This window comes from Xyrauchen texanus, chromosome 17 (assembly GCF_025860055.1).
Source record: "Xyrauchen texanus isolate HMW12.3.18 chromosome 17, RBS_HiC_50CHRs, whole genome shotgun sequence".
In the NCBI taxonomy this organism is placed as follows: Eukaryota; Metazoa; Chordata; class Actinopteri; order Cypriniformes; family Catostomidae; genus Xyrauchen; species Xyrauchen texanus.
In genome coordinates this window covers 37,507,803-37,643,129 of record NC_068292.1, presented here as the reverse complement: position 1 = coordinate 37,643,129, position 135,327 = coordinate 37,507,803, and the positions used below count along the sequence as shown (strand labels likewise).

Genomic DNA, 135,327 nt, shown 5'->3' with positions numbered 1-135,327 from the left:
AACCCTGATTATACATTAACACGCTGTGTTTGAGCTTTCCTGTTTTTACGGCGCCCCCTGCAGGAGGGCAGCATATTTTAGACACTGTGTTAAAAACGTTCATTTTTAAAAACATGCATCTCGAGACCTGAGTTCTATATTCGTTGCGCTTTGTCTTGCTTCTTTTTTTTTTTTTTTTTTTTTTGTACAACAACGCATTCGTTCTGAACGACCCCTTCGTCAGAATATTAGGCACTGACAACCTCAGTAAGAGGTGCAAAAACCATATATGCAAGGTATGCAATGCAACTAAAAGTGGTGCAATTAAATATGTAGCTGCACCCCTCACCTCAGTCACTATCCATATGGAAAAAAGAGCAACGCAAACATTAAAGAATTCTCCTCTTGTGTTCCATGGAAGAAAGTCATACAAGTTTGCAACAACACAAGGCTGCGTAAATGACAAAACTATTTTCCTTTTTGTTTGAATTATTTCTTTTAAACCTCAGCTTGAATTTAAATGCAATGTATATAATAAGTAACATGTATATATTTGCAGCTGTGTACTGTGCTTGCTTAACACACACTACTGATCTTACATCATTGCTTATGAGGTGTATAAGTGTATTTATACATTCAGTTTATAAGTATTAAGAGTGTATGCCTAAAAGGTGCTTAAAGACAACAGCATTGTCTAGCTTTGAAAAAAAAAAATATATTATTAAAGAAAGACATTTCATTCCCTATCATAGGCATGTTGAATATGCATAGAATAAGCATACACTTGCACATCATATATAAAACTCAGCAGAGTTGGAGTCAAGACATGTTGGTCCAAGGACAAGGCTGTCCATTCAATTGAATTTTGAGAGAATGCTGAACAATATAATTCTTGTGAATTCTCTGTAATGGTTAAGATACAGTGCTGACCTGTTCTTGGCTTAATTTTCTTAGTAAAGAGTGGTCTTGTCTGAGACGATAAGCCAGATCCAGACCAAAGGTATATGTTTAAGTGACCATAATATCAAGGCTCATACTTAGCTGAAGTACACACTTGTGCATATCTAGATCAGCAATGTTATGACTAATTCTATAGGTACATTTTCATTACACTGTAGTTTGCTGAATGCACAATATACTAAATAAAAATACATGCACTTTCATGACACTTTTTATTTTTTCATTTGAACAATTTTTCAGACTATGTGATATAGCCTAGTGTACAGTACACACAAGCTAATGATGGGAAGTAATTATTTATTTCAATGACAGATATGTAATACACCAAAAAGGTTGGGGATTAACACCCAATAAATTAAAAGGCACTGCAAATGATTCTTATATTTAATATAAAGCAAGATGTGTTTGACAGAGATAGTATGAAACATTGTACTATTTGGTTAATTTTGTCATCCATATCTTCTGTCTTTAGTTTATATTCATGATTGTGCATGGTAAGTGCTCTCGTGATTATTTAAAGCCCTGTTTTTGCTCTTTCTTTTTTTTACACCAGATTTAACAAAGTTCATTTAATTTCTGGTTCATTAAATAAACAGTTCCATCTTCTTAGATACTATGAGCTGTATGAGATCTCAAGAGAATGTTAAATAAGTGTTATGTGTAAGAAACCATACATCATTTACATCCCTCTTAATACAAAAAGATCTATTCTAGCTCTGTTTATACTAAAATATAACATCAACCCAAAACCAATCGCTTGCTTGATCCTATTGTTGATTTATGAGAAAAATAAACATGAAAAGAAATGTAGGATTTGCAGGTATATAAATTAGTTTGTCATAAAAACTGTAAAATTATTTAAGTGACATGAAGAACATTATTAAAAGGATAGTTCACCCATAAATGAAAAACTTCATGTCATCCCTGACTTCTTTCTTCTGCAGAACACAAATTAAAATTTTTAGAAGAATATCTCAGCTCTGTAGGTCCACACAGTGCAAGTGAACGGTGACTAGAACTCTGAAGGTCCAAATATCACATAAAGACATCATATGAAAGTAATCCATATGATTCCAGGGGGGGAAACACGGTAGTGCAAAGGCACTTGATTGTAGTTGCAGGTCTTGCCCACTAGATGGCGAGGCCAAAAAAGCGAGAGCCAAAGATTTTGTTTTCCTTTACAAGTGCATTATGGGAAAAGACGTTTGCCGCACATGTGGCTACCTAATCACATTGCTGAAACAAGTTCAGAGGAAAAGCATTGCAACGCTATCTGTATATGCTGCAACTGTTATAATCGAAGGGGATAAGCCATATATCATGAGCTAAAATGAAACCAGGTAAGCGATTTACATTTCTCGTGCATCTAAATTTTTTTCTAACGTCGTACGATGAAACATTAGCACATATAAATATGTGAAAACAAATAAATGTCACTGTATATATGCATAAATGTATGTATAATGTGTGCCAATTCTATAAATGTCGAAATGTCCTGATAGTGTTACTGTTTATTACTGTGTTTAAACATTGTTAACGTGGTGTTACCAAAAAAACATTATCGCAAAGTTGATATAATGAAGCTTTTTGCCGTGAATAGCAGGCGCGTGCGAACAACCATGCTGCGCGCGAGGGGCTTCAGTCCCCACGTTTACTAAAGAGACTAAACATTTAGTTTACTCAATTTCGGTGTTTATTTCATTATAAAATTATTACAGTGCTACTATTATAGTTTCGTTGCTGCCTTGTCGTTTTGAGCAAGTGTTGTTTTTATGAGTTTGTTTACACACATTGGTGCAGACCACCACATGAGTTTAGGAAATTGTCTTGTCTGTCCGACAATTTTAATTTTATTCCAACAACAAATTAAATGAATTTCGTTTAGTGCACAATCTCTGAGCGAGACCTCAGTATTGTTGTTGTGGTTATAGTGGCCATTTAAACTCCAGCTTGTTATTTAGAATGAGGTATCATGTTTTACCGTTTCTTTTCAATGAGCCCAACTATTTAATCCCTGTTGTCAGGATTCAGTCCGAGAGGTGGTGGTGGTGGTGGTGGTGGTGGCGGTTTCAGAGGGGGGCTTCGGGGGCAGAGGCCGTGGCAGAGGAGGATTCCGTGGAGGTCGTGGTGGTGGTGGTGGTAAGTATGGACATATAAACTTGTGGTAACTTCAACTCAATTTTAATTTAAAACCCAAATGTAAATCTGGCATTTTCAATTATACTTGCATTCATTTTAATATGTTTTCATATGTGGCTCATTTTAGAGCACTAAATTCGGAACCTGGTGCATTTTACCATTAGTTCAGTTCTTTTAGGCATATGTGTACACAGCAGTAGCTCTCAGATTCATGTCACTGGTCCTAATCGACCTGGATTTGTTCATGGGATATGAACCGGTGATGGACATGGGAGTCGGATGCACTAACAATGAAGCTATAAATGCCATGGACTGTAGCTTCGGTCACTAGTATGCTGGCATCTCTTAAGGCCAGGAGAGAGATGTTTACACACTGCACAGCTATCATGTACTAGCTGGCTACCGTTAAATTCGTACCATAACAATCGGTCCAAGACCACCTGGATGAATCAAACTATGGAGCAGTTCGCTTGTGGTGAGAATGCAATTCGACCCAACAAACCACACAGTACCCCTATTCGAACCATTACCATACAAAATGAATATGTGGAGAATAAATCTGTAGGTTAGGATGTCACTGTTATTCATCATAAAAACAGATATAGCTTTTGGCAACTATACTACATTTAATTGCATGTTTAAAATAGGAGTTGTTCGATAATTCCTGAGGTAATTTTAGAATGATCGCTTCTCAGACACCGGTAGGATGGCTTTAACAAATTTTTGACAGATAAAAACAATGTTTACGTGGCTTCTCTTTTTCTGTATTTGTGTGTGTGTTTGAGATAGAGAGAGCTCTGTTACCATGAGAACAGGCACTTTTCAATGTAGAAATATTGCAAAAGTGGATAAAAGTAACCATGACCTAAATTTTACAACTCGTGTCCAGCTGAGTGACGGATAATGTTTATTTGGAGTGCAACCTCCGACTGTAACACGCGTCCTGTTTTGTATAACTGTGACATACACCGTATATATGGTGCCTTTTAACAATCTAGTGTCCCCGTCACTATACTGGGGCATTAGGATCTACACAGTCTGCAGGATGAGCACTCCCTAATACCTCTTCCAGTAGCAACATTAGTTTTCCCAGGAGGTCTCCCATCCAGGTACTGACCAGGCTCAGCCCTCCTTAGCTTCAGTAGGCAACCAGTGTTGAGCTACATGGTGATATGGCTGCTGGCTATTAAAAGTGGTTTTAAAAAAAGTGTCAGTAGCTGACACTTTGAAATTAATTTACAAAATTTTGGTGAGGGGAAATGAATCCTCACAGAACTTCACAACTTGCTAAAGGCACACAATAGTCACATTATAAATGTGCTCATAAAAAATCTAGATTTTCCCATAGACTCGTATTGTTTTCTGAAGTCTTTCAAATTCACTCCAAAACAAAATATGCTTAAAGAAAATCTAAAATTTTATATATATATATACATATATATATATATATATATATATATATATATATATATATATATATATATATCTGTGGCTTTCTAAAAACATGTTCAATTGGAAGAAACAAAACAAAATGCAGCATCGATCTATGTAATCCCAATACATTTGAATTTTATTTCTACTCTTATTGTTTATTTTGATACATTTATGTATTTGACTGTCATACTTGCCACATTTTACTTGAAAATGCTTTAAAAACATATAAACACAATTTGAAAAGTACTTTTTATGATCGAGGTCCGTGTTTTCTGTTCAGCCAAATTATGAAAATATCAGACTAAAAAGAATGTCCCTTTTCTGTAGTGACAATACATTACATGTCATTTCAACTGCCTATTTACATTTATACAATTGTATAATTTTATTCAAAGGATTTAGGAAATGTATTTATTTAGAAGATTTTGAGACTTAAGGCTGTCAATAAATAGAGATACTTGTGATGAAATATCTGACAATTCTAAAGAACCTTTCCAGCCCGTTACAAAGGTGTATCTATTCTAAAACATACCTTAATATTAACTGATAAAGGTGGAGGATTCAGATTACCTGGTGGTGAAGGAGGTTTCCGTGGGCGAGGGGGCGGCCGTGGCACTCCCAGAGGCCGTGGAGGAGGAAGAGGAGGATTCAGGGGGGGCAAAAAGGTGACCGTAGAGCTTCATAGACATGAAGGTGAGTCAATAGTGTCGTTATATTCTCAAATTTAAAGGTAGATTGTGTTTTGGAGGTTCGTTCTTTTCTTAATTAACTTTCATTTGAAAATCACAGGGGTTTTCATCTGCCGTGGTAAGGAGGATGCCCTGGTCACAAAGAACATGGTAATTGGAGAATCTGTGTATGGAGAGAAAAGAATAAGTGTTGAGGTGAGTTTATAGTGATGTCTCTAGTTTTCTCTCAGTTTATTCTAGAAAGCATCGGATCCATGTATGTTTACATGCAATTCCCTTTTTTGAAGGAAGGAGAAACAAAGATTGAGTACAGAACGTGGAATCCTTTCCGCTCGAAGCTGGCTGCAGCAATTTTAGGAGGTATAGACCAGATCCACATCAAGCCTGGAGCAAAGGTCATGTACTTAGGAGCTGCATCAGGGACGACTGTATCTCACATATCTGATGTTGTTGGACCGGTAAGTGTACTTTGCTTTTGTTAATTTCCACATTTAACATCATTAAAACATGCATTGCATACTCAAAAATGTATTCATCCTCATACTATCCCAGATGACTTTCCTCAGCAGAACACAATCAAAGATCTCTACAAAAATATCTTAGCTCTATAGGTCCATACAATGCAAGTGAATGGTGATCCGACCTTTGTAGCTCCAAAAATCACAAAGGAAACACAGAAGTAATCCGTACGACTTCAGTGTTTGAATCCATATCTTCAGAAGCTATATTATAGGTGTGGGTGAGAAACGGAACAATATTTAAGTCACCACTTAAGGCTACAAAGGTCTTATCACCATTCACTTGCATTGGATGGACCTACAGAGCTCAGATATGTTTCTAAAAATCTTTGTTTGTGTTTTGCTGAAGAAAGTCAAGCACATCTGGAATGACATGAGGGTGAGTAAGAGATGAGGGAATTTTCATTTTTGTGTGAACTATTCCTTTAATTTTAATTCAGGTGTCTCCATGTTTGTAGCTCAGTAATAGTCAATGATTTGTATCATCTAATCAATAAATAAAAGCAGATTTGCATTTTTGGTTTGGTTAAACTGTATTATGATACTGTTTTTGGCTCTGATTCCGGCGAGCCCTCTTTAAAGTATGTGATTTTTTTCTGTATATTTAGAATGAATTTAAAATATATTTTCAAATTTTGGTTTGCTTACAGGACGGGCTGGTGTACGCTGTGGAGTTCTCCCACAGATCAGGCAGAGACTTACTGAATGTGGCAAAGAAAAGAACCAACATTATTCCCATCATTGAAGATGCACGACACCCACACAAGTATCGCATGCTTGTTGGTAAGTTCCAAAGATATGACTATTTTTAACTTAGAAAATGTAGTTCCAGGTTGTTTATTGAACCACTGCTTCTGTATCCTTGAAGGAATGGTGGATGTCATCTTTGCTGATGTTGCTCAGCCTGACCAAACAAGAATTGTTGCCCTCAATGCACACAACTTCCTAAAGAATGGAGGCCATTTTGTTATTTCCATCAAGGTAATACAATTATTAAAATGCTTTTAATAATGTTAACGTTCTTACTTTAAGACTAAACTCTTCATTCAGAATAATACTTCTAATTTAGATAAATGCATCATTAACCTAACACCAACAACACCTATGAATTATTTTGATACTTTTAGAAAAGATTATTCAACTGTTTGAATCTGTTTTTTATACTTGGTCAAAAGTCAAATCTTAAACTTCCATTGTTAAATTTTTCTCTATTGCTTACTTTAGGCAAACTGCATTGATTAAACAGTATGGGATCAATTCCATGCCACATATATTTGCAAAAATATAAAGTATAGCAAAATAAAATAAAGTTTTGCAAAACAAAAAAAGTATTGAGCAAACAAAAAACAAAATTTTAAAACAAAAATTAAGTATCACAAACGTAAAATAAAGTATCGAGAGAAAAAAAGAAAGTTTTGCAAACAAAAATAAAGAATTGCAAAATATAAATAAACTATAGCAAAAATCAAGATGTAATTAATTGCAAAAATCAATGACTGTTGTAAAATAATCTAAAGATGTTTTATCCTTTTTTTTTTATCTCTGCAACAGATTTTTAGGCAGCAGTGATTTTGCCACACATCTTTTTCTTTGCAATGCTCCTTTTAATCTGCATTTCCATCACGTGTGAGCTCGTGATACCGTTTTGCCTTTGCGCTTCACTTTTCTCTGCGTTTCACTTTATGGCACTGTTTTGACGTGGGGGTGGAGTCAGGGGATTGGGGCGTGTACAACGGGCTCAGTGATGCCTCTCTGGAAGTTACGTCATTAGCTTGAGACACGGATCAAACATCATGGCTGAGCACAGGCATGCAGGTGGATCTCAGGTATATAAAGTTGATTGTTTCCTTTTATTTAATTAGCATTAACTGTGTTTTAACAGCGTTTGCTTCAGATAAAGAAGTTAGAGATCAGTTAAAGCGGTGGATTTATTAGCCATACTCGCTAACATAGCCAGCATCTGCAGTTTATTCTCTCTCAGTTGATTGGACTATTGATTGATTCTTATGTTTATTTTATAGATTATAATTGTCTATACCATAGTATGTTGTCTTCTAAAAAATGTAAACTCCATATTTAGATGTAACATTATCACTGTTAAAGGAGACAATAAATAGATTATAAATAAAAAGTTAAACGATCGTAACAAACGTGCATGTGTTCTGTCTTTAAAAATAAAGTTTTGAAATATAAAATGTTCACATCCCCTATATTCTTAACCCTGCGTTATACAGCTATGTGGCATGGGGGCGTGGTCGTGTGTCAGTCTGCGGAGAGAGAGCGGTAAGGCTTGTCACCTGGTTTGTAATTATCTCTAACACCTGTGTCTTGTTGTAGTGATACGGAGAAAGACATTTAAAGGGGCGCCAAGTGTCGAGAGGGAGAGCATCCAGAAAGCTCCACAGAGTGTGATATTGTTTTGTTTATGTTACATTTCTACGGCGGTGACCGTCGTATGTTCGTGAAAGAAATTAAAGTGCTGATTTCAAACCTGCTTCGCTGTCTCCTGACTCCTCCATTGCTCAACGAACCTGTTCACAAGCTACTTAAGTTCTTACAATGCTCACAGTAAATGTACGTGTATCTAGGTCATCTCATGTAATGATTTGCCATGTCACATTTAGCAGAGAGAATATCCAGATGTCGTGACGAATCTTATTAGTGTTCTGACTCAAATCTTCGGTCATATTCAGGCGGGTCAGCAGCAACAACAACAACAACAGCTTTCTCCTGCTGTTTCTCTGCCTCGAGTATACTCAGCAGGATATAACCAGGTTATCACTCTTAAGAATCAATCTGTTAAATTTGTTTCGCTTTTGCACAATTAACATTATAGGTGATGTTCTTTTTATTGTTTGTAGATCGTTTCCTGGGATGCTTATTTGTTACGATCGTTTAACTTTTTATTTGTAATCTATTTATTGTCTCCTTTAACAGTGATAATGTAACATCTATTTATATATTTTTAAATATGGAGTTTACTTTTTTAGAAGACAACATACTATGGTATAGACAATTATAATCTATAAAATAAACATAAGAATCAATCAATAGTCCAATCAACTGAGAGAGAATAAACTGCAGATGCTGGCTATGTTAGCGAGTATGGCTAATAAATCCACCGCTTTAACTGATCTCTAACTTCTTTATCTGAAGCAAACGCTGTTAAAACACATTTAATGCTAATTAAATAAAAGGAAACAATTTTTTTTTTTTTTTTTATTGAACACCAAGTACAGAACAAAAAACAGAATGTACATCTACAATGGCATTGGTAAGTACAGGTAAATGAGTATTAAGCAAGGCACATATCAGTTAAAATAAAATAAATAAATTCAATGTATAAAATACAAATACAGAGGGGTCTCTTTATTCCTCTTTTAAGAGCTCAAGGTCTCTTATTATTCCAGCCAATTTCTGGGCCTTTTTACTTTACATACATTCCAACGCTGGAAAGAAATTACAAATCAATTCTCTTTTAAATACAGAAAAATAAGGTTTCGATCTTCATACATTTGGACTTATGAATGAAAAATGTGCCCAGTATCAACATTACATTAATAAGAAATTCATTTCTTTTCTCGTCCAACAGCACTCCAAACATAACATGTTTCCTAGCAAAAGTGGGCAGTGAGTGAATCTTTGATTCCAACCAATAAGACATATTTTCCCAAAAAGTATTTGAAGAAAACGAGAAAAAAAAAGATGATCAGAACGTGTCTGTCAATTTGACAAAAAGTACAGGCATTTTCTTCAAAATTAAACCGTTGTCTTAAAAATTCACTTGACGGGTATACCCCATTGAATATTTTAAAATGAGTTTCCTTAAACAATCAACTTTATATACCTGAGATCCACCTGCATGCCTGTGCTCAGCCATGATGTTTGATCCGCGTCTCAAGCTAATGACGTAACTCCAGAGAGGCATCACTGAGCCCGTTGTACACGCCCCAATCCCCTGACTCCACCCCCACGTCAAAACAGTGCCATAAAGTGAAACGCAGAGAAAAGTGAAGCGCAAAGGCAAAACGGTATCACGAGCTCACACGTGATGGAAATGCAGATTAAAAGGAGCATTGCAAAGAAAAAGATGTGTGGCAAAATCATTGCTGCCTAAAAATCTGTTGCAGAGATAAAAAAAAAGGATAAAAGATCTTTAGATTATTTTACAACAGTCATTGATTTTTGCATTTAATTACATCTTGATTTTTGCTATATTTTATTTATATTTTGCAATTCTTTATTTTTGTTTGCAAAACTTTCTTTTTTTCTCTCGATACTTTATTTTACGTTTGTGATACTTAATTTTTGTTTTTAAATTTTTTTTTTTTTTGTTTGCTCAATACTTTTTTGTTTTGCAAAACTTTATTTTATTTTGCAATACTTTATATTTTTGCAAATATATGTGGCATGGAATTGATTCTATAAAACAGCAGCTCCAGAGGCAGTGTTTGCATCAGAGGTTAAGAAGATGAGTGTAGAGAACATGAAACCCCAGGAGCAGCTGACACTTGAGCCATATGAGAGAGACCACGCAGTTGTTGTGGGAATCTACAGGTAAGTCTTGATGGTTCTAAGGCCAAAGGCCTCATGCAGAAACCTGCATATTTTCCATACTTGAATTATGCGTGCACACAAATGAGAGTCTGTATGCATACTTGCTAATCACCATATTCTTCACACTATTCCCTTCAAAATTGTGCGTGTATTCTTGAGCTGTATCCCATCTAATCTGAAAGAGCTTGAGAGGATCTGCAGAGAAGAATGGCAGAAAATCCCCAAATTCATGTGGGCAAAAAAATACTTGAGGCTGTAATCGTTGCCAAAGGTGCTTCAAATAAGTACAGAGTTAAGGAACTGAATACTTATGTCAGTGTGATATAAGTTATCAAAATCTGGTTTTTGGTTTGTCTTAATGGGCTATGGAGTGTAATTTCTTTTTTTTTTTTATAGCATTTTAACATAAGGCTGCAACATGACAAAATGTGATTCAAAATAATGAAGGGGTCTGAATACATTATTAATGCACTGTATATATTCTGACATGCAAAAGTCTACACCTTTTCAATGGCTGTACACAAGGCCTGTGATTTAGAACTCACTCTTGATTTTTTTCTCTAACTCCAATCGATTTTTCATGTCTTGCAGACCAGCACCCAAGCAGAAGAAGTGAGGGGCTCTTGTGAAATCTTTCATCACCTTTCAAGTCCTCTACTCATGAAAGTACTTTTTCTGCCACTAGATGGACCCACAGTTTGCATATGACAAAAATGACTGAAATAACTTTACCAGTGGACCAGGACAATGGTTAAGGAAAACATCTAATTTATTCCTGTTAGCAAGGACAACATGCTTTTATGGAGAGCTACTGTTTTTTTTTATTGTGATCCTCAGCTATGTAGTGTACTGTACTCTTAAGAGGTGTGTAAGTTTTTTTGCTTGTAAGAATGATTGATTACTAGTGTTAACTAAATCAATAGTTTTCCAAAGCATACATTTGTTAATGAGACAAGTTAGGCTCTTTGTAAGAGTTCTGATTACCCTAGACTAATTTTGTGCATATTTTCATTTGTTACAATTTTGTTTCTCTAAACAAATGTGTATATTTTTACTAATTGAATGGCATGGCAGTTATTGTGGAGCATTTAAAATCATTCCTTGTGTCGTACACACCATGGGACTTTAATTTGCAAATATATACAGTTGAGGTCAGAAGTTTACATACACTGAGTTTAAAGTCATTAAAACTCATTTTTAACCACTCCACAGATTTAATATTAGCAAATTATAGTTTGTATCTACTTTGTGCATGATATGAGAAATTTTTCCAACAATTGTTTACAGTCAGATTGTTTCTCTTTTAATTGACTATATCACAATTCTAGTCGGTCAGAAGTTTACATACACTAAGTTAGGAAGTAAGGAAAATTCTAGAAAATTATGTCAGGCCTGCAGGAGTAACTGGTGCAATTCACAAACTAGATGGAATCATGTGGAAGGAAAATCATGTGGATATAACGAAGCAAAATCTCAAGACATCAGCCATTACATTAAAGCTGGGTCGCAATTGGATCTTCCAAATGGACAATGACCCCAAGCATACTTTCAAAGCTGTGGCTTAAGGACCACAAAGTCAAGGTAATGAAGTGGGCAGAACTGAAAAAGCATGTGCGAGCAATGAGGCCTACAACCCTGACTCTGTTACACCAGTTCGGTTTGGAGGAATTGACCAAAATTTAGCAACTGATTTTGAGAAGCTTGTGGAAGGCTACCCAAAACATTTGATACAAGATAAACAATTCAAAGGCAATGCTACCAAATATTAACAAAATATGTAAACTTCTGACCCACTGGGAATGTGATGAAAGAAATAAAAATTGAAATAAACAATTCTTTCCTATTATTCTGCCATTTCACATTCTTAAAGTATATCCTAACTTAGTGATCCTTACGTACCTAAGACGGAATGTTTTCTATTACATGTCAAGAATTGTGAAAAACTGAGTTTAAATGTGTTTGGCTAAGGTGTATGTAAACTTATGACTTCAAATATAGGCGTCTACCATTGAAATTAGAAGTCAAATTTAAACAAAATCTTAAACAGGGAGTTACGTTATCCATCCTTAAGACACTAAAATGAATAGTTCACCCCAAATTTTAAATCCACTCATCTAGTCACCCTCATGCCATTCCAGATGTGTATGACTTTCTTCTGCAGAATTTGAATTATGATTTTTAGAAGAATGTATCTGCTCTTTTGGTCCACACAATGCAAGTGAATGGGTGCCAAAATTTTAAAAGTATCCATAAAACTTGTGGTTAAATCTATATCTTCAGGAGCGATGTGTTTGGTGTGGGTGAGAAATTGATCACTTTTACCTTCTGTTTTTGGTGATTCACATCATTCATGCAAATCATTCCCTACTGGGAAGGGAGAAGAATTTCAAGCAAAAATATTTGCTAAATAATTATCTGTTTCTCATCCACACCTACCATATCACTACTGAAAATTATCGTTGGAAGCTACAATGTTAAAACAAATGTTTCCAGAGATGAAACAATAAAATGCTTAATTAGCATGCAGCAAGTTAGCATACATCAGACTTTTTTTTTAACTGAGTACTATCTGCATACATACAGCAGTTACAGACAAAAAAGTGCATTGCTACTAAAAATAAGAAGATATATTTAAAAGAGGTTATATACATCAACAGTATTTGTTGACATTTTGAGATTTGTTTTTTATTAAGTCCAAGAAAACATGTAACATAAGACTTACATTTTTGGGATTAATTTCATTAGATTAATTTTATTTTAGCTTATATATATATATATATATATATATATATATATTAAGCTAAAATAAAATTAATCTAATGAAATTGTATATATTTCATTTGTATATATATATATATATATATATATATATATATATATATATATATTAAGCTAAAATAAAATTAATCTAATGAAATTGTATATATTTCATTTGTATATATATATATATATATATATATATATATATATATATATATATATTAAGCTAAAATAAAATTAATCTAATGAAATTAATCCCAAAAATGTAAGTCTTATGTTACATGTTTTCTTGGACTTAATAAAAACAAATTAATAAAATTAACAAATTATATATATATATATATATATATATATATATATATATATATATATATATATATATTTCTTTTTTTTCAAAGGCTTACAAGGCTGATTTTGAAGATCCTCCAGCATCCTTAAGCTTCATTTGCACCCCTGATAAATTGTATTCTGTTCAAAAGGTCATAGGCATAATGTCTGACAAGATTTGCAATTCGCTATTTGGTTCGATTGCCCTTAAAAAGTAATACTGTGTGTCGATTAACAAATTTAGGAGTGATGTTGATGTTAAATGGTGTTTTTGTGAATGTTCCCCAGAAACGATCTCTCACTTGTTTTAGTCTTGCCAATACATCCAAAAACATGTCAAGGTTTTTGTTGCCCACAATATAACAAATATATATATATATATATATCTTATGTCATCATGTGATTTTTGGCTTTTATATTGAGGATCACATTTCCAATGATGCGAGTTTCATTATAAGTTTTATTTTATATTTATGTAAATTTAATATTCACAAATGCAAATTTACAAACAGCAAGCCTCTTTTTGCTTTGTTTGAGAAGGTTAAAATTTGCATAGAGTTAATGTCAGAATCTAGAAACGCAATATGTTCTTCATGTGATCAAAGCTAACTGATGTTCACATGCAGGTCTTATAAATTGATACATTGCAATTAGCTATAACAATATTTCATGGATGGTTATGTACCCTTTTTTGGTCTTGTCCAGTTGCTTTTGTCGCTTTGTGTAATGTATGTGAGACTTGTTTATTTTTCATACAGTAATATGTTGTATGTGTTACATTTGTTGTTAATAAAGCATTTATTTATATATGAAAAACTACAACAACAATTTGTTATTACAATGGTGTGTTCAAAAAACATGGTAGTACCGTGGTGTTTTTTTTTTTAGGGTTAAAGGTCAGCTATAATCAAGGCATAAACTGTGTACATTCAGCTATTGAAATGCCACGGTTTTTGTTACAAGCGAAAATCTGACAGATCCTGACCAATTTGTATTGGTGTCTTCAGCATAGTTCTGTCAGGTTGGGAACATGCGCTTGTAGGAACCAATTTTGTTGTTCCTGTCAACGGAGGGACCAAATGAGCGGTTGCACAATGGAGAACAGCATGGACAACACAAGAGCTATCAGAAGAACCAAAGAAGAGAAAAAATTACTCCGAAGGCAAATTAAAGCCAGTCACATATTGCTGAAACACGAGGGCATAAGCACAGTGTCGCACCCTACAAAGGTACTTGCCAAACTTATTTTGATGGAGTGCCAGGAGGATGTTGTTTGACCAGGCATGCATAATAATTACATAGTTAAGTTTTAATGGACAGTTCTGATGGTAGGGATCACCCAAAAATTAAAGTTCTAACATCATTTATTCACCCTTGCAATGTTCCAACCCCTTATGACTTCCCATCCTCCATGAATCACAAAAGGAGATGGTAAGCAGAATGACAGTTTCAGACAACACTGCCATGGCGTTTGGTGACTGAGAATGTCATTCTACTTAACATCTTATTGTATGGTTTCAGAGGAAAAGAAAGTCATAACGGTTTGGAACAATACGAGGGTGAGTAAATGATGAGAATTGTCATTTTTGAGTGAACTATCCCTTTGTTAAAAGGTTCACTAAAATCATTGCAATATGTTGCAATTAAAATGAGCAACTCAAACTCTCAGAACAATCTGTTACTGCAAAAATGTAAAAATATCTAAACATCCTTGAAACAAGATACATTTTCCTGAGAAGCGAAGTTGCACAAGATGTTAAAGGAATAGTTCACCCAAAAAATTTAAATTCTCTCATCATTTACTCCCAGATGTCTGTGACTTACTTTCTTCTGCAGAACACAAATTAAAAATTATATTACAGCTCTATAGGCCCTTGCAATGCAAGCGAAGGTTGGCTGGAACTTTGAAGCTCCAAAAAGCAAATGAAGTCAGCATAAAAGTAATCCATACAACTCCAGTGGTCTTCAGATGCAATATGATAGGTGTGGGTGAGAAAGAGATCAGTATTTAAGTCATACACATCTGGGATGGCATGAAGGTGAGTAAATGATGAGAGAATTTTCCATTTTAGGTGAACTATCCCTTTAAGACTTGGTAGAGATTCTGATTAAGAATGAGTTTTTGCAATGTGGAAATAGATTTGGTTTGTTGCCATTATTGCATCATATACACAATGTGGATACAGAAGCGAACTCAAAACAAACTTTAAGAAAATTTGGTTATAAGTTGTTTTAAAAAATGACAACTAACAGAAGTTATCAATCATCTCTTGTAACTGTGATCTTGCAGAAGCATCTTCGCAGTTCGTAGCTTTATATAAATGGCTTGTAAAACTAGTCAGTAGAGTCCATGTTCATAAACATCTATTGTGTTGCAGCATCTGGTGGTGTCTAATGGCGGTTTGGGAAATGGAGTGAGCAGAGAGTCTCTTCTGGAGGTTCTTCAAGAGGGTGGTACTGTGGAGTCACTGCTCACACCTCCTGCTAAACCATATGCATTTGTGACATACACATCATCTGAAGCGAGCCAGAATGCATACACACTTCTTAATGGACGATCACTGCAGTGTCAGGATCAAAGTGTGACACTCTATTTCAGCTATGTCGAGAAAGGTGCGGCATACACGTTCATTTTCAGTATTCATTCTGATAGATTAATTTTTGCTGGACATATCGATTATTCTTTACTCAAGAGATCTAAATATATTGTCTAATGATGAGACTTTTCTATTCGTTTGTCAGTGGACAGTGACAAGACTGTATCCTGTGCTTTGCCTCCTGGTCTGTCTGTGTTTGATGATTTTGTGTCTCCAGAGGAGGAGACTCAGCTGCTACAGACTGTTGACTGGACATCACATACTGATGATGTCATGGGTAAGGCACATTTGGCGTCCTTCTTGGGATCCCAATGGTTAGATATATGCACAAATCAGTAATAAAAGTTTCAGTGCATTTATTTGTGTATAGGGCAATATTTATATATTGCAGAGTTATTGCTTTAGAGCCAGGGTTTTCAGCCAAAGGTTTGTGAATATGTAAGTAATTTCTTCTACTAAATATTGCGGTCAGTAGATATTGTTTTTTTTTGTGTGATTAATCTCATGAATTTTTTTTATAATTATTCGCTATTAATCTCAGATTATAAAAGTGCTGAAATTTGACTCTTTATATACTTATTTCCTGTCAAAATGCATTTATTTCCTTTTTTTTTTTTTGGGAAAGAACAACACAATAGAACAAAACCATATGTTACAATAATGCTTAATTAACATTTTCCAAATTCCACAGAGACAGAAATCCCCTAAAATAGAACCAATTTAATTGAATCAATCCATATAAAAAACACTGACAGCACTTCTGTTTTAAAACTAATTTCAGACTTTATATGTAATTATCAGTTAAACTAATATTTGGGGTTCAATACTAGTTAAGTTGACTGCATTTGTGGCATAATGTTGATTAGCACAAAAATGTATTTAGACTCCTCCCTCCTTTTAAAAGAGCAAAAATCAGGGTATCAGTGAGGCACTTACAATGGACAAGTTGTAAAATTGGCTATAACTTTACACAGAAAAGGTTAGTAAGCAATTTTATCACAATAAAATCATGTTAACACACATATTGTTTGTGTCTTGTGGCTATACATTTGGAAAAAGTGAGTATTTTAACATTCAAAAATTGGTCCCTTTCACATTGGAGGTGTCTCACTGGAACCAAGATGTTTGCCTCTTTTCTTTTTTTTTTCCCTCTCTCCTCAATTTGGAATGCCCAATTCCCAATGCACTCTAAGTCCTTGTGGTGGCATAGTGACTCGCCTCAATCCGGGTGGCAGAGGATGAATCTCAGTTGCCTCCGTGTCTGAGACATCAATCTGCGCGTCTTATCAAGTGGCTTGAGCGCGTTACCTCTGAGACATAGCGCGTGTGGAGGCATCATACTATTCTCCGCGGCATCCACAAACAAACACCACGAGGCATCAGTGAAGACACACTAGAGACCACACTCATACTGTATAACGCAGCAGACCCTTCCCAGCCACTCCAGCACCGGTGTGGAGTTTTGCCAATTACAATAGTTCCAGAAATCACTTAACGGTGCCGATTAATCGGCAAAACCAATATATCGGTCAGCCTCCATGTATAATAGTGTTGCCTTTTTTGCTCTTCCATAAAACATATTTTTATGATTATTTCATATCTATATGAGTTTAATATCACAGGATATCTATTACTTTGTTTCTAGCAAATTAGTACTTAATTCATACAAATGACTACTATATAACGTTGATATTCAGTGTGACAGTGGTGAATTATCAGTATTTCATTTGCATGTACACATGCATATTATGCATGTTATTTGTTACTCAAGGTGATGCTGTTGTTTCAGTGATAAACTTGATTTACATTTGACAGTGCTATTTGATGAAGAAGCAATGTGGAAGTATGATATGACTTGTTATTTGGGTGTACAACTAGTTATTTAAGTTTTGCATCTATTTAGACTCAAAAGTGCCTGAGAAAATACATCTATGTGGTTTGTGTGTAGGTTATGTGTTTGGCGTAGCACATAAAAAAATATGTGTTTGACAGCCAGCTGCGTCTCATGAAATTTCAGTGTGGAAGTAACGAATCCTGTTCTGTATTTGTTGCATCATCTCTTCGAAATATAAAAAATAAAACACCAAATATATATCAGAATATATTCTAATCTATTATTTTCTAATTGTCAATGAAAGTTTTTTGCATTTTGTAGATCCAGTTGAAATAATGTTTGACAAAACAACCATGCATTTTTAAGTTTTAATGTTAATATAAATATATATATTTATTAATGCTTTTAATGAAAGTTATGGTAGAATGTTACCAAGAAAATCCTGCCTTATTTTATTCTGGGGATGCATGGATTGGCTGAGAGTGTGGTTGGCAAATCCCTGGATCTATTTAGACAATATTTTGCTAAATGCCTTTTTCAAATCTGTTACCAGATTACATGTAATATTCAGTGTTATTTCAGTTATATTTGTTTTTGTTGTTTCAGTGCAGAAAGCTTTAAAACACAGAAGAGTGAAGCATTATGGATATGAATTTCGATATGATAACAATAATGTGGACAAAGACAAGCCATTACCAGGCGGTAAGTTTATAATTCAACATTTTTACTTGAATCCTATCCACTTACCCTTTCTGTTATGTGTGTGTTATGTATGCTTGTCCATTTTGAACAGTTTCAGTTAAACAAAAAAGAGTGGAAAAACTATTCTTAATCTTGTATGTAGTCAAAATGCTTTTGTATTCTACACAGCAATTAATAAATTAAGTATTAATTTATTTAAAAAAAATATTTTTAATGATTCATGCATTGTCAGGGGTTACAAGGGCATTGCTAGGGTGTTGCTAGGGCATTACTAAATAGTTGCTAGATGGTTGATTACTGGGGAAAAATTGTGTTCCAGGTATGTTTAGAATATTAACCATGATTCTGTATTTGTTTCAAACAGAAACTATGTGTTTGTATTAAAATTATAAGCTTTCTGCACTCAAAACGAAATTTTGACATATTGGTGGTGCTCTTTCCAGATTAAATGGCACAATAATAGCATGTGTAGTGTGAAAAACAAACCTATTTTAACGTTTATGTTTATAATCAAAGTGATGTATATCTACTGAACGGTACTCTACTGGGTCTTTTTTGACTGGCACAGAACAATTTTTAAGAATTCTCTCAAATAAAAGGGTTGAATGATCAATTAATTACGAGTTTTATATTAAGTTTTTAATGAAAATATTAAACTATTCATAGAAAAACTGTTGTTTCAAAATGGTGTTTAGGGAAACCAATACATAAATGATCATTGTTGAAGCTGATTTAGCCTCAGTGTGATAGAAATACAGTGCTTTTACAAAGTTACATTTACATTTATTCATTTGGCAGACGCTTTTATCCAAAGCGACTTACAAAAGAGGAAGAACATCAGCGAATCATCTTAGGGAGACAGTGGTACAAAAAGTGCCATATTACAAAGTTTCACTATCATCATAATAGTATACAAAACAGATTTAAGTGTAACAAGAAGCACTTAAGCACTAGCCGTTTTTTGAAGATAGAGAGTGAGTTAGCTTCCCGGATTGAGTTGTGAAGGTCATTCCACCACCGTGGTATGATGAAATTGAAAGTCCGGGAAAGTGTTTTGGTGCCTCTTTGTTTTGGTACGACAAGGCGACGTTGCTTAGCCGACCGCAGGCTTCTGGTGGGAACGTAGCTCTGCATAAATGTTTTTAGGTATGCTGGAGCAGACCCAGTGACTGTTTTATATGCTAGCATCAGGGCCTTGAATTTAATACGTGCATGAACCAGCAGCCAGTGGAGAGAGACAAAGAGTGGTGTAACATGTGCTCTCTTAGGTTCATTAAAGACCAGACGTGCTGCTGCATTCTGGATCATTTGGAGAGGTCTAATAGCACATGCAGGAAGGCCTGCAATGAGAGCGTTACAGTAGTCCAGTCTAGTTATGACAAGGGACTGAACGAGCAGTTGTGTGGCATGTACAGAGAGGAAGGGTCTTATCTTCCTGATATTGTAGAGTGTAAATCTACATGATCTTGCAGTTTTTGAAATGTGGTCTGTGAAATTTAGCTCATCATCAATGGTTACCCCTAGATTTCTGACCGTTTTGGAAGGCGAAACTGTAGTTGGACCCAGCTGCACGGTGATGTTGTGTTCAACAGCCGGGTTGACTGGAAAGACAAGGAGTTCAGTCTTGGCAGGGTTGAGTTGAAGGTGGTGTTCCTTCATCCAGGCTGAGATGTCTGCCAGACAGGCAGCGATTCGAGCGGTCACTGTGGTGTCAGTTTGCTGATTTCTTCTATTTTTGTGTAGTTTTCATACTAAATTGTTTTAGACCTTTAAACGAGATACAACATAAAACAAAGGCAACCTGAGTAAACCCAAAGTTACTACAGTTTTCAAATATATATATATTTTACTGAAGCAAAAAAGTTTTCACAATGCTGTGGTGAAAATTGTGGCTCACTCTTCTTTGCAGAACTGCTTTAGTTCAGCCACATTAGAGGATTTGAGCATGAACTGCCCATTTAAGGTCCTGCCACAGCATCTCAGTCGGGTTCAAGTCAGGACTTTGACTAGGCCACTCCAAAACTTTAATTTAGTTTATTTTGAGCCATTCAGAAGTGGACCTACTACTATGCTTTGGATCATTGTCTTACTGCACAATCCAGTGGCGCTTGAGCTTCAAATCCCAGACTGATGACCGGACGTTCTCCTTTAGGATTTTCTGGTTGAGAGCAGAAGTCATGTTTCCCTCAATAATTGCAGTCCAGTCGCCCTGGCCCTGATGCAGCAAAGCAGTACCACACCATCACACTACCACCACCATGCTTGACCATAGTATGATGTTCTTTTTGTGGAATTCTATGTTTAATTTACACCAGATTTAATGAGACCCCTGTATTCCAAACAGTTCCACTTTCGACTCATTCTCCCAAAAGGTTTGAGGATTATCAAGGTGTGTTTTGGCCAATTCAGACGAGCCTTAATGTTCTTCTGGGTTTGCAGTGTTTTTCGCCTCACCACTCTTTCATGTATGGCATTTTGTTGATAATAGAGTCATGAACAGTGACCTTTATTGTTGCGAGAGAGGCCTGCAGTTCCTTGGATGTTGTCCTTGGCTTTTTTTGTGACTTCCTGAATGAGTCGTCACTGTGCTCTTGGAGGAATTTTGGAAGGTCAGCGACTACTGGGAAGGTTCAGTACTGTGGCAATTGTTCTCCATTTGGAGATAATGGCTCTCACTGTGGTTCTTTGGAGTCCCAGAGTGTTTGAAATTGCTTTGAAATACATCAATCTGGGAAGGGTTACAATCACCTTTTTCCTCCCATAGTGTGCTACTGGGTGAGACCTTTTAGCCAACCTAATTTTGCTGAAAAGTTCTATTTAGGTGTTGATTTGATTGAACAGGTCTGGCAGTAATCACGCCTGGGTGTGTCTTGTCCAGCTGAACCCCATAATGAATGCAGTTTCATAGATTTAGTAACTAAGGGGGCAAATACTTTTCACAAAGATTGGTATTGGATAACTTTTTTGCTTCAATAAATAACATTATCATTTCAAAACTTAATTTTTTTGTTTACTCGTATTGTCTTTGTTTTATGTTATATTTGCTAGAAAAAAAATGTTCTCCCCTTTTTCTCCCCAATTTGGAATGCCCAATTTCCAATGCGCTCCAAGTCCTCATGATGCCGTAGTGACTCGCCTCAATCCAGGTGGCAGAGGTCGAATCTCAGTTGCCTCCACGTCTGTGACCATCAATCCATGCATATTATCATGTGGCTTGTTGATCGCGTTACCGTGGAGACATAGTGCATGTGGAGGCCCATGCTATTCGCCGCGGTATCCATGCAGAATTCACCATGTGCCCCACCAAGAGCGAGAACCACATTATAGTGACCATGAGGAGGTTACCCCATGTGACTCTACCCTCTGTAGCAACCTGGCCAATTTGGTTACTTAGGAGACCTGGCTGGAGTTACTCAGCATGCCCTGGATTCGAACTCACGACTGCAGGGGTGGTAGTCAGTTTCAATACTCTCTGAGCTACCCAGGCCCCTTGTTTGAATTTTTTTTAACTATTTAGTATGAGATGTACACAAAAACTGAAGAAATCAGGATGGGGCAAATATTTTTCACAGCACTGTATATGTACTACACATGTCATTTCAGGCCTGCCAGTCGAATGTGATGCTTTACTGCAGAAATGTTTGGCTGATGGTCTCATAAGTGTTCTCCCAGACCAGCTCACTGTAAACCAATACCAAAGTGGACAAGGTGGGCACTCAGTTTATATATAATGTATTTATGCAGCTGAAAGAAGATTTACGGGTATGTGCATTTTTAAATGTATAATTTGTTTTCAGGGATTCCACCTCATGTTGACACTCACTCAGCATTTGAGGACACCATCCTTTCATTGAGTCTCGGGGCAAAGGTACATATAAATGAAGCACTAGACTGTCAAAAGTAAGAGTATACATTAACTTATGTAATGTATATGTTTAATAACCTTTAATAGGTCTAATAACCTTAATTCGTTGATTTTTACTAAGTGGTGGTTCGACTAGAGCAGGGGTTTTAAAACTTTTTGATGACAATCATGTTGTGAGGGACCCCCTCTTAAAATATATATAAGTCACTATTTAAGAAAAAGTTTGTGTGATTAGTAAAGACAATAAAAATATTTATTTTTAATATTGCTTTTTTAAGCTGAGAAATTAATAAAATATCATCTGTAGGGATGCACCAATGTATCAGCGTAATGTATTTTTCAGATGTATGAAAACGGCAATATAAAAAACTTTTTATTTTTTTATTTATTGCATTAATAGATTGTTTTATTAAGTTTATAATAATTTTACAGTGTGTAATATTAATACCTATTAAAATAAATAAATCTGAAAAAAGAAAGCATGTTGAATATAATAATTCATAACCACATAGAACCACAAAGAATAACCAATTAACCTTGCACACCTGAAAAATTGTTGGAAGAATAAAAAGAAGAAAAAAATCTCTCACACCTTGCAAAGAATATCACAAAATATTTATTGCATCACACAGCCTTCGTCAGGCATTTACAAAACACAGTGTGCAATTCCATCTAATTTAAAATGTCAACCAATCAGCACATCTGATGACCGTGACGTAACTTATAACTAATAACAGAAAATTAGATATAGAGATATAAAACCACAAACGCCTACTGGCCAACTTATTTAAGATTTTATGAAAGACAAGGAAAATATTTAATTTGTAAAAACATGATAAACGACAAGAATAAAGAATTTTTTTTTACAATAACAGTAGAATACAACCAGAAGAGGAGCAATGACATTTATATAAATATCCTTATTAGTCAATGTTTTTAAAAAAACTAACTACATATACAGAATATCTACAGCATCACATTAAACATTAAATCACATTAAAGTTCTTCAGTGATTAGGTTTGAAGTGTACCCAAAATGTAAACTCAATTCAAGATTCACAACACCTCATGCTAGAATTCAACAACATGAGCTGCGACAGGATAGTTTAGGACTTTTCACCTGATCACACTCTTATGTTCACTAACCCATCGTTTTAACTGCCGCAATGTTTTCTCCACATATCCAAGACCACAAGGGCAATGAACCAAATAATCTCCATGGGTGGAGGAACAAGTGATCACAGAGTTAACTGAATTACCAGGTCGTGGATTTAAAAAATTTTTTTTTAGCAAGTTTAAACCCAATAAGAGGAGGATGCTGGAATAAAACATTTATCAGATGTTAGCAAATGCCAATGCTTTTCAAAATGGATATTGTAAGAAGTTGGTGAATATGTTCTATGCTGATTAAAAAGGATCTTTATATAAAGTTGTTGGTCCTCTTCTGGTTGTAATCTACTAAAAAAAATTTTGTTGTTTATCCTGTATTTATGAATTATTTTTTTTATATTTTTCTAGTCTTTTTTAAAAAATTTAATAAGTTCGCCAGTAGGCATTTGTGGTTTTCTTTAGAGGTCCTCTATCTAATTGACTGTTATTGGTTATGTCATGGTCATCGGATGTGTTTATTGGTTCTGACGTATTTTAATAAATGTATTATTACATTTGGTGGTATAGCACTTTGTTTTAGAAGTGCAAAATAACCTTGCACTCCTCATACATTGTCATGTTATATATTTAATCTTTTTTATGTTTTTAACTTGTATTTATCTTTCATTGTGGCTCTGTGTTCAACAGATCCAATTAGTGTTCAATGGAAACCATTTTTTGTCAGAACAGTAAAATATCTTTTGTACATCTTTGTACATTTTTAAAGCATAATTAAAGCAAAATATTGATCTAATGACAAAATAAGGTGAGAAAGTGGCAAACTATCAGTATCAGCCTATAGTTTTTTATTAAAATGGGTATTAAATCGGATCAAAATGTTTAAATTGGTGCAGCATAAAATTACCTGGAAAATATTTTGCCTAATATGTGTTTCGTTTTCAGCAACAAATAATTGAATCATATTAAATGTTTAACTCTGAAGAGAGACATTGTGATTAAACTGAATTGGCAATAAAATGTCAAATTCAGTAAATATAGTTTTTTACATTTATAAACATTTTCCTTGGATGTCCATAGCGCCCTCTCGTGGTCCCCTGAGGGTCCACAGTTTGAAAACCCTTGGACGAGATGTGCCACAAATCATAATTGTATCTCATCACTCTTTATGATAAGTTTTATTGCATTAATTTAAGAGACGAGTTGCTGCTGTTGACAGACTATATATATTTTAAGGATGCTTATAATGCAAATGTTTGTTCCTCGTAGTTCTCTTGTATTTGTTCTTTATGTAAATCACTCTTTATTTTACACACTTCAGTATTATGAGTGGGTCAGTGTGATAAAGTGTTCTGTTACACAAGGCCTGTATGTAGTTTTATTGATTGGGTTACGGTACAGGAACTTTATTGATTATCTGATTTTCCTTTGTCAAAACAAAGATGGAGAGAGTATATTAACCTCATGGTTTTCCTATGAGGATGAATATCTCTGTTTAACATCTCATCCTGCCTCACCACCTCTACTTCCTCTAGACAGTAATGGACTTTAGACATCCTGATGGACGATCTGTCGCTGTGGTGCTGCCAGAGCGGAGTTTACTAGTGATGAAAGGAGAGAGCCGCTATATGTGGACCCACGGGTGAGAAACCAGAAGATCATTCTTTTAAAACAAGCATCTATATAATTAGACTATCTAATGAGCCAGACTTTTACAAATCATGTGTTTAATCAAGCATAGCATGTAGTTTTCTTAACTCTTGATATTTTGAGTTGATCATATCAATTCATGACTGTGCACCTTCTTATTTGCCTCATGTATCTGTTCACTTTTCTGTTTTCTTGTTGATGCATAGTTTCTTTTTTTTAAATATTTTTATAATTAAATTGATTTACATTATGTCTACAATATATTTCATTTTATTGTTAAAAATGACTTCTGTTTTATGTCAGTATAACGCCTCGGAAGTTTGATGTTGTACCAGTGTCAGAGGCTGGAGGGTCAGGGGTCATGACTTCTGACTTGAGTAACCTGACCCTGAGTCGGCGAGAAACGAGGACATCGCTGACATTTCGCAAAATCCGTCATACACCCTGCAACTGTGGTGAGTGCATGAACTATTTCCCAATTAAAGGAATATTGCGGGTTCAATAAAAGTTAAGCTCAACTGGCAGTATTTGTGGCATAATATTGATTACCACAAAAATGTACAAAAGAGATTCAAATTCAAAAAGGTATGTGGAAGGTGCTCTTTAGTAGGGAACATTTTTCAAATCATGAACCCTGCACCCTGAAGAAGGCAGTTGTGCCCATACGCGTGGGTTTGCAATCCACATTTCTCCTTTTAACTCTTGACCGTTTTAAAATGGTTTCTAATATGAAAAAGCCAACTTAATTAAGAACTGAAGAGTGCCTTGGAACCTACTTTTTGATGACCACAAAAATTTATTTTGACTTGTCCCTCCTTTTAAAAATAAAAGCAAAAATCGAGGTTACATTGAGGCTCTTACAATGGAAGTGAATGAGGACCAATTTTTGAATATTAAAATGCTCTCTGTTTCAAATGTATAGCCACAAGACATTAAACAGTATGCGTGTTAACATGGTTTTAATGTGATCAAATCAAGTACTAACTTTTTCTGTGTAAAGTTATAGCCAATTTTCCAACTTCGTTGCTATGACGATGTAAACAAACCTTAAGACTGAAGAAATGACAATTTAAACAACTTTACAGCTCAAATAATACATGAGTTTTAACAGAAGAATTTATTTGTGGTTTTATAAAATCATAAGCTTCACATTTCTGCCTTTAAACTCTCCAAAATCTGGCCCCATTCACTCCCATTGCAAGTGTGCTTCACTGTAACCATTTATATATATATATATATATATATATATATATATATATATATCACACACACACACACAGTGCATCTGGAAAGTATTCACAGCACTTCACTTTTTCCACATTTTGTTATGTTACAGCCTTATTCCAAAATGAATTAAATGTATTATTTTCCTCAAAATTCTACACACAGTACCCCATAATGACAACGTGAAAAGTTTGTTTGAAATCTTTGCAAATTTAGTAAAAATAAAAATGAAAATAAATCACATGTACCTAAGTATTTACAGCCTTTGCTCAATACTTTGTTGAAGCTCCTTAGGCACCAATTACAGCCTCAAGTCTTTTTGTGTATGATGCTACAAGCTTGGCACCTACACAAAGGGCAGTTTCTCCCATTCTTCTTTGCAGGACCTCTCAAGCTCCATCAGGTTGGATGGGGAGTGTCAGTGCACAGCCATTTTCAGATCTCTCCAGAGATGTTCAATCAGGTTCAAGTCTGGGCTCTGGCTGGGCCACTCAAGGACATTCAAAGAGTCTTCCCGTAGCCACTCCTTTGTTATCTTGGCTGTGTGCTTAGGGTCGTTGTCCTGTTGGAAGATGAACTTTCGCCCCAGTCTGAGGTGCAGAGCACTCTGGAGCAGGTTTTCATCAAGGATGTCTTTGTACATTGCTGCATTGATCTTTCCCTCGATCCCGACTAGTCTCCCAGTTCCTGCTGCTGAAAAACATCCCCACAGCATGGGCCACCACCATGCTTCCATTCTGGCCAAAGAGTTCAATCTTTGTTTCATCAGACCAGAGTCCTTCAGGTGCCTTTTGGCAAACTCCAGACAGGCTGTCATGTGCCTTTTACTGAGGAGTGGCTTCTGTTTGGCTACTCTACCATACAAGCCTGATTGGTGGAGTGCTGCAGAGATGATTGTTCTTTTGGAAGGTTCTCCTCTCCACAGAGAAACGCTGGAGCTCTGTCAGAGTGACCATCGGGTTCTTGGTCACCTCCCTGACTAAGGCCCTTCTCCCCTGATCTCTCAGTTTGGCCAGGCAGCCAGCTCTAGGAAGAGTCCTGGTGATTTCAAATTTATGGATAATGGAGGCCACTTTGCTCATTGGGACCTTCAATGCTGCAGACATTTTTCTGTAACCTTCCACAGATCAGTGCCTCAATACAATCCTTTCTCGGAGGTCTATAGACAATTCCTTGGACTTCATGGTTTGGTTTGTGCTCTGACATGCACTGTTAACTGTGGGACCTTATATAAACAGGTGTGTGCCTTTCCAAATCATGTCAAAACAACTGAATTTACTTGTAGAAACATCTCAAGGATGATCAGTGGAAACGGGATGCATCCAAGCTCAATTTTGAATGTCATGTCAAAGGCTGTGAATACTTATGTACATGTGATTTATTTATTTTTTTTTTTTTTTTTTAACAAAGATTTCAAACAAATTTCTTTCACATTGTCATTATGGGGTATTGTTTGTAGAATTTTGAGGAAAATAATTAATTTAATCAATTTTGGAATAAGGATTTTGAAATTCCGGATGCAGTGTGTGTGTGTGTGTGTGTGTGTGTGTGTGTGTGTTATATATATATATATATATATATATTACACACACAGTATATACATAACAATCTGACATTTTCTTCTCTGTTGCATCCCATATAGGTGGACCTTAATAATATTTTAAAACAAAATAAGTTTCACTGCTTTAATAATATTAAGAGTTTATTTGAAACTACTTGTGAAACTACATTCTTGAATTTGCCCTAGAATAAATATCGTAATTACTTTGAACTCATGCTAAATGTAAAGATTGTTCATCATAGTTGAGAGGTCTATTCCGGATGCAGTGGACTGTTTGTGTGAATTGTATGTTGATTTTATTAGATCCAGACAAAAAAAATAAAAATTTGCGTCACATTGTTGACCCATTTGTATAGATTTCAAAAATGATATACATCCACTATAAGAAATTATTATTTCCTTTTATAGACTTTCCATCTGTATGTGATAGCCAGCGGCCACCCTCTCCACCCACAGTGCCTTTTGCTAAAGGTGATGCATGCCGTTTGGAGGCACAATATGTTCATCAGGTCTATGAAGAGATTTCTTCCCACTTCAGCAGCACGCGACACACTCCGTGGCCTCAGGTTCGAGACTTCCTGCTGTCCCTGCCTCCTGGTGCTATTATTGCAGACATCGGATGCGGCAATGGCAAATACCTGGGGATCAACCCTGACGTGATGTCGGTAGGTCTAGTAGCATTAGACTTTACATGGAAAGTGACCCACAGACTTGCTATTAAGGCGGGACATCTCATGATTATCAATTACTTCACCTCTAAAAAAAAATCGAAAAGTCCTTTTGAATATGTTTAATCTCTCTGTCTGTAGGTGGGCTGTGACCGCAGTGCTAATCTGGTTCAGATCTGCATTGAGCGAGGTTATGAGGCATTTGTGTCAGATGCCCTGTCTGTCCCACTGTGCAGTGGCAGTTGTGATGCCTGCATATCTATTGCTGTCATTCACCATTTCTCTACACAGGTGAACATATTCAGTGATTCAGAGCAATCTCTTAAAGGAATAGTTCACCCCAAAATTTTAATTCTCTCATCATTTACTAACCCTCGTGCCACCCCACATGTGTGTGACTGACTTTCTTCTGCAGGACACAAATAAAGATTTCCACAAGAATAGCTCAACTCTGTAGGTCCTTACAATGCAAGTGAATGGTGACCAAAACCTGGAAGCTCCATAAAAGCACAAAAAGGCAGCATAAAAGTAATCCATGAGACTCCAGTGGTTTAATCCATGTCTTCTGAAGCAATCCAGTCGGTTTTGGGTGAGAACAGACCAAGATATAATTTATTTTCAAAGCTAAATCTTGACATCAGTAGTCCTCCTCCAAGCTGGATTACACTTTCTATCCCTTGATACATGCACAAAGTGCTAGATGGTTCTATAGTGAAAAAGGAGTTACATTTTTTTGGGTCTGTTCTCACCCAACATCATTTGGATTACTTCAGAAGACTGGAGTCTTATGAATAACTTTTATGCTGCCATTAGGTGTTTTTTGGAGCTTAAAAGTTTTGGTCACCATTCACTTACATCGTATGGACCTACAGAGCTGAAATATTCTAAAAATCTCTGTTTGTGTTCTACTGAAGAAAGTCATACACATCTGGGATGGCATGAGGGTGAGTAAATGATGAGAGAATTTTCATTTTTGTGTGAACTAACCATTTAATTTAGTCATGATGCATGTTTAAATTCACACTTAATTTGTTCTGTTCATAGGAAAGAAGACACTCTGCTGTCAGAGAGCTGGTCCGCTTACTGAAAGTGGGAGGAAAGGCTCTAATCTACGTTTGGGCCATGGAACAGGAATATAAAAACCAGAAATCTAAATATCTCAAAGAAAACAAGCACCAGGAGGAGAACATGGTGCCTAGAACTAGCCTGGACAATGGTCAGGAACTTAAAACTCAAGAAAATAACTCCTACCGACAGGAAGAGCATGATGGGAACATGAGTTCAGACATGCCACGCATAGAGGAAAGTTCTGGGAACGCGACACAACCTAGAATACATGTCCATACTAATCGCACAGCTTTCCTTTCTCAAGATCTTCTAGTGCCATGGCACTTAAAAGGTAACCAGGACAAGAACAATGGAGATGCAAGTGGTAGTACAAAAGTCCCAGTGGACAAAACAAGCCAGGGGTCTGTGTATCACCGCTATTATCATGTGTTCCAGCTGGGAGAGCTGGAGGAGCTGTGTTCTGCTGTGACAGGTGTTAAAGTGCTTAGGAGCTACCACGATCAGGGTAACTGGTGTGTGGAACTGGAGAAAACACTAGATACCTCTTCAAAGGATGATAATGCACAGGGAAAATAACCTTTATTTAAATGTTGGCTCATTAAATTAATTTAATTCAGTGTTTGTGTAAAACTGAGCAAAAATTTGTATATGCACTCAAAAGCATGTGCCTCACGAAATGGGAAACCGTTGTAGTTCTTATCTAGCAACTTGTTAGCAACATAGTTTTTAAAAAAAACACAACAGCTTTAAAATTCATGATTGGGGTATTACTGTTTGTAATTTGTTTTAGAGCAAAACTCCCATGTATCTTAATGTAAATAAATAAAAAACTGCCAATATAAGAACCCATTGGAAAATCTTGATAATGCTATTACTCTTCTGGATTTTTTTACTACAATGTGAACCGCTCTACTGGCAAAAAGTTTTTCTTGATTTTAAGCATAAATCCCACTAAATAGTTAAGATTGCTCTTGGGAAAAAGAAAAAAAAAAAAGACCGGAATCGTTCACTAAAAAAAAGGAAAATTCTCTCATCATTTACCCTTGTGCCATCCCAGATGTGTATGACTATTTCTTCTACAAAACACAATGTTTCATAGAAGAATATCTCTGCTCTGTAGGTTCATACAATGCAAGAAAATGGAGACCACAACTTTGAAGCTCTAAAGCACATAAAGGTAATCAATGCGACTCCAGTAGTTACATTTATGTGTTCTGAAGAGATCTAATCGATTTTGGGTGAGAACTGACCAAAATGTTACACTTTTTTATTTTTTTATATTGACATAGTGTGGACAAACAGACATCATATCTTCATTAATATATTTGTATATGTGTTCCCCAGAAGAAAGTCATACACATCTGGAATGGCATGACATTGAGTAAATGATGATGGAATTGCATCCCTTGCAAAAACTATTTGCAGCAGACTTGCAGTTTATACATAGCAAATTTGAGGCAGTGTTGGCCAGATTTTTGGCAAGGGGTTTGCAAAAACATGTACCAAAAAAAAAGTAACTTTAGTGTCTTCTTTTTTGAATGTTGTAAGAAGAGCAGTTTCAAACAGGTAAACTCACTGTACTGTTTTTAATAGGCACAAGAGGGCGTCGAATATAAATTTAAAACGGAGGTAAAGGTAACGCTATGAACTTTCAACTTGTGTGAATGCGATGACGAACTTCCTGCATAAGTTAAAAATGTTTGATAACCTAGGTTGACCTGTTGGCCCATTTGACTTGTTCTGATGTACATGTATAGTTTGCCTTTGCGTATTTTACACAAACTAATGCGGTTCGTACTGTAAAACAGCATAAAATGGAAAATGTTTAAAGCTTAAATGATGATTTTTTTTTATTTTTATTATTATTTAAAGGGGGAACCAATTTTTTCATTTGCACATTACTCTATTTTAAATCGTACTCTCGGCCTGGCATAAGAGGAAATGTGGTTATGGTGAGGAAATAAGTTATATCGTTAAACTTCATTTTCAAATCTTTAATAAAGGTGTCCAGTGTTAGATGACTCCGCGCAGCGCACATTCATTAAAAATGTCTTTAGTTCTATGCAGCAGATTAAATAAGTGATGCCTTTATCAACTGTTTAGTGTCAAGAGTCGATAACAATTAATTGAATTTAACCAAGAAAACGATTTAAAAACACTTTAAGAAACAATCTGAAAAATAATATAAACCAAGTGGCTACGCTCTTTGCTCCAGCCATTTATCACGTTTTAATGGCCGAATACAAGCCTGAAAGCCACTTGAATGCGAGTCTTTTTAATTGTTGTTTCCATAAGAATATATTTGCAAATACCGAGGCAAATCACGCCAACAGCCGCTGGGTGCAGCCCGTTGTCAGGTTTGTTTAAGCGGCCATTTTGTGAACACCGCACAGTGCGCAGACGCACACACACCAGGCGGGAGCGCGCTCTGACGCGGGAACGCGCTTCAACCGAGCAACCCTCTCTAGCGACGAGCAGCCGCGGAGCCGATCCGAGATTAACGGGCTGTGAGGGTGGGGGGGACGGGCTCCCTGGCCCCTGCACATCGCTAATTGTAGCGGTGCGACGGTGAAACCCCTGTTTTTAGTTCATCCGTTTTTCTTTCTTTTCTAATTTTTGTTAATTTAATCGCTCTGTCCTTCTCACCCCTCCACCGTCCCGCTGCTGCTGCAACAGCCACCTCGAGCAAGCTACTACAACTGCCGCTGCTGGGCTACGTGAACGCGGTTAGCCTGAGCGCTAGCCACCGAAGCCCTCACACTACCACCACCACCGCTACCTGACTTTCCGCGGATTTTTTTGAAGGAGGAGAGGGTAGACACAACGTCAAGGCGGAATATCGGCTGTCACGGTACTGCTCATCGGACTGACGGTTGGCAGCGCCGGAGGTTTGAATACGCTCTTGTCGCGCTCTTTTTCAAGGGACTGTAACTGGAGAAAACACCCTAATGAGCTGAGAAGGGATTGTAGAACGACGACAAGACTATCCCGCTTGTGTTTTGTTTTGGGGTGTGGGGTGGGGGGAAGCAATCTCAGCAACCCGTCCGTCCGAAGGGGTGGCGGTTCGGGGGGAGGGGTCGTTTTGCCGGGTTTTCGGTCCGCCCCGGTACCTGTGTGGTGGAGGTTCAGTCGGTAGAGGGGGAATACTGCTAATGGCTGCTTCGGGAAGCTGGACACGAAGCTGAGGTAAGAGGACAGCGGGTTTCTTTAAACATATAAACCACATTCACGCCAGCTAATGAAGTATATTTTTCACTCGAGTGAAGATAGATGCTCTCATATGGCTCATCCTGTTTCATCCTTATTCATCTCCTCAAGCATCAAGTCACCGTGTTCCCTCCCGAAGATGCCTGGTGCACAGGCCGTTCGGTGCCGGGGCTCTGTGCAGGGGAATCGGGAGGGAGTGAGGGCATATTCGGCTTTTTACTTCATGTAAACTGGGTCATATTCAAAATAAGCGGTCAGGCATTTAAACCTTATCCTCCTCTGCGATCCAGTCAGCGTTAGCAGCTCCACTCATGGGTTGTCAGAGGATGTGATTTCAGAATGATTAAAATCATGCAATAGATTTTCCCTGATCTGGCATGGATGATCAGTAGGTTTGAGATAATGCAAAACAGCTTATTCTGTCACGTCGGAAAAACGACCACAAGTCACAGCCAATTCATGACATGTTGTATCGGGTTGCTGGCGTTTGCAACGATGCACCCATATTCGATTATGGATTATGAGACCTTCAATGCATCCTTCGATTATCGCTTTCCATTTTTCCGATTGATGAGTCAGGTTTGCCCATCACGTTTTTTTTCAGACACCCAGTTGTCATTTAATGTTTGTTTTAAAAAAAAAAAAAAAAGAACGAAGGAAGGAAGGGAAAGAATCCCACAGCAGCATCACTTCGGCCACAATTACATTAATGCAAAACTGCGGTGTTGCATGGGTTGCAAATCTTCTTCTGAGCAGAATGTCGGAATTTGACAGCTATCTTGTTGATGTTCATCCTATTTGTTGATATATTTACTAGGATGTGCATCTTGATTTTGAAACGGGTATATTTTGTTAATAAAAATGCGACTTTAATCAAGGCTCCCTATTTGGGGTGACGTTACATTTTTCTTAACGTTCATCTACGTGCACGAGCGTGTTGCTTAGGGGGATATATATCAGATTCGTATTACTGTACACCTCTGGAATTCATTTGGATGTGGCACATTTACCCAGGTCTCTATTTAGCCCAGTGTTCTTGCAGTCAAAGCCCTGGTTATATCTGGCTGTGCCTGCACCCTTCATCTCCATAGCATTTTCTGCAAGGCTTCTGCTGTTGTGCTGAAGTAGCAATGCCGGTGTTCTGAGAATCTGTGCTACCTGCTCAGGATGTGCTAATTGCAGTAAAACCGTGATATGTATAGTTAAAACATGGGTAGCTCATGTCGGGAGGCACGGGAGAACCTGTCGGTATGTATTACAATAGCATGAAATGTGTTAAAATCCTAGGTATCACACCTTGTCAGGCAGATAATACCTACCAGGATGTGCTACCAGCATAACTATCAGATAGTGTGCATGGTCTGAGGCAGTACTAATCCCTATCCCAAACCCAACCCTAAAACTATGCGACTACAGCATTGGTTGCACATCCTGATAGGTAGCACATATTTTCAGGACACCTGTTCAAAATGGACACACATCTTCTGTTCTTTTTTAATTTTATTTATTTATTTATTGCATGTTGCCATCACGATCAGCCTTCTTTTTCCATCAATAGACATTGTCGACCTTAGGAATGGTTTAAACATAGCTATTGCCAAGGTGTTAGTGAGTATTCATGCTTTTGGAACAGTTAATGTCGATTTGTCAGGACAGAAATGGGTGGGTTTCAATTGTAGGTGAAAGATTGGATGCAGTTGGCAACCACAAAACCTCTTGGTCATGCTTTCCATCAATTTCCTTTGAATAATTTTTTGTTAGAAGAGGATGCATTATTGCTTATTTGAGAGAAATGTCATTTTGGTTCCTGTGTGGGAGCCACCTGTCTCTTAAAATCTTTATTTCTTTTTCTCAAAATCCTCAATTTTTTTTTGGTGCACTTAATGCATTTCCAAAACATCTGTATCCATCATGCATTTGTACTGTCTCCCAGTCTTCTTTCATTTAGCCTAGTTTTGACCCCCTTATTTGTATGTGTAAGAGAAGCTCTGTGTTGGATTTCTTTTGGTGTCCATGACACGCGGCTCTGAATAGACTAACTTCATTGTATGAAATCCTGGAACAGCTGTAAACGTACTGTGAGGTTATATTAAAGGAGGTTTCATTTCCGGGTTGACCGAGTTGGGCCTATGTTGAAAACGTGTTTCTGTACTCTATTCAAAGAGATTGCCACTGCATTGACATGTTATTTTAGGTATTTTGTCCAGTTTTTGAAGGACATTTTTGTGCAGCAGAACACAAAGGCAAGTTTAACCATGTTCAGGGCCTGAAATATGGTGCAAGATTGCGGGCATTGGTAAACCAATCAATACAGTTGATCAAATCAATAATCTTGTGTCCTCTTTCTTCTCTCTCACTCTCGTGCAGCTTTTGCTAAAAATACCCAAATATGTAGACCCTACATTTTTATTTGTTATCATTACTCACCCTAAAGCCTGTATGACACTCTTTCTTCAGGGAACCTGAAAAGAAGAAATTAGGGGAAATGTTATTTTCTGTCACCATTACTGATATATAATATAGAACTGGATTGCTCATGACATCATAAGTGAAGCCACTGCGCCGCCATATTGCTATGCCCAAACATTCCAATGTCCCTATTGACTTAATAGGAAATCATCTCATTTAACAAGTAAACATTAGTCATTCAGTTACCGATTTTATTTCTGAAATCTGCATGTACATTCCTACAAGGCAAACGATCTACACATGTAATTATTATATATTTTTTTAAAGTCAGGAATTTTTCCTGTTGCTTGAAAGCCCGAGCGAGTTACAGTAAGTATATTTGTATCAAACAATATCCAGCTCTAACAAACGTCATCAGTGAATAGATCAGCTGAATGTAAACAAGTTCACTGAAACTGAGATAAGATACAAACAGACATTTTCAGACTTATTGTGAACATCGAAGTGTTTGCTCCGTTTTCATCAAAAAGTGCCTTTTTCTCACGGTCACTTTTAAGCCTGTGCTCTCTCTCCCTCTATCACATATGCAAGATGGCCGCTCGAACACTTCCGGTGGCTTCACCTACTGCTTGCAGTTTACTGTTGCGTCAGCGATCCAGTTCTGTATATATTAGTGGTCAATATTAACTTTCATTGCTTGGAGAAAAAAGTATATATATTGACAGTGAATGTGACTGAGATTAACATTATGAGTTCCACAGAAGAAAGTCATACAGCCTTAAGGGTGAGTAATGATAACAGAAATGTAATTTTTGGGTGAACGTATCTGCCAAGAAAACACAAATGTAAGTCAGCACGTTACATCGGTCTTTCTGGGAAACAAGTGATTGAATAGGGCTATATTGTAGGCTGTATATTTAAAGGTATAGTTCACCCAAAAATGTAAATTCTCATATCATGTACTCACGCTCATGCCGACCCACATGTGCATGACTGACTTTCTTCTGCTGAACACAAATTAAGATTTTTTTGTAGAATATTTCAGCTCTGTTAAGTGAATGATGACCAGAACTATTAAGCTCCAAAAAGCACAAAGGCATTATAAAAGTAATCCTTATGACTTCAGTGGTTAAAACAATGTCTTCTGATTCAATATGTTAAGTGTGCTGACAATGACCTTTTTTACTATAAATGTGAGTAAATAGGAGTTAAGAGCACTTAGGGGTGTTTTAAAGTGGTGATTTATAATACAAATGTTTCTCATCCACACTTATCGTATCACTTCTAAAGACACGTTGAAACCACTCGTATGGAGTCGTATGGAATACTTTTATGCTGCCTTTGTGCTTTTTGAACTTTAAAGTTTTAGATCCTGTTGATTTGCATATTTGGACATACAGAGCTGAAATGTTCTTCTAAAAATCTTCATTTGTGTTCAGCAGAAGAAAGTTAATTGAGGGTCAGTAAATGATGAGAGAATATACATTTTTGGGTGAACTATTCCTTAAAAAATATGAGCCATTTTCAGAAATGTCCTCAAATGGCAGACATAAGACTTGAAAATTTTATACAAGAAGTTTAGCCCTCATACTGTCTAAAATATGTATATTGAGTGTAACAGAAACAAAATATGTATTCTGAAAGGTTGACAGCATTGTAGTAGCAATTAATGTTCCCTCTCTCATGTAACTTTCATCACTTGTAGCTGACAAACTAAACTGGGATGGACACAAGCTTGTTAGTCTTTTTAGAGACCACCTGAGGCAGTATTCCCCATTCATCTCACAACAAACACACATTTGACAGCTCTGAAAGGAGAGGACATATACACTTACAAGTACATATTGTATTTTTTATACTATCTCTCAGTTTTTGCATGCTGGCATTCTTGATGCAATGCATAAGCTACATTTAGAAGGCCTTACTGTGTGCACTCATAAATAAAGCAGGAGTGGGAAACTTTAAGGAAGAATTTATCTCTATGAGTGTGCACGATGTAGGCTACCCTTAGCAAAAGGGCCGGTAGTATACAGTCTTTACAGGCATTTGCCCATCTGTTTATCTCTGTGTGACTGGCTGGACAAATCATTTCACTCATCAGAGAGCATATAGCCTAACACATTGATTTGGATGTGGCCCTTAACAGGCTTTTCCTCCATAGCGTGTCTCACGTGTGTGGTCATCATGTGGCTCTATGGATGATATCGTACTGGAATTTGTACATACAAAGTACATTCTCCATCATCATTATGCTCAGGCTGTTAAACTTGTATTGTTCCTGAAGTTCTGCAGATCTTCAAATGTCATTCAACCCATTTTGTTGTTCAGCAGCTTCTAAACAGACAGATAAGAACAGGTTTTAGTGAACAGTGCCAGGATTTTGCATTGAGTAAGTTTATTTGATAAGATCCACAAGACCATAATTCATTTATGTAAATATGAAATTAAGAAATTGTTCAGGCATTGAGAAATTTTGCAGCATTTTCAACTTCTATTTGAATACTCAGGCAACCTCTTGGCAACATTAATAAACAGACAGAACAGACTGACTGACCTGTTCTGGTGATTTTAAGCTTCTTCACAATATTAAATAGTATTGTTTGGTGCCCGCAATTTGGCTTACAAAACTGACTTAGGCCTTGCTTACAAATTGTATTAAGATGCGCTTTAGGCGATCCGTTTGAAAATGGGGTGTCGCTAAAGACGGTTGTAAATGGGGTCCATAATATTTTGAGATATGTCCACTTTCAGAGGTGGTCGAAGGTGTTTGAAAATGCATTAGGCTTGTAGTAAATGCACATCTATTCAAATTAGTCGAACAGCAGCGAAGCACCACCTACTAAACTGTACTAAAACAGGAGTTTTAAACTTTGCTGGTTATGTGCCGTTTATAAAGGATATAACTGTCTGATTGAAGAAGAAAAAAATGCACACATGTACACGCACTTGAAGTATGCCTGATATCAACATGCAGTGATGTATGATACTGCATGTGAAGCTCAGTTAATACATGTATTCCACTAAAATAACAGAATTCTGTTCTAAACGTAATTTTGTGCTTGGATTAAATTAAATTGTAATTGGGAGAAACAGAGTGCCGTTTTTTTTTTTTTGCTAATCCTTTTAATTTTTTTAAACGATATAATCGTGCAGTAATACACTGACATAATTATTGATGGCTTCATAAAATCAAGAGATCCTCGCCTCAAAATCCAGACATGTATGGTCAAAAGAGATGTACAGTATAATAAGACCAGGTGTAAACAGTGATGTTTCGCCTGTCCACTGTTCGCCTGTGGATTGCCTGAAACGCATTTTAATAGCCAGTGTAAAAAGTGCTTTAGAAGTTAGCCAGTTGTACACACAAGCAATTTTTTATGTTGTCTTTTTACTCTAAAGATTCAATTCTTATGATTTACAAGTTGTCAAAGAGCATACATGGAGTCAGTTGGTGTTCATCTATGTTTGGAGCAAGTAATGTATGCAGCCCATTAAAAAGGGCACGCAAGAGCAGACTTCTGGTCAAGAGCTCCTTAGCTGGCTTCATGGCCAGCTCTGAGCTTCCCTTTATAAGCTGTTGCTGCCTGTCCCTTCCTAATATAGTTTTCTTCCAGCTTCCAGTGGCTCATAAATTGGTAATGAAAAGCGCATTGTGGCTTTCATAGATATTGGATAGACATGGTGGATATGCCTATGGTACGAGAGAGGTTAGGAGCTGTAATTTAGTCAGGTGTTCTTTGCGCAGATTTTTTTGATGGGAGAAATAAAAAGCTAGATCAAAAATATGATCTTAAAGAGATGGTTCACCCAAACATTTAAATGCTGTCATCACTGACTCACCCTCATAGAGTTGTTAGACAGAATGTTAGCCCCAGCCACCTTTCATTTCTTTTGCATCTTTAGACAATGAAAGCGAGTGGTGACTGAGACTGTCAGTCCTTAACATGCTGCCTCACTATTGAGTCTAATAGTTTTTAAATTTTACATTAGCATGTTTCTAAGCTAAACAAACAATACTCTAATAAGTATAAAAATTACAAAGCACACCCAAATATTGGGTCAGATCTTCCATTTGAATTAGATTGAACTGTGTTTATTGATACTTTTTGGTATTGAATATAATACAATTATTTAAAGTCAACATCTCTTGTTTCGTCTTAAAGGAACTATAATGCAGCTCACTAGGTTGTGGAACAACTGCAATTGTTAATGTCCAGTTGATCAGAGATCAATGTCTGATACCTCTGTCATATTCAGACTTTAGCTTGTCAAGGAGATTCTCATGGGCCTCAACACTTTACATGCAAATGCAAACAATGATGGTGACGATTATCAAACACTTGAGTAAAAATATGAGATTTGAATTATTCAGCATGACAAATACCTGAACATGACAACAAACACAAAAACCAACAGCATAAATAAAAACAGCAAACAAAAAATAAAAAAAATAATAATAAAAATAAGACCCTACAATTTGCATAATTTAATAATGCTGCAGTGAATGCTGTGAATTCGATTTTGTGAGCGTGATTTGCGTAGTTCTCTTGACTTACAGTATATTTTTTATTTCAGCTGAATAGTTTTCCCTAAATTTAACCCCTTATCACAAGTTCAGCAAATAAAAACTTGGATAACTCAACAAGATCAGTCTAGTCCATCTAGTACCACTGAGAGTTTTAGATTTTATGTTCATTACTGTTTCACTACTTAATCTTAACCAATGACTGCATGCACATATAAATCCTGCCTTGGTAAGGTGTACCCCTCAGCAGCAGTACTGTGAGAGTCATTCTGGTCCAGTCCCCACCTTTTTATGATGCAATTGTGGTCAGTGTTTGAGCCGTTAAAGCCCAGAAACCCTTTAAGTTTCAGCAGAGCACTTCATTGACCAGACAGTGTGGTCAAAATCTAGGCATTCAAGAGGGTACTGAAGTGCAAAGTAGCTACAGAGATAAGCTAATCATTTTAGAACATAGTTAGTGGTGCTTGCTAAGGCAAACATCACTATTACTATTGCTTATAAATGGGGCTAGGGATTAGATCAAACCCCTAACCCAAAGTATTCACCTTTGAATTGTAACTCTCCCCACACTGTTTGTGTTGCAGACATGGATGATACCTCATATTGTGTGACTTTTAGGGGTGACTTTTACTTAAGTGATCAGAATTTCTATATTCACCTGGCGAATTAACTGGCATAACAGGGTTTTTCCTGGTTCAAAAATGGTCTTCAGTGGTGGCTGACATACACATTCATCACAATGCAGTTATTTTGTAGTTGTTGCATTATTGCAATTGATATTTAAAATATGTTGTTGCATTTCATGTTTTTATTGAATATTATTTAGTTTTGATCATCTGAGCATCTATAAACTTCTGAATTCAATAGAGGTTTTTGTACTTTAAGGTGCCATGGAAAATCAAACTAACTTAACACCTTATTTATATGGGGCTAGTTATAATATTCATGAGTAAACCACTTTACTGTTTTGGGACTTTGCTTCTATTGTAAAAATGTTGTTTCCTTCTCCATAACAGATATTGTTTTTCTTTTATCCGAATCTTAATGATTTAGGAATCTTTGTGATTCTATGAAAATCTGAAGCCAAACAAGGCCAGTTTGTTTAATAACATCAAATATTATACAGGAAATATATTACAATATTAAACATGACTTTCTTCATAATTTATAAATGTCCAGACTTTATTTAAGACTATGGATTGCTCCTCACTTGTTAGTTAGGTAGTCTTTCTTAAAAAATCATTTGTTTTTGTTATGAAAAAATAACAGCCAAAACACATTAAAAAGGTGACCGTTTTTTAATACAACTGCTACAGTTGTGGGCCTAATGAAATCTGTTAAAGTTTACTGTGTATAAATGTTGGTAAAGATGTTGTATAGATGTAAAAAGTTTTCTCTTTCCCTAGTTAGCGCTGTTCAATATTTCGTGGCTGTGTAGATGTTTGAAATGGTGGAATTGCTCCATGCAATTCGAGATCGCAAAACTTCTCGTGTCAACAGTACAATGAGTCGCTAGCAGCAGTTCTCGAACCAACAGAACACTGAACTGAGAATCACACCTTATGGAGGTGTCCGACATACTGAGAACTGATGAGCTGCTGATACTGAGTTTGTGTGGGCCGTGTGATTAAGGGGTGCCAAAGGTTTGTTACTGGTGTATTTTGCTGCTATATATATATATATATATATATATATAACAAATAAATCATACTGGAAATATGTTTATGACTTTAATTGTATGACAACCATCTTATCAATGTATGATGATCTGGTCACAGCAGTTCTCAGCTCAACAGTACACTGAACTGAGAACAGTCTTTTATGCACATGTCCGAATAACCGATGAGTGAGCTGCTGATGTGAGCATGTGTGTCCTGAGGGTTTGATGAAATAAATATACGTTTCTTTAATAACAAATAAAATGTACTGGAAATATGTTTACGACATGATTTTGTTTTATTAAATAGCATTTAATCAAAGCATGCTCAAAATTCAGCTGAAAAATTTAAATCAATGTTACTGCATATTGAGCGTAGGTATTGGGTGCTTTTCGTGCAAAATATAGGAAACATTCAAAACCTAATAAATATTGGTCATTCATTTTCAATGGACAGGATTGCTGAATTAATTAGTGATAACAAATAAACACCCTTATTATTAACTCAAAAGAAAAAATAATAATCTGCAATATATGCCCATTTATAGCTTTATTTGAGGGGGGAGGGGGGGTAAAACTCATAACACTAAAACGTCTGATATTTTACAACAAACTCGCTTAAATCTCACAGGGGGATACTTTTCTCAATTCCTGTATAAGTTAGATGGAACCAGGGTCCAATTTCCAGGTGTTCAATTTGAAAAATGTCACGTTTCAATAATTACAGAATTGCAGGATCTGTACATTGCATAATGTGCATTGTTACTGAAACAAAACTTTTTTTTTCTCATTCACATATTTCCAAACATTTAGGCTATTAATTTAATGGCTTACAAAGCTAATGCACTGACATACAGGAGAGGACAGCATTTCTCCAGATTTGGAATGAGGAGCTTAAATAAACTTAGCAACCCCATGCCAATTGAAAAAAACAATGCAAAATTCACAATGAAAATTTGTCAGAGATTTGCTTAATACACTAAAATTGGTTAATGAAAAATTATTATTGTATTAAAAATAATGTTTTATTTCACATCAAGGCTATTTATCCAGATATTCTTTTTGTTAATATTATTATTAACTACATTGTGTCATTTGGTTACATTATATTTTGTGTTCTCTTAGACCTGATTAACTTAATAAATAAAAAATATCCATCCCTTTCGCACTTTTGGCTTCTAGCAGGTGAGGAAACTTTTCAAACAGAGAGATGGATAAGTGAGATGAACCGATGGGCAAGTAGGCTATAGCACATGGAGTAACAGTGTTACCAAGACAGTATATTTTGAATTTAGGTGGCATTTTTGCCCACAGCCCCTGTTAATTTCTGACCCTGGATGGAGAGATGGAGATGAGAGATGTAACAGGTGTTTAAGTGTCTCTCTTCACTTTGTAGCTGGTGCACAAAGTATTTCTTGTCAAATGTGCTGCATTATGACTAATGATGAAGCACCAATAATTGAAAGGTGTCAAAACTATAGATTGTTCTAACGTCACGCCTGCAATGTTAACAGCTTTAATTATTAACAGGAGCAATAGTTTTATTGCGTCACTCGCTGAAGGAGATGCAGTATAATTTTCTCCCCAATTTGGAATGCCCAATTCCCACTACTTAGTAGGTCCTTTTGGTGGTGCTGTTACTCACCTCAATCTGGGTGGTAGAGGACAAGTCTCTGTTGCCTCCGCTTCTGAGACCTTCAATCCACGCATCTTATCACCTGGTTCATTGTGCATACCTCGGAGACTCGCAGCATGTGGAGGCTCATGCTACTCTTACTGAAGTCATTATGCGATAAAGTAAAAGAACTGTTGAATAATTTTTTTGAACCTGTTCATAGAAACGAACCGGTTCGCGGAAAAGAATCAGACTTCCCCTATTAAAAAGGTGCAGGTTGGCGCTGTGGCGTGACTTTATCACGTACAAAAACGTCCCATTTCATTGACTAGGCATTGGCATTGGTTTTATCAACCAATAAAACAAGTTCATTGCCCCCTCTCCCTCCAAACACTGGTTTTGATTTCTCCCATCAGTGTTTACAAATGCACAAGTGAGTTTTGCTACAGGTGCAGTGCCAGATTTGAGAGGTTGTAATTAAACAATCTTATGTCTGTAGTTGTATTTATGTGAATGTCATTTTTATACATTTGTGACTACTTGTCTGCAATTGTTAATTCAGAACACAAGCTTTGAATTGTCTGAGTGCAGATTGCAACATTCAACTTCAAATTTGTATTTTACAAGTTTTCACATCGGTGCTGTGTGTAAATTTAAACTTACGAGTACAAATATTTATTGTACAAGTTCTCAAATCCAAATATGTAAGCTCTTGAGTTTTGCTACTGATTTACCTTCAAACATCTGCTGTTGATTAAAAAGTCAGATAGTCCCGTCCCCAACTCACACCATTGGCTGTAATTGAACATGGCCGCTCAAAACAAACACAGGAATTTTTATAGCACCAGAGAGACAGTGTTTACATAATGAACCCATTACTGGCTTACTTATAAATGTCTCTGCATATTAAGCTGGGATAAAAAAGTATTTTAACACTGAAAAATTTATACTTCAGCTTTAATACAAAGCAAATATTTTCTAGAATGTATTTTGGCTTTATTATAACATATACACCTATTATTAAATTTAGCAAACAATGATGCTGGATTTATAATATCACATGCACTGTTTGTATTACGTCACACTTACTGCACGTGCGCAACAAAAATTTCACATATATGTTTTTTTTACATATGGGGTCCCTTGCTGGGGATCATCATATTTGGGTTTCCTTGACATCAGAAAGTTTAAAACCCCCTGATCTAGATGATCTGGTTGGTCATCCTCAAAATAAAGATGAATGTTTTTATGTTTCTGACTATATTTGTAAGCCTCTACATATCCCTTAGTCCACAGAAAGGCAGGCTAATCAATGAGTATACTGTGCTATAATATATGCATTCTGCTTGCATTGTGTGTGGATAGAAAGTTGAATCTTTCATGATAGCATGACATTTAATTTCTGTCATTTACTCACCCTCATTTTGTTCCAACCCTGTTTGACTTTCTGTTGTAGAACATAACAAATTTAATGAAAATGAATGTAGGGCTGGGCGATATGGCAAAAAAAATTAATCTAAAATTTTTGTAAACATTTGGATGATTCACAATTTGATTTTATTCAACTTTTAAATGTACTCCAACATGGTTCAGATTTCTTTATTAGAATACAAGGCAACCTGATTAGAGAAACCCAAGTTCTTTTCATTATAGGAAACAAAAAGAAAATTTTACAAATGCACCACAGGGAGAAGTTGTCAACAATAAATATAAATTAAAATCTAATAAACCCAGAAGTTCAGAAATAATAGAATAAAATAAGAAAACTACAAAATACTTCTTAGCCAGTGTTGTTATCCATTTTTATCTAAACCAAGTCTCTCTAGAAATCTTTCTAGAAATCAATATCTATAAATGATCAAGTTTATTTAGAACGGTCTCATTGTATATCAAACAATGTGTGTGTATATTCATAAAACCCTGCAGATAGAGATGTGCCCTCTAGTGGTTCACACTGAGCAGAGCAGCAATATTAAATAATTTATCATGACAATTCAACTAGCAAAGTTTGTCAAAATAATTGCTTGCCAAATGTTGGCTATAGATGCAGCACACTTAAAACACGTCACAGAACAAAGCAATGATTAGCGTTCTATCTGAATCATCTTGGTAAAAGGAGCAGTGGATGTTTGATGATATCCATCTGATTTGAAATTAAGTTGGTTATGCCTGTCACGTAACCAACACTATTTTTTATGGGTAAAAATAAAAAAAAAGATACGTTCATCAACATGCACATGCTGAGGCCAGTTATGGTCTTAAGCCTGTGTATACATACATGATGGACGAAGTTGAGTTACAATCACACTGAACAATCGTACTGGGAATATTACTGCTGTCCTTTATATCAGTCTCCTTGTTGTTAAAGTGTCACGTTCATTTGGAGCACGCCACACACGTGCAGCTGATTAGAACGGGAGTGACAAGCATTGTGAATTTTTTTCTCTTCCTTATTCAGCCTTTGGTAGATTTACAATGTATCTAACAATAGCTTTCTAATGTTTTTATGCAAAAGCTTGATTTCTCGATTTGAAAGAAATAAAAATATGTCCAAATGCAAATTCAAATTAATTGGAAAAATCTGAAAAACCACCCAGCCCTAAGTGAAATGTGACTTAGGGCTAAAATTCTGGATGAACCATCCCTTTAAGTGCTTACCTTAGTGTGTATGCATGTTTGTGTGTGTTTTAGCATCTTCTGTGCATATGTGTGATAAGATCATGGGCTGATTTTCTTGGTGGATATCTTTTTTCCTCTCAGCACAGCTTAACACAGCTCTGAGATGAAGAGAGAGTGAGGATGCATGAGTTTGAAAGCAAGGAGTAGTGAGTCCATGGAAGATGGGAAAGGTAACAGGAAAGTTGTATAAACTTTTAGAGAGAAGAAATCTCAATAGTCAAGTTAAATGAAACTCCTATTCAATCTAAAGTCATAAAGGAAAGGTGTAAAGATGGATGTGTGCCAGAGAGAGAAAGAGAGAGGTAATCATTGGTGGAGCTGGGTAGGATAAAGATGTTTTGAGTTGCTCCTAAAATAGACTTTCTTTGCCATTTTAGTAATCTTTATCCATCCCTTGCAAATCCCTGCACCATGAGAGAATAGTAATTTAAAGTCAAGGTGTGATGACTTTTGAGACATACTAAAATCTCATTGCTTTTTAATTCAGCTACTGTAAATTCTGAGTCCATAAGTTTATTCTTTATTTGATTGATGATACAAGTAGTGAGATGACAGGAAATTCTGAGAAGATGGGAACTTGATCAGGAAATCTCGTTATGGGGTAGATTTGAGCCAGCATCTCCTAGAGCACCATGGCTCAATGTCTGGAACACATGTGCTAGCCACTAGGCTATAGATCCAACTTCCTTAATATTTATAAAGTCTTTATAAACATGCCAGTGTTGGGTAATAAAATGTTTCTTATAGTATACATGGGACTGTTTTAGGGTGCTTTCACACTAGCAATTTTAGTGCGCACCCGAGTTCAAATCACTCCAAAGTTCGGTTCACTTGGGTGGTGTGAATGCTGTTTTCCGAACTCTGGCATGCACCTGCGAACCGCACCCGAGTCCACTTGAAAAGGTGGTCTGGGGTACGGTTCATATGAACCAAATCTCGGAAGTGAACCCTTATTGATGACATATAATTTTTGTCTTTGCAGGCTCCCGATCACAATTATTATGTTTAATGAATTGCTCATAAAGCTTGTGTCCAAATAAATCACCTTCAGAGAGTAGCTCACATTCCTCACTCTTGCAACGCATCCGCTGGCTTGCGGCAGACAAATGCTAATATTCTTTACATCATTGCACATTCAATGCATCCATGGCAGACAAACATAATTGTCATTTTGTGCATGTAAAATTGTGATGGTAACTCCAAAGAGATGAATACTTCAAAAACACTGTTGTTGCCATAGTAAACCGCTGCCGCTTGTACTTAAGTTGATGATGTAATCGGACCGAGGTTCGGACCCAAAAAGTATGATGTGAATAGAGACCAGTGGGGGGAGGAAACGAACTCTGGTTCGGTCCAAGCTATCGAGCTAAGTGTGAGAGCACCCTTAATGAGCTAGCTGTTGTAATCTACCCCCCTGATGAAAAAGGCATGTAGACTATATTAGTTAAACCATCATCATTAAATAATAAAGATACACTACACTAATTTTTAATTAACTTCACTCAAATATTAGTTTGCTTGGCCAGCTACCTAGAAACAATTGAGTTACCTTGGCATTGGCAAATTGACAATTATGAGTTGCCATGTTCTACAACCAATTCACCAGCACAGTTAGCTGACAGTGCTGAGATCTCCTAGCCAAGAACCACTGTGGTCAAGTGGAAATGCTACTGCAATGGTTCCTCACTGTGCCCTGTTCTGTTTGGCCCGATGATAGAAAAGTGCAAGTTTCAATTCAGATATTTTGTGTAGAACACAGTTTATATAATCTGTTTGAGAATTTGTTTTGTGTTTAGGACCTAAGCTATGAAAGTGCGGAGGCCCTATTGTTCTTCTAAGGATTTGTATTAGGGCATAAGCACTGAAAGTGCGGAGGTGTAAGGTGCTATTTTTCTTCTAAGGATTATTATTATTAAGCCCCAAGTACTGAAAGTGAAGAGGCCCTATTGATCTTCTAAGGATTATTATTTTTATTATTTTCTTCTAGGTTTCGGGGGCTTTTGGGGCTCTTAATATGCTCAAAAACTCATGAAATTTTGCACACACATCAGATTCGTCAGCCACCACGACGACTGTACCACCACCAAGAAAATGGCCATGTTCAGGGGGATCTGTAGCACATCCCTTTTGAGCTTGTCACCAAACTTTGTACATTTATAGATCTCATCAAGCCAGACAACTTTTGCGCTGACAGTCATAAGCTCCGCCCAACAGGAATTCAGCCATTTTGGATTGTTTGAAAAATGCATGATCTGGAACTAGGCCTGGGAAAAAGTTAACACGGGTGTGGCTGGAGAGCACCTTTTCACAAAATTGGTGGGGTCAGTTTTTTCTACGGTCACCAAACTTGCGACATATTTTGTTCTCATCCAGCCGGACAACTTACCAATTTACAACCCAACAGGAAGTTAAATATGCATTTTTGAAAATTGCTGGCCCTGAACTTATGAATACTCCTCCTAAGAGATTTATGTGACTGTCACCAAATTTAGGCAACCTTATGCCAAGACATTGAAGATGCTAAATTGCGAATTGTTTTTTTATATTTTGAATGGTGTCGCCATGGCAAAGCAATCAATTTATGGTGAAAAATGGGAAACAGGAAGTGTCTTGTATCATTTGTGTGCAATGTGTGATTTAGATAGAAATTGAGACGTACGTTTAGTCTTAAGGGCTAATCACATGGATGTAACTATTTTGGGTCACAGTCATGGTGCCACCACCTGGCAGCAAGAAGTGTGGCTCTTACAACAGACTTTAAAATAGTCCTTTTATATTTAAATTGCTTCAAAATTGTTTAGAATAATGTAAAATGCCAAATGCATGTGTCCACCTTGCATCGTTTTCCAAAAGCCACCGGGTGAAAATGAACCCATGGTGCTTGGGCCAGTCATTGCTGCTTGCAACTATATTTCTAGTTTGGATTTCTTTGTTTTCTTTTTCTCCATTGGGAGAGATTTTGTTATGTATGTTTTCTGTTCATTTAAATAAAAGCTCATTGTTTGCTTATCTGCGCTTGGGTCCTTCTCTCAACATCTTGATCTGTGATATTAGGAGCCAAATAGGAAAAGGATCTACCTCATTTTGTGGATTTAGTTATTCTAGGTACAATTAACAGGCCAGAGGTTTACGACAGTAATGAATGTGATGTAATATAGCATAGTAGAAGGTCACTTAAGTACTGCGGAGCTAGACCATTCAAAGCTTTATACATAATTAATAGAATTTAAAAATTCATCGAAATTTTACAGGCAGCCAATGTAACGACAATAAAATGGCTATGATCATACAGGTGAAACTCGAAAAATTAGAATATCGTGCAAAAGTTCATTAATTTCAGTAATTCAACTTAAAAGGTGAAACTAATATATAGACTCATTACAAGCAAAGTAAGATATTTCAAGCCTTTATTTGATATAATTTTGATGATTATGGCTTACAGCTTATGAAAACCCCAAATTCAGAATCTCAGAAAATTAGAATATTGTGAAAAGGTTCAGTATTGTAGGCTCAAAGTGTCACACTCTAATCAGCTAAACACCTGCAAAGGGTTCCTGAGCCTTTAAATGGTCTCTCAGTCTGGTTCAGTTGAATTCACAATCATGGGGAAGGCTGCTGACCTGACAGTTGTGCAGAAAACCATCATTGACACCCTCCACAAAGAGGGAAAGCCTCAAAAGGTAATTGCAAAAGAAGTTGGATGTTCTCAAAGTGCTGTATCAAAGCACATTAATAGAAAGTTAAGTGGAAGGGAAAAGTGTGGAAGAAAAAGGTGCACAAGCAGCAGGGATGACCGTAGCCTGGAGAGGATTGTCAGGAAAAGGCCATTCAAATGTGTGGGGAGCTTCACAAGGAGTGGACTGAGGCTGGAGTTACTGCATCAAGAGCCACCACACACAGACGGGTCCTGGACATGGGCTTCAAATGTCAAACGTCTTACCTGGGCTAAAGAAAAAAATAACTGGTCTGTTGCTCAGTGGTCCAAAGTCCTCTTTTCTGATGAGAGCAAATTTTGCATCTCATTTGGAAACCAAGGTCCCAGAGTCTGGAGGAAGAATGGAGAGGCACACAATCCAAGATGCTTGAAGTCCAGTGTGAAGTTTCCACAGTCTGTGTTGGTTTGGGGAGCTATGTCATCGGCTGGTGTTGGTCCACTGTGCTTTATTAAGTCCAGAGTCAACGCAGCCGTCTACCGGGACATTTTAGAGCACTTCATGCTTCCTTCAGCAGACAAGCTTCATGGAGATGCTGACTTCATTTTCCAGCAGGACACACTGCCCACACTGCCAAAAGTACCAAAACCTGGTTCAATGACCATGGTATTACTGTGCTTGATTGGCCAGCAAACTCGCCTGACCTGAACCCCATAGAGAATCTATGGGGCATTGCCAAGAGAAAGATGAGAGACATGAGACCAAACAATGCAGAAGAGCTGAAGGCCGCTATTGAAGCATCTTGGTCTTCCATAACACCTCAGCAGTGCCACAGGCTGATAGCATCCATGCCATGCCGCATTGAGGCAGTAATTAATGCAAAAGGGGCCCAAACCAAGTACTGAGTACATATGCATGATTATACTTTTCAGAGGGCCGACATTTCTGTATTTAAAATCCTTTTTTTTATTGATTTCATGTAATATTCTAATTTTCTGAGATTCTGAATTTGGGGTTTTCATAAGCTGTAAGCCATAATCATCAAAATTATATCAAATAAAGGCTTGAAATATCTTAATTTGCTTGTAATGAGTCTATATAATATATTAGTTTCACCTTTTAAGTTGAATTACTGAAATTAATGAACTTTTGCACGATATTCTAATTTTTCGAGTTTCACCTGTATTCCTTTGTTCTAATCAGCACTCTGGCTGCTGCATTTTGAACCAATTGAAATAAAAATGTTTTACTTGCAGGACATCCTCCCAGTAATGCATTACAATAATCTAGGCCTGTGGTCATGAATGTATGAATAATTTTTTCGGCAAAAAGCAAAAGAGATCAATATTGCTGTTCAACAAACATTGGAAATTAGATTTTCAATGGACAGATTGGCATAAAATATTACACTTAATTTCTTCGCAGTAGAAGACGTCCATCGAGTCAAATTATATTTTAGCAGTTTATTTTAGAGGTTTTTGGTCTAATAATTAGTACCTCTGTTTTGTCGGAATTGAGTAGAAATTAAATCTTTAATTTCATTGATACACTCTGCTAATTTGTAGAATTGTAAAATTTCGTCGAGTTTCAAAGAAATATAAAGTTGGGTATCATCAACATAACAGTGGAAACTTATTCCACGATTCCTGAGAATATGTTCAAGAGGAAGCATATATAAGGAGAAAAGGAGAGGCCCTAAAACTGATCCCTCTGGCACTCCATTCGATTTGATTTGTCAATACTTCGTTAACAATAGGACTTAAACCATGCTAATGCATGTCCACAAATGCCAACATAATTCTCAAGCCTATCCAAGAGAATGCCGTGACCTATGGTGTCGAAGGCAGCACTAAGATCTAAAAGCACTAGAAGAGAAATGCAAACATGATCAGATGATAATAGCAATTAATTGTATCTCTGATAAGAGCAGTTTCTGTACTGTTCATATATATATATATACCATTTCTCTGTAGAAATTAATAGTTGGGAGGACACTAAATTTGTTTGTATTTTAGACATAAATGGGAGATTTTAAATCGGTCTATAATTAGCCAGTTCTCCATGATCAAGCTGTGGCTTCTTAATAAGAGGTTTGACAACTGCAATGTCCTGGGAAGCTCAGCGAGTAAAGAGTCTGACTACCAGACTACCAAAAATTGGTATCGAAAAAGCATCGAAGTCAAGATATCAGTATCGATATCGAAATGTTTTAACGAGACCCAGCCCTATATCATACACCGCTGAAAGCTATTTGGTTCATTAAATGAAGCTTAACGTTGTCTTTGTGTTTGTTTTTTATTTGCCTCAATATGCAATAGACTGGCATGTCTTAAGGTCAATATTAGGTCAAAATGGCAAAAAAGAAAAAGCTTTCTCTTGAAACTCGTCAGTCAATTATTGTTTTGAGGAATGAAGTCTATACAATGCTTGAAATTGCCAAAAAACTGAAGATTTCATACAAAGGTGTGTGTACACTACAGCCTTCAAAGTCAAAGGACAACTGGCTCTAACAAGGACAGAAAGAGATATGGAAGGTCAGATGTACAACTAAACAAGAGGATAAGTACATCAGAGTCTCTAGTTTGAGAAAAAGCCGCCTCACATGTTCTCAGCTGACAGCTTCATTGAATTCTACCTGCTCAACACCAGTTTCATGTTCAACAGTAAAGAGAAGACTCAGTGGTGCAGGCCTTATGGGAAGAATTGCAAAGAAAAAGCCACTTTTGAAACAGAAAAACAAAAAGGAGTGGGAAAAGAAACACAGAAATTGGACAACAGATAATTGGAAAAGAGTGTTATGGATCTTAACCCCATTGAGCATTTGTGGGATGAGCTAGACTGTAAGATGCGTGAGAAGTGCTCGACAAGACAGCCAAATCTATGGCAAGTGCTACAGGAAGCATGGGGTGAAATGTCACTTGAGTATCTGGACAAACTGACTGCTAGAATGCCAAGGATCTGCAAATCTGTCATTGCTGCACATGGAGGATTTTTTGATGAGAACTCTTTGAAGTACTTAATGCTCTGAAGCTCTGAATTTTTTTGTCAAATTGTTATTGTAATTTTTCACATTATTAATGTTCTGACTATATATTGTGATCAGCTGAATGCCACTTTGGTGACTAAAAGGACCAATTTCTTTCCATAAGAGCAAAATCTGTACATTATTCCAAACATTTGGCTGCCAGTATGTATATCTATATATACACTTGACTGAAATGTTTCTCATGATCTTAAAAATCTTTTGAGCTGAAGGTGTATGCTTAAATATTTGAAATTAGTTTTGTAGACAAAAATATGGTGCCACCATATTAATTGATTACATTATAAAACTAAAATGTAATTTAAAAAAGAATGTTTTTGAAATTGATGACTTGGACCAAATAATAAAGACAAGCAGCCAATAAGTGCTCAACATAGATGGGAACTCCTTTTAAAGGGGTCATGACATGGTTTTTTTTATTGTATTATTATGTTCCCTTAGGTGCAATTATAGTATTAATATATTTTTTTTTAAGAAAAACTTTTAAAATCTAGTGATTTATGACCTTTTCCCACCCTGTTTCTCATCCTCTGATTCAAACAGTCTGTTTTGGGGGCGTTTTCCATTTAAGACTTCAGTGTTAACGCCCACTGTTATGATTGGCTAACGTCAGTACCTATGTATCAATTATTGACGCCTCCAGCCAGAACAATATGCAAGTAAACTAAGTAAAAACACTGTGATTATTCATAATGAATGAAATTGCGCTTTAAAAAGTAGTTTAAAGTTTAAAATAGATTACTTACAGTTTGCGCCGTCGTTGTTCCCAGAATAGTCGGCACGGACTTATCTTTGAGCAACAGTTTTCTGGCAAAGCCAGCATCATATTGAGATTTGTTCTCAAAACAGTCATCCTTAAAATGTACAGAACAAACGCTTAAGTTAACACTGCCGTGACTGGAACGTCCGCAAAAAATAAACTGCATCCATTTTTCCCTGACGTCTGGATCTTTCGGCAGCTTATTCAGAGGTTTTGTTTGACCACAGCCAGGAACAGCACATCTGTGTGGCATCGTAATTTTCCTGTGCACAAGTAGTCTCTGTCAGAGCTCGCTGTCCATCGACTGAACACTTGTGAGGCGCACGGCGATACGTAAATGAGCGTAGCTGTCTTGCGCTTAAATCGTAGTTATCTTGTGCTGGAGGCGGTCATATGCAAACGCTGTTACGTCACTTCTAACCGACACGTCACTTCTAACCATGAATCCAGAACGAGCTGTATTTTGAGCTTGATTAAATAAATGATTCGTTTAGAATGGGGAGGACGTCTTAAAATATTAAACTTGCAGGACGTTTTAATGATACAAAGACCTCTTATATACCAGAAGATCAAGGCAAATTTGGTTTCTCATGTCATGACCCCTTTAATACTGTTAAAAAGAATCTCAGGGTGATACCTCAAGAAGTTGTTTGAGAAAATGTCAAGAGTACATGTCTGCAAATTCTAGGCAAAGGGTAACTACTTTGAAGATGCTAAAATATAACACAGTTTTTATTTATTTTGGATTTTGTTTCTTCACAACATAATTCCCATAGTTCCATTTATGTTATTCCGTAGTTTTAATGACTTTACTGTTATTCTAAAAAATTATAATAAAGAACGAGTAAGTGTTTCAAAACTTTTGACCTGTGTGTATGTAGAGTGTATGTATATATATATATATATATATATGCTATTCATAAACAGCAGAACTGATTCAGCAGGACCCCTCTTTCAGGATTTCTTCTGTTAACTTTCAGTGCTTGATGTCAACTTAAGTCTGGTGAGCATTGACTTGAACTCTTAAAGTGATAGTTGACCCAAAAATGTAAAAACTATCATAACTTACTCACCTAATGTATCGCAAACCCATATGACATTCGTTCTTCCTTGGACCACAAATTGACATGTTAGGCAGAATGTTAGTCTCAGTCACCATTCACTTCATTGTATGGAAACAGATGAATGAAAATGAATGGTGACTGGGGCTAACATTCTGCCTTTTGTATTTCCTTTAAATTTCTCACTTCTCTGGGCTTGGTACAACATGAGGTTGAGTAATCAATGAGAATTTTAATTTCTGAATGAACTGTCCTTTTAATTACCTGTTATTTGATTTGCCAAGAACAACAATGTAAATGTAAGTTGATACATGATTGTATCACGTCTTGCTGGGAAACAAGTGACTAAATAATAATATTGCTTCTTAAAAAATTATATTTACACCACAGTTGAAAAATGTTTACTTTTTTACTCGGACAAGTGAATGACCAATTTACTTGTCCAAAGGACAAACACATGACTATCCTTAATGTCAAGCCCTGGCTAATATATGCTGACCTGGCAGTTTTTAGTGCCTTTCTTTAGCTACAGACACTATCCTTCCATGCACCTCGAAATACCTTTACGTTTGTATACTTCCTCCATTACGCTCCATTTTCCGAGCTGCTCTCTTGAGAGCATGAGTGTGATCATTTTACCATGGTGCTGGGCTTTTTTCTTAAATTTTACATAATCGAAGGTGGGCGACATTATCAGTAGTGCTAGAGAAGACTGTATAATATTTTCTGTGATTACATCAAGTTCTTCTTGACGTTTTGGCTCACTGAGTATTTGAGACAAATCTGGAAAATTATTAGTGAAGCTATCTTTAGTGGTCGAAAGAATAGTTCTACCTGAATGATAGGGTGGTGTAGATTGAGTGACATTAGCTAATCGCAGCATACAAGAGACAAGGTAATGATCTGAGATGTCATCGCTCTGCGGCAGAATATCAAAACCATATGGCAAGTTAAATCTAGCATATGATTGTGGCAATGAGTTGGTCTTGTCACATTTTGTCTGACTCCAAGAGAGTTCAGAATATCGATAGATGCTAATCCCAATGTGTCATTTTCATTATCTACTGTATGTGAATTTTGAAGTCACCAACAATTAAAGCTCTATGCACAGTAACTACTAGATCTAGATCTGACCAAGGAAATCAGAATACAGCCTGAGTGACCTATGTACTGTAGCAATGGCAAAAGACACAGATTATTTATTTATATCTGATGGTGTCACATTAAGCATAGTTAAAAAGAATTAAACTTGTATCCTGTCCTCTGAGTAACACCAAAAACTTCACTGTAAATTGTAGCAACACCTCCTCCTTGACACTTCAGACAAGGCTCATATTTATAACAATAACCTGGGGGAGTAGACTCATTTAAACTAATATATTCATCCAGTTTAAGCCAGGTTTCAGTCAAACAGAGTGCATCCAAACTATGATCTGTAATAATTAAATTTACAAATTTGGATGAAAATGATCTAATGATTAGTAGCCTTACCTTTATATTTATCTTCAGTTTTTTTCTTCTTCTTTTTTCAAGTTTGACATCAACAAAATAAATTCTATAGGACTTAATGAGTTTTTGTGTTTAATAGTTTGGGGAACAGACACATGTGCTGAAGTTGTAAGTTGTGTTGTAGTTTATTTTATTGATATAAAATGTATTGATATGTTTTGTAGTTTATATTATTGATATAAGCAATTATTTGCACTTTTGGAAATGGGCTGATTTGTTGAAATACAGCCAATAATTAGGGCCAGTTATTTCCTGACAAATGGCGGTGAAAAATAAGTTTCGGACAATTAACCTAAAACTCGTGCAATGTGTGAAAGAAAATGTCACTTTTGTAGAATGTGACAGTGCCAACAGAGTTGCAATTTGTAAGTTTGGCATGCTTGAATTTTAAGAGGTGGAACAACAGTTAAACTTTTAACACAACTGATTTGATTAATCACCTTAAAGCTCAAAACTGCAAGAAATATGACATGTTTGTTAAAGCCAAAGCAGAGGCTGCTTCAGCTAAAAAGGGACATGCTTCAGAATCATTGAATCAATTCAATTAAAGTGAATTAATAACATAATTAATAAAAATAAGAAACATACCAATTCAATGTAAGCCTAGCCAGAGGCTATTCACAATTCAGTTGAAATGAGTTTAGAATGTTTAAATAAGTTAATTATGTGCTTTTTGTTTCAGTGTTTTTTTTTTTTTTATAACTGAGACCAGTTACTCTGAAACATAAAAGAGACATAAAGAACCACCAAACACTGTAGTGGCATATGTTCTAAATAATTGTATATCGGTATTTGCTCACAAACTTTTTTTGTTAATTTAAATATGCTGAAGTTTAAGTTTTATTTTCCTTTCTACTTAGCAACACAATGATTGAATTAATGCAAAAAGACAAATATAAAAGCACATTTACAGACACATTAAACATACTCAAAAGTACAATCATCAATTCTCAATAACAGCTCTACAATTATTAAGTCTGATACCAAATGGAATGGTGGAATTCGCTAAACATTTGGTCCTTGCTTTAATTAAAGTTGTTATTTTGCTTCCAAAGAAGCCATCCATTTTTTCACCCCGGTTGGTGGAAAAAGATTATGGAGGGGATGATCCGTCTGTGAAATTCTTTTTTTGCTTTATTTGATTATACTTTCAGTTACACGATGCAATCATGGGCAGAGGTTCCACGTGATTGAAACAAATTCTCTTAACAAAACGGAATCAATTTAAACCCAATAAAATGGACCATGTAAAACTAACATGAATGAATGGTGTTCATTTAACTTGAATGAATGATGTTTGTTTAACTTGAATGATTGGTTTTCATTCAACTTGAATCATTTATGGTCTACATGTAAGCCTTTTTGTCTTGTTTAGCTTACATATTTATATCAAGTTAGATGAAGTCAATTAGGTCAAGTTACTAGAACTAGGTAATGCCAGTTATAAATGTCAATAACATTTTCTCATTCTATTTTCTAATTCTCAAGTATGCATAACTTATTTTTCTCAGAAACTATCAATTAAAAATAAAAGTTATCAATTAAAAGATTAGATTCAACTTTATTGTCATTGTGCAAAATACAAGTACAGAGCCAATGAAATGCAGTCTAATTATCAGGCTAATTAAGCCTCCGAGAGGGATAAAGGCAGATGGTAGACGGTGGTGCGAGGAGAGAGAGATAGTTTACGGACATGTCCGTTATGTGTGTGTGATTGTCTTTCGTTTAAGTTACTCATTAAAATATTATTTACATTGACAAGCCGGTTCTCGCCTCCTCCTTTCCATTGAACTACGTTACACTAGTGTTTTATTTTAATTAACCAAAACAAAAAATTTTAAGTTCTGCAAACTTAATTAATATATTTATACAACTTAAAAAATATGTTTTTGAAATCATGAATATGCTTTGTATTAACTTACTTTTTAAGCCACTTTATAATCAAACTATATAATTTTAGGTGACTTGAAATGTGCTAGTAGTGTTACTTAAATAAGTTTTGCATGTGCCTTGTTTTGTGTGTTTTTTTGTTTTTTTTTAAGTTTCCTTAAATGTGAATATTTTGCAACTTAAAAATGTACAAAATTAAATAGGTAAACTGCATGTAGTAAACATATTTAATATTAAAAGACATGATACAATTATTGACAAAACATGAGGCACAACACTGAAAAAAAGAAACACTTTTGACAGTGACAGGATAAATTGTATACAACTACATTAGTGTTGCACATCCTTCAACGTTAAAACCTTATAAAGCCACTTGTCTTTAATACTTTTTTGGGTAACTCAGATCCAATGCATATCAGTCTAAATGCAAAATGAAATCTGGAAAGCCTGGGCAGGTGGGTTATGACTTCACTTTCAAGAACAATATCTTTTACAAGAACCAGATTGTAGTGAATTGCTGTAGAGCTGTGCAATATAATAATTTTTGCGATGCTGATGTATACGATTCTGCATCGATGCATTTTTTTATTTTTATTAAATATCATATACAGTATATGCTGTCCTGTTTTTAAATAAAGTAAGTAGTGTTATTAAATATTAATAATAAAGTTGCCTATGTCCTCTGGAAGCAAAGCACTTGTGTCTGATGTTTGTAGGTAGGAGACATGGGGGAGGGAGAGCAGCAGCCGGTGCTTAAAAATGCACCTAACTTCTTGAAAGCAGATATTTGGGCACATTTCGATAAGTAGCGAAATTAGCTTTATAAAAAATATGCTGTGTGCAAGACATGTCGAACCAAGATTAAATACTTCAGCAACACAACAAATATGACGAATCACATCTCCCTTTTTAACCCAGAGCTAAAGTTAGCAGCAACCCCACAAAACGCAGCTAATCAGCCAACAATACTACAAGCAATGGCATCAAATTTACCTCCGAACTCCGAAAGGGCAAAGAAGATCACACAGTCCATTGCCACATTTATTGCAAAGGATCTCCGCCCTTACTCGGTCATAGAAAACACCTGCTTTTGCTTCCTCTTTCATACCCTGGAGCCAAGATAAAGAATCCCTTCGCTGAGTTTTTAACAGACTCCGCTATACCTGTTATGTACAATGACACAAAATCTAGCATGATGGGTCAATGCGTAACACCAGCCAAGTGGCCATCACCTGATTCCTGGACATCCATCGCCACAGATTCATGTAATGGTAACTGCTCATTATTAATAAAATAATTGGAGGACAAGATGCATAGTGATGCATCGATAATCGTTTTATAATTGAATCGTTACCCTCTGAATCATAATCGAATCGTGAGGCAAGTGAAGATTCACACCTCTAAATTGCAGCATCTGTGAGTTCTCTGACCGCTGTTAACAGGGCAACTGGTGAATATCCAACATTTGGCTCTACTGAATCTTCAGCCCTGAAATGCAGAATAGAAAAAAGTGGCAAAATTCAAATCTGTTTCAAAATGTACACCTACATAAAAGAATAGTTCACACAAAAATTTCATTTTACACACTTGTTCCAGACCTGTATGAATTTATTTATTTCATGGAAGACAAAAGCTTTGTTTGTTTGTTTGTTTTTTCATTGTTTTTGTTTTGTTTTTATAAGGATAGTTCCCCCCAAAATTTAAATTCTGTCAACATTTACTCACCTTTAAGTCATCCCAGATGTTTATGACTTACTTTCTTCTGCAGAACACAAATTAAGATTTTAGAAAAATATCTCCGCTCTGTAGTACCATACAATGCAAGTGAAATGTGACCAGAACTTTGAAGCTCCAAATAGCAAGAAGAAAAAGGCAGAATAAAAGTAATCCATGAGACTAGTGGTTAAATCCATATCTTCAGATACAATTAACAGATCAATATTTAGGTACTTTTTATTGCAAATCTCCACTTACACTTTCAGATGTGAAAGTGAAACTAAACAGGCTTTCAGATGTAAATGTGGAGATTTATAGTAATAAAGGACTTAAATATTGATCAGTTTCTCACCTACACTAATTCACTTCATGGATTTAACAACTGGATTCATATGGATTACTTTTATGCAGTTTGTAACTGATTTTTGGAGCTTCAAAGTTCTGACACCCATTCACTTGCATTGTATGGCCTTACAGAGCTGAAATAATCTGCAGATGAAAGTCATACACATCTGGGATGGCATGAGGGTAAGTAAATAATAAAAGTAAGCCATAAGATTGCTAAAAGCATCACACAATTAGCCAAACTATTTCATAAACAACATGCAAGTGATGGGGAATTTGTAGAACATTTAACAAATGAGAAATGTTGCAGTTCTGCTTAGTTTTCTGCATGCATAGATTCTGTCTGGGCTTATAACATAAACATATTCTAACATAACATGTGAATCCAATTCAGTACACTCACCATTAAAGGGATAGTTTACCCCAAAATGAAAATTCTCTCATTATTTACTCGCTCTCATGGCATCCCAGATGTGTATGACTTTCTTCTGCTGAACACAAACAAAGATTTTTAGAAGAATATCTTGGCTCTGTATGTTAATTCAATGCAAGTGAAACCTCCAAAAAGCACATAAATGCAGCATAAAATGTAATCCATACGACTCCAGTAATTACATCTATATATTTGGAAGTGATCCAGTTGGTTTTATTGTTGGTGAGAATAGACCAAAATATATAGAATTTTGCACTATAAATCTCCTTGACAATCATGACACATCCTATAGCACCATCTAGCGCTGTTCCAATGCATTAAGCACCAGGAAGTGTAATCGAGCTTGAAATCATGATTGTGTTTAGAGATTGCACTGCAGGTTTTGGCCTGTTCTAACCCAAAACTAACTGGATCACCTCAGAAGACATTGATTGAACCACTCGAGTCGAATGGATTACTTTTATCAACTATCATTCACTTGAATTGAATGAACCAACAGAGCTGAGATTATTTTAAAGATCTTCATTTGTGTTCAGCAGAAGAAAGAATGTCATACACATCTGGGATGGCATGAGGGTGAACTAATCTATATGACTCCAGTGGTTAAATATATAGCTTCTGAAGCAATAGTTTAAAAAATTACTTGAATATTGATATGGATTTAACCACTGTATTCTAATGGATTACTTTTCTGCTGCCTTTGTTGGACTTTTAAAATGTTGGTATCCTTTCACTTGCATTGCATGGACCGAAAGAGCTGAAATATTCTTCTAAAAATCTTGTGTTCAGGTGAAAAAAGTCATACACATCTGGGATGACATGAGGGTCAGTAACTAGTCCAAACAAGTCCTTCAATGCTGCCTTTATGTGCTATCTGAATTATCCTATACTTCCCACTTCTGGAGTGGTAATTACCAGTACGTCGTGTTCACATGCTTTGTTGTCGGAAAAAACAGGAAACATGTATGTAGCCAGGTTCATTCATGCATATTTCTTGAGGAACTCCATGTAAAAGGCCTGTTGTCACTGTGGGAGTGCGAGACTTCTTCATGCACTGACTGTGACTGCCAAAGTGCCTGTCTGTGTGCCTGCCTGCATGCCTGCACACACACCTTTCCAGGCTCCATGACTGCTCTAAGCTGGCACAGCAAGAATTAAATAGCCAGAGCTTCTAGAGATTATGCCTGGCTTAACAGAAGCTTAATCACATCGTATGTGCAGTATAGGAGGAACAGGACAGGCAGAGAGAAGAGGAGGAAGAGCTGGAGAGGTGGACTGAGGGGCATGATGTGTTCATGTGGACTGAGGTCTAAGAATTGCTGTTTTTACTGAGTAAAAATGTTACGGGTATTTTTGTTTCTATGTCCAAAAACGGGTGGGGTGGGAGTCAATTGTCAACTTAATTGACCAGGTAGTTTCAGAAGCACTGGTCTAGAAAACCACCTGTGTGATAACTATCCAAGAAATCTTTTAATCGAACGCTTTAAACCTATTTCAGCTATCAGTGACTTTTGATCTACCTTACTGTCTTTTAATAATATACATATGAGCATTACCCAAAATACGCCACACACTGACACAGGCTAAAGTATAAGTTAAATGGTTCAAATGGATTTTGTGTATTTGAGGCTATAAAATGCTGCTATATTGTTGCGAATTCTGTGAAATCATGTCTTATTAAATTATAACAAACTTTGATTATAACATTTATTTGCATGTACATTACAGAGGATGCGCTTTTTCATAAGATCATTCAATGGAGATTCAAGGCTTTTTAGGTTTGAACATGTTTATGCTGCTAATTTAGTGTGGATGGTCAGTTATTCGCCTTTATGTGCACCTGGTTTGACTGACGTAACAGTAATCATTTTAATCTAAATTGATCATTCATTATCATTCAATAACACTGGAAAAATATTTTTGCCAAAATTATAATATTATATATCAGAGATTAGGAAAACGTTAAGCATAATATACTGTATTTGGTTTCCAGCCCCGAATTTAAGATTTTGGCTGTATAAAAATGATTCCTGCATGCACTGACAGGTCCTTATTTTACCACATGCTGTCCACCTTCTGCTAGGTGATTACATCTATGAAAGCCAACAGGCGAATATAGCCAACTTTGTCTTTTTAACTTATGTGACTGCCACTGACAAAGAATCGACAGATTAAGAGGGACCGAAATGGTAAAAAAAAGTACATTCTCTAGACGTTTTGGGAAGAGTAAGATATATACATTTACATTTACATTTATGCATTTGGCAGACGCTTTTATCCAAAGCGACTTACAGTGCACTTATTACAGGGACAATCCCCCCGGAGCAACCTGGAGTTAAGTGCCTTGCTCAAGGACACAATGGTGGTGGCTGTGGGGCTTGAACCAACGTCCTTCTGATTACTAGATTACCAGTTATGTGCTTAGACCACTACTCCACCACCACTCCAGATATATTACTATAGTGCATAGTATATGCACTATAGTATATGCATATATATGCACTGTATATGCAGTATAGTATATTACACAAGATATATTACTATAGTGATTAATCAGCTCATATAAAGCCATTTTGAGATTGTCTGCTTCTGCCAATCACTGCCTTGTTGGCTGATTATCAGAAGTGATCATTTCTCCTGGTGTCAGTTCCAAAATGTACCTTTCTGTTAGTGGATAGTTTGTTTTCTAATATTTATTTATTTTTTTTTATATTGTGTGAAATGTGTTCATACAGTCAAGTTCAACAATTAGTTACTGTATTTAATTTGCAATCATTACATTTTATTACACACTAAAACACACTATCATGTTCTTAGAAAAAGAGTTCTAGCTTATTGCGTGTAAGATTTTTTGGCTAATTACATAGTATTCCAAATTCACAGTGTGCACTTTGTGTAAGGAGTTTGATGTTCACCATGGTGTAGGACTGCACAATTAATAAAAAAAATTATCGAGATTACAATTACATCTTCCAAAATTAACTAATCGTGAAATGTCGATTACAGCATTCCATTTAGGTCTCCTGTTGTGTCAAAATATTTGGTTGCTCTATTTACGTTACGTGTTTTGCACCATCTCCATTGCTTGCTTTGTGTTAAAATTTATTCAAAAGTTGAATAACAGTTTTTTTTATTGTGTTGCTTAAGAGACAGATTTCCCAGGTCTGCAACCAAACTAGGGATGTACGGATACCATTTTTCCTCTTCTGATTCCGATACCTGGACTCTCAGTATCGGCCAATACGGATCCCGATACCAGTGATTGTTTTTCTGATCAGTTTATAGAATATCTATACCTCAATGTGTGGAACTGTCTTTTGTATGTAAAGAAACACAAACCTCTTGACATTTTTTATGTAAAGCTTTTTGAATTGCCATTGTTTGAAATTTGCTATATAATTAAACTTGCTGTCATGTCTAGATGTGTTGATGGAACTTGATTTGCGAAGTCTAGTTTAGTCAAGTTTATGTTCAGGTTAATTGTTCATGTTTATGTTTAGTTTAGTTTATGTCTATAGTTAGGGTTTTGGATTTCACGTATTTCAATAAACTGCACTTGGGTTCTTCTTCTTCACGTCATCGTCTTCGTCATTGCCAGTGCCAGCACATCGTTACAGAATACTTGACCCACCAAAATGGACCCAGCAGATCTACTAACATGTCTACGTCAGGGAACATGTTCTATAGAGGACTATGTGGAGGACTTCTGCATCCTAGCAGACGAAGTGGGCTTCGGTGAGATCTCCCTCAAACTTTATTTGTGCAGGCTTGAATGAGCCGGTGCACACCTGGATGCTTAGCAGTTGGAGTACATTCAATCTGGCTCAATATATCGACTTTGCCTTGCGGATGAGTGGTTCAACTTTCACTGTGGAAGAGGCGGATAACGAGCCAGTGTCCCCCCGCATGGTCGACGAGCCAGCATCCCACGTCATGGTTGGCGAGCCAGCGTCCCACGTCATGGTCGAAGATCTAACACCAATGCCTGCCACGGCCGACGAGCTAACGCCCACGCCTGCCACGCCCAACGAGTCAACGCCCACGCCCGCCACGGCCAACGAGTCAACGCCCACACCTGCCACGGCCAACGAGCTAAAAGCTTCGTCCATCCCAGGGCCAGCGTTATTCATCTCGTCCTTCCCAGAACCAGTGCTGGCAACCTCGTCTGTCCCAGAGCCAGCATGGCCAGCCTCGTCTGTCTCAGAGCCTGCGCTGCCAACTTTGGCCTTCCGGAGGAGGAGGAGGAGAAAGGCTTTAGTTTCCAAGTCTCTGAGGTTGTTCCCAAAACTCAGTCCATACCCACGGCCACAGAGGTCGCTCCCAAGACTCCGCTCATGTTCATGACCACTGAGGTCTTTTTCCAGTAATCTAGGACACTTAGTTTCAAGCCTCCCGCAGCTCCAGGCCATGTCACAGCCACGCCAGAGTCAGCTCCAGGCCGTGTCACAGCCACGCCTCAACCTGCTCCATGCCATGTCACAACCACGCCTCAGCCTGCTCCATGCCATGTCACAGCCAAGCCCCAGACTGCTCCATGCCATGTCACAGCCGAACCTCTTTCTGCTCCATGCCATGTCACAGCCAAGCCCCAGACTGCTCCATGCCATGTCATAAGCCTGCCTCTGCTCCATGAATCACCACCAAATCTCAGTCAGTTTGTATACAGATGCCCCACACAAAACAAGTATTTTAATGTAAATTCTATTCATTGCAATTACAATATTAGTGTAAATTAAAGACAATTATAATTTTTGTCATAATTAAGCAGCCCTAGCATAACATCTGTTTATTTTGATGCTCATTTGTATAATTTAACTGATACATGAGTGTGACATACATGTATATACAACAATGAGAAAAAGACATCTGTTAAATACAAATTTAAGAATATAATCTCTCTTTTTAGTAACTCTAAATGTATATGCCTATTTTGCTTTGCAAATAACATAAAAACTTCCAAAAGAATTGGATGTTTAGACAAAAATGTTTGTAGACAAAAAAATAAAGCAGTTCAGCTTTCATAGGTTTGTAGGAAATGTTCACGTTGGGCATCATTTCCTCTGAAGTAGATTGTCTATAACACCCATGCCTCGTAATGGGGAGATATTTTTAATGTGTTTTAGATGGATTTTTTTCAATGGGTTTGTCCTTTGGGTTTGTTTATTCCAGTCCTGCCATTATATCACGTGTTCATCAACTCTTGTGGCTTATGTGAACTGTTATTTTGCATAGTCACAAAAGAAATGTCAGCCAAACTACTAGGCTAATAGTATGGATGGCCAGGTTTGCTTTCAGAAATAAACACATTTGAAATCCATTTGATCATTGCTCTGAACAATTAAAGATTTAGTTTAATTAAGTTTAAATACAATCTTTTGCACTTCATCTTAAACTTTGCTACAGACCTTATCAGAAATGTTTACTGCTCCTTTGTTTCTTTTTCTTTCTTTTTTTTTTGGAAGTCCGGAGTTGTTGGGATCCATTGAGGAATTTAAAACTGAAGGCCTAGTTCCAAAAATTATTTGATGATGCTGTTTTTTTCTCAAAAAACAAAAAATACAGAAGGATGCATTTGACATGGATTTTTGGGGGGTTGATGCGAATGCTTTTTGACAGTGAAAGGCTACTTTATTTTCTCTTTTTTCAAAGTATAGCGAGCTTTGACATTGTGCTAGGTCAATTATACATGATCAGAAAAATGTATGTGTTTAAAAACACCTTACCTGCCCTTCTTTCTATCATTCACTATCTGTAAAGGCTGTTCTCTCCCACCTTCTAAGGGTTCATGCCGTTATTGGGCTTGACCACTAGAGGCAGCAGAGGCGGGACCACCACTAACTTCTGTTTAATCACAGACCTATGCATGCATTTTTCTCTTAATCTCTGGTAAAGCATTAATATTAACAGTCCAGTTTTATACTGTTATATGGGATTTTTCCATTTTAGTATGTTAAGTTGTACACTGATCAGTCACCATTAAAACCACCTGCCTAATATTGTGTAGGTCCCACTCGTGCCTCCAAAACTGTGCCAACCCTTATCTCAGAATAGCATTCTGAGATGCTGTTCTTCTCAGCATAATTGTGCAGAGCGGTTGTCCGAGTTCCCGCAGACATTGTCAGTTCTAACCAGTCTGGCCATTCTCAGTTGACCTTTCTCATCAACAAGGCATTTCCATCCACAGAACTGCCGCTCACTGGATGTTTTTTGTTTTTGTTACCATTCGTTAATTATAGGTGGACTGGTTAGAACCGACAAAGTTTACAGTAACTCCGGTAACCACTGTACAATTGTGATGAGAGGAATAGCATCACTGAATGCTATTCTGAGATGCTGGTTGGCGCTGTTTTGGTGGCACAAAGGGGACCTACACAATATTAGGTAGGTGGTTTTAATATTGTGGTTGATCACTGTATATAGCATGTAGTAATTTAGCTTTTTTTTTTACTTTGTGTAAAATTGTGCAACATGTACATCTTGCTGCTTATTAAGACGTTGCCTCGAGGCTACCATTGACATCAGTGACCCATGTGCAACCAGATCTCACTTATAAACTCTTCCTGACCCCTTAAGAAAGGGAATAGCGCTTAATCCCTCCATTGTTTCCCTAGTATAACATCTAGAGCACCCAAATGCATGTATTAAAGCAGTAAATGATTTGTAATATAATCACACACAGAAAAAAAAATAATTGTACATAACTACACCAAAACAATTGTGATACTGGTTAGACCTGGGAGACAGTGCCCTCGCTGTGTCTCTCATTGACTGTCTGTGTAACTGTTATATATGTGGTTTTCAGGTGAAAGGTCATCCTGTGGAAGGGAGAGCAGAGTGGGGGCAAGGCTCATCAGGGATTAACAGTGGGGATTGTCCTGCATCTCACTCAACGAAAGGGTCAGGCGTAAGTGCACTGACACGTGTGGACAGATACTGTCAAGCTTTGTCTCTTCCTGATTATCAGGTGCATATGTGTATTCTTACCAGAACATTTATATTCAATGCATATATATTGATGATGTGACAATAATCCCTACTACTTTTGTTTTGTCCTCTATATATGTATATAATAGATTTTCTGTCTGTAAGATTTAAACATTTCATAATTGTATGATGAATTTCTATCAAACTGAATTGAGTAATCTTTGATAAAATATACATATTATGACAAAGGCAGAATGTTCAGTATTAGATTAAACTTAGATTATTTAAAGATTACTCATTTCAGTTTGATGGGAATGTTTATGAATCTTACAATTCGACTGAAATATTTTTTGAGTGTGTACAGTATGGATGAATGCATATACACCGATCAGCGACAACATTAAAACAACCTGCCTAATATTGTGTTGGTCCCCCTCGTGCCGCCAAACAGTGCCAACCCACATCCACAACAGTCTCTAGAATTTACTCCAAATGGTGCCATAAACAAAAAACATCTAGTGAGCGGCAGTCTGTGGATGGAAATGCCTTGTTAAAGAGAGAGGTCAAAAGAGTATGGCCAGACTGGTTTGAACTGACAAGGTCTATGGTAACTCGGATAACCACTCTGTAATACTGTGGTGAGAAGAATATAATCTCAGAATGCTATTATGAGATGCGGGTTGATGCTGTTTTAGCGGCACGAGGGGGACCTACACAATATTAGACAGGTGGTTTTAATGTTGTGGCTGATTGGTGTACATGTAATATATGTGTGTGTGTGTGTGTATATATATATATATATATATATATATATATATATATATATATATATATATATATATATATATATATACACACACACTTTTCTGAGTGATATCATTTTCATATAACTTTCTGGCATTAATCCAACATTTGTGAGCATCCTGAAACTGATTTGTGAATTCTAAAAAAGAAAGTCCAATGTTGTTTTTGTGATGGCATTTTGTTCCACACCACATTTTGTTCCACACCACTAACTGTGACTTAATAGAGTGATTTTGAAATGCTGTTGCCATGGCCGAATTGTTGGACAGCTTTAGGGTTCATATCCATAAAATTCCAAGCATGGCATCTCATGCAACCTATTTATGGATGAAACCTCAAACTTCTGTAATGGTAAACTTGACTCTACCCCCTCTTAGGTATCTTGGCAGAACTTCCATGGCACTAGCAACATTGGGCCATTTTGTCATAGATCATTTAAGTGTAGTGAGGGTAACTGTTCTGTTTTGATTTCTTTCTCTTTTTTTAAGCAACAGCTTCATATCCTGTGCATCACTGTGCCCTAAAACACTTACTAATTTTGAGCACAGAAATACAACAGTGGTCTATCTTGTATAGATAAAGTGAACTGAAAAGCTATTTAAAAGCACTAAAACTTATTTTACTTGTAACTTAGAGGTTCAGGTGTCCTGAAATTAATTTTGAGACTAGTTTTGTTTGTTTAATTTCACTGCCTGTCATTTGAGTTGCAGATGGCACACAGGGTGGTTACCCCCTCTCTAAAAGGAATATTGCAAGATGAATGTTCTGTATCCCACCTGTTTTAAGTGTTCAGTCCATAATTGCCATGTTTTGTTATAGTGCACACTTGGACATAATGAATTGATGTGGTCCAAAGAAAGCACACACAAGTGACTGTTTTACATATTTGGGGAGGTCAAACATCACCCTGTATCTTTAATTAGTTGTAAATATTTCTCTGTTGGTGGATGAGCCAATGGGAAGTGTTTGCTGGGAATGCTGTGATGTATATCTGGACAATTCTGCCTGTCGATAGGGAGGTTGAAAATAAAAGCTCTGAAGAGTATATGATTTGTCTTGGTCAGCATGCCATCCTCATCTTCTGCTCCTAGTGGGGAAACCCATATTTGTTACCTTATTTAACTTGCATGTGTCCGAACAAACACATGTATCTCTGTAATGCACGCTTTGAAATGGAGGAATAAAAAACATCTCTGGCGTGAGCAGAGCTGAAACACAACCGCGGCAACCTCCCCGCAGTGTAATTGTAATTCGCTGCTGTGTTACCCCGCCGTTCCTTGTGCGCTTGCTGGCTTCTTCAGTGAAGTTCGACTACCGTGTCTTCCCACTGCATCATGTTTACCTAGCAACACGCATCACTCGCGGCCGGCCTTCCCATTGGTTATTTCAAAACGCACCCGGGACCAATGGCAGTGCTGTTACCATGGTACAATGTGTAGTTGCCGGGTGGAATTTTGCTGCAAGGCACGTGAGTCCCGGAATCTTCGCCTTGCGTTTTTAATCTCGGGTGTCTGGGAGCTTTGCAAAGGTGATTTATTGAAACCGAGTCGCATTTCCTCTCAAGAAACAGCTCACTTGTACACGTAGACGTTTATCTGTGCATTTATGCTTTACACACCAAAATAATAATGTGACACGCACGGGGGTGCCGCAGCTGTCAGAAAGGGGTGCGCACTGTTTTAACTTAGGTTTTTGAGATTTGACGGCAAAGTATTGTAGTATCACCACATTTATTTTAAGCGCGTTTTCTTAAACATATTAAGCACGTCTTATTATTTTGTGCACATGTAGTTAATATTAATCAAGGAATCCCATTAATTGCACATGCTGTTGCTTGATATAAATTTACAAAGTGAATGCTATGAATATCATTAGTTATTATTTTATCGTTTTTGTTGCTTTATAAATTGCCTGTTGTTTAGTTCGTTTGGGAGTGTCCACCTACTCGCTTTTTTAGCATTAACATGTTAACATTATCTTTGAACTAGTGTGTGAATATTCTTTGTTTGATGAATGATATGATCAATATATATGGCTTGATGTATATAAAATAGACTCGTGCATGATTCCAAATTGGGCGAGGTTAATTGTTATCTGACTACATGATATTTTAAGAAAGGAAAAAAAAGATTAGACACTTGCATATCACTGATTGAAAGCAGACATTTCGATCAGTTTACCTTAGTAAGAGAAAGATAAGTAAAAAGATGCACATAAACGAAAGGCCGTAACCATGTCTTGGACACTGGGGGGGACCAAACCATTTTGGGGGTGGGGGTCACGGGTGTTGAGGTCACAAATATAATGGTCCTCTTTGGTCCTTTAAAGGGTCATGAAACAGCCCTCTTTCAGCTCATGTCCACCTCACAACCATTTTGAAAAATGCAACTCAACTGGGTGTGGACAGCTGTTAAAACAAGGGCCCCTCCCTCCCCTTGTGGATGGGGTGGGGCAGGGTAAGGGAGAAAGAGGGGCGCAATCTGTCATCTCAGTTGCCCATGCGGGCTCTTACTAAATATCTGGATAAAGTGTGACACATTGTAAGATTTGTATAGCTGGCAAAGTTAAAGTCTAACTAAATATTTTGAACAGCATCCATTTTTTTTCCCTTTAAGGATCACAACACTGCCTGTTTCAGCACAGTTGAGTTCCTCTGAACTGTTGAGTTCCTCTGAGAATTGTTAAGTTTCTCACAATTGCTCATAACAGAATGTACAAGAAAGTATACACTGTTTTGTAAGCTCACAATATAGTACACAGAATCACACTGGTCATTTTTTAGCTGTAATTTAATGCACAAGTAAATCCAAGCCATATGTACTCTGTATTAAAAATATGTGAATGTTTTTTACACTTAACTTTTGAGACTTATTCCAAGACGTTGATTCACAAATATAAGTGCTTTGATTGGTTAACACACTTACATTAAGAATGGATGGATGGATGGATGGATCAACAGGGTTTGTGTGTCTGGGACAATCAATGTAAACCGCATCTCAAATGAGCCCCAGTCAGAGACAGATCACCTCACCGCATATCTCAAAACACTCATGTTAATAAATGCGTGCTGCATGGACATTTAAAAGGTTTTGGCAATTGTTGAAAGACTGTCCTGTCCCTCTGTCAGCAGTGAACGGTGGGGGAGACTCGCGCCAGTACTATCAACACTGACACTGAGGCTCTTGAGAGTTTGAAGCGCTGGTCACGTGGTTTAATGAATAATCATGAGACAGCCCATTCTCTTAGGATAAGTTCATGCAGTCTCATTAGTATTTATGAGACACTGATGGTGCAACGATGCACTATAGTACAGGGGCACGTCACATTGTGTGACGTTGACTCTGTTGATTTTAACCCGGAAGATGAAAATAGCACAAACAATACCTAAATTAAACACGTTTGTCTTAAAATTGTAATAATGGATACCTACTTTGTCTTCTAACATACACATATCTGGTAACATCTCAGAAAATGTAGTTTAGTGTTTCATGATCCTTTATTGTAGTAAAGGTGCTGAAAGCAATACATTTTTGAATAAAGGCTTGAAATGCGATAAAGGCCCAAATTGTTATAATTTTTGTTTTTTAAAGATGCATTTTTAAAGTTCACACAGTACAAGACATACACTGTGTCAGCATTGCTAGCAATTTGCCTGTTTCAGTCATCTTTTCTGTCTTTTTTGTGCTGTCTCAAAGAAAAGATGAATATCATTTGAATATCTTTTCATCATTGTATCTGTAAAATGACATGACTGTGTCAGCTGGCTAGCAAAAAGAAAACACACAAAATGATTTACTGCCCTCAAGTTGTCCCTCGTTGTATTTTCCTCCCAGTAGAATCTTTTCTTCAAGAATCCTATTGATGCTCTTTTCCATACAAAAACTGTACAAACTGACCACCGCACACTGCTGTCAATGTCCAAAGAAAAAAGATCATTAGAAAAATACCATAAAAGTAGTCCATACAACACATAGCTGTTGTATGGCCCCAGAAAGCTTGGAACATAGTGCTCTTGTCATATGGACTACTGTTATGATGTTTTATACTGAACATTTAATAGTGCTTTATAGTACTACTATAGTATATACTATACCAGTGCTTCTCAATCTTTTTTCAATAATGTACCCCCTATCAAATTTTTTCTCAGCCAAGTACCCCCTGACCGGCCCCAATAATTTTAGATAGAAAAAAAAAGCTACGATATAGTGATGTGCCATCATTATGAGATTTATTAAACATTGTAAATGAAAAACATTTGCAATAATAAACATTTGCAATAATAAACATTGTATACAGTGTGCATATATATATATATATATATATATATATATATATATATATATATATATATATATATATATATATATATATATATATGTATATATATACACATGTGCATATAAATGTTATACACATCATATATATATGATGTGTATAACATTTTAGCTCAAAAACACTTGTAATAATAAACAACAAACTAAGTTGCACTTATAATTTAGTGCGAAACATGTGCTTGTGCTTCACTGAGGATCTTGGTCATCCTCGGGGGCAGGGAGGACACAGCAGTGATCAGACTTTTTTCCAGGCCCAGTCTGTTTCTCTGCTTTGTTTTGATCACAGTCATTGCAGAAAATGAGGCCTCACACAAATATGTGGATCCAAAGGGCAGTAGCTGCTGCAAAGCTTTTTCTCCCAGCTCAGGGTGCTCCTTTTTTACACACACCCAAAACTGCATTAGAGTGGAGTTTTCATATTTCATCTGTAGGCCATAGTCAGATGACACATCCAAGAGTTTTTCCTAGTGACAGAGAGGGAGCTTGTTTCTGCTTTCTTCTGACAAAAGAAATGGGTTTCTCACCCAACTGAGCTGTGGAGATTTTTCCTCCATGTCAGGAAAGTATGAGTTAAAACTCACAATCAGGTTGGCCAAATGTTCTTCTATGATGGACTTCACTGGTGCTCTCTCCACATCTCCGCATATGACGCCTGTAGTGCTTTGGCTGATGTTGTGGAGACTTTTCGCATTGTTTCCTGCGATGATCTAAACTCAGCAAGTTTTCTCTTGAAAAATTCTGGTGGCTTTCCAACATGACACTGATGTTTGGTGCTGAGATGTCTCTGGAGGTGCGCCGGTTTCATCGAGCTGTTAGCTAGTTTCTCCCCACATAAAAAACACAATGCCTGGGGAGGTTTGATGTTTGTTGCCGTGAATCCCATCAAAACATACCCCTCCTGATATTGACGGTATTTTGTTGGCTCCACTTTGGCTTTCTTTTTTTCTTCATCCTCCACTGTAGTATTACTACGTTTTAACCAAGATTTCATTTAAATGTCTGTTTGTTTTATAGTAAAGCAACTGGCTTCCCGCTCGGCGTGATTCAAATTCTTCTTCTCTGATTTAACGTTAGGTAGTTTACAATCACATTTAAAATATAAACATTTAATTTAAAAATGTGGTTTGCATAAACATTTTATTAAACTTATTTTCGTATGATATTTTTAGAAATCATGGATGATTTTGTATATCTTTTAAATTAATTTAAGAATATTATATATATATTTTTTTAATAAATCTCACGTACCCCCTACAGTACCGCAACGTACCCCTAGGGGTACGCGTACCCCCATTTGAGAATCACTGTACTATACCATACTATAGTCCTTTTTTAAGCTTGACATAAACGGTTATTCTATTGAATAGATCTGCTTAAAATATCAATTTTTATGTTCCAAGAAAAAAACCCAGCATATGGGTTTTGAGCAACATAAGGGTGAATAAAAGTACATTTTCCATTTTTAGGTGAACTACTATAACTGGTGGCTCTTTTTTTTTTTTTAGCACAGACCTGATGAGACACAAATAAAGTGGTCTCTTTTATAAGTAGGCTCTTAGGAGATGCTGTACAAAATTCTGAATTAATTAAAAGACGTAAGGAAATAATTTTGAAAATCTTTAATTTTAAATTATTACCTAATAATATTTGCATTAAGAAAATATGACACTGTCCTTGCCAAAACCTAAAAGCACGATAGAAGTCACAAATCTTCCCATGTTCTAGTTCTGATCTGGGCAATAATGCTCTACTTTTTTTTTTTTATAGATAGTAAAAAGGTCTGGCCACCTTTGAAAAAGGTTCAAAGGTGGCCAGATTACCACGTTCATTCAATTCCTTTACAATATACACACATTCGCTCTTTGTCTTAAGATTGATTTGCTGAATACGGCTTCGTTAATGTTTTCACATTCACAGTTATGAATGACATACAAATCAAGTACTGTACATTACATATTTTTAATTCAAAACAGCGAATTTCACTAAATGGTGAATAGTTTGCACCCTTGGAAATTACTGTCTGTCAGTACAACATTTCAAATGGGGGGTCAAAGCCCTTGTGGTTACGGCCCTGCATAAACGGCTTCTGTGGATTCGTTGAGGATGAATGACAGCATGGTTAACCTAATTTTGCACCACCATCGACCTCCTCCCTTATACTCCTTTAGGGGAGAACGGAGAGTGGTATTACCAACTCAAATGCAACTAGAGTTTTAAACATGCTTCCAAACCAAAGTATTGTCAAATTACACAAAACTCAAGAAAATTATTAATTTTAATAATAAACTTGATATTGCAACTCTGTATATCGTGCACATATGTAGCTGAAGTAAAACTGTAAATAGCCTACAGTAACTAAAGTAAGAGGTTGCAGTGATATCTCAAAACTAAGTTTCATTAAAATTCTGTTTTCATCTGTAAAAATGTATTCATGTGGCATTTTAAAATATAACGATTTTAAGATTTAAGTTTTTGGCATAAGAAAAAGTTGATTTTGAATAACTCTGTTTCTAGCTTTACATTTTTCTACTATGTGTACATCCTTAATTTATGTCATGTACTTAAAAATTATTAGTTTTAGGTAGAGTTGAGCTTATGCACTTTATTGGTAGTTCTTGTACAGTTAAATCTTGGGCCAAAAGCTTAACTCTTACTATTATTTTAAATAACAGTTAAATTTCATTGGTATTTCAAGTTCAATTAATAGCCCAGGCTCAATGCAAGTTCAGCTTAATTGACAGCATTTTTGGCATAATGTTGATTGCAACTAAATAATTTCGGCTCGTCCGTCCTTTTCTAAAAGAAAATAATAAAAATAAATCTGTGTTACAGTGTGGCACTTTCAATGGTAGTGAATGGGGCAAAACATTTTTATGTTTTTTAGTTTTTAAAGCCAAAAATATTTTTTAAATATTTTATAAATATAAACAAAAATTATAAAAAGCTTTTAATTTGATAAAAGCACTAACGTTAATTCTTGTGTTTAAACATACATTTGTTAAGTCGATGTTTTTACACAAAATTAATTTTTTAAATTCACTCATAATTTCAAAACAGAATATCATTAAATGTAGTTATCTTTAACAAAACGTTTTTTTTTTTTTTACATATTACACAATTCAATTTAATGGAATGAACATGTGTAAATCTTAAAAATAGGCAAATATATTTTTGAGTATTGTGTATTTGAGTATCATGACAACAAAGTTGTAATATTGGATATAACTTCCACTCGTAAAAAATGTTATCACACTAAAATCATGTCAACAAACGTATTATGTATGTCTTGTAGCTGCACTTGAAATAGTGAGCATTGTAATGTTGTAAGTGCCTTACTCTAACAGATTTAGCTTCTTTTATCAAAGGAAATGGGCCAATGGGGGACACATTGAATATTTTATAGCAATCAACATTATGCTGAAAAATGCTGTCAAATGAGTTTAATTTCTATAATTTCTATTTAAACTGGGCGCAAGTTAAAGCATAGCTGATTACTTAAAGTTTGCCTCGTTGAAACACTGATGACAATTCCCCACTCTCAACTTTTCGTTGTGTTCTCCCCCTCCTCCACCTCCATATCAAACTACCTGAAGTCTTGTGTTATATCCGCGGGCACGTCATCCTGTTTCCGCGTCGTATTTTGGAGACAGTAAGGAGCTAAGGGAAAGGGCAGTCTCTCGTCCCTTCTCCGCCCCAGACCGAGCTGACCAATTCAAACAGCCACAGGGACAACTCCTGACCAATCGCACATAAGCTGCCGTGGCGTCGGATAGCAACAGACCCTACAAACGCGCACACGGGGGTGGAGAATGTAGCACCCATGCACGCGCGTTAGCAGAAGGGGCGGGAGAAAGATTTGAGGAACAGTTCTGTGGAAGGGAACATTTGCATCTGTGCACGCTTTAGCACTGAAAAGTTTCACAAATGAAAAATAACATGCTTATGACTATAGATTATGCTTACTAGTATAATCATAATCTAAAATAGTATAAGCACCCCCAAAGATCCGACTTGTCTGTAATGTTTTGTGTGCACAACGTTGTATGAATGCTGTACGTTTTGTTACGTTACAACTCTGTTTTATTAAAGAATGCGATTATATTAAATCAGGGGTCGCTTATAATGATTCCAATTATCTATATTTATATACAGGGTTGGGAGGGTTACTTTTGAAATATATTCCACAACGGATTACAGGAGACATGCTGTAAAATGTCATTTGTAGCATATTCCATTTGATTACTCAAAGTCAGTTACGTATTCTAAATACTTTGGATTACTTCTTCAGCACTGGTATATTTTGTCACTTGTTTTGACTATAAAAAATCTGCCAGTACAGTAAAGCAAAATACACATTAAAAATACATTCTCTGAAAAACCTAAATATCTGCATAATTATATGCATATGCAGTGTTGTTTCTAAAACAAGATTAATCATATTGGATTTTGATTTTAGAATTTAGATATTTTTGCAGGAAAACAATACAAAAATTATTATCAAGAATACAATTTTTGTCCTAATATCAAAGGACTAAATAAAAGAAATTGTGATCCAACATGAATGTTCTCGATAAAAATATGATTGTAACATGTGCATGTAAAATGGCTTAAAAAAGCATTTTTGTTTAGTGTAAAGATGACAATTTACACAAGATTTATTTCTATTTCTTCTGCTCCAAACATACTTCAATCTTACTTCTCTGTCTGCTCGTATTAATGTAAAACATCGTAAGAAAGTGTTTCACCGCTGTTCAAATGCACTTTGGATCACATAATTTATATGTATAAATATTTTCCATCTTAAAGCACTAAATATTAAATGAAACAAATGACAATAAAATGCAAAGAAATCTCTTCAGTAATCAAAATACTTTTTGAATGTAACTATATTCTAATTACCAATTATTTAAATTGTAACTGTAGTGGAATACAGTTATTAATATTTTGTATTTTAAATACGTAATCCCGTTACATCTATTCCGATAGATATAACATATATATATATATATAGGTTGTGTGAATCTCTATATTGGTGGAGCTTCTATAAATGGAGTGAAGCTGTTTGGTGGCGCAACTAATCTGGAAAGGGGGTGCTTGGTCTTTTAAATCCTCTTGAATATGAGATTTGTGACGAAGCCTTGATCTGATGAAATATGGATAAGCACATAGTCATGCGTCACTCCTTTAAAACGTGTTTCATGGTTCTCATGGCAGCCCCTCGGCTTTTGGTGTTTAAACATTGAAGCGTGGGGTGCTGCGTCAAACGAGCCCCCCCTCCACTTGAATAGCTGATGGAATAATCCTCATTGCAGGGCGTGGAAGCAGTGCCGGCCAGTGAGGCTAGACAACAAGGAGTAATAACGGGTAAGCAGCGAATATGACTTGATACTGACTGGAAAAGACTTTACGGAGAAAAACATTTATACGTGACAAAGACGAAGAGAAGCCAAACAAAAAGGAGCTCCACGGTTGCGGTTTGGAATCCAGAAAGCGGGAGTACGACGGCAGATATATCAGTGAAAAGTCTAATCGGAAGCCCCACTAAACTGAACTAATTTCGCTCGCGGTGACAGCTCAGGATGGAAGCAAATCAAAGTGTTTACCGGCTGATATTTTCCCATAAACGCTTGGTGACGCAGTGAAATCTGTTTTTAAGATCTACGGAAAGTAGAACATCCTCAGTCGCGAACTGAAAGGTCTCAATTGTTCTTTGAGTCGGCTTGACAGCGCGCTGGATTGCACGACAGCGGGAGCACCCACGATTATAATCCACATTTTTGAGTGAATTTTCGCTGATTGACCAGCGGAAGAGGTGTCTGGATTCTTTGAGCTTGTTTCTGGATATGTTTGACATCGTATTTTAAAATGCAAAGCGGCAGCACATCCTCTCTTAAGATTTGTTGCGTATGGAAGCGTGTTCTCCTTGTTACCTGTCCATTCGTTTGACATTTCATCTCTATAGTCGACACTAAATTCTGCTCTCACCCTCATTGTATTGTGAAAAAAGTATCATATTGAAATCGGCCAGTTTTCAATCCCTCCTTCACTCGTTAGTCATTTTGTGCCTGCAACTTGCACTTCAGCAAATCGAACCATTGTTGTTGTGCATGCAGGTGTTTGCTTTGATCCTGCAGCCAACGAAAACCTTTATCACAAGATATAGGTTGTTCACCTGTGTTTTGAGCTCCTGGCTCGCTCCACCCCTCTTTTGCGACTTGTCAGCGAATAAGGTCGCATTTAGACACCTACGGACTTTGCCAGTTCCACTAAAGCGGGAAGGGCAGCTTTGATTTTTTTTCCCCCCACCCCACACAAGGAAGTCAATACTGGACCTGCATATTTGGCATATCAGGATTGAGCTACAAAGTTATAACTGAAGAAAAGGGGTACCACGACCCCATTGTTGCTACGTGTACCTGCCTTTTGACTCAATTTAAGTCACCGTAGAATACCTTGACGGAACATGAGAAAAGCTTGCTATTTTTAGCAAGAGTGATGGGGTAAATGCTGTTGAAAATTGAGACCCCCACCCCCACCCTTAAGGCTACCAACACTTCCAGGTTTAGCTCTGATTTCCTTGTCAGCTGCTGAATTATCTGGATTGTAAAATTGAAGTGGGGGGGCACTGTCTCAAGGATCTTTTTATAAAAGTGATTGATATTTTAACAAATGGAATCCCCTCGGCATCGTGGCACAATGAGTCTAGATACAATACAAGTAACGCAAACTTTATTAACCAAATAAATTCAACCCCATATAAACAGAGAAATATAAATATCTATGTGTGTGTGTGTTGCAGAGTATATATATATGTGTGTGTATATATATATAGCTCTATAAAATATATAAGACACAAATAGTTTGAATATGTATATTTTTATGCCAAAAGTTAGCATTGTTGCCTGAAACCCAATCCATTGCCTTAGAAATACATATAGTAATAAAAGGAATAACAAGGACAGAAATGAAACGGTGTTTGAAATAACTTAATGGTGCCTTTTTCGTTCATCAGTTTCTGCTATCTGTCACTTCAGGATTTCACAAGTAAAGATATTTTTGTGCGTAAATTTAAATCCTAATCTTTATATCTTGCCTTTATGGTTCAAACTTGAGTTTAGTTACCATTGGATGTACCCTACAGGATTATTTAATGAAGTTATAGGCATGTGAGAAAGGATTATCCTATACTTGATGTCAGCAGCGTTTTTGAAAGTACTTTTTGGGATCCCCAAACTCGATTAAGAGTTATTCTTTGGATATCACGGGCCAACGCATAAGCATTTCAGATGGTGATCACTTCATCTGTGGAGGAGAAGCCGCAACCTTCTAACAGAATGGTCGCAAACTTGGCGACTGAATCCTGGATTGGCAGCCCAGATCAAAATCGCTTCTTACCACAGTCACACCTGCTACGGAAGCCAGCGAAAAGTTAGTACAACTTCACTTTGCATCTATATAAAGTGTAATTGTGCACAGGTCATGCATTGCTCAAGAAAGCAGCCTTAAGGTCTGAACATGCTTGAATGTTGTGGGTCAATTGAGGTTCAATCTGTGGGTCCTGCACAAAAATGTTATGTACATAATTGCATTCTATAGCACAATGAATTAAAAGGCAAGGCGGTCAGTCAAATTATGTCTACAATGTGTTGAATTCCTGCCAGTGGTCAACTTTAGTCTTAAATGCTTAAATTTTCTATTTGACAGCAAGTCATGTTCATCTTGTATGAATTCAGCCTTCAACACCAAAAACTGTATTGATATCTATTTTGGGGAAAGAAGCGAGGGAATTGTAGTGATGATGGCATCCTGATGAGTGGTGATGGCTGTGTAATTTGAGGAAACGCCTAGCTTAGATCTTGATTTCGTTTGAATTTCAATACAGTTTGATCAAAACATTGGTCATCTTTTAGTGGTACATTGGTAGGCACCACCATTGCTTTGTATTGTTAAAGCAAGTAAACCTTTGGACTATGATGGATCTAAATTTAGTTGTTGAAAATGGGTATATGTTCTTGCGTTGTTGGTTAAACAGCTTGTTTAAATATAAATATTGGGCTATTCACAGTAGAAAGACCCCCCCCCCTCCGCAAAGGGCATTTCCCTTTAGACCAAACATAAATTGGTCAAATCTTTCCCACACTTCAAATACCCATACAGACCTGCACGGCTTTTCCCATAATTGTCTTAACTTATTCAAACAATCATGGGAATAGACACAATCTCAAATGGTTTCAGAGGCTTGCTGCTAAATCTTTGCATCACTTCTGCGCTGTAATTTGTTCTGTGTGCTATGGGAGCACTACGTGAGGTGTGAGCTCACAGTGATCGCTCTGTTGCTGGGAATCTTAGAGCTGCAGCAGAATGCTTCTGTAGACCAGCGTGTACTGTATTGTGCTCTATGTATGTCACAAAGCTTTTCTGGGATTGTTATTCATTTTATAAAACACTGAAAGATTGATGATATGCATTTAGATTTTTTGTTGAAATATATTTAGCTTGTTCCTCTGCCAAATTTATCAATACATTCAAGTGGGTTGATTGTGTTAAACCCAGTCTTGTTGTCAACTTGGGTTGCTCCGATACCAACATTTTGGCTTCGATATGATACCAGCTCTGGTACCTCAGTATCGATACTAAATTGATACTTGGGTAACAAATAAATAGCCTCAGATTACTAATGAAATTACTCAGAAAATGACTTGATTAAAATCTTTTTATAACATCTTGCAGTCACAAATTCTGTTTTCCATTTTAAATGTTTCTGGATATTTAAACAAATTATTATATACAAATGTAATCAAATGAAAATGTGAAAAGAAAATGGAAAACTTTGTTTTTGGTCAAATAAAATGCTGCACAGCATAGCTTCACAGAATAAATGATAACAATTAATGAAAAAAATCTGATTACCTACTACAGCTGTATAACAGCCTGCTGATATTCAGTACATTTGCTTTGAGTATAGTTTGCATATTATTATTATTATTATAAATAATGATAGTAATGATTAAAATAAAACCATTTATTATTAAAGTATTGTTTTTAGTAGTGTTAGAGATATTGCTTAGAATTTTTAAGAATTTTACTCTACACTAGTAATATTTTTCTGTCACAATGTCTTTAATTGTATGCCTCCAGTTAAACAGGCTTTTATTTCAGCAGAACTTTTATTTTGACAGACCTTTGAGATCTTCCTTTGTGTTTTAAGATTTGCATTCCAAATTAAATGCTAAAATACTTACAAGCTGAAATCTCACTGGAGAATGAATTAAAGTGTTCACAGTTGCTCAAATACTAAACAAACCACATAGAGCATTACGCTTGATCTCTCTGTGTGTGTTTGTGTGCGTGTGCATACATACATGCATGCGTGAAGTATGACCAGAGACTATTTAGCAGAGACAGGTCACTTCTATTAAATTGAATGTGAAAAATTGTCATGCCCAACCAAGAGGCTCTAGCACCCAATGGTCAACGGATGTAGAAAGGAAGTCTTGCCTTGCAGGTAAAAGAGCCAGTCACTTTTTAGATACAGACATCACCTACCAATCATCTCGAGAACTCGCATTAGCTATACAAGCCGGGAACATTTTGTTTTTTAGCGTAATCTATGGTAAAGTATGACACCAGTGTTGTCAGATTTTACTGCTGATTTGAAATATGTTCTTTGACCGTAATCTTGACTACCCTTTTTTGAGACTTCGTTGTTCCAACTGACATGGTGATTCGACTGACAGGACTGGAAATGGTCTTCCAGGAGCATTCCAAAGATGGCCGCCATTGGACTAACTTGCTAGAAAGACTTTGGTATGACACCGAGCACAGCGGTATATTATTTGAGAACAAAAAAATCTAGAGCTTATTAATGTCCACTATATTGTTGCTGTCACATTATTAAAATAAGAAGACCTAATAAGTAACATTGGTTATTGTTAAGGTTTTGGAGCTGCAGTAAATGGCATTTATTGACATGTTGACATGTTGACAAAAGTTGGAGTCCAGTGACCACCAATTCATTGCTTCCCAATTGTACAAATTGAAAAATTGCAATAGAGTTGTTAGACATAGGCTGGCATAGTCCAACCATCATTATTTGCTGTCCTTCCCATTCTGTTGTCAGTTCAGGATTACAATTAAGGTACTCAATTATCCTTCTAGCATTAAACTGCTTAATGCAGTTACGATATAATTGATTAATTGGCCCATTTCAAGAAAGTTTCCAAACAAGTTATCTATAGCCACTGCAGCCGACTAACCCCCACACCACACAAGTCTGGAAATAGCATTACGATTTAAGGTCATCTAGCATCCTGGGAAGGGTCATTTGTTTACCTCTGGAGTAATGCTGTGGCAGTGTTAAACCCACTTAAACTAAATGACCTGATTTGTGTTAACACACCCAAAGAACAAAACACGGCAAGTTTAACCCAATCTCATGACAAGTAGTAATAATTGTACTAGATGGAAAAATCATACAAGGTGGCTCGGACAAAGATATAGGGCTGAATTTGGACAAATGTATTTTTTTAAATATTGTGATTTGAACTGCGATATGATAAAAAAAAAAAAAAAAGTGTCATTCTTTTGACCAAAATTAAACTGTTCTTCCCATGCTTTACCGCTCAAATACTGTTCTAGAAAGGGTTTTCACTAGTGGTCGACCGATAAAGCGGACGATATTCTGAATTTTTTAATAATCGGTACAAGCAGGGGTGGTAGTCAGTGGTAGCTCAGCGAGTATTGACACTGACTACCACCCCTGGAGTCACGAGTTCGAATCCAGGGCATGCTGAGTGACTCCAGCCAGGTCTCCTAAGCAACCAAATTGGCCCGGTTGCAGGGAGGGCAGAGTCACATGGGGGTAACCTCCTTGTGGTCGCGATTAGGGGTTCTCACTCTCAATGAGGCGTGTGGTAAGTTGTACATGGATTGCAGAGAGTAGCATGAGCCTCCACATGCTTTGACTCTCCGCGGTGTCATGCATAGCGAGTCACGTGACAAGATGCGCGGATTGACTGTCTCCGATGCGGAGGCAACTGAGACTTGTTCTTCGCCACCCGGATTGAGGTGAGTAACCGTGCCACCACGAGGACCTACTAAGTAGTGGCATTCCAAATTGGGGGCGAAAAGAGGATAAAATAAAATTCGGTCCATGGTTGCTGGACTACTGTGTGTACTGTTATTTCCTTCTTCCTAATATATAAAAATGTGCAAATTTGATGACTAAAAAGAAATCAGAAGAAACTGCTATCTACCATTTGAAATACAATTAGAAAATAAATGTAGATTCTTTTTTACATAGTCAAAGTTTTGTGTGAAATTGAGAAAATATAGTGTTAAATAAGAGTTTCTAAATTTTTTTTTGCATTTTTTGTTTATGGTATTTACTATATTAAATTGTGTGATATATTGGCATTGTATTAGCCTATTGGCCACCCTTCACTCTGGATTTCAGCATTAGCCATTACAAAACCCATATCAGTCGATCACTAGTTTTTTGACTTGAGTCCTCTCAATAAATAAATAAAACCGTGAAACACGGGAAAATTTCAATTTTTTTGCTCTGTACTTTGACTTTGTACTCTGAAAGGTTCAGCTCATTTTTCATTATGTTTTTGTGACAAAGCCAACTTGAATTATAATATATATAAATTGAAATATATTATGAAACATTATTGCAATATAATAATGTTAAGAAATTATTATAGAAATATATTATTTTATAATAATAATCATTATTATTAATATCATACAAAAGTAATTTATTTCTTAACTTGCTTGTGGCATTGCTATGCAGTCCGGCTAAACCCTCAAGGCATATTTTGTTGGAAGAAACTGAAGGAACGGAAGTTACGGTTGCTTGTAGTTGAGAGATGACAACAGCCTTTTAATCCAGTGAAATGCTTCCATCTCCCTTGCTGTACACAAAAACCCACTGTCATGGGGTTATTTAATTTTGTTTTAGAAATATCGTAGTGGTCAAACATAGTTATGTGAAATTGCTCAAATGTGCGATTAAAGTAATTCTGGGGCACTTGCGACCAGCACACGTTAGCACAGCGAACTAAACTCAGAGGCCATTAGTCGCTCAGAGCACCAGATAGATAGAATTTGAGTGTATCGAGCACAGAACTGCTCTGAAACCACATGTGTAATACACTGACCCCGTTTACATGTTTAAGAAAGCGCTACACATCACGCTGCACACATAATCGCAGCACAGCAGGCAACATATTTAGACTATTTATTTATTTAACTAAATCACAGCCCTTGCGATTTGATAATCGCACTGGGACATATTTGGATTTAGATTATATTTTGATTAATCGTTCAGCCCTATGTATGAATTTTACTCCCATAGAGAAGAATAAACCAACAAATAATGTTATTAAAATTTTTCCTATGTTTAACCGTAAACGTAAGTAGTACGTTTTGTGTACCAGAGAATAAAGAAAACATCAGGGTTTTGGAATGAAACTAGGGAAGCACATTACAGGTCAATGACATACATTAGGGATTTGCATTGCATAAATAAAGATGGAATGAGAAACCAAATTAGTTCACTGATGTTTCCTTTCTTAATATAAAGCGTTGCATTGACACTAGGTAAAAGTTGTCATGAGACTGTTTAAAAATGTTTAATAAAAAAACACACTTGATGCACAGCTTGTACAGTAGGCTTGATATGGACACAAATTTGTTGAAGACAATTGACTGGATTGCTGAAGGGTTTAGAAATTTTGCTGTCTGTCCTATAGCTTGCTACCTGCTAATGAGGTCCTCTTCAACATTTTAGCTCTATTAAAATATCATCCTACATTATGATGCATACCACAATTGTTTGGTATTGATTGTTCATACCTATTATTGCCTATAACTGTAGTTAATATATTGATCTAAGGTTTGGGGAGATAAGTAACAGAGTCTTAGTTGTTTGATTACATCTGGAGTGTTTCTGCATTTTCTTCTTAATTTATTTTTATCTGTGTATCCAACTGACTTCTCTCCTATTGCTATTTTTGTCCCCTCAACCCAGTCTGGCATGTCAAGCATTATGTGTATAACTGCTTTTCAGACGCCTGAGTAACTCTTGAAAATAGATATAAGAGCAAGTAACCCACTGGGTTCAGGGAAGTTACAGGAAGTCTTATTGGCCTCTGTATCCACATGGCAAAGGAAGTGTTTTAGCTGATTGGACAACTAAAGACATCACATCAGTCAATCTCAGCCCTGAACCAAGGTGCATGGAGTTTGGTCTGCAAGACAGAGAAAAACAACCTTGTCCGCTCCTTGCCCTTTGTCCCTTTCATTTGGGCTGCCTTTAATGTTTGTTTGCTCGCTCACCAGTTTTTTGTCCTAAGTTGGAAGAACATTTTCCATGTTCCGAGTTAATACCGAATTTTACATTTGTTAGCACAAAATAAAGGCTATCGGAGCATAGATATCCTTTTTTTTTTTTTTTTAAATATGAAGGATTTGGCTTTGTGTTGGAACTTTTGATATATGGATGTATACTTTTTATCGTTATGTGTAGTGTTTCCGACGTTGTTACATTTGGATTTTAGGCAAACAGTTTAGTGGTACGTGACAGATATTTATTAAATTAAATTACAACATTTTCATTATTAATGCTGCTTTCATGTGCTATCTGACTTATCCTACTTCCCACTTCTGAAGCGGTAGTTTCAAGTACGTTATGTTCAAGTGCTTTGTTGTTGGAAAAAAACATTCATTCATATATATTTCTTGGGAAACTTTTATTTTGACACAATAAAAAGTATTACTCAGCTTGCTGACGATAATGGAGTTTTGTTCAAGTACAAGCTATTTTTACGGTGTAAAAATGTACAACATTCTTCAAATGGTTGCTGATATACATAAATGAAAATGACCAAAACAGTAAGAGCAAACAAGTAGCTGTATTTATACAAATTAATAAAATCTGTCATTCACTACAGAAACCATACTCTTCACCATGTTGAAAGTTTAGGATTCCTCCCATCTCGGAAACTCAGGTATCAAAATTATTTGAGTTTCCTAGTCGTAATTACGACTTGAGGGGTCACATGTGCAACTTCCGAGTGGGAAACTCATGTTTACAATAATTTCCATAATTACGTGAAGGCAGCATAAAGAAGTTGATTCAGATAAGGTTTGAAAAGTGTTTTGTGTAGTTTTTAAACTGTATGTTATTTTTACAGGGATTTGATACCCCGAGATTTTCCTTTAGTTAAAAAAATTCTTAGCATTAAGAGCTGTTCAGTCTATTAAAATGGACTGCACCACAAACTTAGTGGACCCTCATAACAAAATACATCGTGCCATCATTAGCACCACAAATAATTCTGTTTTGTTCAATGTTCTGATTCATTGAATCAGTTTAGCCTAATTAAACTCACCTACACATGGCCTTATTTATAAAGAACAGTGTGTTGGGGTACAAAACAAGGCTATTGTAGAAAAATTTCAGCCTATAATTGTCATCTTTTCATGCTGATAAAATCTGTTGTTTCACTTATTCAGGGGAAAAGTGATAAATGCCCTTCTTGCTCATTGGTTCTCAGTCTCTCCACCTTCTGCTGGATTAGTGAAGGGCCTGAATCAGAACAAAAACATGTTATTGTTCACCACATGCATTGTACCTGCAAGACCATGTCCATCCAACATCTAGCTTACCCCTGACGCAGCCAGCCCATCACAGAAACCACACTAAAGGAATAGTTCACCCAAAAATGAAAATTCTGTTATCTTTTATCATTACATGTAAATGGTCTGCACTTATATAGCACATTTTTAACCTTAGCGGTATTCAAAGCGCTTTACACTGCATCTCATTCACACACACACTTGCACACCAATGATGGCAGAGCTGCCATGCAAGGCACTAGCCTGCTATTGGGACAACTTGGGTTTCAGTGTCTTGCCCAAGGACACTTCGGCATGTGTGGGCCGGGAATCGAACCGCCAACCCTGCGATTAGTGGACAACCCGCTCTACCACCTGAGCCACAGCCGCTCCATGTTTGTTCCAAACTCAAATGACTTTCTCTTCCATGGAACACAAAAGGACAAGTTAGGCAGGTAGTATATTAGTCTCAGTCACCATTTACTTTCAGTGCATCTTTTTCTGTGCAACGAAAGTGAATGGTGACTGAGGCTGTCCATTTGTGTTCCATGTTGAAAAGACAGTCAACATGAGGGTAAATGATGACAGAATTTTCTAACCCAAGCAATGTTTCCCTTCTTGTTCCCCAATATCCTATTTTCACTCACACTTTTGTCCAGGTGTTCACATTTCTCTCTTTCTCTTGCATCATCCTTGCTTTCCTCTTTTCAAGAAAAAGTAAACATTGTGAATAAGCCTGCTTCTGATTCTGTATCAACATCCACCTCCACCAGAGCAAGTGGCTCTTTATTCAAGGGGCGTTTGATTAGTGCTGGTCACTTTAGATTAGCCAGTCTGTTGTTAATGTGAGCTCACAGTCGCCTTGAGCTGTGAAGGTGCAGTCTCATCGAGAGATCACCACGTAAGCTTCTTATGGTCCTGCTGCTTGTGTTTGAAATGCAAGGATAAAGAGGGGTGGAGACTCAGCAAATGTACATTACAGCAGTTACCATGCATATGTTTATGACAAGTGAGCATTAAACACACATTGGTGATTGTAATGCTGTGGATAATAAACAATGGAAATGCAGGATAAAGGTGTGGCAGTACAAATGGTAACTTTTCTAAGCTGTTTTACATAGTGATAGACCGATATTTGTTACAAGCCAATTAATTGGATGATATTTGGCCATTTTTTAGGTTTTCTGTGTCGGCTGATAACAGTGTCCGCTTGGCTGATTGAAGGCCAAAGGTTGGTTTTCAGTGCACTTTACACAAATTTGGGCATCAGCACAGTATGCGCTGACAGTTCACATGCAGCCTATTTTTTTTATACACATGGGGGACATCCACTTATTCGCCTGGCATTGGCTGTACTAAAGAGTATCACAAAGCAGTCGTAGTGCGCATGCACAGAATGCATCTGTATGGGCTCTCGGTCAAAAGCATCTACGTTGAAAGGCTGAGCACTCGTCCGTGCTCAAGACTGAAAGGCAAGTGGAAAAACAAAGTTTACCATAGCATTAAAGGGATAGTTCACCCAAAAAGAATATCTCTGGTCTGAAGGACATACAATGCAAGTGAAAGGTGATCAGACCTTTTGTAGCTCTAAAAATGGAATGGAGAGTTAGCTCTTACTTGTGTCCTTTCCACTGTCTACATCTACTGTCAGCCTGGTCCTTGAATAACAAATAATTTCTGTATGAGTCAATTTTGAGTAAATACTGTTTTTTTTTGTGTTTTTTTTAAATCTCATTTGCTGTCAATAAATTGAATTATGCATTTAACGCCATTGCATCGGCTACCATACACTCTGCTCTCTAGGCATTGGCAATTTAAAAATGCATATTGTTCGGCCACTGGTTTTGAACATTGGTTAGTTACTTGGATTTTTTACGTACGGGCAGGGCTGTGCTTGTTTTAGTATTGCTTGTTGCTGTGGATGGTCATCATACATCCAAAGGTAATGATGTATTTTGAGATGGGGGATTTATTTTATTTTTAATGCCCTGTGTAAGCTCTCAATTTACCAGTGTCACTGTTTGAGGTGTCTACCCAGATGGCTTTTATAAATAGTGTGGGGACTGACTCAGTTAGGGGGTCTGACTGTTTAAAGTTTGCTGTGGGAATGTTTGGGGTTTAGCTGCCAGGAAAGGTTGGATGGGGTTATCGCATAGCACTGTTAGGGGTGTTGAACATAGTGGAAATGTTGAAATCTTTGCAGCAGCCCTATTGAGGAAGATCTCAATGATGTTTCCCCGTTTTTTCTTTTCTAATCAGGTTAATGTAATTTTGGTCTTCCAAAATGGCACAATCAGGAACATTGGCATATCTGTTCCTCTAGTTCTTCCAAGTTCTATGAGAATTAAGCAGATCTTATCCATGCCATCTTTTTTCTGCACCCCTGCTAACCCATTCCTGCTCAAAATAGCCACCCATACTTCCCAACCATTGCAGTAGTGTAGGCTTGTGTTTACCCTCCATTTAAAAGAGACTGATATTTATGTTTTTTAGATATGTAAGGGAAAATATATGAGCTCTTTTAGAGGATAGTGCTTTCTTAATCAGACAATAATAATCAAACTGTGTTTTCACCTTCCTGCCCTCCTTTCATCTCATGACTATCATGGCATGTCCAACTTTGGCTCAGTAGCACCAGTGTTCCCATTACCCTAACAGGGAATAAGATAGGGGGTCAATACGGACATGGGAAGGGTGAGGGTGGGAGCGATGGGGAGGGGGGAGTTCAGCTGTTCGCATGCACACAACCATCCTCTTCCTGTGCCTTAGAGACAGGGAGTAGGCTGGTCTGTTGCCATGGTGACACCCTGATTGGCAGCTGTGTTTGGTCAGCTGTGGGGTTGTGGAGTGAGGTGAGTCTGTGCATGGTTAATTGCAGCAGATGATTACTTCATCCACCATCTGATATATTTAACAACCCTGATCTGACACTTGCAAATGTGACAGTAACTTCTACCCAGGGACCTGTGTGTCTATAGATGAGCATGTGCCCTCGGCTGATTTATTTTATTAATATTCTTTTGCATTGCAAACCGCATTTATTTGAGTTCTATTGCCAGATGAGTTTAGACTGTGAAGGGGGTAGGTAACAGGTGGGGAAAGGGAGGGTGAGAGCGGCATTGTGGGAATGGTTGCTGATACAGCACAAGCTACCAGGTTTATTTATAGAGACCTCACCGCCCAGCCCTTGGATACCAGCAGCCAATCAGTAGGGAGGGGACCTCTGCCAATCAGAGTGGAGGAAGGGGGATGTCACACTCAGGAAGTTCTCAATGTGTTCATTTCAGCATTTAAAGGTACAGTGTGAAAAAGACATTCTGGTGTTCATCAGATTGCTCAGTTTAACAGTCATCGTGTCAATCTAAAAATGAGGACATGTGAAAAAAAGGAAATGAGTGAAAGCATTTTCATTCAGGGCATTATAAAAGACTGTCAATGCAGTATTACTGTTGCTAGTGTAGTAGCTGTTTAGCAGGTCTTGCAATGAAACATGTGGGCATTAATTGTGCATTCTCATTAATTGCAACAGCATTTGAGCAGAAAGAAACCTGTTAGAGATGAGTCACGTGTATTGCTCTATCCATGCAGCTTTACTGTCAGTGAGTTTATGCTAGGACTCCTCCTATGGGGATGTAACAGCAATGCTTAACATCACTCTCTGGGGTTGATGGTGGTCAGATGTGTCGTTTTGCACTTTGTTTAAGCTATGGCCATTGTTCACCAGGCTTTTCAAGTTGTAATGTGTCATTGATCAATTTCACCAACATTACTCATCACCTGTCAGCCCCTAAAAGCAGCAATAAAAGCATTTGCCATGGAATATCTCATCCATTTCATATCCCCCGTCTGACTTTCACATCCTTGCATCCGCACTCAGCAATTTGACATAATTACTGTACTCTCGGCACATTCTTGCCAGTTCCTGAAATGTCTGATACTTCCTTTTTACATTATAAATGTTCAACTTTCTATCGGATCATTGTGGGTGGAAGAAATATTGCATCCTGTAGTTTAAAATTTCCGTCTATCAAATTTGGGACAGCATTAATTCTTTATAAGCCTGTAGTTTAGTTATTTGGACTTGTTCTAAGACTGGCTCCATGACTTCACTGGCCTACTTTCTGAAAGGTCTCGTATTTATCTATGCAGTTGATGTTTGTGACGCAAACACTTCGTATCTGTGTACAGTCAGAGGCTCAGCCTTTCAAAGTATACATTGTTTGACATACACAGGTGGTTGGTGCATTTATGCTACTACTGCTGTGAGGTACTGAATTATTTGTTTTCTGGAGTTTAGACCTGTAAAGATCTTTATTTTCCTTCAGACTTAAAGTTTACAAATGCAAGTATGTCCTGACCTCCTCACACGTGCATATCCACTTTCGTGTTGTGCTATTACTTTTCTAAGCTGTCAGACTTGCAATTCTTACCTGAAAAAGTAGGGCTGGTTATCAATAAAGATTTCCCAATATTAAAATCGACCTTGCAATTTTAATAAACCATATCGGAACCATTTAAATGAAAATCACGATTATCTGGAAAATGTATATTTTTATCAGCCCTGTGGCATACGATAAAACAAGCAAAACAAAACAAAAAGTACGCCAGTAAGCATCCACATAACAACCACTCTGAACACCTTAGCAAACATCTTAGCATTGTGGCAGTGCATACCACTCAGGTTTCCTTCAGAAAATGTAAAAATCTAGTTATGCTTGATGCTGTCTGTGCAGAGTGACTGGAGATTTATTGGTTATTGGCTTGTTTGCTGTTTTGCCATTGTACTTGCTCTATACATACTGATATGTATGTTTACCTGTAATTTAGGCACCAGTTGAGGTATATGAGGTCAGAACTCGTCAAATCTACACGCTGTATTCAGAGGCAAAACCTGCAGCATATTCTTGGCCAATGAATGGCAGCTCAGGACCATGGATAGCTCTGCTTCTTAGTCACTCCCATCTGCTGCTGAGGTTTGCAGTGGCACAAGGCTGTTTTTCTTTGTTCCACTGGGTTTGCATATACCTGCTGTACACTATTTTTATGGCGTATATGTAATATCAACCTATAGCTGTTACAAGTACATGCTGCTGCTCAGATACTCTGAGAATTATTCTGATTTGTAAACTATTATCTGGGCTTTGTAGGTGTAGAGCAGAATATTACACCTTCTTACTCTAACACACAATCTCAGCTGGTGTTGTCATGCTGACCTGAGAAACTGATTACATTTCCAAAGCCAAAATTAAACTGGAGCATATTGAGAAAAAAGCCGCTCATTTAAAGTACCAATATTCCATGAGATTGTGGAAGATTTCAAAGATCTCTTCACTAGAGGCTGCGAAAATACCTTTAGTTTTTCTTCTGATATGGTGCCTGAGTGTGTCCATAGTTACTGCAGTGCAGCGTTTCTCCCCACACCCATGTCAATATTATTGTGATGCACATTAGGAATGTGTCTTCTGATACCTCTCGCCCCCCCCATAAAGGTGGAAGCAGCTCAGGATGCAAGCCCCCTTCCTCTACCCTCTGCCAGCCTGCCGCCTTGGGCTTCTCCCCCGCTGAGCCAACCATGTCGAGCCAGCACAGCCACCCCTCCTTCAGTAACATCCACTCCATGGCTGACCAGCAGCAGGTACCAGAAACACACCCTCCTTCAACTATATGCTAAACATTTATACACGCAGTGGCCTCCAAATTTATTTGCACACTTAAGTCAAAAATGTATCAATGGCATTTGCATTAGATACCATAATATAAAAGCATGGGGCATTTATTTTTAAGGTGCACTTTTTTGATTATGTTATGATGGTAAATATGGACTTAGAATTAGTGATGCACCGATACCACTTTTTCTCTTCCGATTCCGATATCGGACATCTCAGTATCGACCGATCCGATACCAGTGTTGTTTTTTGCATAATCAGTTTAGAATATCTTTACATTCTTGTGTTGAACTAATTGGGAGTACTCTTTAATATGTAAAGAAACACAAACCTCTAACTACACATTTCAATATAAATGAATAGCTGATTAAGAAACACTTTATTATTAACTAGTACACTGGATAATGTAGCAGCAAAATTAAAGTAATTCCTGTATAAGTCATCAGCAGAAAACAAAAATGTTTAAACTTGTATCTGAACATTAAAGGATTCAGATCTCTTTTGTTGTCAGTCCACTTTTCATTCACACAGTTATTTTTTGGAGCCCATTCAACTTAAATACTATTATAATTTGTAAACCGGTGATAATAATAATATATTATTATAATAGTAATATATCACAATCATACACTTTTAACTTTTTAACCCTGATGCTTTTATTTTGACATTCTGAACTCTCCAGGAATCCTGTATGTGTCTGTTTGCAGGCAAGTTCACAGTAGTTTAATTTGCTTCTTATTCAAATTCAGAGCTGATACCGATCAAGGTATCGGATCGGTGCATCCCTACTTACAATAACACATAGGGGCATGGATGCAGCATCATATTTCAAACACAGTAGTTTTCTGTTACCGATGCCATTGTAGAACTATTCACAGTAAGCCATGATTAACTGAATCCATGGGTGAAAGTGTCCAATACAAGGGCGGTTTCTGAGATAAAGCAAGTAGTATTTGGCTGGTTATGCAATCCTAACATGGCAGCCCCCATTAGGGGACTCACCACATGTAGAATAAAATGGCTTTTTTAATATGACTTGCTGATAAGTTTTCATCTCATATGAATGCTCATATTTTATACAAATGTTACAAAATTAATTTACTATTCATTTAATTAGGAGTAAAACATTTTAGTTGTACATTTTACAAGTGTCAATACTTTTTGGAGCCACTATATTTTTATAATTCCACAAAGATTGTGTGTGGTTTGTCAAAAACTGCTAAAATAGCAACATTAAAAAAAAATGTACAAAAAGTATTGTATTTGAAAGATTATTTTAATTTATGAGAAGACACTCTTTCCTATTACCTTGCCTCTTTTGTCCTTTCTCTCTTCTTATTGGTGTTCTTGGTTTGTGCAGGTGCTGTCAGATATGACCATCCTGCAGAGAAGGATACCCCCGAGTTTTCGAGATCCCGCCAGCGCGCCGCTACGAAAACTCTCTGTCGATCTCATCAAGACATACAAGCACATCAATGAGGTAAGCCATCCTGGCATTTAAGTTTTTGTTAAGACTGATCATATGAATTCCCCAATAATTGTTTAGTGAGGTAGCTCTCTTAATAAATATATAGAGTATATAGATATATATAGAGTGCTGGTATGCTAAACCTCTATGACCTAAATCATTTACTTGAAGTACCCCTAATATTTAAGTAATGTAACCCTTTTAAAATATGGATTTTAGGGATTTGCTCAACCTGATTTGAGAAACCATGCTATAGAGAGTAGTACAGAGGTGCAAATAGTAAACCTTCAGCAGATTCCGGTGGGGTGAACGAGAGACAGACACAGTGGGTGTGGGGCAGGCCTCGGAGAGGCATTTATTTTAATTAATAAACAACATAAAAAGTCCAAAAGGGAGAAAATGAAGTGGCCATGTGAAAAGTATACAAAACAAAGTGGGAATCTGGTATCCTCACAGTGAAAGGGTGTTGGTGAAGTTTGGGGAGTGCCAATAGGCTGGTGCAAGACATGGGCGGAGTCCGGCGGTCACACACTCTCTCCTCCTGGGTCTGGGGCGCTGGCGTCTTAGGCGGGCGGCCTAAGTGGCCTTGCTTCCTGGCCCGTCGGCTGCGATTGAGTGCTCTCTTCCCTGGCAACACATCTAATTCGGCCTGTACCCTCCCCGCTCTACTTTTGGACCTGCGAGGATGACAGCATACATGCACAGAAGATACTGATCACTTGAGGAGAGATGCGCTCTGTGTTTTAAAGGCAGCGGTGATGAGACTCTATTCACATCAAGTGAACCTCATCATCCACGCTGTTTATTGAATTGCGCCTCTCCTCCCTCCTAACTGAGCCTGTTGTGAGCATGGCTGAAAGATTGCCTTTAGAAGAGGCAGGGTGGCGATGAATTTAGGGAGGGGTGGGTCCTTCCGCCACACCAGTCATGCATGCTGTATCCTACACTTTCCAGGTGTATTACACGAAGAAGAAACGGCGAGCCCAACAGGTTCCCCCTGAGGACCCTAGCACCAAAAAAGAGCGCAAGGTGTACAACGACGGCTACGACGATGACAACTATGACTACATTGTGAAAAACGGGGAGAAGTGGCTGGACCGTTACGAGATCGACTCACTTATTGGCAAGGGCTCCTTTGGACAGGTAAGTCCTACTCTTATGAACAAAATAGAATAGGCTTTTTATAAAATATAAAATATATTTTTTTTTGTGTGTGTGTGATTACGGAGAATTGAAGCCCTATATACAGAAAGTCACTTGCTTTTAAACGTTGAACTAATTAAAAAAAGACATACTGCTTTTCTACTTTTATTTCTCTTGTAAAACAAGAAGTGTCCTGCTATTTAAATGCTGATTTTTGTTCTTTCTTTTGTGTAGGTGGTGAAAGCCTATGACCACCACGAGCAGGAGTGGGTGGCCATCAAGATAATCAAGAACAAGAAAGCCTTCCTGAACCAGGCCCAGATCGAGCTGCGGCTTCTAGAGCTCATGAACAAACACGACACTGAAATGAAGTACTACATAGGTAAAAACTAGACACTGTTTTTTGAAAACACAGAATACATGTGCAGATAAAACGCTGTTATCATAGTTCTACTCTATGTTAGACTCTTAAGGTGCAGAAAATCTTTGCACTCTATTCACTTTCATTCATACACATGCAAACTCAAGCACACGTGAGGAAGTTTCACATTTCGCTCTGTGAAGTTTTCTTTGCGAATTAACATAAGACGTTTGACCATTAGAGGATCTGAACGTTCACAGATTGACCTCTTTGTCTCACTACAAAGGAAACTAATTTCCAAGTTTCTTGGTTTGGAGTGTTGGGAAAGTTGGAGTACATGATAAATGTTGCCATTTTGAATGTAATAATGTTATATGTGATATATTATCTAGTAAAAACAGAGCCCCTAGAACATCATATCTTGTTGTCTATATCCAATGCGATATCTAAAGTAATTTTGCATGGTCAAAGCCTAGTGTGACCGCCCCTTTAGTATATGGTCACGCATATAATTTTAATACATTTAAAAGCGAGTTCATCCAAAATTAAAATTGTCATGTTTTTCCAAACCTGTATGACTTTCTTATGTGGAAGTCGAGGAAATATTGGGCAGAATGACAGCCCTATTTGCTATTCACTTTCATTGTATGGAAAAAAGATATAATGATGGAGACATACTGCCTAACATCTCCCTTTTTGATCTAAGTCATATGCAATTGGAGCAACATGAGGGTGAATAATAATGACAGGAACTAACTTTGGAAAAGTCCTAACACTCTTCTCTCATTTTTGTTTCTTCAGTTCACTTAAAGAGGCACTTCATGTTCCGTAACCACCTGTGCCTGGTGTTCGAGCTTCTCTCCTACAACCTGTATGACCTCCTGCGCAACACCAACTTCCGCGGCGTCTCGCTCAACCTGACGCGCAAGTTCGCTCAGCAGCTGTGTACGGCTCTGCTCTTCCTGGCCACTCCCGAGCTCAGCATCATCCATTGCGACCTCAAGCCCGAGAACATCCTCCTGTGTAACCCCAAGCGCAGTGCCATCAAGATTGTGGACTTTGGCAGTTCCTGTCAGCTAGGACAGAGGGTGAGACTTTATCTCAGACCAACTGCATTCATGTTTCCTATTGGCAGGTTGAGATGAGGTCACACCAAGTAGTTAACTAGAGCAGTTTTCTGAAAACTCACACTCTTCTTGGCATGGCAGACAGACATAAATGATTAGTGGAGACCGGTCTCAGAAGTTAATCAGGGCTGAGGGCAAAAATGTGACTGAATTAACAAAAATGCCCCTGAAATTGAAAATGTGGGGCAAAAAAATTGTCCCCTAATGAATGCATCTGTTTACCTCAGAAATCTTTCTTAATTTTTGATTCTTGGCCGATTTATACTCCTTATAACACAAAATTAGTTGATGTTGATGTTGATTTAAATTCAAATGAAAGTGCCTACCTAATTATCAGGGTTCACACAGTCGTGCAAAACATGGAAATATCTCAATGTTGTGTTCTTCAGGCCTGGTAGAAGTCATGGAAATTTCTATAGGTAATACATATTTTCTAGATGTTATCTGCTCTAAAATATTTCATGAGCTAGATATTGCACTTGTGTAGAGAAAAGGTTGCTCCCAAGCCATAGTGATGTCCGAATTGTTGATGTGAATCATTCTTTCGAGTCAGTTCTCTTTAACTAATTAGGTTAAACTTTTCACAAATTGGTCTGATTCATTCATTAGAAGATTGATCTGAATCAAAGTGGTTTTTTAGAAATCTAACAATCAAAAACACCTGGAAAGGTTATGGACAAGGCATGGAAATTCATTGGTCAAATAGGGTGGGAAATTCTCTCATCATTTACTCACCCTTTTGCCATCCCAGATGTGTATGACTTTCTTTCATCTGCTGAACACAAACAAAGATTTTTTGAAGAATTTCTCAGCTCTGTAGTTCCATATAATGCAAGTGAATGGGTGCCTCAAAAATGCAGCTCCAAAATCCACAAAAGAGCAACATAAAAAATTCCAGACATCTCTGGTGGTTAAATCCATATCTTCTGAAGTGATATGATAGGTGTGGGTAAGAAACAGGTCAATATTTAAGTCATTTTTCCTTCATTTTCACTTTCTCCTTCGGTTTTTGGTGATTCACATTCTTTGTACATATCGTCTCCTACTGGACAGGGAGGAGAATTTGTGTAAAAAAAAAAAAATGACTTAACATTTTTAGCTGTTTCTCACCTATACCTATCATGTCTGAGGACATGGATTTAACCACTGGAGTCATATGGACTACTTTTATGCTCCCTTTATGTTGATTTTGGAGCTTTCAAATTTTGGCACCCATTCACTTGCATTTTGAGGACCTACAGAGCTGAAATTTTCTTCTAAAAGTCTTAATTTTTGTTCTGAAGACATAAGAAAGTAAGTCATACACATCTATGATGCTAGGCGGGCGAGTAATCATGAGAGAATTTGTATCTTTGGGTGAACCATGCCTTTTATTTCTGTCATTGATAGAGATGCCATGGTGAAGCTGAATTGAATAAATGCATCTATAAGACAGAAAAGAAACACCATGGTCTCAGCCTGGTAGGACGTGCATTCATGGCACATTCTAGAGGTCTTTTCCACAGCTCAGATGGGTATAACTGATTGAGAATAGATTTCCAGTAGCAGTGCTATGCCACCCTTCTTAACTTGCAGCTTCTGCTGCCCTCTAGTGGAGAAAAAGTGAAAGCTCAGCTTGGTAGAAACTTGTGCATCCTGTGTTTGTCCATGCCTTTCAACTGCCTCTTCTTCCTCCATTGCCCGCACAGATTTACCAGTACATCCAGAGTCGGTTTTACCGCTCACCTGAGGTGTTGCTCGGCATGCCGTATGACCTGGCTATAGACATTTGGTCACTGGGCTGTATCCTGGTTGAGATGCACACGGGCGAGCCACTCTTCAGCGGCTCCAATGAGGTATGGCCATTTGTCCCACAGTCAGTATATAAAAGTATTCTTCTGTTCATAAAACACTAGAAGTTGCACAACAACAGAAGATAGGAACACATATTTGATATAATAGATTGTGTCCTGATTTAAGATATTGTAGCAGAAGCAGACAAATGGTTAAGTTGCTACTGTAATCACTCAGTACATTCAAGAAGCCTGTCCCGCCCCCAGTTTTTCTGATTGGTCCATTGTTTTAAAACTTATATTGATGCGCCACACTCCGTAAAAAAACGTTGAATGGAATTCTGTAAGCACTCCATTAACTAGGGATGTCCCGATACTGATACTGGTATCGGTATGGGGTCCGATAACAAGCTCATATATTGGTACACCTAAAAATGCTCCAATATCATCTGACATACGAATGTCATTATGTAAACCCTCAGCCCACAAATTCAAATCACGTTATGTCATAGTGAGATTATTTAACTCAGTAGTAACTTAAATGCTACTTTGGTGAATTAAAGTACCAATTTTGCAAAATCTGTACATTATCCAAACTTTTGGCCACCAGTTTAATTCAAATGCAAGTTCTTGTGAATGTGTGGAGACATTTTAAAGCAGCTCCTTGGCTCATACAGGGAAAACACCATCATGAGAATCACAGTTTGTAGCAGATGACAGTAAACAGAGTGCAAATTCACGTTCATAGCGTGAGGCACATACCGAGTACATACATACATATTTCATTAAAAAGCAGACTTTTGCTTTTTAATAATCATGACCGGCTAACTTCAGAGTTCCTTGGTTAAAACAGCACAGAAACATTTATAAATAAAAGCTCTGTCAAAATGTAAGGTACATTTATATGGAAAGAAGTATGACAGAAATGCATCACCACTGTAAAGTTATGTAATATACACTGTAATACTACTTCTACTTATAATAATAAATCAGTAGTAATTGTATTATACTTAAGCAATATCGAACATATATTATGCTCTGTTATGCAAAGTTTAACTCCAATGTTGTATTTTGGATTGTGCTGTGAGGTTCTGTAAGCACTTTAATACAAAATAATACTATATTTTGTTGAAAATTAATTGTTTTATTTTCATTTAATTAAAGTTTTAATATATGAATTTATTTCAACACCATTTTGATGATACAATAGAAATAAACAGTTGATATGGAGTTGGAAAAAAAACAGGTTTCGGACTCCATATTGGCGAGTACCAAAAATTATTTATTGGTCGGTACTCTTTCTAAAAAAAAAAATTGTATCGTGATATCCCTATTATTAACCTCGTGTTTTTTCCAAACCTGTATGACTTTCTTTATTCCATGGAAAACAAAACAAGATATAAGGCAGAATGACAGTCTCACGATTCCCTTGTTGTCTGCCCTGGGTTTCACTTGTCTTTGTCTAAAACTACACTTCCCAGGATCCCCGGCGCTCATCACTGCCAGCCCTGTGTCATTGTGCTCACCTGATTGTAGTTTGTCATCATCATGTCTCCAAGTGTATATAAACCCTGTTTGTTCTCCATTCCCTTGTCGATCGTTGATGTTTGTGGATGCCTGTTTCCGTGCTCGTTGTATGTTTATACTGCCTATTATACCTTTGGATGTTTTCCGTGTTTTTGTTTTATTTTTCCCCATTGCGGGTATTTCCTTTGTTCTGGTTTTGTCTGCTCAGTTTTCACCGTGTCCAATAAAGTACACTGCATTTAGATCCAACCCCTTGTCTGCCTCCTCCTGCATCGTAACATAACGATCGAACCAAAATGGATCTAGCAGTGTTCCTCAGAGAGCTGACTGAGGCGGACTTGTCTGTTCGGGAGTTCACCCACTTCTTCGCCAGCGTGGCCAGTTACACCGGCTGGGATGATGATACCCTGAAGAAGGCGTACCGGTTCGGCATACCCAGATATCGATGGTGGGAGTTACCGGAGACCGGAGACTACACCTGGCAAGAGTATGTGGGACTCGTCGTGGAGGAATTCGCTGCCGGGGAACCACCTCTATTGATCCCGGCTCCCGCCTCTGGGCTTTCCGCGTCAGCCACGGTGAGTGAATCAACCCCCACGCCTGCTGTGATCAGCGAGTCAGCACCTGCAGCCCCTATCGTCAGGGAGCCAGCGCTGCCAACTTCGTCCGCCCGGAGGAGGAGGAGAAGAAAGGCCTCTGCTCTCCAGCTTCCGCCAACCACGGCCAACCAGCCAATGCCTGTAGCCTCCGATGTCAGCGAGCCAGCGCCTGTAGCCTCCGACGTCAGCGAGCCAGCGCCTGCAGCCTCCGACGTCAGCGAGCCAGTGCCTGTAGCCTCCGAAGTCAGTGAGCCAGTGCCTGTAGCCTCCGAAGTCAGTGAGCCAGTGCCTGTAGCCTCCGAAGTCAGTGAGCCAGTGCCTGTAGCCTCCGAAGTCAGTGAGCCAGTGCCTGTAGCCTCCGAAGTCAGTGAGCCAGTGCCTGTAGCCTCCGAAGTCAGTGAGCCAGTGCCTGTAGCCTCCGAAGTCAGTGAGCCAGTGCCTGTAGCCTCCGAAGTCAGTGAGCCAGCGCCTGTAGCCTCCGACGTCAGTGAGCCAGCGCCTGTAGCCTCCGACGTCAGTGATCCAGCACCTGTAGTCTCGACCGTCCCAGAGCCAGCGCCAGTAGCCATGACCGTCCAAGAGCCAGTGCCCCTCGAGCCTTCCAGGGCTCCGCCTCTCGAGTCTCCCAGGACTCCGCCTCTCGAGCCTCCCAGGGCTCCGCCTCTCGAGCCTCCCAGGGCTCCATCTCTAGTCTCTCGAGCCTCCCAGGGCTCCGCCTCTCGAGCCTCCTAGGGCTCCGCCTCTCGAGCCTCCCAGGGCTCCACCTCTCAAGTCTCTTGAGCCTCCGAGGGCTCCGCCTCTCAAGTCTCTCGAGCCTCCCAGGGCTCCGTCTCTCGAGCCTCCTAGGGCTCCGCCTCTCGAGTCTCCCAGGGCTCCGCCTCTCAAGTCTCTCGAGTCTTCCAGGGCTCCGCCTCTCAAGTCTCTCGAGCCTCCCAGGGCTCCGCCTCTCAAGTCTCTCGAGCCTCCCAGGGCTCCGCCTCTCGAGCCTCCCAGGGCTCCGCCTCTCAAGTCTCTCGAGCCTCCCAGGGCTCCGCCTCTCAAGTCTCTCGAGCCTCCCAGGGCTCCGTCCCCTGAGCCTCCCACAGCTCTGCCAACCACGGCTCCACCTCCGGAGTCTCCCGAGCCTCTCCCAGCTCCGCCTCCTGAACCTTCCTCGGCTCCGCCTCTTGAGCCTTCCAGGACTCCGCCTCTAAAACCTCCTACGGCGTTGCCTTCCTCGGCTCCGCCTCCTGAGCCTTCCTCGGCCGAGCCTCCAGGGCCTCCCTCAGCTCCGCCTCTAGAGCCTCCCTCAGCTCCGCCTCCAGAGCCTCCCTCAGCTCCGCCTCCGGAGCCTTCTACAATGTGGTCTCCTGAGCACTCCACGGCTCCGCCTACTTCGGCTCCGTCCTCGGAGTTCCCCATGGCTGTGGTTCTGAGGCCGCCTCCCAGGTCTCCTGAACCAGTCCTTTTGTGGCCACCTTGGACTGCCTGTCTGCCCCCTGTGCCTCCTTGGACCGTCTGTCTGCCCCCCCGTGCCTCCTTGGACTGCCTGTCTGCCCTCTGTGCCCCCTTGGACCACCTTCTTGCCCTCTGTGCCTACTTGGACTGCCTGTCTGCCCCCTCTGCCTCCTTGGACTGCCTGTCTGCTCTCTGTGCCCCCTTAGACTGCCTGTCTTGTGCTTCCTTGGTCTGTCTGTTTGCCCCTCGTACTCCCTTGGTCTGTCTGTTTGCCCCTTGTGCTCCCTTGGTCTGTCTGTTTGCCCCTAGTGCTCCCTTGGTCTGTCTGTTTGCCCCTTGTGCTCCCTTGGTCTGTCTGTTTGCCCCTAGTGCTCCATTGGTCTGTCTGTTTGCCCCTTGTCCCCTCTTTTTTTTGGGTATTCCCTTTTTTGAGGAGCGTCTGGAAGCCGCTCCTTTGAGGGGGGGTTATGTCATGATTCCCTTGTTGTCTGCCCTGGGTTTCACTTGTCTTTGTCTAAAACTACACTTCCCAGGATTCCCGGCGCTCATCACTGCCAGCCCTGTGTCATTGTGCTCACCTGATTGTAGTTTGTCATCGTCATGTCTCCAAGTGTATATAAACCCTGTTTGTTCTCCATTCCCTTGTCGATCGTTGATGTTTGTGGACGCCTGTTTCCGTGCTCGTTGTATGTTTATCCTGCCTATTATACCTTTGGATGTTTTCCGTGTTTTTGTTTTATTTTTCCCCATTGCGGGTATTTCCTTTGTTCTGGTTTTGTCTGCTCAGTTTTCACCATGTCCAATAAAGTACACTGCATTTAGATCCAACCCCTTGTCTGCCTCCTCCTGCATCGTAACAGACAGCCTCAGTCACCATTCACTTTCATTGAATGGAAAAAAAGATCCAATGAAAGAGATTGTGACCAAGCTTAACCTTTTGCCTAACAACTAATTTTGTGTGCCACAGAAGAAAGAAATTCATATGGGTTTGGACCACCATGAGGGCGAATAAAGGATTTTTAAAATTTTCATTTTGTGGTGAACTATCCCTTTATTCAGCTCCATTTGAAATAAACAAAATGCAATCATACAAAATGCAACTGCCAAACATTTGGTTGAAGCATGTGCACGTAGATCAAACATTAAAAAACAGGGCAAATGGGATGTAAGAAGGCATACTATGTGTACTCATACTTAATCAACTTGCTCTGAAATAAAAAAGCAATTAAAAATAAGTCTTGATATTCACTAAACTTATTTTGTGAATGTGGTGCCATATTGTGCAAAGCAAACGTATGCTGTCTGTTGCAACAAAAACATTTTCGATCTTTTCCTAACACTGTGCTTTATCTTTCTCTCTCAGGTGGACCAGATGAATAAAATAGTGGAGGTGCTGGGGGTCCCGCCCAACCATATGCTGGATCAGGCCCCTAAAGCACGAAAGTACTTCGATAAGCTGTCTGACGGCCTGTGGACCGTCAAGAAGAACAAGGACATTAAGAAGGTACTTTATCCTTCGGCCTCCGTGAGTAAAACTCTGCTTCTACTTAACCTTCACCCTCTTCATAAAGCCTCCCTTCCTTCACTGTCACCTGCTCCACACCGACGCTCACCTTATCCTCAGGGAGAGGGGAAGAGAGACAGTAGGACTAAAACAGAGGAGGGAGAGTGTGAGGGTGGAGAAAACGGTTGGGGATGAGTCTCAATCACAAGTTGAAAGATTTTAGCGAGGCTAATATACCCAAGCTAGTCTGTGACAGAAAAACCTCCTCCTCTCTCCACTGACCCATCTTGATTTCCGGAGCCGCAAGGTCAATCAAATCCTGTACATTCAGCATCTGTTCTCCTCATCTGCATAATTTTTAACATTATCATTCTCACAATCACCCTCATTTTATCTCTAAAGAGCCTTGCACAGAGACATCAGATTTGGCATAGTTGGGCTGGGTATCGCCAACAACCACAACCTCACGTTCCGATACAGATTGTGATACATAGAATATAACAACAGCGTTGGACACATTAGTCACAAGTGGCATCTGCAAACAAATGACGCTAAAAACAAATTTTTAGAACTTGTCAAAGCCTCGTTTCAAAGTGATGTTAGTGGATGTATGAAGTCAGTTGACAACCAGAAAGTGTCAACACTTTTCGTCTTAATATTGAATGATAATTCTTGTTGTTTTATCATTTTAAACCTAGCAATATTCAAAATTATATTTTGTTAAAATAAATGGCACTTAGTCTGATATTTTGTTATTTAATGCAAATACATTCATACATTTTAGAGTAAATCCCTCACGCACTTCACTAAACTTTCGTCTTGTACGGTGCCACAGAGTGGGTCTAACCACTCTGAGAATTGTGGTTTCGGAGTTTCCGCTCATTTAGGCGACCTGCTTCTTCATTTATTTATCTGTAGGACATATCAATGCATACATAAATAAATAAGAAATTGATACAAGGATCTAAAGTATTGATGTAATAGTGTGAGAAAATTGTGATATATCAATATCTACTTAGAGCAACACATGTTCACAGAGGTTAAATCACTGCAGCCAGTAGATAGAATTACTTTTTGATAAGTAAAATTATCGTCTGCTGAAGAATGTAGAAAGTGTGTGTGTCCGTATTCGGGCTCAGATTAAGATGCAAATGTGATAGCAGGTGGAGGGTAAATGTCTGGATGAGGTCCTAATACACTTTGTTTTACAGGATTAATGTCTGGCACTTCCTGCCAACTCATCCAGAAACTCACCTCAAATGCCCTGGCACACATTTTGTATGTTTGTGTGAGTCTCCGTAACACTGAGGGCTCCTATATAAACATCATTATTCCCACAAACACACAACCACATCTCACATTCAGTCCCCATCCTCCTCCATTCATGAATGATTTCTTTGGATGATCAGTTTGTTATTAAAGTCAACATGAAATCAAAATGGACCCTATACTTTCTAAATGCACATTCCTGATAGTGTATGATTTATCAGAGCATGTTAGTCCTTGTAATATATCGCTTAGGACATGCAAGCCTTAATCTGAACCAATAGCCAAGAAGCTATGGGTTGCTGTTGTAAGTGTTGCAGCCTTTCTAAAATCTAGTTCATCCAGTATTTTAATGCTGGTTTACATAATAGGTTGCAACAACAATGCTGAATAGTTTTGCATTGGGGTACAATACCAATTCTGAAATTGAAACGGCTTGGAAAATGCTAATAAAAGCAAAAAGGAGTGATTTGTTAATTCTATTCAACATGTGCTATATTGAAAGCATTACAACAACATATTATTGAAAGTTTTACCTTTTGAATTTAATTGTTGTTGGGTTTTTTTAATAAAACCAGATGATTGCAACATGCTCCAAAAAAAGGATAATGTAATAATTTCTTCTGATAGCATTAACTGGGCACTGAAGACACAAGTTTGCTAAGTTTAGCAAGCAGAATTTTGCAGGTCTTCAGCTGCACAGTTGCAATGGGAATTTGTTGCTGTATTTTTTGCTTCATAATGTGCCACACATTCTCAGTTGGAGACCGGTCAGGACTGCTGGCAAGCCAGTTTAGTACCCGCACTCTCTGCTTAAGTAGCCATGCATTTGTGATCCGGGCAATTTGTGGTTTGGTTTTGTCCTGCTAGAAAATGCAGGAACGTACCTGGAAAAGACAGCATCTGGATTGCAGTATATCTGTTGCTCCAAAATGTGTCCATATCTTTCTGCATTAATGGTGCCCTCACAGATGTGCAAGTTACCCATGACATAACCACTGATATACCCCCATACCTTGACAGACACTGGCTTTTGGACCTGATACTGATAACGGGATGGATGCCCCAGATAACACAACGGTAGTTTTTTCCAAAAACTATTTGAAATGTGGACTCGTCAGACCACAAAACATGATTCCACTGTTCTACTTTCCATCTCAGATGAGACTGAGCCCAGAGAAGTCGGCGGTGCTTCTGGACAGTGTTGATGTATGGCTTCTGCTTTGTATACTTAGACTTAACTTGCTTCTGTGGATGCAGAGATGAATGGTGTTGACTGACAAAGTTTTACCAAAGTATTTCTGAGTCCATGGCTTGATTTCCATTTCAGACGAATTACTTTTTTGAGACTGTGACATCTGAGGGATCAAGATCACGTGCATTCAGAAGTGGTTTTCCAGTAGGACAACAGCAAACCACATATTGTCCGAATTACAAGTGTATGGCTGTGTAAGCAGAGAGTGTGGGTGCTAGATTGGCCTGCCTGCAGTACTGACCTGAGAATGTGCCGCACTGTGAAGTGCAAAATATGGCAACAAAGGGCCCTGTACATCTGCGCTGCTGAAGACCTGCATAATAGATGATTAGGGGAAAATTTTGCTTGCTAAATTTAAGAAACTTATGTCTTCAGTGCCCAAAAGTTTAAGTGTTATTAGAAGAAATGGTGAAGTTACACAGTGGTAAACATTCAACTTTGAAATGTGTGTATAATAATAATAAAAAATCAATAAAGCATAGGGTGAATAGAATTTACAAATCACTCCTTTTTGTTTAAATTAGCATTTCGATCCCAACTTTTCTGAATTGGGGTTGTACTTAGAGATGCTCTCAAGGTTGAAATTGACCTTCAACCTTCATGTGCCTATAGCCTCCTCAAAAGGGGCTGGCGACTGTTTGAGGAAAATGGACCATCACAATTTTCACAATTGAATACAAACATTCATGTCAGTCACCATTCTGATATGGAATGCCTACTTTTCACAATCCAACCCTAATTCCTGATGGATAAAATAAAGTCCTGCTCTGCTTTTTACTATTTTCATTAAATATCCTTGGAAATGTATCTCATTACGGAAATAAAATGGGTTGTGAATTCTGTTTCATGTTGACTTGTTTGAGTAATAATAATATACAGTATATACTTATCATATGTAGATTTTTACATTTATTTATCATAAATAGGTTATTACAGCTTTGTCAATTTAATATGTTCTTAGACCTGTAGATCATCACCCTTTACCTCAAGAGTTTGATGATATTTGTTCTATTTACTGCATTACACCAAATGTGATATATTTGTGTCTCATTCTCTTCTCTTTCTATGTGTCTGTTCATTCGTCACTCCAGGAATACAAACCACCTGCCACGCGACGACTGCATGAGATCCTGGGTGTGGAGACAGGAGGTCCAGGGGGGAGGCGGGCTGGAGAACAGGGCCACGCGCCTTGCGACTACCTTAAGTTCAAGGACCTGATCCTGCGCATGCTGGACTACGACCCCAAGACACGCATCACGCCCTTTTATGCTCTGCAGCACAACTTCTTCAAGAAGACAACGGACGAGGGCACCAACACCAGCAGCTCCACCTCCACCAGCCCTGCCATGGACCACAGCCACTCCACCTCCACCGCTAGTTCCGTCTCCAGCTCTGGTAAGCAAGGGCATGAACACTGTGTACACATGTAATGCAAAGGTTGTATAAATGTATACCTTGAATACACAGTAAGTCGCTTTGGATAAGAGATTCTACCAAATGCATAAATGTAATGTAAATTTACTTTTGCAAAATAAAATATCAAGAGGCACTTTGAGAGTTCTTTGTCGTTGTTCCCAACCCAGGTGGATCTAGCGGTTCTTCCAATGACAACCGAAATTACCGGTACAGCAACCGGTACTACAACAGTGGGGTTACTCACACAGACTACGAGATGCAGAGCCCACAAGTAAGTTCTCCAACAATCACCATCATTCAAGCACTCCATAGTGTCACCATTTACTCACCCTCATGTTATTTCAAACCTGTATGACAGCCTTTCTTTCATGGAACACGAGATGATGTTTAGGCAGAATGTTAATGCCTTAATAACCAATAATTTTCATTGTACGGAGAAAAAAGATGCAATAAAAGTGAATGTTGGCTACTGTCAGAAATTAAATTTTCCATTTAGGGCAATATTTGCCACCTGGATCATTTTTAGGGTACTTTATTTAATTTTTTTGCCTTTATGAAGGCATGTTTTAAAAGTGATGTCAATTTAATCAATTAACTTACATTTTATATTTGAGTAATCCTATGTTTTATGCAATAATATGTATAGAATATGAAGAAATACATCAGATGTTAAAAATGCTGTAAAAAAAAATGTTTGCCCCCACAATTTGAATTTTGGGGCCATTTTTGCCCCAAGGCCACAGTATTTTCTGACTCTCATGTTGACTTAAGTTGTCAGCCTCCAACATTCTGCCTAACATCTCTTTTTGTGTTCCATGGCAAAACATCATATGGATTTTGAACAACATTAGAGTGTTGGTATGGTTAGAAAGTCACCTGATCTCGTCAACATCCTCTTTGGTTTCTCCTCTCTTCAGGCTCCATCTCAACAGCAGTTGCGTATCTGGCCAGGAGGGGACGGCGGTATTGGTCAGCTGTCCAACAGCAGTAGCGATTCCTCCTACACCCAACTGCTGTTGCACAAGCCAGCGGCCACGCAGCACTCACGCCACTTTCTGGGCAACATGGGGGGCATGATGGAGCCGCACCACCCCCACCCCATTTACGGCAGCCACCACAGCAACGGCAGACAGCTCCGGCAACAGCAGCAGCTGAACCAGCCACAGGGCCAGGCCTCGCAGGGCCAGGGGCTGATGCCCATCTCCTCCCCGCAGATGCAGGACAGCATCGAGCTAAGCCTCACCCACCACCACCACCTGGGTCAGTCTTCCATCATGCAGCCGCCCCCGTCAAGCTTGGACTCCAGTCAGTATGGCTCCTCTAACCTCCACCTGGGCCTCTCTGCCTTTCGGACTAGGACAGTCATGGCCCCCCAGCAACCCCCATCAGCTTCCCAGCAACAGTTGACCCAGGCCCCAGCCTCCCAGGACAGCATGGTCGCTGCCTCCGGTTTGGGATACATCCCTCCATGCTATGCTGGCAGCAACAACAATAACAACCCGACGCAGGGAAGCGTCGGAGTAGGGGGAATCCTCACTGGGGGGCCGCCACCCAGAGGAGTCGGGGGAGCTGGGGGGCGGCCGGATTCTGAGGAATCCGCCATGATGGCAGTGTGCGGCAGTGGCAGTGGGAGCTGTCAGAGTGCAGCCAACTCTTGATAAACCTTGAACAAATTCCAAAAGCCATACAAAAATTTAACGAAAACATAACAGTGACAAAAACGCCACACATATGACATGAAGTAAACATAAAACACACACATACATGGCCACACGTAACAGAATTGCAAGGAAAAGCTTGTGAAATATCAAACCGTTGATTTTGTTTTTTGTTCATTTTGGTTTTTTGCATGGGGAAAAAGGTCAAGGGAGGGCATGAAGGGGGTGATTTTAAACTCAATTTTAAAATATTTGTTTGTTTGTTTTTCTTTTATTGAAGGAGAAGAGCAGTGGGTAAAGTAGTCGTAAAAGAAGGTTTCAGAAAGTTTGTTTTTACCAGTTAAATCGTTTGTTTTTTTGTTTGTTTTTAAGTTTTTTTTAATGCAATTTCAGGGCAGATTTGCATTGTTTTTTTTGAGTTTGGGATTGAAAAAAATGTATGTTTTGTCAATACGACAACAGCAGGAGCACGTACCTTTTATGCTTTCTTTTTTTTTTTAAGTTTTGCCATAAGTATATACATTTAATTTATTAAAATTTACTACGTAAGAAAATTAGAAAGAGCTCTAAATTGAGAGGTGGGTTTATTTATTCAGTGTATTTATACAGGTATTTTTTTTTATCTTTCAAGGGACATATTACACTTATGTATAGAAAACAACAAGCAAAACAAAACTGGGTCTGAATTTTAGTTTTTGCTTAATTTTGTTTTCGGTTGCTTTTTTTTATTTGAGTATATTTCACCCACCTACACATGCACAAAATACACACACACACACACACACACACACACACATTTTTTGTTACTTTTTTTATGTTTCCAATCTCTATCTCTCTTGACACACTGGCTTCTATATCTCAAACTATGAAACAAACCCTACTATTGAAATAAAGCAAATGACAGAAACTGTTTTTAGTCACCACACAGTGAAAGAAAAAAACTACTAACAACTAGAGGAGGAGGCTGAACCATGAGCCACTTTCACAAGGAGAGGGAGAACGTAACTCAACTTTCACGTTGAGGAAGTGATACAGGAAAGTCTTGAAAAACATCAAAACATTTTGTCAGATGGAAAACCAAAATGCTTCCCTGTTCGTTTTAAAAAAAATTATCTGCCTTCTTCACCATCTCACTAGACTCTCACCTCTCTGTCGCTCTTTGTTTCGGTCTCTTTTTCTTCTTTAACCCTATTATGTTTTGGACAGAAAACTATGAAAGCGTTAACACATTTGTATTAAGTCTGGATATGCTACGCCAAATCTTGCTGTCACTCTTTCTGTAGCTCTCTCTCTTTATTTTCTTACCCCATAATTCTGTTTGAAGGAAGAGTCTGGGATGAGGTTTAGCAGGAGGGTGGAATACTTCAATTTGAAGGGACACTTTCATGCCCTCCTGTCTGTGGCCCCTCCCACTCTGACTTCATTTCCTGCCTCTCATTTTCCTTTCTCTCCTTTCTCACCTGTCTTTATTCTCCCCCACCCCCATCAAGCCATCAAGTCAAAAAAAGTGAACTACTCTCTCGGCTGCTATCTCCACTCTCAACCATGTTCGGATTGCTGCTAAAGAAAACAGACAGATAAATGAATAAATAATAAAAATGAAAACGTTTTAACCCTCCTGCTTCAGAAAAATAAACCACTGCATCTCATATATTTATTACTATTTAACAAGTAAAAAATGCTGTTTTTTTTTTTTTTGTTTGCTTTCTTTCTTGGTACAGGTAAAAGCTTGACATTTATATTATGTAACGGAAACATGGTATTAAACAAGTGCCTCTATTTATTGGTCAGCCACTGGACAGAATTGAACAGAAGGTGATTATAGGAGTTTGATCTAGGTTTTATTATATGTATAGTTCAAAATTCAAGCCTTGTGCAACTGTGTAGAAATCCACTACAATTCAGAATCATGTGAAAACTTCATTTTGGAAGCGAGCTTCAGTATGACTGACCAATACCATATATTAAATTAACTGATGACATCTTCATCCATTGTAATCTGTGTACATAGCATCCATGCATCATCCAGTTAACATTAAAACAATGTTAGGGTGAAATGTCATTTTCAAAGTTAATTGTAATGACTGGGATTCGAACCTGTGACCATTGAGGCGACAGGACCGGCAAACTACCTTATTCTGCTCAGATCAGTGATGATGACTGCTGTCCTATGTCCTTAATTACCAGTTAAAACTTGTAATTGGCCTCACTGGCTTCTTTTCTTTGTCATTTTTTTCAACATCATCCTTCATGAGAACATAATGTCTTAAGTATTATGATATCATCAGTTTTGGTTTCTCTATTAAAGAGAGAGTTGCCTCTAGGTCCTCTAATCTTGTTATGTTTAGAAGACATTGGTCACATTATGAATGTCACACTCACAATGCACTCACTGTCAACAAAGTGTCTGAGCATTGATAAACTTTGTAAATGCTGATGTTTCCAAGCTGCTTGTAACACAAATACAGATTTGTGTGTCTGTTCAGTCATTATTTAAGAATATAGGATACACATACACACTGGTGGCCAAAGGTTTGGAATAATGTACAGATTTTGCTCTTATGGAAAGAAATTGGTACTTTTATTCACCAAAGTGGCATTCAACTGATCACAATGTATGGTCAGGATATTAATAACATGATAAATTACGATTACAATTTGAAAAAACTTCTTAAACTACTTCAAAGTGTCTCATCAAGAAATCCTCCATGTGCAGCAATGACAGCTTTACAGATCCTTGGCATTCTAGCTGTCAGTTTGTCCAGAAAATATCTGTTGTCCAACGTCTGTTTCTTTCCCCACTCTAACCCTTTCTTTTTGTTTTTCTGTTTCAAAAGTGGCTTTTTCTTTGTAATTCTTCCCATAAGGGCTGCACCCCTGAGTCTTCTCTTTACTGTTGAACATGAAACTGGTGTTGAGCGGGTAGAATTCAATGAAGCTGTCAGCTGAGAACATGTGAGGCGGCTTTTTCTCAAACTAGAGACTCTGATGTACTTATCCTCTTGTTTAGTTGTACATCTGGTCGTCCACATCTCTTTCTGTCCTTGTTAGATCCAGTTGTCCTTTGTCTTTGAAGACTGTATGTGCACCTTTGTATGAAGTCTTCAGTTTTTTGGCAATTTCAAGCATTTTACAGCCTTCATTCCTCAAAACAATAATTGACTGACGAGTGTCTAGAGGAAGTCCTTTTATTTATTTATTTTTGCCATGCTTGACAATATTGACCTATAGACATGCCAGCCTATTGTATAATTCAAAAACAAACACAGAAGACAATTTTAATCTTTATTTAATTAATCAAATAACTTTCAACTGTGTTTGATATAATGGCATGTAATAGCATGATTATTCAAGGATAAGGTGTTGGAGTGATGGCTGCTGGAAATGGGGCCTGTCTAGATTTCATCAAATATTACTTTTTTCAAATAGTGATGGTGCTGATTTTACATCAGTAAAGTCCTGTCTATACTTTGTGATCAGCTGAATGCCACTTTGGTGAATTAAAGTACCAATTTCTTTCCATAAGAGCAAAATCTGTACATTATTCCAAACTTTTGGCCGCCAGTGTATATAAATGGAGGGGTTTTGATGGACAGTATTCAAAACACATTTTTTTTCTCTGTCACCTCTTAATAATTCTTGAAAACCCTCACACAAAAACACCACTTTTGAAGTGGAGGAGCATCTGAAGGAATGATTTTCAAACATTGCCATCACAATTTCAGAGATTGTGAGAGATTTCCTGATCTAGGTTAGATTTCTACTTGCATTCTTCACTAGATAAAACTGAACAGAATTAAGGTTTTTTGGAAAGACCTTCTGGTTTGGTCAATATATTTAGGTATTTTAGTTGACAAATTGACAACTGATGCATATTTTAATGGCTATGTAACAGACATTGCGAGATGTTTTCTGGTCCTTTTTACATTAATTTATGGCTCATTTAATGAATGATGACTTAATGAAACGTTTATGTGGATAAATTTGACATCAACTACTAATTTCTGTAGATGACCAGAATTATAGAGACCTCACACAAATTGAGCCTATACATGTTTATGGCTTTTCCTTGCCATACTAATGCTTAAAGGAATAGTTCACCCAAAAATGAAAATGTGTTCATCATTTACTAACTCTCATGCTATCGCAGATGTGTATGACTTTCTTTGTTCTGCAGAACAAAAAACAAAGGTTTTAGAAGAATATTTCAGCTCTGTTGGTAATCCCAATACAAGTGAATGGTGGCTCCAAAAAGCACATAAAGGCAGCAAAGAATAATCCATATGACAGTGGTTCAATCCATGTCTTCAGAAATTATATGATAGGTGAGGGCGAGAAACAGATCATTATTTAAGTTCTTTTTTACTATAAATCTCCACCTGAGTAGCCCCAACCAGTTTGTGGCTGAATGTGTTTCTTGGTTGAGTAAATTATGAAATCATTTTCTTTTTTTTTTTTTTTTTTGGGTGAACTATCCCTTTAAATATTTTCCTGGGTTACACAACAACAGTCATTTTTTTAAGGATAACTAATCTGCTTATATTGAAGTGTACCTGGCAAAGTCTGCCAAGCAATTCAGTAATGGATAAAACAAAATGCTAGTTAACATTGCATTCATTTTTCTACCAAGACAATTGTTTAACACGCTGCTATTTTGCGGTATCATAGTTTAATATCTTAAGTCTTCATGCTTCTAGCTAAAGTTACAAACACCGCCATTTTAATTAACTCTATTTAAGCGAACAGACAACAAATGAAAGTAATGTTACGGGTAAATTATAAGTTAAGATCCATTGACAGAATTTGCATTTGTTATAATGTTGATTACCACAAAAATAATTTTAAACTCGTCCATCGTTTATCACGATTAAATTAAGGCACGTGCAATGGAAGTGAATGGCGCCAGTCTATAAACTTTCCAATAAACACTGTTTCAAACGTTTAACCAATAGACGTAAACATAACACGTTTTAACACAATTAATGTGATAAAATTGGGGATTTAAAGCGTTAACCAGATTTAATATTTTTTTTTAAGTTTATTGGCGCTACGTCTTCATGACAATGAAGATGTAATATTGGATGTAACTTTACACAGATAAGGTTAATACGCGTTTTTATCACACTAAAATTATGTTAGCACATATAATGTTTACATTTATTGACTGGTCCCATTCACTTCCAAATGGCAATGTTGCCTTCTGCAACCGCGATGATTGCTTATATATATATATATATATATATATATATATATATATATATATATATATATATATATATATATATATATATATATATAGACGAGGAACGATTCGAAATAATAATATATTTTGTATTATTAATCAACAGCATGCCACATATGCTGTCGGTTGATCTCAACTTATATTGAACCCGGAATACCCCTTTAACCCGAGTAGCAAATGCGCATATTCAGGCGCGCAGTGACGTCACGTCATCAATCAACAGGTGGCTGTAGCGCGCGCCTTACGTTCTTATCTACGCCGACTTCGTTTTCCTCTACGATACCTTTTACGCGTTATCATGGGACGCATGAGTTTGCATCTTTGTTGTTATTTGTACCTTCTTCGCTTACTTTATTCTGCAAAAGCCTACACTTATAATACCGGTGGTCAGCCAAAATATAGCAAACTTGCATCCACGGAGCAGAAAGCCCTTGCCATGTACCCCATGCCCGGGGCGGTCAGGCCGTGGACAGGTGACAATAAGTTTGTAAAGAGCCCTACCATAATGCCGCCTTACCACGTTTTACCAATGTTCCAACATTTACCAGTTCCTCTCGTTGACATGGAGCTTTTCAGACCTGTCCCTGAGAGAAGACAATTGCCCAACATTTTAAATAATCTTCTAATTCCTGAAGTGGATCATCAGCGTATCCAAGTGTCTCCTATGCGTAATACTCGTGGTGTGGAAGTGTGGTGTGGTTACAGGAAGGTTTCGGTGCGTTTGAATAAGAGACTACTGGGCTTCAGAGGTTTGCCGTCTTCATTTCACCTGGGAACATGTTCTGTCTCTCGCACGGACAAGAAGCATTTATATTTCCATTACGACCTCAATGAGTGCGGAGGCTCTTTAAAGGTAAGCAATTCTGTTTGACAAACCTAATCTTAAAGGTGCAAAAGTCAGTGGTTTATTACATTTTATTAAAAGAAACACCACTTGTAAAAAGATATAATAATAATAATAATAAGTCATGATTAATTTTGTGGTTTCAGTTCTTGATGTAGAAGTTTGAACTATATGTTGGTTTTAAAAGTTAAAGGGAGTTGATGAATTAAGATAAGAAATGTATCAGGTTTTATTTATATAGCATATTTACTTATTTTGTAAAATAAATAAATAAATAAAGTCATCTTGAGGACCTCTTGCAAGTTTACTAATGCCCCTCAGTGGGCCCCGTTCACCCAAAAATTTAAATTCTCTCATAATTTAGTCACCCTCATGCCATCCCAGGTGTGTATGACTTAGAAGAATATCTCAGCTCTGTTGGTTAATTTAATGCAAGTGAAGGTGTCCAGAACTTTGAAACTCCAAAAAGCACATAAAGGCAGCATAGAAGTAATCTATCCAGTTCCAGTGGTTAAATCTATATCTTCAGAAGTGATATGATAAGTGTGGGTGAGAAAAGATCAATACATAAGTGCTGTTACAATAAATTTCCACTTTAACATTTTAATTACTGCAGAAGAAACTAAGTCATATGCATCTGGGATGTTATTATGGAGAGTAAATGATGAGAGAATTTTCCTTTTTTGGTGAATTATCCCTTAGCTCTTCAGTCGGCTGTTTTTAGAAGGGTTTGGGGCACTTGTGTAGCTTGTCCGCCTTAAAAAAAAAAAAACAGCTGTGCACTAGATTGACCAGACTGGCTCAATCCAGCTAAAACCATTAAATGACCAGCCGAATGCTGCCGATAACAACCCCCATATTATCTGACATCCTTATTATTGCTCCAAGACCACTGTCACATCGGCCACTGAAATGTAAACGAAATAATTATTTGTTGCACCTTTAACATTATCACATCGTTTAACCCTCCTCAGATGATGAACGGACAGATTGTGTATTCCAACATTGTGCTCTATACACCAGAACCCCAGGGGATAGTCATCCGAGCTGTGCCACTTGCATTAAACATCCAGTGCTCATACAATAGGTAAACCACAAATCTTAATGCTTTGGTTCAGAACTTTGATATAAGATGCACCTCATCGCCATCTTTTTCAATTTCTAGATTTCATTATTCCTACAAAATAGGCTTCCTGCCTGTGGTGAAGGAGCCCATGTTCCACAAGACTTTTGAAAGCAGGGTCAAGTTTAGTCTTTTTGTGTGTAATGGTATGCTTTATCTCTCCTATTTATATAATTTCCTGTTTTGTTTGACCTCTCTTATGTGTTAAACAGTCCTGGTACCTAATAGTTTGTTGAATTTTGCAAACTCTAGAACACTGGGAAAAACTGGGGGAAAATGGGAGATTTGTGCTTGGGGAACCCATGTATTTTGAAGCCAGTGCCGCTCATACATCCAAGGATGAAATGCTTTTCATTGACTCCTGTTATGTGACGGCTTCCAATGCCCCGAGCTCCACTTCACGACACCATGTGATTCGCAATTTTGGGTAAGCTCTTTGGAGCTTTAAATCAGCATAAAAACACTTGTTAAAAGGGGACAAAAAGGAAAAACCTAAACACCAAACTGTACAATTTCAGGTGTATGGAGGACAGCAGAAGACAAGGAAGTCTGTCCCGCTTCCTCCTAAGACAATCAAATATTCTTCGGTTTTCAGTTGATGCCTTTTTACTCCCCCAAGTTACTGACATGGTATTTCCTTCATTCTTAAAGTCTTGACTGCAAAATAGCTATTGAATATTTGGAACTTTTCATTTATTGACACTGATTTGAGAAAAATAGATATATATTTATTTTTTTATATGAAAACCAATGCAAAATAAAACCAATATCTTTTACAATATTGCACAATATCTTTCACAACATTACACAATGTAAAGCATGTGCCAATTATTTTACAAAACCATTAATTCAGTGACAAAAATGTAGAAGGACACATACCAAACTATCATACCATTGTTTTGGCCAACAGAACTTATTAATGAACATCAACAACTTCCCTCAACCTGACATAGAAAAATACACTTGTCTTGAGATATCAAACTTTCACTAAAAACTACCTACATAATGTTATTGTTTTCAGTTCTTTAAGAGCTATTACAAAAATATGATATTGCAATTTTTGTTTGGGGGATGAAATTCACATTTTCCTGATTTAAGACAGTTTTGAAGTATTAGCTACTGCTAGAGAAAGCAATCATGCACTTAAAACCCCTACAATAACTAAGATATAGCCCTTGTGTATTAGTACATACAGTATGGAAATGTGTCTCTTAATTGCATATTTTCCTCATTTTTCACAGAACTATTACCTACATTGCACAGTGTCCGTTCACAATGTCACTACAAGTGCCACAGCAAAGTCCTGTACCTATAACAAAGCAGAGAGAAGGTGAGCAACTGACCTTATTGTAATTCACACAATTATTCCACATCTGTCAGTAACTGTACAGAAGCTTGATTTAATATTTGTTCTTGTCCTGTACCAACAGGTGGGAAGAAATCTACACTGATGCATCTGTTTGTGCTTGTTGTGATTCCACATGTGACGTTGAATATACTCGTAAGTATAATCAGTGACAGCTGCAGTTGATGAGACGGACCGCTCATAACAAAATTAATGTGGTAATTTAAAAAATGAAATTTCTCTCATCATTTACTCACCCTCATGCCATGCCAGATGTGTATGACTTTCTTTCTTCTGCAGAACACAAAGAAAGATTTTTTGAAGAATTCCTCATCTCTTTTGGTCCATATAATGCATGGGTGAATGGGTGCCAAAATTTTGAAGCTCCAAAAATCCTACAAGTCAGCATAACGGTAATCCATAAGACTCCAGTGGTTAAATCAATGTCTTCAGAAGTGATTTGATAGGTGTGGGTGAGAAACAGATCAATATAATTGTCAATTTTTACTTTAACTTTGACGTTCTTTATGCATACACCCTCTACTGGGCAGGGAGAAGAATTTTTATAAACTTAATTTTTGATATTGTTCTCACCCACACCTATCATTATGCTTCAGAAAATATTGATTTAACCACTGGAGTCACATGGATTACTTTTATACTGCCTTTATGTGGATTTTTGTAGTGTCAAAATGTTGGCACCCATTCACTTGTATTGTGTGGACCTACAGATTTGAAATATTCTTCTAAAAATCTTAATTTGTTTTCTGCAGAAGAAAAAGTCATACCCAACTGGGATGGCATGAGGTGAGTAAACAATGAGAGAATTTTTTGGGGAACTATCCCTTTAAAGGGACTTTGGTTTCGCATCGCATTTACTAATGTTACTTCAAATGAAAACGCTACATCAGATGCCACACAACTTATTAATTTTAATTTTATGTTCTTGTTAATTTAACAGCATCTTTGACTCATGTCATGCAATCTCTGATAACAAGCGAGCCCTGGATTTTGGACCAGAATGAACAGCCGTTTATCCTGACTAAGAAAGGATTGGTCAATGTTCAGGAGGGCACAAATGTGGTTCATAGAATCAGTGAAGAGGAACAGATGGAAACAAAAGAGATAAGGGATTATATAAATGAAGAGGTTGAAATAATTGCTGGAAAAGAGACAACTAATAAAGTGGCTTATCGTTCTGGAAAAGTGATATTTCTTAAGGAAAAAGTGGAGATGGAGGAGGGAGATGCTGGGAGGTTCAAAAATCAAATTAAAACTGACTTTGTTGAAAAGTCCGAAGCTCAGTTATTAAAAGCGTCAGTGGAAGATGTTAACCATGACAAAAGGTCCAATAAGATCCAACCAAAACAAATGAATCGCACTTCCAGAGAAGAAATGCCAAAGAAGAAAATGCAGCCTGAGCATTTTGAGAAGAACTTGCATTTACAACGCGCAATACAGCCACGAATGCTGATTGATGAAGACATGTTTTTAAATGCCAAGCAAGAACCAATAGAGTGGAATGAAGATATAGATTAACTTGAACCATTGGGAAAGATAATGGGGTCTAACTTTCTTTCTGGCTTATTCCAGGGTTTTCTGAAATCTCCAAGGTATGACATTTGTCTTTATAAGCATTTTATATATTCATAATTTAGCAACCACTAGACCCTTGCAATGTGTTAGTAGGTTTTATTTCTGTTTTAGGACCCTTGATGGACTTGTCTTTGCAATTGTCTCGGGGATTGAACTATCTGCATCCTTCCCTAATGTTGGTATCTTGTTTATGAATATGTGCATAGTGACATGTCTGAATTAAATGAGATGAATTCTGTGCACTGTTTGAGTTGATCTTTCCAAATTATGTAATAATCTTACTTCAATTAAACATGCCTTTTCTACATAAACTTTTAGTTGCATTAATGTACAACAACACTGACATCCACTGTAATGATGTCACTTTAAAAATATTTTTCTGACTTGAATACCTTTTGATAGCACCCCTGTACTCTTGTGAAAAACCTCATTACTCTTAAGTGAATGAAAGGACATTTGAAAGTATTTATACTTTAGACTCAGATAACGTAAACAAGACGTATAACTGGCTGGCGTCTACACTTCAATATCATTTATTGTACGTTTTTATTCTTTTGAACATAACCTTATATAAATATCAAAATGTCCACTTTTGAAATCAACTTAAATTAACAAATTCAAGTAGTGAAATTTCTATATTAATGTTAAAAATAATGTTTTTGGTTTTTTTAAACATCAATGTAAGACATTTTGTAAGCAAGTTTAATAAATTATTTTACTTGCAAAAGTGTCTAGACTCTAAATGCAAATCCACAAAAACACAAAGCTCCAGGTCATCAAAAAGGGTAAATATGGTGGATTTATTTGTTTTTCAAATTTATCTTTCACAAATATTAGATTATTATCAAGAGAATTTAAAATAATTGATTAATTATCTTACATAACATGGAAATGCACTGGGCACTGCATTTTCTTTTGTAAAAATGATTATTGCAATAAAGAAAAAGATAGAAAACAGAGAAGAAAGATACAAATGGATCAACAAAGGAAACATCAGTCAAAAATAAAAACAAATTGTATACTTTAAGACATATCTTTTTCTTGTTATTATTTACAAGTTTAAAAGATTTTACCATAAGACCATTGTCATCAAGCAAAGCTTAAAATTTAGGCACAGTATTGAGAAACTTGCCTTTGTGGATAAAATATTTGCAATGCCAAATAACGAATTTAACAATAAGATCAACTGCATGGTTACCACCAGAAAAATAAAGAAACACATCTTCCAATGAAAAACATAAATAACATTTTAGAAAAGGTGATAGATAGCTACTTAAACTCTCCCAAAAAGGATGTATCTGAGTACATTGATAAAATAAGTGAAGCGAGGTTTCTTCTATCTTACAGAAGACTGTACTGCATTTTTGGTCAGAGGTTCTCACAACAGTGACGTCTGGTAGCCTGCTTTAAACCAAAGACTTTCTAGGAAGTCAGTCCACGGTCGGCCATTTTTGGAACGCTCTCGGGAGGCTATTTACAGTCATGCTAGTGCAGCTCCTATGTACTTGAATGAGGAACGACCGAAATCTCAAAAACAGTTGGTCAAGATTACGATTAAAGAACATGTTTCAAAACAGCAACAAAATTTGATAATATTGGATTCATAAATTGTGCTTCTTTACCTCATATTACGCTAAAACACGCATTATCCCGGCTTGTATAGCTAATACGGGCTTTTTTAAATGTAAGGCGGGACTTCCTTTCTACACCCGTTGACCATTGGGCGCTAGAGCCTCTTGGATGGGGCGTTCAAATAGTGGCCCGTCTCTGCTAAAATCTCTCTGTTTAAACCGACAACAGGTGCATTAATTACCTGTTGTACTGCGTGTTAGTGAAATTTCTCAAGTCCAACACTGTTTAAGTGAACTTAGATGGTGGCTATACGCTTACGAATACATTTTCGATGCAGTTATGAGCTATGAAGCGTTATTTCCTATTAATATGCATTTTCTTGGTCTTGTTCTCTGCATATTTGCAACCTACGCGTCGCAATCGAGTGTGACAGCTGTGCAGAAGCTCGCGAGCAAGTCTCTCTCAACATTGGAAAACGAGCGCAATGCTGACGATTTCCTTGCATCTGGTGTCAAGCGAAGTGGTTCTTCCTATCTAAATCTTCCCATATTCCTGCATTCAAGAATTTCAATTTTGGACAAGCAGCAGTTCTCTCCAAGGCGTGGATCAGGTCGCGAAAAAATACCAGAAGCAACGAAACAAGTCCTCATCCCTTACGCCCCACAACCGGCAGCTTCACGCAATGGTCGATCGCGCGGAATTAACGTCGATTGTCACTTGAATCAAATGATCGTTAAAGTAGACAAACAGATTTTGGGTCAAGATGGCTTTAAGTGCGAGTTGAAACTCGGAACGTGCGACATCAGCAAGACCACAAAGAACTATCATTTATTTATTTACGACATGGACCGATGTGACAGTCAAAGAAAGGTGTGCGTTTTATTTTTTAAAGGAATATTCTGGATTCAATACGAGTTAAGCTCAATCTACAGCATTCGTGTCATGATGTTGATTACCACAAAAAAATAATTTCTTCTCGCGCATTCTTTTAAAAAGGAAAAAAAAAAAGGCTAAAATTGAGGTTACAGTGGAGGCACTTACAGTGGAAGTCAATGGGGCCAATCTATAAAAATGTAAACACTCCCCTTTTAATCAGCATAGCCACAATATGTAGCTAAACCATGTGTGCGTTAACATTATTTTAGTGTGATAACATTTCTTGCTAACCTTTTTTGTGTAAAATTATAGGCAACTTTGCAACTTCTTGCCATGAAGATGTAACTCGGTATGCTGAAACCATAATCCGACTGTTAAAATTCAGATTTAAACAATTTTACATCTTAAATAATACACTAGTTTAAACGGAAGCATTCATTTAAGTGTTTTTTTATAAAATAAGCTTCAAATTTCTGCCTTTAAACCCTCTTAAAATTGGCCCCGTTAACTTTAATTGTAATTGCGGCTTTTTTTTTTCTTTTTATAATTAATCAATATTATGTCATGTTTTTGACTTGAGCATAACTTGAACCCAGGATATTCCTTTAAATGGGCTCGCCACTTGATAAACCTTGTTGTGAAGTAATCTTTCTTTTTGAATGCAGTTTATAAATAATAGAGTAACTTATTCTAACATACTGCACTACTCTCCTGTGATTGCCCCGGGGCCCATCCGACGTACCATGCCTTTCTCAGTCCCGATTGAGTGTCACTTTAACCGGTATGTGACTGGCTGTTCCCAACTAGTGCGATTTGTAGTGTGATTGTACTAACCACCTATTCTTGCCTACAAAAAAAAAGCACTTGTTTGCCCTTGAGGTAACTTGCTTTAAATTGTTTTGCAATTTAACACCAATCTAATCTCCTTCCAGATATTACTACTCATACAAAATTGGTTTCAGACCAGAAGTCCAACATCATAACTTCTTCAAGCCCCTGAAAACTATGGACAGCATTGTACTCACCCCAAGGGATGGTAAATAATGTTTGACTAATAAAATGTATTCTCATTCCAGTCAGTCATTGAATCTTCTCCATTCTTTCAGCTTCCTGGAGGAGACTGTCCAACACCGAAGCTTATACGGTTGGCCACCCCATGTACTTTCAAGCAGAAGGGCCCCCTCTTGTTGAGGGCAAGAGGCTGTTTGTGGACTCCTGTTATGTGACTGTCAACAACTCTCATTTGTCCATGCCACAATTTGCAGTCATTGACAACCACGGGTAACAACTTTATGTTCATTTAGGCCTGAACATTTTTGCCTTATCCTGGCCAGAAAATCTATGCTCCTATTTCAGGTGCATGACTGATAGCAAGAGCCACATGTGGTCCAGATTCATACAAAGTGGAAAAAGGAATGTTGTGCGGTTCTCCTTAGATGCCTTTATGTTCAATGAGATTTTAGGAGAGGTAAAAGATTCAACCTGGTCTCATAGAATCACATTACTATTGGTACATATTGACAAAATGCTTTTTACATGCCTTGTATCGCTTTCAGTTTGTTGGTGTACTAGAGATGCTACAACGACTTTAATTCTCTCACACAAATCACAAGTAAATGGCAGATTATCTGTTCATAAACACATACTTTTCGCCTTGTTCCTCACTATCTAATCTCTTTTAGCTTATGACATCTTGGACGATACATTTTGACAATAAATTTACATAATTAACTACGTTTTCAAGTTTTGTCAAATTGTGTGGTTTCTCAGCTGAAGCGCGTTATGTGATGCAAATGACTGGGAAACGGGTCCTGAAGAGCACGCGTGTCGAAACGTGAGTTGAAAGTGTCATAGAAGCACACCAGCAGTGAAAAATAAACTCTTGTGGCGCAACAAAAATAATGACTTAGTCACTTTGCACACAACTCACGAGTAAAACGGCAGATTAACAGTTCATAAACAATTATTTTTCTCTCCGTTACTGACACAAAGCAATCTCGTCATCAAAACATTTTTACCATGGCACATGACTTTTTAGGCAATATATTTTAGCACTTTCATAACCAGCTTAATTTAGAAGCTCATTACAGAGTGACTAAGATGTGCCATAGCTTAACTGATAGTGTTGGACTTTGAACGTGGGAGACTGAGGTACAAGTTCAGTAAAGCATGCCAGTCGACACATGAGCCGAAAGATTCATTGAAAGGCCAGCAATTTAAGTAGTTGCTTCATCTATTGCCTTTTTCATCTCTCATTTGCTTTTATGACACTATCGGTTAGGATAGGTTGTAAGGTATAGGGTAGGAATGTGTGTTTTGCTCACCTCACATTTGCTTTTGTTACACTATTGGTTGGGTTTAGGGAAGGGAAGGGGGGTAGGTTTTGTTCATTAACCTTAACCTCATCTTTTTGGGAGAACGTTTAACTCTTATCGCCCCTCAGTGGACATTTCACACCGAAACTGCATAAATGAACCACGTAATTTTCATGAGATCAGACTTTTAAAAACCTCCTCTTTTGGGAGACATTTAACTTTTAGCACCCCTCAGTGGACATTTCATCTCAGAACTGCTGGGATGCATTTACGTAATATTTTTCAAAAATGTTTGACCGTCAGTAATTATCGTGAGATCAGGCTGGAAAGATTAAAATGATTTAATTGTCATACATTTTCAGAAAAAATCTAAATTTAGGTTTTTTGTTTTTATTTAATTATTTTTCGTTAACTAAACAACGTTTAGATTTTTTGGAATGGGAGAAAATAATCAGTGGAGTCTATATATGTCTATCTGTTTAGGTTGCTTATATATTCTGCTGCTTGTTGTTTTTTTCCACAGCATTTATACATGCATTGTGAAATATCTGTTGGAAGTGTAAATCCAACGGCAAGTTCAAAATCCTGCACTTACAACCAAACAGCAGAATGGTATTTTGAGCTTATTTGCTTGCAATGTGACTTTCAAATCATGAATCGGTCCCAAGACCAAAGTCTATATAAACATCATAAGTTGATAATTACATTTTTAGGTGGGAAGAGTTGTACAGTTCAAATGATGTGTGCTTCTGCTGCAACTCCAAGTGTCAGGCGTCGGATCTCTCTGGTGAGAATCCTTCAAATTTAGATTTTGACAGTCCGTGTGAATGAAGTACAGTGTTGTTAGTATAAAGATCTGTTCATAGCACTGCATTGTGGGTAAACACCACAAGGCCTGCAAAGATGTTTGAACATGTGATTAGACAAGGAGTCTGTCTTTAACTTGTTCTGTAATTTTATAAAATATCAAATTGTAGCTTTAAGTCAAGTTTACCAGCAAGCCCTCTTTCCTATTTATCTGTGTACAGTGACTAGTAAGATCATCACCAGTGAGCCCTGGACAATGGAGTCTGATTTCAAAGATCCTGAGGAAACGCAAACCATAATAACTCCTTTCATGGAAGTGGAAACCAGCACAGTCCAAGGACCAAAGAGTCATCATCGTTTGCCAGGCCTGGCCGTGACAGTGGAAAAGATCAAATTTGTAGATCCACGCCGAATATTTGATGAGGTATTTGGATTGGATTAAACAGAGGGTATAATGAAGCCAATAGTCAAAACAGTTTGATTTCAAGTACAATTAAGCTGTGTAAACTTCTATAAGTATTAATAAATTGTTGACGCTCACTTTTGAAATTGGCATGTTTTCTCTCATTTTTAGCTTTTTAGTGTCATTTAAGGGAACGTATCACCAAAACATATACAAAGTAATTGTCTTGGGAACTGCATAATGTTTCTTATCTTTTAGCTCTGTAGGAGCTGTACATGTTAAATGCGTGATAGGAGCGTGAAGTGATCATCGGTGTTCCGCAACTGCTTTCGAGTCCTTGAATAACGGATAATGTGTGAATAAGGTCAGCCGGTGGACTTTCTGGTGCCCTCCTAGGGTAAGATGGTGCCCCCCTAGGGAGTTGGTTCCCAAAGCAGACTGCGTAGTATGCGTGTAGGGAGCGGCGTTATTGACCTTCATCTATATGCTTTGCTCTTTTGGATTTTTGCATTAACATGCAAGTGTAGTTAACCCCAAGAAGGGAAAGAACATAAAGATACTTGAGAGAATTTATTTATTACTTTTTTCCATCACATTAGGGCCTAAAAAATGCACTTCTATGTTTTTCTTCTAAACATTGCTTTTTCAATTTTAGAGCTTGCAGAAATCTTAAAAATAATGTAAAAAATATAGGAACATTTGCCTCCTGGTCAACTGGCTATCAAAAATACTGCCATGTTACATTTGGATAAAGATTGCAAGTTAATCCCACAGGTTCTTTTTATTTATTTATTTTTTTATTTGGAATGCCCAATTCCCAGTGTGCTCTTAAGTCCTCATTGTGGCATAGTGACTCATCCTCCGCCACTCGGATTGAGGTGAATCTCAGTTGCGTCTGAGACCATCAATCCGCACATCTTATCACGTGGCTTGTTGAGCACGATACCGCGGAGACATAGCGCATGTGGAGGCTTCACGCTATTCTCCGTGGCATCCACGTACAACTCACCATGTGCCCCACTGAGAGAGAACCACACATTATAGCGACCACAAGGAGGTTACCCCATGTGACTACCCTCCCTAGCAACCGGGCCATTTTGGCCCCAATATGTTTGAAGATAACTGTAGTTATCTTAACTGTAGTTAGATAACTGATAGTTAAAGGGCAACCTACTTAAAGAGGTTGTTCCACATTAAGCAAGTCACAATTCTAATGCAAGATGGGGAGGAAGATCTTTCTGAAGATGAAAAGCGTGAAATGGTGCAATGTCCTGCAAAAGGCATGAAAACAATTGATATATATAGCAAAAACTGAAGAGATCATCGAGATGTCGAAAGATTTGTGAGTGATTTACAGCACAGAAGAATTTGATCAGATAAAGGCTTAAGAGAGGTTTCCGTCATATTAATATTATTAAAAGGGCAGCTATAAAAAAAAAAAGCAACTGATCAGCAAACAGGTGTTTGTAGCTGCTGGTGTCTCTGGAGTCCCAATAAACTTTCAAGGCTGGCAGTTGTGCATAAAGCTGCATTTCGGCCACACCTAACCAAAGCTCACAAAGAGAAATGTTTGACTGAGACGTCAGCAAGGAGGTGGTGGAGCGATGATTTGGGCTGGAATATTGGGAAGTGAGATGGTAGGTCTCTTTAGGGTCCCAGACAGTGTCAAAATGACCTCCTGCAAGATGTGTGGAGTTCCTAACAGACCATTTTCGGACCATGGTATAAAGAGAATAATCGTGCATGCAGGACAACGTACCATCCCATGCTGCAAAAAACACCATTGACTCATTGATTGCTATGGGCATAAAAAGAGAAAGAAATCATGGTGTGGCCACCATCATCCCATGATCTCAATCCTATTGAGAACCTGTGGAGCATCCTTAAAAGGAAGATCTATGATGGTGGGCGGCAGCATAAATGAAATCCTCAATCCTCAAATGAAATACTGGCAGAAACTATAATTGGACATACAATTGAAGTCATCCCAAAGAAGGGCTCATAATATGTAACTTGAACTGTAAATAGGTTTTTTGTTTTAAATTGATAATTGTTTTTTTTAACAATTATCTGTCCATGCAGCACATATGACAGATTTCTGTTTTGAGTTCATTATAACCCATTGAATGTTTTCAAAGTATATTATGCATAATTATTTGGAACCACTTTTTTTTAATTTTTTTTTTTTAAATATCAATAAAGCTGTTGACATTCAGTTCTTTCACATGTAATAACATCCACATTGTAAAATAATTGTTGAGGATAAAATCATTAATCATACAGTTAGAAAAACAAACGAAAATGGCATGTGCATAATCATTTGGAACATGGTGTTTAGCAAATGTCATTTATATTGTATATTTATGAATAAATGCAGTAAAATGTAACTGAATTCTTGCCTTTTAAGCCTAGCCTTTTTAGGAAGGGATAGTTTTTTATTGTAGGAATGCACTGATGTATAAAAGGTTCTGTAGATTGTTTTTTTTTTGTTTAAAGGACTTTAATAAAAAACAATCCTCAAAGACCTGAAGTGAGCTACATATTTTTATTGGTTTGATATATAATGTTACACTCAGGAGAGTGGGGTTATTTGATTAAAACAATTCTGTACAAAGGCACTTGCATACAAAAGAATATTACATGTAAAACATTATAGATGAATATGTATGATTTTGGGCACATCTTTTCAAAGCCCTAAATGGAACATGCAAACATATTTACAATTTAGCCCTAAATAAGTACAGCTGTTTTGGATATGCATATGTGCTGTACAGAAATGTGACGAGATGAAGTTAATGGCTGTGACTGCTACAGGAGGTTTTAAACTGGCTTGATATTTCATAAGGATCCCCCAAAGTTGCTAATTCATTCTCTTCAACGACCTAATGAATAGCCTATAGGTGTTAAAAGGGCACCAAGAGATATCAGCATTAAGGCCGTGGATATTGATGTTAGGCTTAAAGGTTAATCGGGCTGCCGTTTAGTAGTAAGAGTTCAAATGTGAGTGGGTGCTGGGGTGTCGTGGCATGGGTGAGCTGGGATACACCACCCCTGTTGTGGAATTCCAGTAGGTGGCTGGAGTCCCAAAAAAATTCCCAGAGGAAACTGGCATGGGGGTCGAATGGGTGCCCATGAAGTTCATTTTTGGCTGGTGGCTGTGGAAGCTCTGCATGTAAGGAACTTCGGCCTGGTATTTGAGCACGCCACCTTCTGGTGGATGGTTTTGGTGGGCTTGTGAAATGCCTTGGAAATCGAATTTGTATGCGTAGCGCTTGCCATGCACCTTGGTCATGATGTTCTTGTCATAGTAGTAGCGAAGGGCGCGGCTGAGCTTGTCATAGTTCATGTTAGGCTTGCTCTTTCGCTCTCCCCAGCGCTTGGCTACCTCATCTGGATCAGTCATCTTGAATTCGCCATTAGTGCCCTCCCAAGTGATGATGGTAGCATTATTGCTGTCGGACAGCAGCTCCAACAAGAACTGCCACAGCTGGATCTGACCAGAGCCTGCATGAAAATAGACAATAGTCCAAAAAGACCTTTTAAAATTAAACCGATAATGTAATGGAGTAAGTTAAACAAAGTGAGAGAGTCTCTGAGGCACAGCAGGAAATAAACTATTATAATTCTGTCTCCAAATGTGACCTTTTTAATGTATGTTGTATAAAGAAACAGAATGTGGGTCGGCCAGTCACCTACCCACAGTCCTGTCAGTGCTGGTGACGGGCAGGTTGTTAGAATTTTGTTTGGTCTTTCGGATCTTTGTGTGGAATGGTTTCTTTTCTGTGTGAAGAAGGTTGGGCAAACACAATCATACTAATCTCATGGTGTGTGGGTGTGTTGAAGTCAGAAGTTTACATACACTTAGGTTGAAGACATTAAAATTAGCCACTCCACAGATTGAATATTAGCAAACTATAGTTTTGACATGACACGTAATGACAAAGTAATTTTTCCAACAATTGTTAACCGACAGTTTGTTTCATTTTTAACTGACTATATCACAATCCCAGTCGGTCAGAAGTTTACATACACTAAGCTGACTGTGCGTTTAAGCAGCTTGGAAAATTCCAGAAAATTATGTCAGCCTTTAGACAATCTGCCAATTAGCTTCTGATAGGAGGTGTACTGAATTGGAGGTGTAGCTGTCAATGTATTTTAAGGCCTACCCTCAAACTCAGTGCCTCTTTGCTTGACATCAAGGGAAAATCTAGAGGAATCAGCCAAGAACTCAGGAAAAAAAAATTGTGGACATCCACTAGTCTGGTTTATCCTTGGGAGTAATTTCCAAACACCTGAAGGTACCACATTCATCTGTACAAACAATAGTGTGCAAGTATAAACACCATGGGAACACGCAGCCATCATACCGCTTTGTTTCTTTGTTTGTAATTTTGACCAACCGTCTTTCCCCATTTAAGTAGATAAAGCTGTACTTTTCCTGCTTTTTTACATTAAATATAGCTGCCAAGCTTGCCTGGTAGCATTCCAAAGATGACCGCAGAATGGACTGACTTGCTTTGAAAGTGACTTTGGCTACACTCAAAGACTGTGCACTGCGTTATCCAGTATTCATGAACGCAAATTCTAAGCACAATTATCATGCCAATGGGAATATTTGTGCTATTGTTGGGCATATGCACTCAAACTGTGTGTATTGTATGTTAAAGAAATGGTGCAAATTACAATTTGCTATTTTCCTGAGAAATAGGCGATTACGCTTGGACATCTGAAAACCACATCTATTTTTGGCACAAAGTCTAAACTCAGTCTGAGTTTGCAGTGCAGTGATTCCACCAGTTGATGATATCAAAGATCTGTTGATCACTTTTAATACTTGCTGTGATTTGTGTCAGTAGAATAATTGATTTGATTAATTAAACTTACATTCTTTATAATTTAACACAGCCTACATCCAATTAGTCTTGACGAGTACCACATTTTCCATGTGTATATAAGTAGCATGTCACTGTCATAGAGATATGCCTGACATTCAACAAGGATGCAGTTAATGCGCAAAAGAATGTAAGACACACATGGTGCATATTTCTGTTCTTATAATGCATTGCAATTAGCCTATTTACACAACTAAACTAAATTCTTATGAAAGGGCTGTCTTCATTTATATTGCTTTTCATTCCACATGACCAGGAATGGGAATATACAATAGTACACAGATGGTGCAATAACCGCGTAAAAATCTTCAAATTAAGTCCCACTAACTCTTAAGATTTGCCGCATGCTTGCACGAATAGCGAAGTTTGTGGCCATGCCCACTGACTTTGCATGTATGGCACATCGTATAGCACTGTGCTCAAGCATAGCAGTCTTAAAATAGGTCTACTAGTCTTAATCGTGCTTTAAAAAGGTTACACACGCAACTTTGTGTCCAAGCTGTGTATAATACAGAGTGTATACATACTCTAAAAGGCCACATTTGTTTATCATTTGAGTTATACGTAATGTACATTGGATGAAAGTTCTTACCTGGATTTGCTAAACGGCTACTAATTGGACCTAATGCTTGGTAGGGATCTGCAAAGATTGAAAATGTACAATACCGATTCCATATTTTAGCTTGAGGTGAAACTACATAATGAATAAAAACATTTTAATTTAATTAAAAGTGTTAACCTTGAAGTCTCGGTGGAGGCTCTGTAATTCTGGTATTGTGCTGATGCTCGATTAGAGAACCTGTGGTTAAAACAAAAGTGAGATTTCCTTTAAAAGCTGACCATTTTGTGCAACTTTAATATGCTTTATGAATGTAGAGTAAGCTTACCTTTTGGAACAGCTGGCAAGGCATTTGAGGACCAACTGTTCCTTCTGGTGATCTCCTCAAAGCTGTTTTCTGTGCCAAGGCAAAGTCAGATAAGAGAGGTTAGCAAAGGGAGATTTCACAGGAAATGGCTTTAAGGAGTAAGGAGAAAGGCAGCCGTGCATTAAAGGTCCCTAATGAAAAGCATAGAGCATAACATAAACCAAGTGGAAAAACATTAAGAAGTTCTGAGGATGGCACACAATTCCTCGGGGCGATTGTCCTTTTGTTTCAACCGATTCTATGTGCCACAGAATAGTCAGTTGTGTCCTAACCTGAGATCTATGCCCCTTATTTCCTGTCCTGATATAGCTGTTTCCTGTGTGAAACTGCAACCCTTCAAAAACATTGCAACACTAAGGTAATACTCATAAAATTAGCACACCACAGTTTGTATAGCAGCACTCAACACTAAATTGTAGGCCTAGACTTTTTTTCAGACTGCTGACTTGTATATTTTATATGGAACAGTTAAAGTTCTCTGACTTATAAACACTCATCAGCCTAGTGCGTCTTGTGTAGGTGAATAAAATGTCATCCTCCATTAGGATCTAAAATGAACTCCTTGGCTTTGTCTAGTATATAATACTTGCCAGTGTCCAGTAACTTTATAAAGAAATTGAGAAATAAAACATGGTTTAAATGGAAGTGCAAGAATTGACACGATAGCTGGGTTTCCATACAGTTATTTTATGCTAATTTGGGAAAATCTGGATGGAAAAACTAAGATGCAAATAACATACTGTATATGTATGTGAGTTCATATGGGAATATAGATCAAAGTCCTTATGTAAATGCATAATTCACTCAGAGATTATCATCAATATTATCGCATAGGCTATAGCATCTCAAATGTTGTTCTGGTTAGTCTGAAATGCCAAAGCCTGTCATCAAAATGATTGGTGGCTATAAGCTCCCAGAACTGTCAGGCACGCTCTCCCTCCCAGGCATAAGGTATCTGCCAATGAATGCTAGCAAACATGTCAGATTGTTTTGTCTGCGCACTTGAGTAATTACATTCAATAAAAGAGCCACAGAGGCTTCAACTGCTGTTTTAATTTATATTATGCACCAATTTCCCCAGAAGTTACTATTTTGTTCTCTTAAACATATGGAACATATGGATGGAAATGCTGTTGTTTATTTTTTTCGAAAAATGTTTATGCGACATTCAAATTTGTTTCAATGAAAATGTGTAACTTCGATGGAAACATGACAAATGACCTGCACTATTTGTCTCTAATTTCCCAGCTGGAAAAAACCTGCATAAATATGTCATGTTCCAATGTTATAAAGATGTGGCAAAACATTCAGTTTGGACCCTGCATTGACTTACCAGCTTTCACCTGTAGTCTAGGTTGTGGTTGTGTATTGGTTGGGGTTGTGGGGTAGGAAAAAGTTGGACTACCTGAGTGAAGAATAGCAAAGAAAACAAAGTCCCTGTTTATCTTCTGTATGGATATAAATGGGCACACATCATTTCCAGAATGTACTAACCGTAACCTACATTGGTTACATTAGTTAAACTGAAATGGTTAAAATTGCATAATGGTTTTCCCTGATGTGTTCTTGAGAAAATGAACAATTAGTAATCGATTATTCATATGGAATTACAGGCAATGTTCCTTACTCTCCCGGAGGTAGTTTAGGTGGGAGAGCAGGATGTCTGTGTTGTATGCGGAAGTGAGACGCATCATGTCCTCTTTGGACATTTTGCAGAGTGCTTTTCCATCCAGGGTCTGAAAGAGAGACACGTCCACATCTGATAGCCCATATTCCTTTATAGCCCAGTCTACCCACTGCCGCACATGGTCTTGTGTCCATACTTCTGGGTCTTAAAGAGAACAAAAGAAAACATTTGGAACAAGCACTTGAGAGGTGAGTTCAAAAAAGAGGTAAAAGAAAAGTCAACGCCCAGACACTCTGCTACTTCTGTCCTTGCTCTCACTAATGTAAGGTTTTAAACTCAAGTAATTTATGTATTTATCAGATGCTTTTATCAAAAGAGACTTCCATTGCGTTCAAGGTATACATCTTTTCTGTTAGTTTGCTAGCTCCCTGGGAATCAAACCTGTGATATTGCCATATAGTGCCATGCTCTTCCAGTATGTACCTTATAGCACAGAAACCATAGTATAATTAAGCAGTTAATTTTTTGTCTTAACTTTACAAGAAATATGATGTCATATCCAAGTATTATGTGCATTATAATTGTTTGGTCTGAGTGACTCATAAGAAAGAATCCCAAACACGTATTGTCGCACAGAACAACTCTACCGTTTTGACGTTTTATGATGTCACGATGACCTTCAAAACGCCTCCCTAAAGATAACTCAACATCTTAATTGGTTTGTAAGAAAGAAAGAAAAATTATCTCTATTGGGATCTGTGCCATTTTCATTGTTTAGTCTGCTGAGTTGGCTTTGAATACCGTGATCTTAGACGATACGGAAAAAGGACATCGGTGCATCCGTGGGAATTTCTCACTTTTACAATGCCCTTTTCCCCACAAGCCTGACATATTTATACATCCTCTACATGGGTTTATGTCTGGAGTTGGCCAATTTCTAAATCAAGTCTTTTACTCCACTTGTGATTTTACTCCAGCCCTCTGATTGGTTATTTGTAAGTTTGAACCCTTCCCTTGTTTTTATTTGGTTGATAACTTCTTTCACTTGTACTCTTTTAGCCCTGATGAAGGCCTGTGTGCTGAAACAATTTTGCAAAAAGTATTTTTCCTCATGTTTCTCCATTCCACGATGGTTGCTGGATATGCTTTTTTTCATCTTGCTGGTTTTGAAGAGTTGCACAAGAACAACTCTACAATATTTACTGCCCTTAGCAGCCTTTTACAAAATGATGAGGTGATTTCATATTTTAACTTGGACTGTCAATTGATTTAAACGTATTAATCAAATTAATTACATGTGGCGATTAATTAATCAAATCAATTCAACAAGCTACTCTGAGAAACTGAAAAACAAGTTTTCAGCAAACAACCCTGCATCCGTGTGGAGAGGCCTGAAAGACATTACTAAGACACCATCCACCAAAACTGTAGGGAATCAACTGGCTGACGACCTGAATGTGTTTTACTGTAGATTTGAAAAGCCAAGTCTCACATCCCACACCCGCTCTGACCTTCACTTCACACAAACACCAACACCTCCTGCAACCACCCTACTCCCCACTCCTGCTACTCAACCTGCACTTAAGATGTGTGAAGAGGATGTGTGCTGGTCCTTACAGAAACAAAACCTTGTGTTTGCTTCCCCTGGGAGATATTATCAGGAATTGTGGAATAAGTTTCCACTGTTATACCGATGATACCCAACTTTATTTCTTCAAAACCTGATGAAATTTCACAATCTCCAAATTAGCAGAGTGTATCATTTAAATTAAAGATTGGATGTCCAGAAACTTCCTTCTACTCAATTCTGACAAAACAGATGTACTAATTATTGGCCAAAAACCTCTAAAACAAGCTGCCAATATATAATTTGACACTCGATAGATGTACTGTTACATCATCTTCAACAGCAAAGAACGTAGGTGTTATATATGATACCAATCTGTCCTTTCAAAATCAAATTACCAATGTTTGTAGAACAGCATTCTTCCACCTAAGAAATATTGCTAAATTACGGTACATGCTCTCTGTTGCTGATGCCAAAACACTAATTCATATGTTCATGACCTTAAGACTAGATTGTTGTAATGCATTACTGGGAGGATGTCCAGCAAGATCAGTTAATAAACTTCAATTAGTTCAAAATGCAGCTGCCAGAGTGCTGACGAGAACCAAGAAATATGATCATATTATACCCATTTTATCATTGATACATTGGCTACCTGTTAAATTTCTTATTAATTTAAAAATTCTGTTAACTATGTACAAAGATTTGAGTAGTCTAACTAATTCCATCACGTTCATTACGATCACAAAACTCCTGTTAATACTTCCTAGAATAGAAAGGAGGTAGATCCTTTTCACATTTGGTCCTAAACTATGGAATAGTCTCCCTTTCACTGCTCAGGATGCAGACACACTCACTCAGTTTAAGTCTAGACTAAAGACTCATCTATTTAGCCAGGCATACACCTAATTTATCCATCAACTCACAATTAGGCTGCTTTAGTTAGGTCTGCAGTAACCAGACACATTGATCATGATCTATAACTCTGCAATAAATTGAATGGCATCTATGCTAATATTATTCTATTTGTTTCCCTGTCTCAACCTCAGGACTCCTATTGTGAGGTCACCAGAACCAGCTGGATCCAGCTCCATTCCTGCTTCCAATGCTATGTTTCTCTTAGTGATGATGACTAAATGCAGCCGGTGACAGCCAAACATCACTTC

The 135,327-nt window shown here is 37.6% G+C and overlaps 4 protein-coding genes and 1 pseudogene across 17 annotated transcripts in view; 4 read left to right on the top strand and 1 right to left on the bottom strand.

The window, feature by feature from the left end:
• The first annotated feature begins 2,269 nt into the window (after positions 1-2,269).
• LOC127657687 (rRNA 2'-O-methyltransferase fibrillarin-like) lies at positions 2,270-10,892 on the top strand (annotated as a pseudogene).
• Positions 10,893-14,457: 3,565 nt separating this feature from the next.
• On the top strand, positions 14,458-30,468 carry LOC127658264 (alkylated DNA repair protein alkB homolog 8-like). 2 transcript variants are annotated; one of them, XM_052147464.1, is made up of 11 exons: positions 14,458-14,592; positions 15,742-15,976; positions 16,106-16,237; positions 18,401-18,496; positions 22,100-22,204; positions 22,294-22,364; positions 25,003-25,109; positions 25,421-25,572; positions 28,311-28,567; positions 28,712-28,861; positions 29,615-30,468. In XM_052147464.1, exons 1-11 carry the CDS (start codon positions 14,458-14,460, stop codon positions 30,212-30,214), a joined length of 2,040 nt encoding a protein of 679 aa, XP_052003424.1. In that variant the 3' UTR covers positions 30,215-30,468. The 2 variants fall into 2 exon arrangements, with proteins under 2 accessions (XP_052003424.1, XP_052003425.1); XM_052147465.1 differs by lacking the exon at positions 14,458-14,592 and having other exon boundaries at positions 15,828-15,976; positions 18,406-18,496.
• Positions 30,469-32,112: 1,644 nt separating this feature from the next.
• Positions 32,113-111,432, top strand: LOC127658235 (dual specificity tyrosine-phosphorylation-regulated kinase 1B-like). 5 transcript variants are annotated; one of them, XM_052147424.1, is made up of 12 exons: positions 32,113-32,824; positions 66,943-67,044; positions 92,317-92,462; positions 93,854-93,973; positions 94,916-95,104; positions 95,339-95,486; positions 96,267-96,553; positions 98,281-98,427; positions 103,291-103,452; positions 107,044-107,347; positions 107,536-107,639; positions 108,286-111,432. In XM_052147424.1, the coding sequence occupies exons 3-12, from the start codon at positions 92,400-92,402 to the stop codon at positions 109,024-109,026; spliced, it is 2,265 nt and encodes a 754-aa protein (XP_052003384.1). In that variant the 5' UTR covers positions 32,113-32,824; positions 66,943-67,044; positions 92,317-92,399; the 3' UTR covers positions 109,027-111,432. The 5 variants fall into 5 exon arrangements, with proteins under 5 accessions (XP_052003384.1, XP_052003383.1, XP_052003385.1 ...); XM_052147423.1 differs by having other exon boundaries at positions 66,943-67,104; XM_052147425.1 differs by lacking the exon at positions 66,943-67,044 and having other exon boundaries at positions 32,721-32,824.
• Positions 111,433-114,704: 3,272 nt separating this feature from the next.
• On the top strand, positions 114,705-119,119 carry zp3d.1 (zona pellucida glycoprotein 3d tandem duplicate 1). The gene is made up of 8 exons (XM_052146530.1): positions 114,705-115,121; positions 116,087-116,199; positions 116,278-116,381; positions 116,488-116,662; positions 116,754-116,865; positions 117,477-117,565; positions 117,666-117,736; positions 118,542-119,119. The coding sequence occupies exons 1-8, from the start codon at positions 114,705-114,707 to the stop codon at positions 119,117-119,119; spliced, it is 1,659 nt and encodes a 552-aa protein (XP_052002490.1).
• Positions 119,120-127,675: 8,556 nt separating this feature from the next.
• LOC127658313 (Friend leukemia integration 1 transcription factor-like) overlaps positions 127,676-135,327 on the bottom strand; it is a 20,007-nt gene continuing 12,355 nt past the window's right edge. For 7 of the 9 annotated variants that reach the window (XM_052147533.1, XM_052147530.1, XM_052147536.1 and 4 more), the window contains 7 exons: positions 132,595-132,798; positions 132,301-132,372; positions 130,929-130,997; positions 130,781-130,840; positions 130,634-130,681; positions 128,846-128,929; positions 127,676-128,653 (listed from right to left, as the gene is read on the bottom strand). In XM_052147533.1, coding sequence (XP_052003493.1) covers positions 128,130-128,653; positions 128,846-128,929; positions 130,634-130,681; positions 130,781-130,840; positions 130,929-130,997; positions 132,301-132,372; positions 132,595-132,798 — 1,061 coding nt within the window. In that variant the 3' untranslated portion in view covers positions 127,676-128,129. The remainder of the gene's footprint in view (positions 128,654-128,845; positions 128,930-130,633; positions 130,682-130,780; positions 130,841-130,928; positions 130,998-132,300; positions 132,373-132,594; positions 132,799-135,327) is intronic. The other 2 variants (XM_052147532.1, XM_052147529.1) reach the window with 1 other exon arrangement.

What these genes read in the sequence shown, in the direction of transcription:
- LOC127658264 (XM_052147464.1), top strand. Translation starts at nt 14,458, where the DNA reads ATGGAGAACAGCATGGACAACACAAGAGCTATCAGAAGAACCAAAGAA. An exon ending in CAGTGTCGCACCCTACAAAG is followed by an intron (nt 14,593 to 15,741) that starts GTACTTGCCAAA and finishes ATTGTGTTGCAG; the next exon opens with CATCTGGTGGTGTCTAATGG. An exon ending in CGCTATATGTGGACCCACGG is followed by an intron (nt 25,110 to 25,420) that starts GTGAGAAACCAG and finishes GTTTTATGTCAG; the next exon opens with TATAACGCCTCGGAAGTTTG.
- LOC127658235 (XM_052147420.1), top strand. Translation starts at nt 79,489, where the DNA reads ATGGTGATCACTTCATCTGTGGAGGAGAAGCCGCAACCTTCTAACAGA. An exon ending in CCTGTCAGCTAGGACAGAGG is followed by an intron (nt 96,554 to 98,280) that starts GTGAGACTTTAT and finishes TTGCCCGCACAG; the next exon opens with ATTTACCAGTACATCCAGAG. An exon ending in TACTTTATCCTTCGGCCTCC is followed by an intron (nt 103,453 to 107,043) that starts GTGAGTAAAACT and finishes TCGTCACTCCAG; the next exon opens with GAATACAAACCACCTGCCAC.
- zp3d.1 (XM_052146530.1), top strand. Translation starts at nt 114,705, where the DNA reads ATGTACCCCATGCCCGGGGCGGTCAGGCCGTGGACAGGTGACAATAAG. An exon ending in TAGTCTTTTTGTGTGTAATG is followed by an intron (nt 116,382 to 116,487) that starts GTATGCTTTATC and finishes TGCAAACTCTAG; the next exon opens with AACACTGGGAAAAACTGGGG. An exon ending in ATGTGACGTTGAATATACTC is followed by an intron (nt 117,737 to 118,541) that starts GTAAGTATAATC and finishes TTAATTTAACAG; the next exon opens with CATCTTTGACTCATGTCATG.